This window comes from Bos indicus, chromosome 6, assembly GCF_029378745.1.
Source record: "Bos indicus isolate NIAB-ARS_2022 breed Sahiwal x Tharparkar chromosome 6, NIAB-ARS_B.indTharparkar_mat_pri_1.0, whole genome shotgun sequence".
NCBI classification, from domain to species: Eukaryota; Metazoa; Chordata; class Mammalia; order Artiodactyla; family Bovidae; genus Bos; species Bos indicus.
In genome coordinates, this window is record NC_091765.1 from 107,007,680 (window position 1) to 107,151,858 (window position 144,179).

The window sequence follows — 144,179 nt, forward strand, 5'->3', positions numbered from 1 at the left end:
GGAAATTTAAAGTTAGAGATGAAGTGACCTGAATTCCCTTTGCATGCAAATCATAATATACAGTGGGCTAAACAGCTTAATTTTCCACTGGTGTTTATATATATATATATATTATATATATATATATATATATATTTAAGCGATTATAAATATAGTTAATTATAATCATAAAATGTTAGAGCTTGTAAACTTCAGAGATCACACTATAGATCAGGATTTGGGAAATTTATTCTGCAAAGGAGCAGATTGGAAATATTTTAGTCTTTGCAGAACAAACAGTTTCTGTCACAGCTACTCAGCCTTGCTGTTATAGAACAAAACCAGCTATAGACAGTATGTAAATGCACCAACATGGCTATGTTCTAATAAAACTCATTACAAAGCTATGCAGTGTGCTAGATTTGGTCACTGGGCCATAATTTGCTGACCTGGGCTTTAGATAAAAAAAAAATATATCATAGCTCAGTGAGTTGATGCTACTTGCCCATGGTCACATCAAACTGACAAGCAGAGCTGATACAAAAATAAAGGTCCTTTCTTTCCAGTGTATAACGAATCCACTGCACCAAGCTTCTCTTCTAGGATATTCACCAAGTTCGAGATAGGAAACCATGATACCTACTAAAGAGGAGAAAGAAAAGAGTGACAGGCAGGCTATGGAGGGCCTGGGATGCTATAGCCTGCAGGCACTTGGGAGGTCCGTTAAGTTAAAGGAAGGTTGGATCCGGGATGCTAGAGAACAGCTCTCACCATTTAATGCAGTGGTCCTTAGGTGATGCTGAATAATGGGAGATTTTAAAAGGGCTGCTATGGGGGCATTCATGCAAAATACAGACAGCATGGCAGAGGACTTGAGATATGCTGACTTTTGGGGGGCAGAGACGTGGTGTATGTGGGGTGCTGAGAGGGTAGACGCAGAATGCACATGGTCGGATCGTGGCTGCATGTCTGCATGACTGATATAAGGACGGCTCTGTAAACAAAACATGAAACTAAAAGTTACTGAGCTGGAGGAAAGATGCATTGTGTATATTGTACAACTGGTGTATCTTAGGCGATCATCGAGATCTTCCTTTAAATGCTCAACAAACTGAAATTAATGCAGGGGGGAGTCACAGAAAAAAGTGAATACCCTCAAGTGCAGTGAGATTTGACAGCATATACAGGATCTTAATAAGACAAGGGGCAGTAGTCCAATGATTAAGTGAAACCACTCAGTTGTGTCCGACTCTTTGCGACCCCATGGATTGTAGCCCACCAGGCTCGTCTCTCCATGGAATTCTCTAGACAAGAATACTGGAGTGGAGAGCCATTTCCTTCTTCAGGGGATCTTCCTGACCCGGGGATTGTACCTGGGTCTCCTGCACTGCAGGCAGATTCCCTACCGTCTGAGCCACAAGAGAGGACAATAACAGGAATTTAGGGAAGATACATTGGCCCTCAGGAGAATAGATGAGAGGTGTGATAGTTTGTGAGAAAGTCTGTCTGACTGTAGTGAGGTTGAAGCTACAGGAGAGGGTGATGTTAGAGATGCGGCTGGGGAATCAGGGAGTGGATGGACCAGTGACCCAGAGACACAACACAGACAAGCTTGGAGGGGGCAGGAGAAGCAAAAGAAGACATCTAACTTCCATCCAGAGTTAGATGGAAATCCAGATGAAGCGGCATAGAGGAAGCTGGAGGTCTGCTTGCAGCTCTCTGTGCCCCTGCATGGAGAGCTAGTTCCCCACCACACCCCATCCCCCAAATGAATCCCCCTGGTCTTCATGGAAGCATCACCTCCTCACCAGGAGACCCACCTTCTCCTGCTCCACCTGTTCTGAGCTTAGGAGAGTCGCACATTTCTCTGCACCTGAAGGAGTTTTAAGACAGGCCACCCTGGAATATGCCTCTTTGTATATTGATTATTTTCAACTGACACAATTTGTAAAACCACGAATTCAAGGAGAAGCTTTCTCTGAACTTCTCTTACCTGCTTAAAGACAGATGCTCCAAAAGGAGCTAAATTGTCATGAATTCTCTCCTGGAGAGTTTCATCAACCAGAGAAGATGGACTCATTCAGGAAATGAGACTAGAATTTGACGCTGCAGCCAAACAAACTTGGTCACAGACTATCACACCTCCCATCTATTCTTGTAAGGGCCCATACATCTTTCCTAGTAATTATTTACTCTCCTTTAAGAGACTAAAGGGCTTCCCTGGTGGTGCTAGTGGTCAAGAACCTGTCTGCCAGTGCAGGAGACACAAGAGACATGGGTTTGATCTCTGGATCGAGCCCTTGGAGAAGGAAATGGGAACCCAGTCCAGTATTCTTGCCTGGGAAATCACATGGACAGAGAAGCCTGGGAGGCTACAGTCCACGGGGTTGCAGAGAGTCTGACATGACTTAGTGACTAAACAACAAGTGAACTGCAACTCATTCTCTTATTAAGATTGTTTATAAGCTCTCAAACCTCACTGCATTTTGGGGTATTCAGTTTTTTTCTGTGATGCCCCCATCCATGTATATTAAACATTAACAAATATGAGTGTCTCTTCTGGTAACCTGTCTGTCATCAGTTTATTGCATACTCCCAGTGACCAAGCCAAGCAGGGTGAAAGTCTTTCCTCTCCTGCATAGCTGTCCAAGTCCCCAGATACCTTATACCTGCACTCTACCCTTAGCCTCCAGACAAGCACCTACATGCGGGAGAGGGTTCTGAGACATTCACAGGTATGAGGGTCTGTGATTTTCAACTATACTCCCTGGGGCTTGGGATAGTAACAAACTATCTCCTGTGAGTCTTCAGATGGAAATCAATTCAGACACTGCATTGCAGGACTCTGATATAAATGCTGGTTTCTTTGTCAAGTCCAGAGAGAAAAGAAGGTTAGCCCAGTGAGAATAACATCAAGCTTCAAGCCAGACTTCAACAGTGAACCGTGAACTTCCAGATGTTCAAGCTGGATTTAGAAAATGCAGAGGAAGCAGAGATTAAATTGCAAACATCCATTGGATTATCAAAAAAGCAAGAGAATTCTGGAAAAACATCTACTTCTTTCTGTTTTACTGACTATACCAAAGCCTTTGACTGTGTAGATCACAACAAACTGTGGAAAATTCTTAAAGAGATGGGAATACCAGACCATGTGATATGCCTCCTGAGAAATCTGTATGCAGGTCAAGAAGCAACAGTTAGAACTGGACATGGAACAACAGACGGGTTCCAGATCAGGAAAAGAATACGTCAAGGCTGTATATTGTCACCCTGCTTATTTAACTTATATGCAGAGTACATCACAAGAAAGGCCACGCTGGATGAAGCTGGAAAAATATAAAAAACCTCAGATATGTAGATGACACCACCCTTATGGCAGAAAGTGATGAAGAACTAAGGAGCCTCTTGATGAAAGTGAATGAGAAGAGTGAAAAAGTTGGCTAAAAGCTCAACATTCAGAAAACTAAGATCATGGCATCCCATCCCATCACTTCATAGCAAATAGATGGGGAAATTGCCACAACAGTGACAGATTTTATTTTTGGGGGGCTCTAAAATCACTGCTGTGAAGGTGTTTCACTCAATATGCCAGCAAATTTGGAAAACTCAGCAGTGGCCATGGGACTGGAAAAGCTCAGTTTTCATTCCAATCCCAAAGAAAGGCAATGCCAAAGAATGCTCAAACTACTGCACAATTGTACTCATCTCACACAGTAGTAAAGTAATGCTCAAAATTCTCCAAGCCAGGCTTCAGCAATACATGAACCATGAACTTCCAGATGTTAAGCTAGTTTTAGAAAAGGCAGAGGAACCAGAAATCAAATTGCCAATATCTGCTGGATCATCAAAAAAGCAAGAGAGTTACAGAAAAACATCTATTTCTGCTTTATTGACTATGCCAAAGCTTTTTTTTTTTTTAAAACTTTACATAATTGTATTAGTTTTGCCAAATATAAAAATGAATCCGCCACAGGTATACATGTGTTCCCCTTCCTGACTGTGTGGATCACAATAAACTGTGGACAATTCTGAAAGAGATGGGAATATCAGACCACCTGACCTGCCTCTTGAGAAACCTATATGCAGATCAGGAAGCAACAATTAGAACTGGTCATGGAACAACAGACTGGTTCCAAACAGTAAAAGGAGTACTATTTACTACTAAAATAGTAAAAATAGTCAAGGTTGTATATTGTCACGCTGCTTATTTAACTTATATGCAGAGTACATCATGAGAAATGCTGGGCTGGAAGAAGCACAAGCTGGAATCAAGATTGCTGGGAGAAATATCAATAACTTCAGATATGCAGATGATACCACCCTTATGGCAGAAAGTGAAGAACTAAAAAGCCTCTTGATGAAAGTGAAAGAGGAGAGTGAAAAAGTTGTCTTAAAGCTGAACATTCAGAAAACGAAGATCATGGCATCTGGTCCCATCACTTCATGGCAAATAGATGGGGAAACAGTGGAAACAGTGTCAGACTTTATTTTTTGGGGCTCCAAAATCACTGCAGATGGTGATTGCAGCCATGAAATTAAAAGACGCTTACTCCTTGGAAGGAAAGTTATGACCAACCTAGATAGCATATTGAAAAGCAGAGACATTACTTTGCCAACCAAGGTCCATCTAGTCAAGGCTATGGTTTTTCCAGTGGTCATGTTTGGATGTGAGAGTTGGACTGTGAAGAAAGCTGAGTGCCGGAGAGTTGATGCTTTTGAACTGTGGTGTTGGAGAAGACTCTTGAGAGTCCCTTGGACTGCAAGGAGATCCAACCAGTCCATTCTAAAGGAGATCAGTCCTGGGTGTTCTTTGGAAGGACTGATGCTAAAGCTGAAAGTCCAATACTTGGCCACCTCATGCGAAGAGTTGGCTTATTGTAAAAGACCCTGATGCTGGGCGGGATTGGGGGCAGGAGGAGAAGGGGACGACAGAGGATAAGATGGCTGGATGGCATCACCAACTCGATGCACATTAGTTTGAGTGAACTCCAGGAATTGGTGATGGACAGGGATGCCTGGCGTGCTGTGATTCATGGGGTCACAAAGAGTTGGACATGACTGAGCGACTGAACTGAACATCTAGTTCTCACAGTATCCCTGATGACTAGCATAGTACACATGTCCTGGGATATAAGAGATGCAGAATCAATGGTTGTTAAATAAATGAGCATATAAAGGAATAGTTTTCATTGGCATGATGAGTATTCTAACACAGACATCAATTACAATCAAAGCAGATAAGAGGCAGGAATTCAGGGAAAAGTTAGGAAAGAACTACTGAAATCAAGTAACTTTTGAGCTTAATCTTGAAGAACAGATATGTGTCAGTGGGATGAGAATCACACTGTAGTGTTTCTTTATAATTTTTTTTTTAATCAGTGTTTACATCCTGGAACTAGAAAGTGAGGTAAATAAAATGTCCGGGGGTGATGAACATTGACTCAGGATGGGCATTTGCAGGCATGTAATCTCTTTTCATCCTCATAAATTGCCTTGTCAAGAGAGTTTTATACTCATTTCAATTTTCACAATAGGGAAAATTAGGCTGACAGAAAATAAAGCTGCTTTCCAAGAGTGTACCATTAACAAAGATCAGAGTTAACATACAAAAATCAGTGAGTCTGACTCAAGAGGGAAGATAGTTAAGTGATTGCACCGAAGGTTAGTGTTGGGACCTAAGCGGAGATGACAAGAGACAGAGAATCATCATCACCCCAAAGAAGATCTCAAATGCTCTTCCTTGAGCATTTCTTCTGACACACTTGCAAAATGGGAGATTCTGTCCAGAATCGTTGCACGAAACAAGTCCAGCACTTTACAAAAGCTTTTTCAAGACCGGAGTCATTTGCATCAAGCGTCAGCAAGTTGGTTGGTCTTCAAGTCCCAGGAAACTACCAGAATTTCCATAGCAACTGTCAGCAGCTGGTTTGAGCTAAGTATATGGTGCCTTGGCCACAATTTTCCCTTAACGATCGGTGGCTGGAGGCAGATTAGAGAATGGCATGCTGGTCTTCCAAACGCAGCCAGCCCACCTGCCTCTCTGATAAGCAGTGACCAGACTGCAAGACCTTAATCTGCTTTTAAAAATGTTTTGGCCTAAATAGGCACGACTGAGGGCATTTGCCTTCAAAAAATGGGAAAGGAATGCTCATGTTTACCTTTCTTCCAACCACAGTGAATGGAGAAACTATGATTTTCTTTCTTTTTCATATATGTAAATCCTCAAGTCTCATGACTAATGCAGGAAATGATTGAAAAGCTGGTCTTATCTTGTGGGGAGGCTCTCACAGGTCCCTTTCTGGGGTTCTGAACCTCCGTGCTTTGATCTTGGCATCCTGTCTCATCTGCTCACATCCTATACTTTCCCCATTCATTTCTGTTGGTAGATTGATGCTAACAGGACACCTGTAAGAAGCAAGCATCCCACTGCTCTCTTGTCCTGGCTCTCATTCCTGCTGTTGCACCTGGACATCCTGTGCACTTGGGAACAGAGTGAAATATCCCCAACTGTTATACAATACAGGGTAAGGACTGTGGGGCCCAAGGCCCAGGGGTGTTAATGGACCACATCTGTCCTAAAATAGCCCCTTGAATCCCATGACAGTAATGAATCACACTCCTTTTTTTTTAATTGAAGTATAATTGACATAACATGATAGTAGTTTCAGATGTTCAGTTTAATGATTCTATATTTGTACATATTGCAAAATCATCACCACAATAATTCCAGATAATGTCTATCACCATACATAGTTACAAATTATTTTCCCCTTTATTTTTTAAAATTGTATTTTATATTGAACTGACTGCAAGAAGATCCAACCAGTCCATTCTGAAGGAGATCAAACCTGGGATTTCTTTGGAAGGAATGATGCTAAAGCTGAAAACAGTACTTTGGCCACCTCATGTGAAGAGTTGACTCATTGGAAAAGACTCTGATGCTGGGAGGGATTGGGGGCAGGAGGAGAAGGGGACAACAGAGGATGAGATGGCTGGATGGCATCACTGACTCGATGGACGTGAGTCTGAGTGAACTCCGGGAGTTGGTGATGGACAGGGAGGCCTGGCGTGCTGCTATTCATGGGGTCACAAAGAGTTGGACACGACTGAGTGACTGAACTGAACTGAACTGATAGCTGATTTACAATATTGTGTTAGTTTCAAGTGTACAGCAAAGTGATTAAGTTATACATATATCTATTCTTTTCCAATTATTTTCCCATTAGGTTCTCACAGAATATTCAGCAGAGTTCCCTGTGCTATACAGTAGGTACTTGCTGGTTATCTATTTTAAATATAATAATGTGTACATGTCAATTCCAATTCCCAACTTTTCTGATGAAGAAAACTTTCAAGATCTACTCTCCTAGCTATTGTACCTCATGTATACAGTTCAGTCGCTTAGTCTTGTCCGACTTTTTGTGACCCCCATGGACTGCAGCATGCCAAGCTTCCCTGTCCATCACCAACTCCTGAAGCTTGCTCACGCTCATGTCCTTCGAGTTGGTGATGCCATCCAACCATCTCATCCTCAGCTGTCCCCTTCTCCTCCTGCTCTCAGTCTTTTGCAGCATCAGTCTTTCATAAGAAGTCAGTTCACATCAGGTGGCCAAAGTATTGGTGTTTCAGCTTCAGCATGTATACAAGGCAGTACTATTAACTATAGTCACTCTGCTGTACGTTCCCTAGGACTTCATTTTATAACTGAAAATGTGTGCTTCTCCTCCCCGTGACCCTGTAGCCCACTCTGCACCTCATCCTCATCTGATGCTATCACCAATCTGCTCTCTATATGCATGAATTCGGTCTTCCTTCCTTCCTTTCAGATTCCACACACAAGTGAGATCATACAGTATTTCTCACATTCCACCTGATTTATTCCGTTTAGCCTACTGTTCACAAGGTCCATCGATGTTGTCACAAATGACAACGTTTCATTCTTTTTCATGCCTGAGTAACATCATGTATACACATCACATTCTATTTATCTAACCAGCCATTGATGGACATTTAGGATGTTAGCTTTTTTGTTTTTTTAAATATTCATCTGCTCAACTTGGTCTGAAATCTGACCTTGCCCCTCATTTTTTTCCTATCAACTTCCATCCAGTTTAGCAGTGCACATTCCCAAGGGTGCCTTGCCACGTATGAATAGTGTACCTACAAATGCTAAACTCTTGATTATGTTTGTTGCCTCAACATGAGTGTCCTATGAAAGTCTTCGCTTGGTGGTGTCTCTGCATCTCTAGAATGTAGTAGTCTCACACTTAGTCTGAATGAATGTCTCCTTCTATCCCCACTGCACAGGAAAGATTGCCTGAGACTATGAAACCAATGCATGACATAGATGGAAAAATCATGCCTACTCCCAGAAGGGTTGAGAAGTGACCTGCGTTTTCCTTGAATTGATAGTCTTGGCAGCCTTAAACGCAACCTTAAATTGTCCTATCTGGATTTCTAGCAATCACAAACCTTTACTAGCTGCAACACCTAGCCTCTGCATTTCTAAATGTTTTCCATTCTATTACACCAGTAAACACATTCCTAAGTCTTCATATTCATCCAAACTGGGTCAGTCACCTATTCCTTTTTCTACATTTAATAGGCTCATATTTTTCTGCCTTGAGGACTCCAAAAATTTTAAGGAGTGAAAAGATGCAGTGAGAAAACAAAACTAAACAGAAGCAACTTTTGACTGTCAGTATCAGGTACACAGGCACTTGAGTCCCAGCTCTGTCATTTCCCAGCTCTGTGACCTTGGAAAAAATACTCCAATACATAGCGATGCTTTTTCTTTGTATGAAAATGATCATGCTAATTTCCATGAAATAATGTATGTTAAGTACTTAAACTCATATTCAGAACATGATGGGTGTTTGATATATTTCTTGGCCTCCATTCTGATTTTTAAAAGACTGGACAGAAACCCACCTATTGAAGGTATATTCATGCTTGCATGCATTCACTCAGTATGTATTTCTGAGTGCCTATGATATTATAGGTGCCTTCCTGGTTAGGAACAGGGAAATGGTGAAGCACCAATGAAGCCAGCCCCTGCCCTCCTAGAGACCAAAGATGATAATCAGTGAAGCATCAACTAGATGGAAACCAAGTGCCCTATGTGTCAGCACAGTGGGAGAGGACAGACCTTCAGACTCCCTTCCCACTGGAGTCTTTCCTTCCAGGGTCTCTTAATGAGGAGTGGTGGCTTCCAGGCCAAATGAGTAGCACTCATTGTGAGTCAAAGACGCTTCATCTAAAACCCAGCCATGTGTTAGGATCAAAGAACTTGCCCAAGAGACTTTCCTGTCCGTAGCCAGCCCCGAACCTACTCCCTCAGAGGAGGGATGGACAAGAGCCAGGTAGTCAGTTCCTTGACCATTGACTAATATAAATATTATCCTGTCACAGCCATGAAAATAAAGGTCTCTACTTAGTCAACCTCCTTCAAGATAATCACTTAGACTGAGGCCTGGTGTATGCACAAGTCCACAACGATGGAGAGGTATGGTTAGCTTTAGTGAAGAGGCTGGCAAAGAATTTTCTCTGCCAGGAAATAAGCTTCATGTGTTTCCAGAACAGTCCTGATTTCTTTGTGCACAATCTCTGGGGGAACTCTGAGGTCATCTATTTCAGCTGCTCATCCAAGGGACCCTTTTCAGACATCCATTCCATGCAAAGAGGAGCAAATGTGGATGAGACTAAGAAATCCTGTGAAATACACCCACCCACGCATTTGATGTCATTTTTCTGAATTACTTCTCTGTCTTCTAACGGAATACCACCCTCCTTCAACCTTTGATTACTTTTCTCACACATTCGGAGATCCTTAACTACCAGGCAATGTGTTCTGAATGAAACAGTAATCCCTAAGGCCCTGGAAATGGAAACTGGCTTATAAATCCAAGTGAAGTGATAATTAATGTTTGCATACAGACAATGGAGACCTATGTAAGAAGAGAAAGTGAGCTAAGAGTTGCCACATCTCAGTGGAAAGTAGCATATGTTACAAAACAAGTATGAGTTTTGAGGTCAGATATACTGGAGTTGATTTTGCTTCTAAGGTGTCAACTTGGTCAACTATTTATATTCTCTAAACCTTGGGTGCTAGTTTAGAAGACCATGATGCAACTCTACCTGCAACTCCACCTATGAGGTTTTGGGGAGATCCCACCGAAGTAAAGGAAGCACCGAAGCAGAGTAGCTGCTTCCAATGTGCTGTCTTTTTTCTCTTCCCTCTATAGTTTTACTTCCTTTTTAAAAAAGTATTTTCTTGTAGCATAGTTGATTTACAATGTCGTGTTAGTTTCTGCTTTACAGCAATGTGATTCATGCACCCACGGATATATACATTCATTTTCATCTTCTTTTCCGTTATAGTTCATCACTCATGGACTTAGACAACAGACACATTTTGTTTCCTTGACTCCGAGGGTGTGCGTATACAAGTTTTTCCATTCCCTCAAAAAAGCAGCACTTTTGAAGAAAAGGGTGCTCCTTTAGGCACAATCCATTTTACTTTGTGCATAAAAGGCCCCAGGACGCAGTCCCTGCAGAGTAAATCATACCTCTGAGTTTGAGAATGCCTTTATGTGACAGGTGGGGATAATGTGCCTTTTAGAAATCTGCTGGCTGCGAGGTAGGAAATGGCCAGCTTCATCGCTCCGGCTCCCAGACTCCCGTCAGTATTTCCCCCTTCCAATTCCTCAGCATCTGCAATTAGCAATGGGCAGCCTTTAAAAGCAGCTTGCCACGTTGAGCTTTTTACCTGTCTCTCATGGGAGACCTAAAGGCACCTCGATTCTAATAAACCTGGAATTATTCCATTTTATCAAGTTGTAGGCTGACAGCCAGGATGAGAAATCATGAGAATCCAACCACCACGTTATCCGTTATCTTTGGGACCAGCTTGAAGTGTCTGACAGATGCCTCAGCCATAGCTTGCTAACACAAATATCCAGTTGACTTTAGTTTTAGCTTGTGTGTGTATATGTGTGTGAGTTTCTTGTTTTATGTTACTATTCAATTTACTCATTGTATCCATCATTATGAAAATTTCTGTCTTTGATGGGTATGTTACACTCATATTAGCATTTTATTATGTCCTCCCTAACTTAATTCCAGGTTGCTGGAATCTAGTACCTGAAATTAAATTGTACATTTTTAATTTAAAGTAGACATTTGGGTTATATTTGTATGATTTCAATGCATCCCTAATATCTCAACATCAGCAATGTTATAGTATGTGAACAAACCTGTATCTAGACCCAATATGATTCTACATGATTATCCACATGAACAATGATCCATAAATATGTGTGTGTGTGTGTGTGTGTGTGTTGTGATGTTTAGTTGCTAAGTCTAGTCTGACTTTTACCGCCCCATGGATTGTGGCCCACCAGGCTTCCCTGCCCATGGGATTTCCCAGGCAAGAATCCTAGAGTAGGTTGCCATTTCCTTCTCCAGGGGATCTTCCTGACCCAGAGATCAAACCTGAGTCTCCTGAATTGGCAGGTGGACCATTGAGCCATCAGGAAAGCACATAGTTATGCATATAAACAGGTTGATACTGTTTATTAAGAGTATTAAGGCCTCAGTTTAATAAACTCCATCTCCCCACAAGTTGCCTTCCCATCACTAGCATCTGTATATCATCAAATGCCAAATTAGGAAGGAGAGCTTCGGAAATTGTTACTGCAATTCTCAAGCAGCATCATCATTGGGAACAGCAGCTCTGGTCCTAGACTGCCTGTGTTTACCTTGACTGCCAACCCTAACTGGCTGTGGGACATAATGGGCCAGGTATTGAATCTTGTTTTGCTTCCATTTCATCATTTGTAATATGAAGAAAAGCTGTATCTACTTCAAAAGGTTGTTGTGAAGATTTAAGATATCTTCTTCCAACATAATAGCGTCTGGTTCAGAAGAATTGCTCCATACATGTTAACAGTCATGTCTTGTATTACATACAAGAAAACTGAGACCCTCAAGCGGATGCTCCTCGTTCATCACCATCAAGTTTCCAGTGCAAGTCAGGGGATGAACCCAGTCTAAGACATTAGGTTCCAAAGAGTCACTTTTTAGCCACGCTTTGCTAAGTCTGTGACACTTCACTCACAGACTGAAACATCCTTTGCTCTTATGAGCTCTATGAAAGAATCCTTTAACCAGAAATTAAATACATCCCTTCCTGAGTTAGAAATGAGTAGGTGATCTCTGACTGAAAAGAACAAGTCCGATGGTGGACATAGACAAATAAATAAACTGTTTCTATAAGATGTGGTTAGTGTTATTAGAAAATATGGAAATGGATTTTGCATTCAGGGCTGTAGTGGGTCATTCTGCTGCACAAGTTAGTGTGAGATGAAAGAGTCATGGCAGAGGTAACCCCTATGTAGTCATGAGACATGTGTCAGAAAGGGATCAGGGAAGGATATAGTGAGTCTCCTCACCATTCACACATGCATATACACATGCAACACATATTTATGAGCTTCACAATTATCCTTCTAGTCCAAACCACCTTCATCTTTGATCTGGATTATTGGAGTCTCTCTTCATGCAAAACTATGTATATACATAGCTGTGTATTGCAACACAGTCATGTTTGCTTATCACCTGTAATTACATTTATACAAGACAGAATAAGTTGTTGTGATGGAGACTGTGGTCATCTCATTGCTTCACACTCCTGCTCGATACACAGTTAGTTGCAGTGACATGGTTATACCTCAACAGAGTTTTGAGTTCCATATATACAGTACTCTTTCATTAATTCACCACGCATATCCATCTTCTCAAAACAAGAAAAGAAGAGAAAACTGGACTTCAAATGCTGCACTTTTGTTGCATAGTGGAGTGCAAATTCTTTTATTATCATATTAGATGTCAAAATACTGCATTTATTATTTAATGACATGATAGCTGTGCTAAATAATAATATGATCTTCATAATCATCTGGCTGAGCACTCACCATATTCTTAATTCACAGAAAGGCAACCATCAGAAAAAATTAGACCATTTGAAATTGAGTATCTCATTGCAACAAAACTTCTTCACAGCAATCCCACTGCTGGGCATACACACTGAGGAAACCAGAAGGGAAAGAGACACGTGTACCCCAATGTTCATCGCAGCACTGTTTATAATAGCCAAGCCATGGAAGCAACCTAGATGTCCATCAGCAGATGAATGGATAAGAAAGCTGTGGTACATATACACAATGGAGTATTACTCAGCCATTAAAAAGAATACATTTGAATCAGTTCTAATGAGGTGGATGAAACTGGAGCCTATTATACAGAGTGAAGTAAGAAGGAAAAACATAAATACAGTATACTAACGCATATATATGGAATTTAGAAAGATGGTAACAATAACCCGGTGTACGAGACAGCAAAAGAGACACTGATGTATAGAACAGTCTTATGGACTCTGTGGGAGAGGGAGAGGGTGGGAAGATTTGGGAGAGTGGCATTGAAACATGTAAAATATCATGTAGGAAACGAGTTGCCAGTCCAGGTTCGATGCACGATGCTGGATGCTTGGGGCTGGTGCACTGGGACGGCCCAGAGGGATGGTATGGGGAGGGAGGAGGGAGGAGGGTTCGGGATGGAGAACACATGTATACCTGTGGCGGATTCATTTTGATATTTGGCAAAACTAATACATTTTTGTAAAGTTTAAAAATAAAATAAAATTAGAAAAAGAAAAAACAAACAAACAAACAAAAAAAACAACAAAAAAAAATGAAAACGAAGTTTAAAAAAAAGTAAAAATTTGAGTGCATATTTGCTGGCCAATAATAAGAAATCTTCCCTTGTAGCTCAGTCAGTAAAGAATCTGCCTGCAGTACAGGAGACCCAGGTTCAATCCCTGGGTTGGGAAGATCCCCTGGAGAAGGAAATGGCGACCCACTCCAGTATCCTTGCCTGGAAAATCTCATGGACAGAGGAACCTGGTGGACTGCAGTCCATGGGGTCGCAAAGAGTCGGGCACGACTGAGCGACTAACACTAACACTAATAAGAAATCTGCAATATCCTGAATTTGCAGTAGTTCACTGGCTTTAAGTTTCACTATAATTGTTTCAGCTCTTGAACAAGATCTAAATCTATCCTTAACTATTATTATATAACATTGAATGGATTTGGAAATTAAATTTTGCAATAGCCTTGAAAATGTTGGGAAATGAATTCAACTTGAAATTACTAGGTGAAACAGTGATTTGCAAAACCTAGACTGTGGTCAGTTCCTTTCAGTGACAACTAATGTTTGCATCACAAGTAATAATTGAATCACTTTGCTGTATAGCTGAAACTAACATGACAGTGTAAATTATACTCCAATATAAAATAAAGATTTAAAAAAAAATAGGTAATGTCGACCTGCTTTATAATTTCCAATGCTGTCAGAAATTAAAACAAGATATCTGAAAGTTGCTCAGTCGTGTCTGACTTTTTGTCACCCCATGGATATACAGTCCATGGAATTCTCCAGGGCAGAATACTGGAGTGGGTAGCCTTTCCCTTTTCCAGGGGATCTTTCCAACCCAGAGATCGAACCCAGGCCTCCCACATTGCAGGTAGATTATTTATCAACTGAGCCACCAGGGAACCCCAAGAATACTAGAGTGGGTAGCCTATACCTTTCTCCAAGGGATCCCAATGCAGGGATCGAACCCAGGTCTTCCGTACTGCAGGTGGATTCTTTACCAGCTGAGCCACTATGGAAGCCCAAGAATACTGGAGAGGGTAGATTATCCCTTCTCCAGCAGATCTTCCTGACCCAGGAATCAAACCATGGCCTCTGTCATTGCAGATAGATTCTTTACCAGCTATTCCCACACAAATTTGCAGCAGAGATTTCCTAAGCTCTAGTTATAATTGCAGGAATATTTCTCAGCATTCAGTGCAAATGTGAAGGAAATTTATGCATTTAAAATCCTAATTAAATGTGCAATTGAGAAGCATCTACCTAACCTTCAATTGAAACGGATTAATATGTAATTTGGTGATACAAATGTAGACAAGAAGTTAATAAAATCCTATAAGTACTTTTCAAATGGTGACTATGCTCAATCATATACTGGTAGATTGATCCCACTATTTGGCAGTATCTAACTGTAAAAAAGAAAATGCTTAAAATGTGAAATAGTTAAAATCTTATTACTTATTAGCATTAACAGATGAATATTTAAAATTGATTTGATGAAAGGGAACACAAAACTTTGAATGCCAAACTAAGTAAAGTGTTACTTTAAGCTCGATTATTCTCATCATTAGACCTTTAATACCAAAAACATGTACTCAATTATTACTACATTTTGGAGTTCAACAAGATAAAATTTTGATAATTTGTTTTTCCTTTAGTTATATGGGAATCTAATAATATTCTCAACTGAAAAATTTTGACAGATAAACCATAAATGCCCACAAAGTCTAAAGTCTATTACTACCTAATATTGTTAAATTTTAAATTTCTTGGTTGTGATAATAGCATTGACATATACAAAATAAGCACTTTGTTTTTCTAAACTAAATGCTAAAATATTTAGGAATAAAGTATCACAATGCCTGCAATTTAATTTTGATTGACTCAGCAAGAAAAACTAAGGTGAGTATGATGAAAATGTAAGTATGACTAGTTTGTGAATCCATATGAGTGGTATACACAGGTTCCAATCTTTCAATCTCTGCTATTTTAGAATTTTCAAAATAAAATCTGGGAGGAAAAAAGGCCTTCTCTATGACACCATCTAAAGTAACTCCCAGAGGGTGATTAAATGATTTTCCCAATTTATTTTCATGTTACTTATTACAACACTAGCTTTTAAAAATTTCTTTACTGATGTATTTAACATCTTTGCCTTTGAGATCACATACAGTTGACTACCAAAGCATTTGACTGTGTGGTTCACAACAAACTGTGGAAAATTCTTAAAGCGATGGGAATACCAGACCACCTGACCTGCCTTTTGACAAACCTGTATGCGGATCAAGAGGCAACAGTTAGAACTGGACATTGAACAATGGACTGGTTCCAAATTGGGAAAGGAGTATGTCAAGGCTGTATATTGTCAGTCTGCTTATTTAACTTATGTGAAGAGTACATCATGCGAAATGCTGGGCTGGATGAAGCACAAGCTGAAATCTAGATTGCCAGGAGAAATATAAATAACCTCAGATATGCAGAGGGCATCACCCTTATGGCAGAAAGTGAAGAGGAACTGAAGAGCCTCTTAAAACTCAACAATCAAAAAACTAAGACCATGGTATCTGGTCCCATCACTTCATGGCAAATAGATGGGGAAACAATGGAAACAGTGAAAAACTTCATTTTCTTGAGCTCCAAAATCACTGTAGATGACTGCAATCATGAAAGTAAAAGATGCTTGCTCCTTGGAAGAAAAGCTATGACCAACCTAGACAGTGTATTAAAAAGCAGAGAACTGACTCTTTTGAAAAGACCCTGATGCTGGGAAAGATTGAAGGCAGAAGGAGAAGGGGATGACAGAGGATGAGATGGTTGGACGGCATCACCAACTCTATGGACCTGAGTTGGAGCAAGCTCTGGGCGTTGGTGATGGACAGGGAGGCCTGGTGTGCTGCAGTCCATGGGGTCACAAAGAGTCGGATACAACTGAGCAATTGAACTGAACTGATGGTTGATGAGAGTGAAGACTAGGCTTGTTTTTCCCTTTGTCTCATCTCAGTAGCTAGAACAGCACTGGCACATTTAAAAAAATTTTTTTCCTACTAATTTTTTACTGATGAAATTCAAATATATATGAACACTTGAGTACATCTTTTTGTAATATAGGTCTAATGATAAGAATTATTTTGAGAGGATAGATAACATTTCACTTAATTGGGGTGTGAAGGCAATTGTTAATGTTCACCTGTTATGCTGATTTGTAATGTGATTTTACATATCTCATCTGCAAAAATGTCTTCATACAGAGAGATACTACAAATACTGTTATCAGTTCACAAGTGTACAATTTGAATTGAGCATATTTACCATTTGGAAGATGATAAAGAATCTGCCTGCAATGCAAGAGATGTGCATTCTACCTCTGGGTCAGGAAGATCCCCTGGAGAAGGAAATGGCAACCCACTCCAGTATTCTTGCCTGGAGGATCCCCTGGACAGAGGAGTCTGGCAGCCTATAGTCCATGGGGTCACGCAGAGTCAGACAGGACTGAGATACTTTCACTTTAAACATTTTAGATGATCAACAACTTTTGCTGAGTAAGTGAAAGAAAAGAAAATGAGAAATGTAGAAAACAAATGAGTAAATGGACAGCAGAGCCTGGCTCTCAGACCCTCAGAAACTCTAAGACAGCCCAGTTACCTGTGCTATGCATGCCCCACAGCCACCTAACAGACTAGGAGTTTTGCACATAGTCCTGAGCTTTGGGCTAAGTTTTGGCCCTGCTCTTACTCTGTAGTCTTGGTTCTTCTTAAAAGGCTCTCATTCCCATTCCTGACGCCAGAGTTGATTTATGGGTCTGAGCCACTTTGATTTGATGCTTATACTTAGGATTTTTGATGTGTGAACTTATAATTTATCCTATAATTGGCCTCCTGCCCATCCTACAATACCTGATAACTTCTCAATTCCAAGTCCTCAGAATCAGGCCCCTATCAGGGGTCAGTCTTACCCCCATTCCCATCCATGGAATGGTAAGAATGTCACCTTTCAGTCCCCTGGATCAGTCACAGGAATAATGATCATGTCTTTTAGTGTCCTTTATTGCTCCCCCAAATCCTTTGAGGTAGGTATTATCTCTATCTGGTACTCGAGAAAACTGAAACGCATGAAGAAGACATACCTCCACGGGAATCAGAGTAAGTTGGACAGAGGAGACTGGTGGGCTACAGTTCACGGGGGTCACAAAGAGTTGGAAACGACTGAGTGATTAACTCCCCAACCCCCCCACACACAGCAATAGAGGCGGGCTTCCCAGTGGTAAAGAACCCACCTGCTGATGCAGGAGACATAGGAGACTCAGGTTCGATCCTTGGGTGAGGAAGATTTCCTGGAGAAGGTCATGGCAACCCACTCCAGTATTCTTGCCTGGAGAATCCCTATGGATATAGGATGCTGGTGGACTAGAGTTCGTAGGGTCACAAAAAGTCAGACATACCTGAACCAACTTAGAACCCACAGTGATGGAAGCAGGATTAAAAACCAAGTCCTCTTAAGACAATGTTTCTGAGTCTGCTGTTTCATCTACTGCATTTGCCATACTTGTTCCGTTTTGGCCTGTAGTGGAAGCAGTTGGCAAGATTATCCACTCCTATACCGTGTCAATATTTTTAACAACAGTGCTTGGATCTCACTGGGATCAGTACCAGGTCTTGCTGGGAAGCTGTACTGAGTCACAGTTGATCCCTATCCCCCTCCACTAAGGGCTTGTTGAAGTAATATGACTCAATAGCCCAAACCTTAAATATTTCACTTCTGTAAAATGCCATTATTGATTTGTGCCAGCGTAGTAATTAGTAAATTAATCTCTCAGCAGCCCGAAAGGCATACAGATGGACAAGGTCCACACACAGCCAACCCATAAAGCTTTAAGCCCTACAAAGTAAAGCAATTCTGTAGCTATTCATTTTCCTGGGATCCTGTCTTTTTATTGTAAAAATTGTTTATGATGGCATGGTAATGCAGTGATTACGAGGACAGACTTGGGAACTCCCACACACACTGTCTCCTCTCAAATCCAGTTCCTTTATTCACCAGCTGAAAGATCTTGAGCCAATTCTGATGCTCATCCATGAAGCAGGGCTGTTCGGAGGATGCAGTGAGGCTTTCCGTGACAATTGCTTAGAATATTGTCCGGCATGCAAATTTTTGCTGTGACTGTTACTTAATTCTCTGTAGGTTTATTATTCAGAGTCCTCCCCAGGCTCTGAAGGACCTTGCGTGGCCTGGCTCCTGCTGAGCCCCTTAGTGACCTGCAGCCACTCTGTTCTTGCTATCCATGGACAATGCCAGCGCCATCTCTCACAGCCTTTCTCTGCAGAACATCTCTGTCACTTCACTTAGGTCTTGGCTCCAGTATCACTTCTTCAAGTGTCCACCATGTCCATCTTATGTCAGCCCAGCCCATCTACCCTGTGGAATCTGCATCTTCATCCCCACAGTCATTTTTATCTCCTTCCCTGCTTCATATTTTCCCCCATAGTACTTATTTCCTGTCATTAGAGTTTAATGGCTTTTCATCTCTTCCCCAATCGAAGGTAACTGAGGAAGGGACTCCACCTCAAGGACTGTGCCCAGCACATAATAGTTGCTCAATAAAGGGTAAACGGGGCTTCCCAGGTGGCACTATTGGTAAAGAATCTGCCTGCCAATGCAGGAGACATAAAAGATGCAGGTTTCAATTCCTGGGTCAGGAAGATTCCCTAGAGGAGGGCATGGCAATCCACTTCAGCATTCTTGTTTGGAAAATCCCATGAACAGAGGCACCTGTGAGCTATAGATCACAGGGGTCGCAAAGAGTCGGATGTGACTGAACAGACTTGGCACGCATGAACACAGAGTAAATGGCTTTATGTTTCACTGATGTTTGATAAATGTATTCCAGTCACTGTGTCCTTCTGCAAGGGTACATCATGTAGGGCAGTGTTTCTGAGTCTCTTCTAAGCCAGGCACCAGTTTGGTAAATTGGAACACCTTGGGGACCTCAAAAGATTCTCTTTATGTCTGTTCTGAGACAGAATTCATGCAGAGGTACCTTCTGTCCCTCAGTCAACTCTAATGCAAGAAACACAAAATTTATCTTCAGCTAATCCTGCAGGATGTGCAGATTGGGTCCAGATTTGCTGTCTTCTATTAGTGTTGAATCATTTTTTTAGTTTGCAAACTACCATATCACGCTGTAATAATGAATATGTCTCTTCCCGCTTAGCATGTCCTTCCTTGAAAAGTCTAAAATACCCATTTCCTTCCTGATATATCCACCGCAGTAAGTTTCTACTAAACTTACCAGGTGGCGCTAGTGGTAAAGCATCCACCTGCCACTGCAGGAGACACAGGTTTGATCCCTGAGTCTGAGAGATTCCCTGGAGGAGGAAATGGCAACCTGCTGCAGTATTCTTGCCTGGAAAATTCCATGGATAAAAGGAACCTGGTGAGCTACAGTCCATGGGGTCACAAAGAGTGGGATCCATGGGATTGCAAAGAGTGGGACACACACACATACACACAAACTTCCCAAGTCTTAATTTTTCAAGCCAGTAATGAGGAGCATAAACCCACTGGCAGGATTATTGTGAGACTTCACAACACTGTTCATACAGTTCTTGGCACAGAACAAACTTCAACAAATGGCTCCTGGCTGTCTCTTTTGCCAAATGATTAGTGTTGCCCTTGGACCTACATCTGTTACACTAACCTGGTTTGGAAATATAGCACGTTTCTCTTAAGGCAATGTTTTAACAGAAGAGCAAAGGGAGCTGTGACAAAAAGCTCCACTCTCCCATTTCCAAGGTTGCTTAGCCAGGTTTGCAGTCGTTAGTGACTCCAGCGGATCTCAGGTCAATGTGTGCATTTTGCCACCTGCTGAGGCTTCATCTCTGCAGACTGTGAAACAAGACACCCTAATTTGCTTGATTTTGCATTGCATCGAGGTACTCCATCAATATTGAGACTGCTCGTAATTGAATGTTTTGCTACCTAGGCTTGAGTTATCAAATAGTAAAAAGGATGCAGTTCCTGGGCGAGATTGCAGCAAGTTATAGGAGGCATCTTCCTGGGTTGATTGCTTTTGTATTTAATTGTACGCTAATTATTAGTTCTGCAAGACAGTTTACCCAAAGAAATAACAAACTAACAGCAGAAAAGAAAGACAAGATATGAGTATATGTGTCTGTCTCACGGGGAAATTTAGTAAATTAAAAGATGTAAGAATAAACTGTACATGAATACTTTCAAGGGACATAGTTGTCATGGCTGCCTAGAAATGAAAGCGTGGAAATGCAGAATTTATTTGATCGGAAATAAGTTCCTACCATGGCTTCCCAGCCCAGTGGGTAGAATGAAAGAAGGAAGTTCACACTGTGCTGGTGGGAGTAAGGCTGACAATTATCTTTGTCACCATTGTTGTCAACTATTTGCTTAAGATGAAGAACTGATCCTAACATTTCTTCTATTAAGATCCACTGACTCCCTATAGTCTAATGATTGAAGTTCAAACCCCATTAGCATGGACATATGTACCACTTGATGCTTCTTTAGCCACCATGCTCCCACATGCAGAGTGATCAGGGCCACTCTGGACTCATTTATTCTTCCCTGAACAGACATGCCTGGTTTTGTTTGCTGATCCAGGAGGCCTTTTCCCCTGCTCCTCCCCAAACCCTTTTCTCTACACTCACTGGAGATTTGGTGCTCATGCCATCCCCTCAGAGACGAGAGAAGTTTTTTCCAAGATCTCAGGTAGTTGGCCACCCCTCCTTTAAACCCTGCAGCCAACAGATTTCTTACCATCCTCTATTGTGACTTACTCTCCACCAGAGCAAGAGCTCCTGGACAAATCATCCATACTTTCAGCCCTGGATACACACCACAGCATTCTGCGGGCATCAAGCAGGTACTTAGGAAACAGCTCCATGATAACAGACCCAGACTTGCCCTGCAGTGCTGAACTGCAGAGACAACCAGAGGAAACTCAGCTGACCTTCCTCCCCAGTCCCAATCCATCTTCCCATACTCTTATCTTAAAAGGAAAAGGCAAGAGAAATTCAAGAGCTTTGATTCACTCACTGCCAGGTCTGTCTTGTTCAGTAGGATGGATATCTTTCTATCTAGAAGTTTGTCTACACCATCTCCACCTGCACACCTGGCCACAAGGGTCTGTTCTTCCTTTCCTCCCAGGCACCTTCCCACTTCTGGACCCTCAATCCTGTTGATTGCTCTGCCTAGAATGTTGTCTACCAACTTCTCTGTTTGAGTTAGCTGTTCAGTTCAGCTCTGCTCGAAAGCATCTGTTTGAATTAAGGGGCTCCATAAGTCGATCCTGACATGAAGATTTTTTTTGGAAGTGATTTATTAAGGAGAATATCCAGGCAGAAAACTGTAGGGAGTAGGGGAAGCAGCTGTCATCAAAGAAAATTGTTCTATATGTAGTTGAAGTTTTAGTGTGTCCATAGAAGGTGAGTTCAGGAACTTCCTATTCTGCCATCCTGATTCTTACCCCTTATAAATATTAACGTCAACTTAAAAATGCCTTCACAGACACCTCTAGAATATTTTTGACAGAATATCTGAGATCAAGGCTTAGGTAGGTGAAAACGTAAAGTTAACCATCACATAAATTTACATATATATGTAAAGTAAAGTTTTATCCACTTAGATTGAATCGTTTCACACCTCTAAGGAGTATGGACACCATTTGAGTAAACATGGACGTCTCATCATCACTACCAACCTGGGCACACTGAGACTAGACCTGTGCCATGCACCCAGGAGACATGAATCAATCATGTTTGAGAGAATGCCTGGATAAATGAAATGAACACATCCAAAAAAGTGACAAGCACAGTAACGTGGGAGAACACTTAGACACAAGAATTCAAACAAGCAGCTTAGCCCAATGGTAAAACTAAGAACTCTCGGTCCAGACAAATCAATGTCTAGTACTACCAATTATAAGGGCTTCCCTGATAGCTCAATTGGTAAAGAATCTGCCTGCAATGCAGGAGACCCCAGTTCAATTCCTAGGTTGAGAAGATCTGTGGGAGAATGGATAGGCTACCCACTCTAGTATCCTTGAGCTTCTCTTGTGGCTCAGCCAGTAAAGAATCCACCTGCAATGAGGGAGACCTGGGTTCGATCCCTGGGTTGAGAAGATCCCCTGGCGAAGTGTTCTGGCCTAGAGAATTCCATGGACTGTATAGTCCATGGGGTCACAAAGAGTCAGACACAACTGAGTGACTTTTACTTTCACCAATTACAAGTTGTGTGACCTAGAGTGAACCATCTAATCCCTCTGTACCTCAGTTTCCTCTTACGTAAAATGGGAATAATAAGAGCACATTCTATATAGGGTTGTTGTGTGTAAACTTTTAGAACGTAATGTATTTTGGGCATTAGTAAACACTGTGTGACTGTTGCTATCATTTTATTTACACTGTTAAAGAAGTTTAATAATCATAATCAATGTCATTTATAGAAGATATAATCTAATATCTATCTATAGAAGATATCATCTAATTTGTCCCTTTACAGTGGGTAAATTGTCTGCACAAGTCTTAAGAAGGAAAGCTATGCCCATCAGTAGAAATTGGATATGATCCAGGCATCCCATCCCATCTATAGAATGGTTTCATCCATATCCCACCCAGTCTGGACCAAACCTTAAATGTCAAGTCCAGATTGTGCACAACAGGTCTGGGGATGGAGCCAAGAGAGCAGTTATAAAGGGGGGCTGATTAAAGAACATCTCTCCTGGGCTGGTTGAATGCTAAGAATGAACTTTGGCACACCAGTATTCCGATCAAAATCTGTTGAAACATAGCCCTTGCCTCCTTTCCCCAACCCTCTTTGCATCCTCAGATCCAGCAAAAAAAAAACAAATCTACAGATTGGTCTGACTCAAATAGTATTTGCATATGTGGCTTGATGATGCAAAAGTGAAACATATTCAGTAGAAATCCATATTTCAAACTTTGAATGTCAGTCTAGCTAATGATCTTCTCTTGTGATGTTGGGCAGTGCAGCAGGTTGTCACAGCTCCAAGTGGGCCTCGTGATCAAGAAAGCAAACACTGATAAGCTTACTAACCATTCTGCTTTCCACTTTCAATAGAGTAGTCAATAGATTACATGAGATATTCAACACTGTGTTAGATAGTTTTCCCATCTGTAAGCTAAGTGTTCTGACTTAAGCAGGTTAGGGTAAGCTAGGTAAGATGTGTTAAAAGCATTTTTCAACTTATGATGATTTCAGCTTATGATGAGTTTATTGGGAGGTAACCCCACTGTGGCTTCCCCAGTGGCTCGGCAGTAAGGAATTCTGCAATGCAGGAGACACAGGAGATATGGCTCAGATCCCTGGATCAGGAAGATCCCCTGGCAGATGGAATGGCAACCCACTCCAGTATTCTTGCCAGGAAAACTCCATGGACAGAGGAGCCTGGCAAACTACAGTCTGTGGGATTGCAGAGTCAGACCTGACCAAAGTAACTGAATATGCACCACACACAATCCCATTGTAAGTTGAGGAAGATCTGTGGTCCTACAATTAATTCAGTCCTTCCAAGAACCTGTTGTCTCTGCGCTGTCATCTTCAAAAGTGCTTCTGGTATCCCCTCTCCCCATAGATGAGAAAGGAAAGCTAGAGGGGCCCAGAGCTGGGTGGGTCCCTTCTCATGGAGATAAAAATCTTGAACTCCAAGGATGTTGTGACTTAAGCTGATGTGTACTCAATGTCTAACAATTACTCAACTACAGTCTACCATGTTCCTACCAGGGCTTCCCTGGTGACTCAGATGGTAAAGAACCTGCCTGCAACATGGGAGACCTGGGTTTGATCCCTGGGTTAAGAAGATCACCTGGAGGAGGACATGGCAAGTCACTCCAGCATTCTTGCCTGGAGAATCCCCATAGATAGAGAAGGGCTACATGGTGGGCTACAGTCCATGGGGTTGCAAAGAGTCAGACATGACTGAATGACTAAGCACATGTTCCTACAAAGGTATAGTAGCAGCTTCTGCTCTGGAAAGCTGAGACGCTATATGTGCTTCTCTCTCCAGTTTCTGGTATGGCAGCTTGTCCTTTTATCTTGATTATCTGATGGATCTAAGCAGAGGCGTAGACTTTGATTTGTTGTGTTCAGTCGCTCAGTCATCTCCAATTCTTTGTGACCCCATGAACTGCAGCGTGTCAGACTTCTTTGTCCTTCACTATCTCCTGAAGTTTGCTCAAACTCATTGAGTCAATGATGCCATCCAACCATCTCCTCCTCTGTCACCCTCTTCTGCTCCTGCCCTCAGCGTCCAGAATCAGGGTCTTTTCCAATGAGTCAGTTCTTCACATCAGGTGGCCAAAGTATTGGAGTTTCAGCTTTAGTAAGTCCTTCCAATGAATATTCAAGGTTGATTTCCTTTAAAATTGACTGGTTTTATCTCCTTGCTCTCCAAGGGACTCTCAAGAGTCTAGCCTTATTTATTTATTTATTTATTTTTGCCATTGTTATAAGGAGAGTATTTAAAACTTACAAGTCATGTCAAACCAAAAACTAGAAGACTTTCACTTTATTTCCATGATTATTCCCATAATTATCATTATTGGTCTTCCCTACCGGATTGGAGGCTCCATGAAAGCAGAGACTTGGAGAAAGCTATATTCCCAAGGCTTGTAGAGTGCTTGGCACATCTTAGAACCTTAATATGTGTTAAACATATGTATACCCGAGTCACCTTGCTGTACACCTGAAACTAACAAAACATTGTAAATCAACTCTACTCCAACATAAAATAAAAAATTAAATAAAAAAGAAAATGAATTCTCACTCTTAAAAACTACTACGCTTGTGTGTGTGTGTCTGTGTACATATGTGTGTTAGAGTGGAAGAACAATGAACTTCAGGTCAGCCTGAGCTTGATTTCTAACTCTTTGACTGGGTAACATTTTTACATTATTTTTTAAAATAAAAATTGCATCTGGTTAAGATATTACTACAGTCAAGCTAACTAACATATAGTCAAACTAACTACATATAAGTAACATATATCTCATCTCGTAGTTACTATTTGTGTGTAGGTGTGTAGATGGTGAAAGGACCTGAAATCTACTTTGCACATTTCCAGGATGGGTAACGTTGAGCTTCTTGGTTAACTTCGGCCAGTCCCTCTCCTCATCTATAATTATAATTGTTAGCCTTTGCTTCTCTAAGTGACTGTGGAGATTCAAAGAGAAACCAAGAAAATACCTAAAATGACTGACTTATAACAGGTTTCTAATACACGCTAATCCCCTTGTGTTTTTCTTTGTTTGAAGTGTCTCTGATGGTTCAGTGGTAAAGAAACAGCTTGCCAAACAAGAAACTGAAGAGACAAGGGTTCAATCCTTGGGTCAGGAAGATCCCTTCGAAGAGAAAGTGGCAATTCACTCCAGTACTTTTGCCTGAAAAATCCCATGGACAGAGGAGCCTGGAGGTCTGCAGTCCATGATGTCGCAAAGAATCGGACGTGACTGACCACACAGGCACATAGTTGCCGTACAATATTATGTATGACATAGGTGTTCACATAGGTAAACATAGGTGTGAGTTCATAGGTGTGAATCATATAGTGATTCACAATCTTTAAAGGTTATACACCATTACAGCTATAAAATATTGGCTATATTCCCAATGTTATACATTATATCCTTATAGCATATTTTATACCTCATTGCTTGTACCTCTAAATCCCCTCCCCCTAGATTGCCACTCCCCTAGCGTCCTCTTCTTGGTCTTTTCCCAGTTAATCTTCTTTTCTGACAAACTGGCCTTATGTGGGTTTGTTCTGGAGATAATGAGCAGTGATTTACCTATGTCACAACACATTTCCTCAGTTTGGGGAAGAAAAGGCCATCGTGGGATTTGCAAGGCTAAATAAAGGCATTGGAGGATTAGCAGTTATCTTGCATTTCTTATTTCAATGAGGGTACTGAGTCCAGGGCAGTTAGGTGAAGCCGTTTGTGTTGCTCACTAACCTGGCAACATATGGTCTACGGCCAAGTTAATTTGGGTTGCAGATAATGAGCCTATTTAGCAGAGTTTTTAGTAACCTGAGCTTACTCTGGCCCTTTCATTATTTCACCCTCTTCATTACTTGGAAAACAGAGGATAATTGGGAAACGGTGTCAACATTCTGTAATTTGCAGCTCATCCACCATGTGGGGCTGCTGAGGGGTGAGTTGACTGTTGATGAGGCAGAAGAGGAACAACGGCCAGGCAACCAGGACCCTGATTAAATATCTCCTGAGGGCCCTGGAGAGGCTGTGAAACGATCTCCCAGTCCCAGAAGGAGATCCTGGCACCAACAGGACCTGAGCTGAAAAATCAAAAGGTGCGGAATATAATCCAATAACAGATCCAGCTTAGAAATCTCAACAAGTAATGAGACTCACATCAACAAGGTGAGCAGATAGCCTCCTTCAGAGGACACAGCACAATTGTTACTGAAAACAGGCCCTCAGGCTGTGTGAAAAGGAGCCAGTTTCTCCAATCTCGGTGCCCTGGGAAGACACGATGGGCCACATTTGAGTGGAAGGGAGGGGAAATTTGAGAAGGAGAGAAGGCGTGCAGAAGTGGATAGCTGGGGAGATAACTGCCTTTGGTCTAGGATGTCTCAGAAGTGGTACCATTGTGTATTCATTGCTGAGATAAAAAGCACGGTTACACCTGGCAAAAATACAGGGATTTAAAGATTTGAAGAAAGAGCATCAAGATAATTTGTTTGTTTTCTTCCTACCATTTGAAGTATCCAAACTCTTTCTGGGTATTGACACATAAAGGAGTCTCTGAATATTTTTCCTATCAAATGACTACAAATGTAATTGACTCTATGTTTTGTCTTAACCCTCTCCAGAGCTGAATTCTATCCCAACAGAATGCTGTGTGCATAATGTATGAAGTTTTCAGAAAAACAGTCTTGAACAGACAATTCGTCTGACCTTGGATAAACCAGCGATGAAAGGCACTACAACTCCCATTTGGTAGAATTCCAGCCTCTGGAGTACCCCAGACTTGGCAGCTTTACCCTTCTGTAGGGTTCACATTTATCTCCTCAATAAGGCAGACTAGCTATGTCTTACTGATGAGTTAGATGCTCTGCATTAACTCTTCCAACTTCAGGAGGGTGAACAGGTCTGGCCAATCCTAACCCTGTTGTTGTGTTGTGTTAGTCCCTGAGCTGTGTCCAACCCTTTGTGGCTCCATGGACAGTAGCCCGCCAGGACCCTCTGTCCGTAGAATTCTCCAGGCAAGAATAGTGGAGTGGGCAGCCATGCCCCCCTCCAGGGGATCTTTCTGACCCAGGGATCAAACCTGGCTCTCCTGCACTGCAGGCAGATTCTTTACCATCTGAGCCACCTGGGAAGCTTCATCCCAACAAATTTGTTAATAACTACCAGAGGGTGGAAAGTTGGGCCCCGGCATCAGTATCCCTGTAGAGTGTTTTTTCCTCCTGAGTAAATACTACCATTGCCTCCAGCCTTTCCTTTCCCAGTTCTCCAGGGGGAGAGGGGAAGGGATAGTGGACTAGAATGCCCAGCTGGTGAATTTGGGAAGAACTGGTGGCCATGTCTGGCTCTAACATCTGCTTTTCTCTTGGGAACCAGCTGCCCATGGAAGTACTTGATCCATTCTGCTCCTTAAGCTGCAAGTCCTACTTGGTCCAGGGACTCACTCCCCTGTGCTTCAGGGACTGATGGAGCTAAAACTGCCACCCTTTCCTGGCACTCAATCACAGGTGAGACTGACTCCTCCTTAGAATTGCATACTTTAAGTTGGCTTTGATAGTTAATAGAAGTGATCAACTCATCTCCATTTTTAAAATTAATATTTCTCAAACAGTTCAGAACTCAGGCAAGAAAGGGATAGTATTGGAAATTTCTTCCAAAAGGTCCTCCCCAAAAATCAGTAAAGGAAATGAATATTGTCTGAAGGAAAACTTAAAGGAAGGAACTTAAGGTTCAGAGACCTAACTACCTACCTGAGGCTTGGTGCACAAGGTCATCCATACACTGGTCCTTACTGTGTTCCACTGAGGTAGGTTAGGAAAAGCCAGGCATTAACCTGTGTCCTAGAATGACTGATCTCAATTTGCAAGGGTTAGAGAGGCTGTGTTTAGAACCAGGGGGCATTCTTGGGGGCTCCCCTTCATACTTCCATGTCCAGTAGTAAAAAGTTAGTGGAAAACTGTAGGAAGCAAAAAATAATAATAATAAATAAAAAAGGGCAGGATACTGAAGATTGAGATCCTTCAGGACTGAAGGTTTCAGTCACTCTACAAGATTAAAAATTGCTGCTTGGCTAAAGTCAAGGGAAACTCAGAATTTGTAATGGGGGAAAAAAAAAGTTAGTTATAAATATTAACTATGACTCTGTGACCAGTTAAAGAAACAAGGGTTTTAGAAGTTAAGTGTATTTATTCTTTCCTCATGTATGTACATGACACTGTGTATACAAGTTTGAGTGTATATACACACAAATGCATATAGATATTAACTTAATTTTTCTTCACTCTCCTCTTTTACCTTATTACTTTATATATATTTTACTGGAGGTTAGATTTATTATTTTGTGTTTTTTAAAATTTTATTTTATTTTTAAACTTTACATAATTTATTATTTTATTTGTTAACCGACCTTATTAGAGCCTAACACAACTGACTCTTCAGGTAACAAAATATTTAGGTGAGAACATGACTAAATTTGTGACGTAAATAACATAGTCCAAAAGGAACAGCTGTGACCACTCCCTAGATATGGGAGGACTTCCTGTTTCCTCATTTAGGGTAGCAAGGGGGAAGGTCTTTGTATGAAAAAGAATACCATCTGGTTAGCAGAACTGCAATGCTGTTTCTGTTGTCTTATACATTATTTGTTGTTCCTGTTCAGTCACTCATGTCTGACTCTTTTCGACCGCCATAGATTGCAGCACACCAGGCTCCCTGTATGTCACTGTCTCCCAGAGTTTGCTCAAACTCCTGTCCATGGAGTTAGTGATGTTATGTAATCGTCTCATCCTCTGTGGCTCCCTTCTCCTTTTGCCTCCAATACACATGTGTATATATGTGTCTTTGTTTTTATTTTTTTTAATTTAAATTTAAATTTATTTATTTTAATTGGAGGCTAATTACTTTACAATATTGTATTGGTTTTGCCTTTGGATGCTGGATTAGCCCAAGGGCTGGTGTCTTTCAACTTCCAATTGGTTCATGGTCTGGACAATGGGGCTGGGACTCTGCAAGCCACGTTCCCATTTTACTAATGGGAGGTGATAAACAGATGGGGAGATGAAGGGAGAGATGAACTCCTCCATGGGGTTTCCTGTTCTGGTCAGTGTCAGCCTCACACACCTTCTTTGCTTTGATAGCATTCCTTTGTTCCAGTGGTCTGTTATAGCAGCAGCTGGCTCTTTGTTTTCCAGTTTGTAGTTTTCTGACACTAGTAAAAGCCTCTCCCTTGCCTCCTCCCCACATTCCTCCACCTAACACACACATAGAAATAAGCCTGGGTATTAGATATGCAGATCCTCCCCTGAGCTCCAAAGATGCTGGCTGCAGAGTGTGCCCCTTCCATGCATGTGTCTGATTCTTTGCGACCTTAAGAACCACAGTCTCCCAGGCTCCTCTGTCTATGGGATTTTCCTGGCAAGAATACTGGAGTGGGTTTCCATTTCTTTCTCCAGGGGATCTTCCTGAATCAGGGATCAAACCCGTGTCTCCTGCATTGCAGGCAGATTCTTTACCACTGAGCCACTGGAAAAGCCCCACCCCTTCCACAGGAACCAAGGCACTTGCTTTCATTCTACAACAGCCCTCCTGCAAGCTTAATGTAACTTCAACATGTCACATTACATAATTTCAATATCTTCATTCTGTTCCTCCACCTTGATAATTCAGTGTTTTCCTTTTTGCATTTCACTTGCTTTATAGCTAGTCAATAATTTTTTACATTAGCATTATTAATATGAAAAAAGACAATAAAGTATATCGTTTAAGATGTAATTAAAGTTGCATTTAGAGTTAAATTCATGCCCTATTTCAGTATAAATGGATAAAATAATTTAAAACAATGATAACTGAATTCAGTTAAAGCTATGGTTTTTCCAGTAGTCATGTATGGATGTGAGAGTTGGACCATAAAGAAAGCTGAGCACCTAAGAATTGATGCTTTTGAACTCTTGTGTTGCAGAAAATTCTTGATAGTCCCTTGAACTGCAAGGGGATCCAGCCAGTCAATCCTAAAGGAAATCAGTCCTGAATTGGAAAGACTGAGGCTGAAGCTCCAATACTTTGGCCACTTGATGGGAAGAACTAACTCCTTAGAAAAGACCCGATGCTGGGAAAGACCAAAGGCAAGAAGAGAAGGAGACAACAGAGAATAAGATGGTTGAATGGCATCACCGACTCAATGGACATGAGTGTGAGTAAGTTCTGGGAATCTCTGGGAGTTGGTGATGGACAGGGAAGCCTAGCATGCTGCAGTCCATGGGATTGCAAAGAGCCGGGCATGAGTGAGCAACTGAGCTGACCTGAACTGAACTGAATAAATTAATTATATCAATTAATAAATAATTATAGATAAATCACTCAATGAAACTAAGAAATTTAGGAAAATAAGAAATAGAGTAAAATAACTAAAATATATATTTTATTTTTATAGTAAATATATAGAATTTATATAATGACAATGACATTCTACCTCTGTGAACTTCTTTCTCAAATGAATAATACCAGTATAATCATGATAACAATACCAGATCAATTACAACTGGCAGATATTCCACAAAATACCTGACCAGTGTGCTTCAAAACTGTGAAAGTCAACAAAAACAAGAAAAATCTGAGAAATTGTCACAGAGCAGAGGAGTCTAAGGAGACATGATAGCTAAATGTAATGTCATGTCCTGAAGAGGATCCTGGAACAGAAAAAGACATTAGATTAAAAAGTAAGAAAACCTGAATAAAAGGTGGTGCTTAATCAATAATAATGATGTATCAGTACTCTTCTCTTAATTGTAACAAACGTATTCTCCTAGGTAAGATGTTGATTGCAGGGGAATTGCGTGATGTGTAGGGTATACTGGAACACTTGGTTCTCTGTTTACAATTTCTCTGTATATTTCAAACAGTTGTGAAAAATCAAGTTTATTTGAAAATTATTATAAAGACTATCTCAGAACATCATTTTGTAACTATTTGGTCACCAGCCTCTGTAAGTGAAGTGATTAAAATTTGAATATACATAAATTTTGTTGGGAAAAACACACCAAACAGTGTCATTTAATCTGTTTTATTTTAAATTAGTTAAAATTTATCTCTAAGGGAAGTAATGTGCAATTAACAAATGGTTTAGTCTTGCCCACGTTTGTAAGTATTGCATGCATGCTCAGTCATGTCCGACTGTTTTTCGACCCTGTGGACTGTAGCCTGCCAGGCTCCTCTGACCATGGGGATTCTCCAGGCAAGGATACTGGAGAGTACTGGTTGCCATGTACTCTTCCTGCATCGGCAGGCAAATTCTTTACCACTGAGCACCTCGAAGCCCTTTGTAAGTACATGTATGGCTTAACAGAACAATTAAGTAACAGCACCTTGATTCTAAAAAAGAATAACAATAATTTTGTGTTAACTTCTCTCTGTTCAGTTCACTAGTGTGGTTTCTGCCTCCCACCTGAACCCTCATGAACACTGATAAGACTTTATTATCCTAGCTTCATGATGAGGAAATGGAAGTCCACTAGCCCCAAAACACAGTGTCCTTACAAACATCAGGATTTGAACTTAGATCTGCATGACTCCAGATCATGCAGGAGGAGAAGGGGACAGCAAAGGATGAGACTGTTCAATGGCATCACTGACTCGATGGACATGAGTTTGAGCAAGATCCTGGGAGTTGGTGATGGACAGGGAGGCCTGGCGTGCTGCAGTCCATGGGGTTTCAGTCAGACACGACTGAGCAATGAACTGAACTGAACTGCGTGACTCCAAGAACCAATCCTTTCATCAGCTTCCCTCTCCAGTACTTACTAATATACTTGGCTACCCTTCTCCACTGGAAGAAAAAATCCTTCAGAGCTCAGCACTGCTTTCCCCATAGTGCCCAGGAGTGTGAGGTACTCAAGGAACATGGGAAGGAAGGAAGGAAGGAGGGAGGGAGGGAGGGAGGAATTAAAGTGATTATAAACAGAAAATTATAATAGAAAATAAAAATTGTAATGGTATTCGAATGCACAGAATGCTGTAGACTTATCAGCTCAGAGAAGAAACGTCAGAGCTTATTCCTAACATGGACCTTCATAAATTCTGAAAAACAATCAACACCCCATCAATTCTTTCACATTGTCTCTTTCTCATTATTTCTACTGTAGTTGAACCTTTTCCTTATCTTTTCTGAATTTCAAACTTTCTTAGTTTTCACATATTTTTGTCTTTACTGCACTCTCAGTAAGCTTTTTCATACTTATCTGTCAATTCACTAATTCTTCAGCTGTATGAAATCAGCTGTTCAAGCCGAGGGTTGAGGTTTTTTTGTTGTTGTTTTGTCTTTGTTTTGTTTTGTTTTTCCTTAGTGACTGTATTTTTCATTTTGGTTTCTGTTTAGTTATTTTATTACACGACTCTATTGTTCTCCTAATTTTAGCCGTATTAACTTAGCAATGTTTGCATTCTAGAGGCTACTCAATTGTTCTACTTTTTGAATTTTGGGAAACTGAATTGTGCTGGGGGCTTTGGTGGGTTTTCACTTTGTCTGTTTGCTTCACTTGAATGAGGATTTCTTTGGGAGAATTTTTTTTTCCTTGCTGTATCCCCAGTGCCTAGATCAATGCCTGGCACACAGCCAGTCTTGAGAAATAGATGTTGAATGACTAAATATTGGATTGTTTCATTGTGGGTTTTTCGTTGTGGTCTGTGAGCTCATATTCAGCTGGGTTTTTAAGTGGATCTCTTGAGTGTTCCAGTTAAGGATGTGCTTGTGTTTGCTTCATCCAAGCACCCAAGGATGTCACCAGCCCAGGACCACATTTTATTAATAGTTTAATTTACCAGCTTATGGGGATAGTATGAGTGTAACCCTCAAAGTTGAATGAGAGCTGTAGTAATAACATTCCGGGAGATTTCTTTCTCATGCCCTAGTTTTCTTTCAGACAGACAAGCTTTGTAAATACCCTGTGTTGAGAAGAATAGAAATAGATATAGACATAGATGTGTGTGTGTGTGCACTCAGTCATGTTTGACTCTTTGCGACCCTATGGACTGTAGCCCACCAGACTCCTCTGACAATGGTATTTTCCAGGCAAGAATACTGGAGTGAGTTGCTGTTTCCTCCTCAGGGGATCTTTGTGGTCCATGGATCAAACCCAAGTCTCCCTTGTCTCCTGCTTTACAGGTGGATTCTTTACTGCTGAGCCAACAGGGAAGCCCAATGGTATATAGATACAGATGATATAGATATAGATAATTGTGGATAGAGCCAGTTGAGTGTCTGGGCTTTATGTGTGGGTCTGATCTCAATGTCTCCACTTACTGAGACCACTGAGCACCTCTTCACCTCCCTCAGGAGCTCTCACCTGCCACCTTGATTTTTAATTCCTCATCTACTTTTAGCCCCTGGTTTGCTTTCTTAAGTAAGCAACTACATGTTCAAAGGCTGCTTCTTATAATGTACCCGGTATTTCTGAGTGATATATAATAAGAGAATGTGAGTTTATCTAATGTGATATACAGGCTCCTCTGTCCATGGGATTTTCCAGGCAAGAATACTGGAGTGGGTTGCCATTTCCTTCTCCAGGGGATTTTTATCAACCCAGGGATCAAACCTGTGTATCCCACATTGCAGTCAGATTCTTTACTGTCTGAGGCACCCGGGAAACTTTATAACTTGTTTAACATAAAACTAATCTGTTATAGTGCTTTAGACTATCAATTTGCTTAAATCTTTTCATTGCCAATTATTAAAAATTTTATCAATGTTAGATACAGTAGGCTTATAAAGAAAAAAGGACGCCCCTGCTCTCATAATTCCCTCAACTGCTGCACTGCAAAGGCAATGAGTTCACGCATTTTAACAGTTTCTTTTGGCATCTCTCCCCACTGTTCTAAGTATACACATTTCTGCTATAATGTTAAATGTATTACCAAAAAAGCCTAACAGATTTGTGAGAAAATTAAGATTGGTAAACTATTCAAATTCTAAGGATGTCAAAATATAGAGCATCAGCTAAAACAATAGCAATCCTATCTAGAAGAGATGTCTAGTTAAATTTCTAGTGGCATTTGCACCAAGGGTGGTGTTCTTGGATCCCCAAAGTTTCATACCCTGGGGCTCATATTCTCGCCTCTAAAATGTCAATACTCAAGGGTATCTGCATCTAAAAGAGACCAGTTTCATTAAGATTAAAGATCTTTCCCAAGGCATAGGCTTCATCATCAATCTTTTCCTTTCTTCACAAAGAGATGTCTTTGCAGCCTCTTCATCAAAACCCTCTCAGTGTATCCATATACCATATAAGTTGATGGAAATTGTAGTGCTTCTTAGAGCCACTAAAATCTCACAATTTGTTCCAAAAGAAGACATCTCTGTAGGATTTTCTAGCTTTATTTTTGTCAGTCTTTGTATGATGCTAATACGATCCTCTGAAGACTTGAGAGAGCTTGCCTTTGATAGCCTCAAAATAGCTACTGAAGGGAATCACCCATGAACCAAAAAGATCTCCACATATGTGGGCTTCCCTGGTGGGTCAGATGGTAAAGAACCTGCCTACAATCAGGAGACCTGAGTTAAATTCCTGGGTCGGGAATACCCCCTTGAGAAGGGAATGGCAAACCACTCCAATATTCTTGCCTGGATTAAACACTGAACATTGTGTGGAAAAGAAAGATGCCTGTGTTTCTCTTTTGCTACTATTACACTACTCAGCATTTCCCTTCGAACACAGCACCAAGCAATTCTCCAGCCCTCCAGATCTTATCTGGACTTTAACTGCAATTTACCTCACTTCTGAGGCCATCTACCTGGAGTTAGCATCAGGACATCAGATCACACAGATTGAGGGCTCAGACCCTCGAGATTGCCCACTCCCCAGCTTCAGACTCACTTCAAGGGGCCTTTTATCACCTGTGCTTTTGAATGACTGGCTCAGACCATTAGAGTAAATTCTTTCACACTCACACATTCATCTCTCTTTCCTCCTCTTACAAGCCACCAAGTTCTAGAACACACAACAGTCATACTTCTAATATCAATATTTTATTTATTTTACCTTCTAGACTTCTATTTTTCTTATCTAATAATTATTAAGTATCTACAATGTGCCAGGTACCACATAGCCATATATGTTTGTGAAAAGTGAAAGTGAAAGTCGCTCAGTCATGTCTGACTATTTGCAACCCCCTACATAGTCCATCTAGAGAGGATGAGGTGGCTGGATGGCATCACCAACTCGATGGGTGTGAGTCTGAGTGAACTCAGGGAGTTGGTGATGGACAGGGAGGCCTGGCGTGCTGCAGTTCATGGGGTCAACAAGAGTTGGACACGACTGAGCGACTGAACTGAACTGATACAGTCCATGGAATTCTCCAGGCCAGAACATGAGTGGGTAGCCTTTCCCTTCTCCAGAATTTTCCCAACCCAAGGGTCAAAGCCAGGTCTCCCGCACTGCAGGTGGATTCTTTACCAGCTGAGCCACAAGGAAAGCAAAGAATAAGCGGCAGGAGGTAATGAAAGGGAAATTGCTCAGGCATGTCTGACTCTTTGAGACCCCTACAGTCTCTGGACTGTAGCCTGCCAGGCTCCTCTGTCCATGGATTTCTCTAGGCCTGAATACTGGAGTGGATATCCTATCCCTTCTCCAGGGGATCTTACTGACCCAGGAATCGAACAGGGGTCTCCTGCATTGCAGACAGATTCTTTACCAGCTGAGTTCTATCATTTAATTTTCAAAACTATCTTACAAAAAAAGAACAACAACAACAACAAAAAACCTGAGAATCTCTCTAAGGCTCATCAGAAAGGGAAAATTCGTACAAGGGTAGTAAGTGGTATTATAAAACCCTGATCTATCTGCTACCCCTTCCCCCTTTATATGGAGTACTAAAATGAGATACTTTTTAAGGTTCTATTCACACATCTATAAGCTGAGAAGCAAGGGTTAGAATGAGATTAAACTAAGTCTTGATGTTTGTCTAGCAGGAAAAAAACAGGTAGCATTTATTGATACTATTATGGTTTTTCACACACTCCCTCCAACTTTCATAAGGATGCTTCATGGAAGATACTGTCTTTCCTCTATTACAGAAGACAGAGCAGAGTTTATTTCTGAGCTCTCCCTGGAGTTTCAAAGACACCTGAGTTATTACAAGAAGTATGGAATGAATGTTTAGAGCACTATAGGGTAATTAGACCACTGCAGAACATAACAAAGGTAAGTCCTACATTTGGCTCAGAAGGGCAGAAGATTGATGCTGGTTGTGAAACCTTTCATAAGGACAGGAGACTAGGGATGGGAAAGAGATGTAATACTTGTATACACAAGAATGCACAGTATGAGGCATCAAAACACAATTTCTTACCATCTACATATGACTATAATGAAAAGGACATCTTCTTTGAGTGTTAGTTCTAAAAGGTCTTGTAGGTCTTCACAGAACCATTCAACTTCAGCTTCTTCAGCATTACTGGTTGGGGCATAGGCTTGGATTACCGTAATATTGAATGGTTAGCCTTGGAAATGAATAAAGATCATTCTGTCATTTTTGAGATTGCATCCAAGTACTGCATTTTGGACTCTTTTGTTGACCATGATGGCTACTCCATTTCTTCTAAGGGATTCCTGCCCACTGTAGTAGATATAATGGTCATCTGAGTTAAATTCACTCATTCTAGTCCATTTTAGTTCACTAATTTCTAGAATGTTGATGTTCACTCTTGCCATCTCCTGTTTGACCACATCCAATTTGCCTTGATTCATGGACCTAACATTCCAGGTTCCTATGCAATATTGCTCTTTACAGCATCGGACCTTGCTTCTATCACCAGTCCCATCCACAACTGGGTATTGTTTTTGCTTTGGCTCCATCCCTTCATTCTCTCTGGAGTTATTTCTCCATTGATCTCCTGTAGCATATTGGGCACCTACTGACCTGGGGAGTTCCTCTTTCAGTATCCTATCTGGACATGGAACAACAGACTGGTTCCAAATAGGAAAAGAATACATCAAGGCTGTATATTGTCACCCTGCTTATTTAACTTCTATGCAGAGTACATCATGAGAAACACTGGGCTGGAAGAAGCACAAGCTGGAATCAAGATTGCCAGGAGAAATATCAATAACCTCAGATATTCAGATGATACCACCCTTATGGCAGAAAGTGAAGAGGAACTAAAAAACCTCTTGATGAAAGTGAAAGAGGAGAGTGAAAAAGTTGGCTTAAAGCTCAACATTCAGAAAACGAAGATCATGGCATCTGGTCCCATCACTTCATGGCAAATAGATGGGGAAACAGTGTCAGACTTTATTTTTGGGGGCTCCAAAATCACTGCAGGTGGTGATTGCAGCCGTGAAATTAAAAGACACTTACTCCTTGGAAGGAAAGTTATGACCAACCTAGATAGCATATTAAAGAGCAGATGTATTACTTTGCCAACAAAGGTCCGTCTAGTGAAGGCTATGGTTTTTCCAGTGGTCATGTATGGATGTGAGAGTTGGACTGTGAAGAAAGCTGAGCATCCAAGAATTGATGCTTTTGAACTGTGGTGGTGGAGAAGACTCTTGAGAGTCCCTTGGACTGCAAGGATATCCAACCAGTTCATCCTAAAGGAAACCAGTCCTGGGTGTTCATTGGAAGGACTGATGGCTGAGGCTGAAACTCCAATACTTTGGCCACCTCATGCAAAGAGTTGACTCATTGGAAAAGACCCTGACGCTTGGAGGGAATGGAGGCAGGAGGAGAAGGGGACGGCAGAGGATGAGATGGCTGGATGGCATCACTGACTCGATGGACATGAGTTTGGGTGAACTCCAGGAGTTGGTGATGGACAGGAAGGCCTGGTGTGCTGCAATTCATGGGGTCCCAAAGAGTCAGACAAGACTGAGTGACAGAACTGAACTAAACATATGACTAAATAATGTATGCTCAGGGGAAAGGAGTCTCAAAATTAGCATCATTTTAAAATTAGTTGAGCTATCTTTCCACTTTTATGTCTCCACATTTGGGTTTCCTTTAAAAGAATTCAGTACATGCAATTTTTAATGTCCATTCTTTCCTAGAAGTCCCCTGCTGGTTCTGTATTCCTTTTTATCTTGTGATCCATTCTGTGATTAGTCTGGTAGTTAATGATGCCATCTGAAAGTGCTGGTATGGGACATGAGATTTCTTTTCATAGCACCTCATCAGGAGTTGAGGACAAGTCTACAGGGAAGAAATTAATTATCTCTGCAGCCAATGCCACTAAAAAAAAAAAAGAAAAGAAAAGAAATATCTTTAGGAAGAGTATTTAATTTCTTATCTTGGTAAATTATGGGAAACCCTTCACAGGTAGTGAATCAGCTGAGCTGGGTGGTAGAAATGACTGATAACTTCTTTTTGATTTTTTTAAAAATTAATTTTTATTGTAGTATAGTTGATTTACAATGTTGTGTTAGTTTCTGCCATACAGCAAAGTAAATCAGTTGTACATATACACATATCCACTCTATTTTAGATTCTATTCCCATATATGTCATTATGGAGTATTGAATGGAGTGCTCTGTGCTATACAAGAATACATGCATGCTCAGTCACTCAGTCATGTCCTATTCTTTGTGACCCCATGGACCATAACCTGACAGGCTCCTCTGTCCATGGGATGCTCCAGGAATATACTGGAGTGGTTTGTCCTTCCCTCCTCCAGGGGATCTTCCCAACCCAGGGATCAAACTTGAGTCTCCTACATTGGCAGGCAAATTCTTTTACCACTGAGCCACCTAGGAAGCCCTGCTGTACATTAAGTTCTTATTAATCATCTATTTTATATAATAGTGTGTATCGGTGCAGGCACTATGGAAAACAGTGTGGAAGTTCCTTATAAAATTAAAACTAGAGCTACCATATGATCGACAATCCCACTCCTGGGCATAGACTAGGTGTGTGTTAGTTGTTCAGTCGTATCTGACTCTTTGTGACCCTATGGGCTGTAGCCTGCCACGCTCCTCTGTCCCTGGGGTTCTCCGGGCAAGAACACTGGAGTGGGTTGCCATGCCCTCCTCCAGGGGATCTTCCCAACCCAGGGATTGAACCCTCATCTCATGCTCTCCTGCATTGGCAGGTGGGTTCTTTATCACTAGCACCACCTAGGAAGCCCATGAAAGGCCAAGTATTCTGTATATTATTAGTAGTTTCCTATAGCTGCATAGCTGAATACTGCAGACTGAGCTGCTTCAACAAGAAGGATGCGTGCTCTCAGTCCTGGAAACCAGACGTCTGCGAGCTGGCATGGGCAGGTTGTTTCCTTCTGTGGCCTGTCTCCTCGGTTTATCAGTGGGTGGTTCCTCCCCCGTACTCAAATGGTCTTTATTCTGTGTGTGTCTAGGTCCTAATCTACTCTTCTTATATAGGCGCACTAGCAAAATTGGATTAGGACTCACCCGTAAGACCTTGTTTTAACGTAATCACCTTTTTTCCAAACATGTTTCCAAATATAGTCACACTTAAAGAAATTGAAGCTTAGGACTTCAGCATATGGACCTGGAGGAAGTCACAGTTCCGTGTGGAACATTCTTGTGATACTGTGACCTTGAAGACTCATAGCACACTGGAATATATTAGAGGTTCTGATCAATCTGGTTGCAAATATATTATTTATCTTTGTCTCTAGCAAACTTATTTGATTATTTTTCATAACATTCATTAAAATTTCATGGGAAAGATGTTGCAAGGAATAAAATGTTTGAGAAATAACTGCCATCCTGTCCAGACACGCTAGACTCAGATCACTTGGAGTCATGTTATATTCATTCTGATTCTCGATTGAGGAATTTAGTTTACAACAGTTTTATAGCAAGTAAAATCAAAAGCTAACATCTTTGAAAGGAAAAGTAAATATGTCTACATCATCAAATGAGAGCTTATGTAGGGACCTAGAGATTATCATATTAAGTGAAGGAAGTCAGACAGAGAAAGATAAATATCATGTGATACTGCTTATATTTGGAATCTAAAAAATGATACAAATGAACTTATTTCCAAAACAGACATAGACTAACAGACAGAAAATAAACTTATGGTTACCAAAGGGAATATCAGGAGTGGTAAGGAGAAATAATTTATGAGTTTTGGATTAATATATATATACTACTGTATATAAAATGGGCTTCCAGGTGGCTCAGTGGTAAAGAATTCGCCTGCAATGCAGGAGATGCAGGAGACATGGGTTCAACATCTGGGTCATGAAGATCCGCTGGAAAAGGGAATGGCAATCTACTCCAGTATTCTTGCCTGGAAAATCCCATTGGCAGAAGAGCCTGGAGGGCTACAATCATGGGGCTTGCAAAGAGTTGGACATGACTGAGTGACAGCGTGCACGTATATAAAATAAATATACCCACCGTTTAGAACAAGGAACTATATTCAATATCTTGCAATAACCTATAATGGAAAAGAATCTGAAAAATATACGTGTGTGTATATATACATATATATATATATATATATAACATATATACTTGAATCACTGTTGTACATTTGAAACTAACACAGCATTGTAAATTAACTCTACTTCAATTTAAAAAAAAAAAAAGAGCTGCAAATTAAATGTGACTTTTTACCCTGGAATTTGACCTTATCTCTTTCTCTTAAAATCACATCCCATCTGCCAGACAATTCTAAACATGACCACTTTTTGCCACTGTCCTAGCTCTTATCCTGGTCCAAACCTTTCTAATCGGTGTCTCTGCTTCCACCCTTCTATCCCTTCCATTGGTTCTCAGAAGAGAACCCAGGGTGTGCCTGCTAAAGGCAGCCAGATTCTATACCCCCACTAGTTACCCATCCAAGGATTTCCTGCTTGCCTGCAATAGGAGCCAAAGTCCTTACTATGGTCCTGGTGGTTCTGCATTCTCTGTCCACACTGACCTCTCGGCTCTATTTCCTATACTGTATTGTGGTGATTATTGTTCAGTAACTTAGTGTTGTTCAACTCTTTGTGATCCCACGGGCTGCAGAATACCAGGCTTCCCTGTTTATCACCAACTTGCAGAGCTTGCTCAAACTCATGTCCATCGAGTCAGTAATGCCATCCAATCATCTCATGCTCTGTTGCCCCTTTTTCCTCTTGACCTCAATCTTTTTCAACCTCAGAGTGTTTTCCAAAGAGTCGGATCTTCACATCAGGTGACCAGTGTATTGAAGGTTCGGCTTCAGCCCTTGCTCCAATATCCGAAGTAGCAGACTCCTGTCTGTGCGCTTGGATCTCAGGACTTTGCATGTGCTTCCTCTCTGGCAGGAACAGTGCTCTCCAGATACCTGTAAAGTTGTGTTCCTCACATCCTACAGGTACAGTAAGTTCCTGACACAGGAACCCTCAAGTTGCGAACTTTCAAAGATGGGAACCTGCAGCTTGTTCCAGCAAGGAACCAGAGCCTGTGCCATCCACCTCAGGCGTGAGTGAAACTGTCACCTGCCCTCTGTCTCCTATTTCTGATGATCATTCAGCTCTATCATCTCCCACCTCCTCACCCTCCTTCTTGCTGGTCCACTCCATCCCACCCGCCATGGGCCAGCTGCTGTATTGCACCTCCGTGCTTTTGAGGGATTGTACTGTAAGACTTAAAATCTCTTTTATTTTTTGTGTTTATTTGATTTTTATGTATTATTTGTGTGAAATGTATTATCATTCAGTTCAGTTCAGTTGCTCAGTCGTGTCCGACTCTTTGTGACCCCATGAACCGCAGCACGCCAGGCCTCCCTGTCCATCACCAACTCTGGGAGTTCACCCAGACTCAGATCCATTGAGTCAGTGATGCCATCCAGCCATCTCATCCTCCGTCGTCCCCTTCTCCTCTTGCCCCCAATCCCTCCCAGCATCAGAGTCTTTTCCAATGAGTCAACTCTTCACATGAGGTGGCCAAAGTACTGGAGTTTCAGCTTTAGCATCATTCCTTCCAAAGAAATCCCAGGACTGATCTCCTTTAGGATGGACTGGTTGGATCTCCTTGCAGTCCAAGGGACTCTCAAGAGTCTTCTCCAACACCACAGTTCAAAAGCATCAGTTCTTTGGTGCTCAGCTTTCTTCACAGTCCAACTCTCACATCCAAACATGACCACTGGAAAAACCATAGCCTTCACTAGACGGACCTTTGTTGGCAAAGTAATACATCTGCTTTTCAATATGCTATCTAGGTTGGTCATAACTTTCCTTCCAAGGAATAAGTGTCTTTTAATTTCACAGCTGCAATCACCATCTGCAGTGGTTTTGGAGCCCCAAAAAATGAAGTCTGACACTGCTTCCCCATCTATTTGCCATGAAGTGATGGGACCAGATGCCATGATCTTCGTTTTCTGAATGTTGAGCTTTAAGCCAACTTTTTCACTCTCCTCTTTCACTTTCATCAAGAGGTTTTTTAGTTCCTCTTCACTTTCTGCCATAAGGGTGGTGTCATCTGCATATCTGAGGGTATTGATATTTCTCCTGGCAATCTTGATTCCAGCTTGTGCTTCTTCCAGCCCAGCGTTTCTCATGATGTACTCTGCATAGAAGTTAAATAAGCAGGGTGACAATATACAGCCTTGACGTACTCCTTTTCCTATTTGGAACCAGTCTGTTGTTCCATGTCCAGTTCTAACTGTTGCTTCTTGACCTGCATATAGGTTTCTCAAGAGGAAGGTCAGGTGGTCTGGTATTCCCATCTCTTTCAGAATTGTCCACAGTTTATTGTGATCCACACAGTCAAAGGCTTTGGCATAGTATTACAGTACAGTATTATAGAGCTGATTGTGTTAGTTGGGTACCTAGGCTAACTGCTAAACTTATGAACAAATTGGACTTATGAATGTGCTGTCAGAAAGGAACTTGTTGGTATGTTAGGGTATTACTCTATTTAAATATCACCTCAGAGATGCCTCTGGTGACACAGATGTAAAACTTCAGTTTTATCCCTTCTTTCTGAATTGCTTTTTTTCAATGTAAGTTCACAAAGCCTTATTTGTTTTCTCCATGGCTGTCTCCCCAGGACCTAGAACAATCATCAGCATGCAGCTAGCACTCAATAAGTTTCTCTTGAGAGAACACATTAGTTTGGTTTGTATCACAAAGCTCCTTTCCATTCTATTTGTTACACTGTTTATCACTCCGTTGAGCTTCCCTGGTGGCTCAGAGGGTAAAGCGTCTGCCTCCAATGCAGGAGACCCGGGTTCGATCCCTGGGTCAGGAAGCTTCCCTGGAGAAGGAAATGGCAACCCACGCCAGTATTCTTGCCTGGAGAATCCCATGGACAGAGGAGCCTGGTAGGCTACAGTCCATGGGGTCACGAAGAGTCAGACATGACTGAGTGACTTCACTTTCACTTTCATTCACTTTATCACTCTGTTTTACTACCCACTCATTCATTCACTCGCAACAAATGAGCATTTATTATCACATCTATTATCACCACAAGTGAGTATCAGATACTCCAGTTCTATAGTAGTGAATAAAACAGACAAATCCTAAATGGAGTTTATTGCCAAATAAATTGAAATATATAGAGCATTCTTAGTTTCTCTTTGAAAATTGTTTCCTACACAAATAGCACTTAATTTTTGTCTCAAATAAAATACAGCTAATATTGAGAGGGTATAACCTCCTTGCCCTGAAATTTTCTGGGCACTTACCTGCATTCTTCAATTTAATCATCTCAAAAACCTGTGAAACCTGTAATATTGTGGTCTCAATTAATAGATGAAAAGTCTGAGGCAAAAAAAAAAACATAGAAATCTGCCCATAGTTTGTCAGATGTCATATGTGGTCAGTTCAGTTCAGTAGCTCAGTTATTTCCAACTCCTTGTGACCCCATGGACTGCAGTACACCAGGCTTCCCTGTCCATCACTAACCCTCAGAGTTTGCTCAAACTCATGTCCATTGAGTGAGTGATGCCATCCAACCATCTCATCCTCTGTTGTCCCCTTCTCCTTCTGCCTTCAATCTGAGCGATAAGAAACAATGGTAAAAAGATAGGGGGGGACCATGATACAGATCTTTGTAATCATGGACAAGGAGTGTGGGTTTTACTCAAAGTGTCAGTAATGTATTTTAGTGGAGAAGCAGCAAAAGCAAGGGAACAATTAGAAAACCATTGGAATTATCCACTAGAGACATTAAAATGTCCTGGTCTAGAATGGAAGCTGTAGAGATAGGGACAAGATATAAGGGATGTGTTTGAAAAGTTAATCTATAGGATTTGCTGAGAGGATGCATGTTGGGGCTTAGGGAATCAGGAAGACTCAAGAGAAGCTCCTAGGCTTGAGATTTGGGTTTACTGAGTAACTGGTGGTGTCTTTCCTATGATGAGGAAGATTGGAGTAGTGAAGGTATGGGGGAGGGTAGAGAGAAACCTGGGCTTTCCAAGTGGTGATAGTGGTGAAGAACATGCCTGCCAATGCAGGAGACATAAGAGCTGCGGGTTCGATCCCTGGGTTGGGCAGATCCCCTGGAGAAGGGCATGGCAACCCTTTCTAGTGATCTTGCCTGGAGAACCCCATGGACAGAGGAGCTTGGTGGGCCATAGTCCATAGAGTCAAAAAGAGTCAGACACAACTGAAGTGACTTAGCACGCACACATGCAGAGAGAGAAATCTAGAGTTCATTCTGGGGCTTCAGTTCAGTTCAGTTGCTCAGTCATGTCTGACTCTTTAGAACCCCATGGTTTGGCACACCAGGCTTCCCTATCCATCACCAACTCCTGGAGCTTGCTCAACCTCATGTGCGAGTCGGTGATGCCATCCAATCATCTCATCCTCTGTTGTCCCCTTCTCCTCCTGCCTTCAATTTCCCATCATCAGGATATTATCTAAAGAGTCAGTTCTTCGCATCAGGTGGCCAAAGTACTGGATCTTCAGCTTCAGCATCAGTCCTTTCAATGAATATTCAGAACTGACTGTGAAATACCCACTAGCCAGCTGTGTTGAATGGAGCCATCTGACCCTCCCAATGAGCCTCTTTATTTCCATCCGACTCTGCCTCCTGGCTGACGCCTCTGTGACTGTCTTGTCCTCTGTCTTCCAGTTGTTTTTATCCAATAGAAAGCTCCAGAATCAGACAGCGGAAGGAGAGTGAGAGCAGGGTATGCAGGGCCCGGCTCCTTACCGACACATCCTGCAGGGGCAGACTCTGTCTCTATTCCGAAGGCCTGAGCTCCTGCCGGTGGTCCCATCCCCAGCCACTCCCTGCATCACTGCATGGAGCCCCTCAGTTCTCCTCTTAATCTCTCAGGCCTGTAATGTAAGTCTGACCAAGTCATTTGGTGGTTTTCCCGAACCCTGCCTATGTCTTTGTTTTTTATTTAAAAAAAAAAAAAAAGGCTTAAGTAACCTGAACTGTAATTTGCTTGGTAATCATACACCACCTCTTTGCTGCCAGGCACCTAAGTGAAACGAGTAAACTGGAAAGACCAACAGACGCTCAGAGGATGGGGAGTTAGAGCAGAAGGGGTGGCTTGGAGTTCAAGGTTGGAGGGTCATGTGTCTATAAAGGTTGCTATAGGGGTTCGCTCAACCTGGAAAATTTTTCCTGAACTCTTACCAGCCCCTTGTAACAGAGCTCAGTGCTTTATATCTGGCCAGGCACACAGGCTTCCTCCCTCTCTTGTCTCTCCCTCAGTTCCTCTTACAAAGGCAATGCCAAGCTATTAGCAGCAGTCCCCTTCCATCTGCCATTTCAAGTTTTCGCAAGTCATTATCTCCTTAATTTGCTCCCCAGGATGCTAGCTGACAAACAAGTAGCACTCAGCAAATAGGATGGAGCCATGCTTTTGTCTGCTTTCTCCTTTGAAATGTATTTTTCTTCTTGAGGGCAATGGTTGTATTGACAAATATTGCATTTGGGATAAAGAATGTGCATCAGATTCATCAAGGATTCTGTTAGGATTCTGTTACAGCTCCATGGGTGAGGTCAGTTACCCAGCAAAGCACAATGATGGATTTGGTTTCAACAGACCAAGTGTTCAGATTCAAGTGGGAGCTGGCAGGCAGGCAATTAACGTTTTACACAGAGGTATTGGGGGTATTAATAACACACTGAATAATAAAAGGCAACCAGAAATCGCCAGTGTTCTTTCCATTGGAAAGAGAGTGGCTGAGAGCTGATTTCCAAAGGGGGAAAGTCGCTTCTGGGGGCTTTGGATTAATTACATGTGATCTATCTCCCTAATTACCACAGGAAGTGGTAGCTGCTATTATTTAATTGGAGCTGTTGTTACTTAATTTATTTTATATTCTGAAAAGCAATTAATGGAGTGAAAAGAGGTAGGCTTGAACTTTTAAAAGCTTTCTCTAGGTTTCCCAGCCCTATATAGTTTTCAAGGCATGATTTATACATTATCTTCTCCAGGATGGATGCCTGGATCCTTGTAGCAGAGGCAAACTGCTTCCTCTTCTCTGAGTTTCTGTAGAACTTTTCCTTAGAACCATAGCATCTCATCCAGAATTTTCAGACTTTTGTATGGCCCTCTTCTCAGAATTGCAGGGTTGTTTGTATCCATAGTTTAAAATCACCAGTGTCGACATTTGCCTGGTTTCTACAACGTGCTGATGGTGGTAGTGGTGATTTAGTTGTTCAGTCGTGTCCGACTCTGCAAACCCATGGACTGTAGCCTGCCAGGCTCCTCCGTCCAGGGGATTTCCCTGGTAAGAATACTGGAGTGGGTTGTCATTTCTTTCTCCATGGGATCTTTGCAACTCAAGGATGGAATCAGCATCTCAAACCCACTTCCTTTGCATTCCAGGCATATACTTTACACTGGAGAATCTAAACTTTGTATTCCAAAGATTTCTTCTGAATACATCTTTCTTCTCTGACAGTTGCAGAAAACCCTTAGTATAGTTGGTAGAATGTCCAGATTAACTCCTCTTTTTCAGTTCAGTCGTTCAGTAGTGTCCGACTCTCTGTGACCCCATGAACCATAGCACGCCAGGCCTCCCTGTCCATCACCAACTCCCAGAGTCCACCCAAACCCATGTCCATTGAGTCAGTGATGCCATCCAGCCATCTCATCCTCTGTTGTCCCCTTCTCCTCCTGCCCTCGATCTTTCCCAGCATCAAGGTCTTTTCAAATGAGTCAACTCTTCGCATAAGGTGGCCAAGATATTGGAGTTTCAGATTCAACATCAGTCCTTCCAATGAACACCCAGGACTGATCTCCTTTAGGATGGACTGATTGGATCTCTTTGCAGTGCAAGGACTCTCAAGAATCTTCTTCAACACCACAGTTCAAAAGCATCAATTCTTTGGCGTTCAGCTTTCTTTATAGTCCAACTCTCACATCCATACATGACTACTGGAAAAACCATAGCCTTGACTAGATGGATCTTTGTTGACAAAGTAATGTCTCTGCTTTTTAATATGCTGTCTAGATTGGTCATAACTTTCCTTCCAAGGAGTAAGCGTCTTTTAATTTCATGGCTGCAATCACCATCTGCAGTGGTTTTGGAGCCCAAAAAAATAAAGTCAGCCACTGTTTCCCCATCTATTTGCCATGAAGTGATGGGACCAGTTGCCGTGATCTTAGGTTTCTGAATGCTGAGTTTTAAGCCAATCTTTTTCTTTTGAGACTTAGCAAATCCAGAATTTTTGAAAGCTTGGAAGCTGGTAGAAATCTCAGAGGTTTGCTAGTCCAAACCCCTCACTTTCCTGATAAGAAAATAGAAACAGAGGGTAGAAAGCAAAGATAAACCACCCTGGAGCTCTTGAACTCAGTAGCAGAGCCTAGATTCCAGCAGCAAGTTCTCATTCTCAAACTGAGCTTCTTTCTCCTATCTAAGAAGTACTTGCTCATTGATAAAAATCATAATGGAAGAAGTTCTGGTCATTGCCTCTTGAACTTTAATAGACATACAGCTCTCAGAGAGCTCTGTGCTAGTAATGCAAACTGGTAAGACCCATGACTCTTCATTTACAACAAGCTCACAGATGATGCTGACACCACTGGTCTTGTGACCAGTCTTTGAATAACTAAGACTTAGAAAAGGTTCATGTAGGTTTGAATAACGTGACTCCAACATAAGACAACAATGTCTCAATCCATCTTTTGTGCTTTTCTCCATAATCCCTTCCTCTATCTTCCAACAGAAACACCTAATTGTCATCTGGCCAGTCTCTCATTCCTCACCACACACCATCAGTCCAGCGTTATGACATCCATCCAAGCCTTCCCCACATCTCAGCTCTAGGCATGTGTTTGTGGTCCAGGAATGGTCTTGTGATTCAGCAGTAAGCTTCTAGCTCAGGTGTAGGCTTCTGATTCCGGGTGTGGGCTTATGATCCAGAAGTGGACTTAGACTTGTGGTCCAGGAGTGGTCTTATGTTCAGTGGGAACTTGTGTTTCAGGTATGAGCTTGTGGTCCAGATGTGAATTTGTGATCTCAAATGTGGGCTTGTGGTTCAAGCTTGGCCAGCGAGTATGCTGTATCCACCTAGCCCTGGGCCATGTTGATTATATTAACAATGGGCCTATGACAGAAGCCATGCAAATCAGAGACTTTCCCAAGTTTGCTAGTATTATTGACACACAGATAATCTCTTTTTGCTGGACTCACTGAGAAGGTAAACCTGGAGACTGAGAATCCATTATATTCTTTAAAAACAGCTGCCTGAAAGGGAAACTGATGTCTAGGAAGATCGATCTAGAGAGAAAGAATAACACTTGCCTCTGAATGGATGCGCCAGCTGGATGTGAAGCTAGGGCAACCACCTGGCCTTTTCTGTTTCATGAGCCAATGAAATTCCTAGTTTTGCTTCTGTTACTTGCAACCGGAAAAGTCTTGGTTAATCCAGTTCCTACTGGGGAGGAAATGGAAGCAGTGAAAATTTTATTTTCTTGGGTTCCAAAATTATTGCGGACAGTGATTGCAGCCATGAAATCAAAAGATACTTGCCCTTTGGAAGGAAATCTATGACAAACCTACACAGTGTATTAAAGAGCAGAGATACTCTTTGCCTACAAAGGTACATATTGTCAAAGCAATGGTTTTTCCAGTAGTCATGTATAGATATGAGAGTTGGACCTTAAAGAAGGATGGCCACCAAGGAATTGATGTTTTTGAATTGTGGCTTTGGAGAAGACTCTTGAGAGTCCCTTGGACCACAGGGAGATCAAACCAGTTAATCCTAAAGAAAATCAACCCTGAGTATTCACTGGAAGAACTGATACTGAAGCTGAAGCTCCAATTCTTTGGCCACCTGATATGAAGAGCCAACTCATTAAAAAAGACCCTGATGCTGGGAAATACTGAAGACAAACGGAGAAGGGGGAAGTAGAGGTTGAAATGGTTAAATAGCAACACTGGCTCAATGGATATGAATTTGAGAAAACTCCTGGAAGTAGTGAGGACAGAGGAGCCTGGCATGCTTATGTTTAACACACACGCAAACACATGGAAATTTTGGAGGCGAAGGATCTATCTATCACCTTAATACACTGGTGATGTTCTTGCTGGTGAATGCATATGTCCAAATTAAATTGTGTTCTTTAAATATGTGTGATTTTTTTGTACATAAATGTACCTCAACAAAGTTGTTAGAAAGAATAATGGAATGCTTTCCCGATCAATGTCTGTTTTATTTTCCTTTCCAGTTCATTTTTCACACAGCTGCCAGAGGACTATTATAAAATGTAAATTATGGAGAAGGAAATGGCAACCCACTCCAGTATTCTTGCCTGGAAAATCCCATGGACAGAGGAGCCTGTCAGGATACAATCCATGGGGTCACAGAAGAGTTGGAAATGATTTAACAACTGAACAACAATAGCAATGGATAAGCCTGGTGCAAATTAATCCACGTAGAATACTCTCAAAGTTACAATACGGAAGACATGTTACAAACCTTAAACATATATTGTCCTTATCAGTGGCATATTTTAAAAATTATTCTCTGTAGTGTGGAGTTTTGCTTATTTTTGCAAGTAAATATTTTGATAATTTATACTTACTCTTTAGGCAATCATTCTTAAGTTTAATGGGTAAGTTTATCTTTTACTCAGTACAATTTTTATGTTTTTATTTTGAAGACTTTTTGATCCATAGGTAATAGAAGTATATTTCTGATATGCTAAATGTGTTTAATTTTTACATAATTTTGTAATTTTTCTGTAAATAAGGGAAAACTGAAAAATGACATTTAGTAGTTGCTTATTGTGCTGGCCTTCCATGGCAAGTATTCAACATCCCTAATACATTATATATATATTCTACCTTTATTTCTTAAGGGAAAACTAACTGCTTATTGGCCTGAAGAGATTTATTCCATTTCCTTGCTAACAAAGACTTGGCATATATTTGTAAGTATACAAAATTCATTATATAGTCTCATGTGAATTATTATTTTCATCTTTGGTCTTTTGTAATTTGTCATTCCTTTTGCTTGGGGTTTGGGCTATGGAATTTGCATTAATAGAGACCTGTGAGATGGCAACAAAATCTAGAGTTGGCAATGAATATATATATATATAAGGAAGTGGCAACCCACTCCAGTACTCTTGCCTAGAGAATTCCATGGACAGAGGAGCCTGGTGGGCTGCTGTTCACGTGTTGCACAGAGTCGGACACGACTGAAGTGACTTAGCATGCATGAATATGTATATAGAAATTAGACTTTATGTATAAAGTTGTGGTTTCTGTATCTAAAACACTCAAGTGCTTTCCCCTTACATTGTTGTCAAACTCTCACCTCCCTGCACTCCAGCCTCAGTGCCTGCCCTCCATCCCATATGCACTGAAGAATCATTTGCGTCACAGAACTTTGTGTTTCCTCTGCAAAGTGTTTCTCCCCTCCCACGTGGCTCAGATGGTAATGAACCCTCCTGCAGCGCGAGGCACCTGGGTTCGATATCTGGGTGGGAAGCTCACCTGCAGCAGAACTTTACAGCTATTTCTCTCAATCAGGTCTTCATGCCACTGCTGTTTTCTTCAATATGGTGTCTGTGACCCCCCACATCACTCCACCATCCCCATTCTCTTTCACATCTGTCTCTCTCGTGTTCCCCGCCACCCCCCCCCCAACCCCCAATCATATTGTCACTCTCAGAAATGACCTGTATATACACTCATTTATTTTATTTCTACCTATCTTCCTCCCATGGTGCTTGGCATATAATGAATACTCAACAAATAATATCTGTGAATGGATAAGCCAGTTGTGTGGCCTTGTTAGAATTACTTAATTTGTCTGGATCTCAGCATCTGCCTTTATAAACTGAAAGCATTAGATGAGGAGTCCCCTAGATACATGAAATCTCTTACCTATGGCTTGAGTTTATGATTTGGGATTAGAATAGATGAAAACTAGGTTCAAGCATGTGACAAAGGATTGGTCCCTGAGATACTAGAGATTTTATTGATGATATAAAACTAAGAAAAAGGAGTTTTAGATGATAATTCTAAGTCCATATTTACAAGCTGTCAGTGAATTTTGACTGTGGAGAAAGCAAAGGCCATTCTAAGCAGATGGTTGTCTAGAAGAACTCGCAAATACTGAGTGCTGTCTAGAATCATAGGCATGAGTTGGGTCATGAAGGGTGAGCCCGATACAGATAAACACCTCCCATACTGTTGATTTATTTTAAGACAATCTCATTCATCCCCGGACTCAGGGTGCTAGAGCGTAATGTCATGTTAGATTTTGGCAGCTGGCCACATGGGATTCGGTGCCAACCTCTGCTACACAGCAGCTTTGTGACCTTGGGTGATCACATGATCTCCTTGAACCTGCGTCCTCCTAGGCAAATTGGGATTAATAGTATCAATTATATAGGATTGGAAGAACTTCATTAAGTTATGTTATATGAGGCCTGTGAGTGTAAAGAAGAGTGACTCACTCCTAATAGGCCTTCTGGAAACATTAAAGAAAAAACCAAAGTAGCAATATACACAACCACACTTTTCAAGTTCATTAGGCTGCTGTAGAATATTAAAGACAGTATAGAAAAATATAGGACTGAAAGTTTTAAGTTTACAATCCACCGTTAACTCTGGGCTATTCCTTCTATGAAACTGTATGAGTCATCTCGCATTCCTTGACTGCTTCTCAATACCAGCTTAGATGTTGGTCACAGGATGACTCTTAGAAGCTCATAATTATGGGTGAAACTATACACCCTCCTTTTATCTCCCCCAAATTAAAAATACAGGGAGAAGTACAAAAATGGAAGGATAGCTAATGTTTGAAACTATTGACAAGCTCTAAAACTTTTAGACCAGTCCATTCTGAAGGAGATCAGCCCTGGGATTTCTTTGGAAGGAATGATGCTAAAGCTGAAACTCCAGTACTTTGGCCACCTCATGAGAAGAGTTAACTCATTGGAAAAGACTCTGATGCTGGGAGGGATTGGGGGCAGGAGGAGAAGGGGAGGACAGAGGATGAGATGGCTGGACGGTATCACTGACTCGATGGACGTGAGTCTGAGTGAACTCCGGGAGTTGGTGATGGACAGGGAGGCCTGGCATGCTGCGATTCATGGGGTCGCAAAGAGTCGGACAGGACTGAGCAACTGATCTGATCTGAAGACTTTTAGAAATATGCCATGTTTGGTAATAGCGTTATGGCAAGTACAACGTTTCTCATAAACTATTGTAAAGATCATCAAACATTTGTGCCTGTGAACTTCTCTCCAAAAAAAGAAGACATTCTGTGGCCTGTTATATTCTAACAAAGAGCCATCAGTCTTTCAAACTTTTTATTCGCTTTATTTCCACCACCAGTCATAGAAGAACCATCTCTTTTCTAGATCATTTTTTAGGAAGAAAATACAGTCACTTCATTAAAGTGAGAAGCAGGACCAAGAATAGGATTAATCAAATGTATCTAGGTTCTACAAATATAAAGTCTGTATTTGAATGGCTTGTATGTATTTGAAAAAAAAAATACTACATTTGTTCAGAATGGATATTTTTGCATTAATTTTTACTTTTATCAGGTCAGATCAGTTGCTCAGTACCTTTCATCAAATATATTAAAATAACATATAAAGATATTCTTTATCTTATCACTGAGTCTTGGCACTGCTTTCATTTTGTTCTAAAGGTGAGTGTCTTACCCCCATCTTGGGGTGACAGAGAGTAAAGAGACAAAGCTGGGCTCTTCAGAAATAGGAATTGTTTAGTTAGACTCACTTGCTGACACAGCTAACAGCCAGTATCACCTGAGGAAACTTTGCACCAGACACATTGGATACAATGCCTCCTTTAATCCCTACAAAGAGTCCTCAAGGAAACAATACTTACATCCCCGTTTGAGAGATGAGGCACATAAGCAGGCCCTTGAAAATATGTGTTCAATGGATAATATGAAGAATAGTAGTGCCTGGCTTTCCTTGTTTGTATCAGGGAATTTACTAAGATGTTTATACCTATGAGTTCATGACCACTTCAAAATCACAGTTGAAGAAATGGATGTATCTCTTTAGGTTCATATAATGAAGGAATGGAGAAACTAGGGTTTGAGCCCAGGGAGAATTGCCAGATAAAATATAGAATATTCAGTTAAGATGCAAACTTAAGAAATAATGATTATTTTTAATATAAGTATACATACTTATTGAAGGAGGGCATGGTAACCCACTTCAGTATTCTTGCCTGGAGAATCCCATGGACAGAGGAGCCTGGCAGGCTGCAGTCCATAAGGTCACAAAAAGTTGGATGTGACTAAAGCGACATAGCATGCTCACATACATACTTATACTAAAACAATTTTTGTTTACATGGAATTCAAATTTACTGAGCACTCTGCTTTTTTCCTTCTTTTTGTAATATTCAGGTTTTCATTTTTCAGATCAGTTTTAGACTAACAGGAAAATTGAGGGAATGTACAGAGCTTTCCTAGGTGGCTCTGTGGCAAAGAATCCTCCTGCAATGTAGGATGAGCAGGAGACGTGGGTTCAGTCTCTGGGTTCGGAAGATCCCCTGAAGGAGGGCTTGGCAACCCGCTCCAGTATTCTTGCCTGGAGAATCCTAAGGACAAGGGAGCTGAAGGACCACAGTCCGTGGGTCACAAACAGGTGGACATGACTGAGCGACTGAGCATACAGGCCAGAGCTTTCCATACACCCCTGCCATCACAAATATGCAGCCCCCACCCCCCATTATCAGCATCCTCCACCATGGTGGTACATTTGTTACAATTAATGAACCTACACTGACATACTGCAATCCCCCAAAGTCCACAGTTTACCTTCCAGTTCATTTTATGTTGTACATTTTATGGGTTTGGACAAACGTATTAATATAATGCCATGTGTCCATCATCACGGAACCCTCCAGAGTATTTCCAAGGCCCTAAAAATCCTCTGTGCTCTGCGTATTCATCTTTCCCCACTCAACCCCTCGCACCCACCTATAGTTTTACTGTCTTCACAATTTTGCCTTTCCCAGAATGTCATATATTTGGAATTACACTGTTTGTAGTCTTTTCAGATCAGTTTATTTCATTTAGTAATATGCATTTAAGTTCCTTCCATGTCTTTCACGACTTGAGAGCTCATTTCTTTTTAGGACAAATAATAGTCCGTTGTCCGGATGGACTACCGTTATTTATCCATTCACGTGCTGAAGGACATCTTGGTTGCTTCTAAGTTTTGGTGGTGATGAATAACACTGCTATAATCCATGTGCAGGTTTTTGTGTGAATAGATGCTTTCAGAACTGTTAGGTAAATACTAAAGAGAGTGGTTGCTGGCTCATATGGTAGGGGCATGTTCAGTTTTGTAAGAAATCGTCAAACTATCTTTCAAAGTAGCCGGACCAGATGGCATCCGCATCAGCAGTGAATGAAAGATACTGTTGTTACACACCCTCACCAGCATCAGATGTTGTCAGTGTCCCAGATTCTGGCCATTCTAACAGGTGTACCATGGTATCACTTCATTGTTTAAATTTGCATTTTCCTGATGACCTATGATATGGGACATCTTTTCATATGCTTATTTGCCATTTGTATGTCTTCTTTGGAAAGATGTTTGTTCAAGTCTTTCTCCCATTTTTTTTTTTTTTAAATCAGATTGTTTCTTTTCTTATTGTTGAGTTTAAAATGTCCTTTGTGTATTTTTGAGTACTTTGTATTCTTCTTCACTAAATCTGGCAACCTGAAACCCAGGATATTTGATGACAATCATGCACATGCTTCTAAGAATCACATTCTCCTGAGATTTAGAGTCGAACCCTGCAAGGTCACACACAGAGTTAGTGGAAAATGTGTTTTTGGACTTGTTTGCCAAGTTGCCTACCTCCCGCTGCTAACCATTAAACAGATGGCACATGTCTCATCTCCCTCTGCCAGGACAGGCCGTGTTGTTTGCCCGCTGTTCCCTCATGATTATCCTTCCACTATTTCCTAATGGTTCAGACCGTAGAGAACCTGCCTGCAGTACAGGAGACCTGTGTTCAATCCCTGGGTCAGGAAGATCCCTTGGAGAAGGGAATGGCAATCCACTCCAATATTCTTGCCTGGAAAATTTCATGGACCAAGGAGCCTGGCAGGCTACAGTCCCTGGGGTCCCAGAATTAGACACGACTGGGTGACTAACGCTTTCACTTTCACGTTCATAAGTGTATCACTTTGGCATAGTCACCACTCACTACACAAGAAACAAATTTATATCACGACAAAACCACACATTTTGAGGTGTCGCTGACATCTGAGGTTACTTGGAAGCAATTCAGACTGCGATTTTTAGATAAGCACCTTCAACACTGCTACAGTGTCTGCTTCCTGGCTTCCACTATTTTCTCCATCCGTTATGTGAGAGTGAAAAAGTTGGCTTAAAATTCAACATTCAGGAAACTAATATCATGGCATCAAGTCCCATCACTTCATGACAAATAGATCGGAAAACAATGGAAACAGTGAGAGACTTTATTATTTGGGGCTCCAAAATCACTGCAGATGGCGACCACAGCCATGAAATTAAAAGAAGCTTGCTCCTTGGAAGAAAATATATGACCAACCTAGATAGCATATTCAAAAGCAGAGACATCAGTTTGCCAGCAAATTTCCATCTAGTCAAAGCTATAGTTTTTCCAGTGGTCATGTATGGATGTGAGAGTTGGACTATAAAGAAAGCTGAGCACCGAAGAACTGATGCTTTTGAACTGTGGTGGTGGAGAAGACTCTTGAGAGTCCCTTGGACTGCAAGGAGATCCAACCAGTCCATCCTAAAGGAGATCAGTCCTGAATATTCATTGGAAGGACTGATGCTGAAGCTGAAGTTCTAATAGTATGGCCACCTGATACGAAAAACTGACTCGTTGGGAAAGACCCTGATGCTGGGAAAGATTGAGGGCAGGAGGAGAAGAGGACAATAGAGGATGAGATGGTTGGATGACATCACTGGCTCAATGGACATGAGTTTGAGCAAGCTCTGGGAGTTGGTGATGGACAGGGAACCCTGGCGTGCTGCAGTCCATGGGGTCGCAGAGTCAGACAGGACTCAGTGACTGAACTGAACCGATTATGTGAGGAGGTAATATCCAAGCCTTCCATCTATGGTGCTGTGGCATCTGGTGTCTTGAGTGGGTAGTTGTACCTAACCCCATCCCCTTCCACCTTCTCCAGGAAGCCTTTTCCAAGCTGATTGTACACTCCTCATCTCTGCTCCCCCAGCCCTCCCTCCGGAGTTACAATTGCCTTCCTACACTGCTCTGTGATTGTCTCTGTGTTGTTCTAATTTCCCTGAGGGTGATGCTTTTTGCCTGTCTACTGCTATGGCAGTCCAGTACTTGGCAGGTCGCGGTTACCAACAAATGTCTGTCGAATGCATCAACATGCAACCACGTGGATACATAATAAAAAAGGCCCCCAAGAAGAGAAAGAATGCCTTGGAAAGTCTATCAGCACTTAGGACCCCATGGTGTCTCCTCCCATCTGGTCCTCATAGCAAACTGGAGGAGGCAGCTTGCAGGCACTGTTCCCCCCTGGCCTGCATCACCACCTCCACTGGGCTAATCTCCCAAGATCCGCAAGGGTTCCTCTGTGAACAGTGAAAGAGAAACAGCAATAACAGTCACAAACAAAATAACACAATGTCTCCCCGCTGCTGGCCATTCCCTGGGACTCCTTCAGGGGTTGGTGTCTCAGGGAGAGCACAGCTGTTTCGTCTTGTCTCCCAGTCCCACAGAGTATCAGGCAGAAAAATGATGTAACTTCTCCTGGGATAGACCAGCCTCTAGTATGGCTGTGTCCTTTTATGGTTAAGTCCCACGTTCAGTGATCAAAGAGCCCAATTGATCAGAGTCACGTCTAAAATAGTCCAGACGCTCCTTCCTTTCCTAGCAGCAGTCAATACCTGCTGAGTGTTTTGATGTGGCAAGTCCGGTTCATTTGTCTTGAGAGAAAGGGAAGGGGAGGGGGATTTTAATAACTACATCTTCATTTTCATTACAATCACATGAAGCAGATGTGATTATTATAATCCCCACTTTACAGATGAGAAAGCTGAGGCACAGAGAGGTTAAGTAACTTGACTAACGTCACCCAGGTACTGAGGGACAGAGCAGGGATTTGAACGTAACTGGCTTCCTGGCTGGCTTAGACGGTAAAGCGTCTGTCTGCAATGTGGGAGACCCAGGTTCCATCTCTGGGTCAGGAAGATCCCCTGAAGAAGGAAATGGCAACCCACTCCAGTACTCTTGCCTGGAAAATTCCCTAGATGGAGGAGTCTGGTGGGCTACAGTTCATGGAGTCGCAAAGAGTCAGACAAGACTGAATGACTTCACTTCACTCCAGGCTGGTAGCCAGACCAAGCCTGAACTGTACTGGAAGTTTCCAGGACTTCTAGCAGCTGTCTCTAAAGTAATGCTTTCATTTCATATTTCCCACCACACCCTGGTGAGTTACTTATTTGAGCCCACTTTTTATTTGAGATGACAATATTGAGATTCAAGTTGAAAAAATTCTGCAAGGCAATGAAACTAGTTTGTGGCAGAATCAGAGTTCAAGCCCAGAAATATATAATGGGTGACACCAAAGCCTATGATATTCTGTGTGTGTGTGTAAGAGTGTGTGTGAGTGTGTATGTGTGTGAGAGAGTGCATATGTGTGTATGTGTGAGAGTGTGTGAGTGTGTATGTGTCTGAGTTTGAGAGTGTGTGGCTGTATGAGTGTGTGAGTGTGTGTGTGAGTGTATTGTGTGTGTGTGTACACCCAACTTTTATAAACAAATTAATCAATTCAACAAGCTTATGTCTCCGTTCTCCTGACTGTGAACAGAGGTATTTATACTCAATGATTGTGAATAATTACTTCAAGTGTAATATGCTCTGATTCAATTATAAGCCTTTATTCACGGAACAACAGTTCTGTGAGACTGCGGGAGGAAATGGAAAGGGTTCCTAGGCATCAGAAAAGTAACTCACAAAAACCTGTGCAAACAGTACTGTCAGGCCCATGATTCAAGTGAGGTGTCACCTCAGGATTCAGGGACACATCCAGGAGGGAAAGCAACAGTGGATCCATTTCCTCCAGGACCTAGAAATGTCTGTTAGCTGCTAGGAGGAAGATGACAAACAAAACCGCAGAGCTTGCTTTCCCGTGTCTTTCTCCCGTTTCTCACGTGGCCTAAATTTCAGGGGGCCTGAAACCAACACTGTCACTTTCCCAGTACCACAAACAAAGAAACAGAGGGGCCACAACTCCTCATGAAATAAAACCTCTCTAAATCCCTTCCTGTAATTTCTGCCTCACTCATCAAGTTCTAAAACCATCGCTTGAAATATAAACAAGCAAATAGAATTCCTTTCCCATAAACAAGTGTTGAAAACAGAGCCTGGAGGCTAAATTGGCCTCCCCTCTACACTGTGTTTGTCCTTCTAGAAAGAGTGAGCTTTCTGGTCGGCCAGCTCAACAATTCAAATTTTCCATCGGTGAACAACTGTGTCACCTCTGGAAAGTTATGTGAACTCCCAGAGTCCTAGATTTTTTTTTCTTCTATAAAATGAAGATAAAAATAGTTTCCTTCTAGTGGCAACCCACTCCAGTGTTCTTGCCTGGAGAATCCCAGGGACGGGGGAGCCTGGTGGGCTGCTGTCTATGGGGTCGCACAGAGTCGGACACGACTGAAGTGACTTAGCAGCAGCAGCAGCAGTGTTTTTGTGAGAATATAAATCTCCCTGCACAGTTCCTGGCATAAAGTAGATGCTCAGTAAACTATTAATTTTGCTTTTACTACTTAGACTCTCACCTGCATGTTTTTGCATATGGCAGTCTCTCTTGCTGGCATTCCCACCCTTTTAACTGCTACCTTACTTTTCAAGACCTGGATCAAAAGTCACCTACTTAAGCCTTCAAGGGCACCCTGGTTGTAAGGTTAAGCACAATCCTTAAATTGTAATAAGGAAAGAGCACGTGCCTCTGTCCTGAGGGTGCTGTCATTGATCTGCAGAGGGTCTGATCAGTGGCTTGCTTTGCCAAAGGCACATCATTTTGAAGTGATTTTCTGTGAGAGATCATGCTGTATCGATCTGGTTGGAGGCCAGAGGGCCTGAATGTTAAAAAGTAAGAGTTGGGCTGTTGGGACCAGAAAGGCAGGAGGTTTCCTATTTTATTGTGCCCTGGAGGATATAACAGGCAGGGAGGCTCCCAGCAACACTATAAAGTGGTGAAGTTTCAGCTTTGTCTGAAGCTACAGAGGGATCCCCTGTTGGCTGGGCGAGGCACCTGCCGGATTGTAGCTGGGGGGTCCTGTAATTTCTGATGTGGGGGCCACATCCACTCCAGATGGTCCAGCAGGGATCCATGGTCAACCCTTCATGCACCTGAGAAAGCACACGGAATCAAAGGCGAGAACACTCACATCATTAATGTGCTTATTTACGCTGTCATTTAAAAACTGATTTTCTTTGTCCATGTGCTAGTCATAATGATGGTTAGAATGGGAGTGACCCACAACATAAATATAGCTCCAGGCCAAATGGGGCTAGGGGGGTTGACTGGGAAACAGTTAGGAAGGAGTCTAACAGGAAATGTAATTCCAGTAAGAATTCTGGCTTAGTGGATGAGAGGGGAGTTTGGGAGAGAATGGATACATGTATATGTATGGCTGAGACCCTTGGCTGTTCACCTGAAACTATCCCAATATTGCTAATCAGCTATACCCCAATACAAAATTAAAAAAAAAAAAAAAAAGAATTCAGGCTTTGGCCTAAGAATTGCCATGGACAGTCCTTCCCTTTGTCAGGGATTTTCTGTGATGTTAGTGAGTTGTTGAACCTCTCTGAGCTTCAATTTTTTGAACTCTAAAATGGGGAGAGTTACAAAAGCCATCCTGGTCATCTTCACAGGATTGAAAATAGCACATGCAAAGCACCTGGCAGCAGAAGGCATCCAATATAAGGCAAGTATTATCATCAATACCTTTTGCAGATCTTCTCTTACAAATTTCACTTCCCTATTCTTATCATTTATCTCGTGAAAAAGAAACAGAGTGGCATTTGAATCTTCTGTATGTTCCACATACCTTAGTAAGCACTTTACCCAGATACTGTCTTCTAATGCACCTAAGATTTCAATGAGTTAAGTACTATTATTTCAGCTTTACAGATGAGAATGCTGAAGATCGGAGACTGTGTGCTTAATACCTAAGGTCAAACAGCTAATGTGTAACCAGGGTCTCCTGCATTGCAGGCAAATTCTTTACCAACTGAGCTATCAAGGAAGCCCATAGGGATTAATTAGTTAGATAATTAATTAGTTTCTGGATGTATTCTACTCTGAGAAGTAGGCTCATTCTACTCTCCCACGGGAGACACCACCCTTATGGCAGAAAATGAAGAACTGAAAAGCCTCTTGATGAAAGCGAAAGAGGAGAGTAAAAAAAGTTGGCTTAAAACTCAACATTAAGAAAACTAAGATCACGGCATCCAGTCCCATCACTTCATGGCAAATAGATGGGGAAACAATGGAAACAGTGAGAGTCTTTATTTTGGGGGGCTCCAAAATCACTGCAGATGGTGACTGCAGCCATGAAATTCAAAGATGCTTGCTTCTTGGAAGAAAGCAACCTAGACAGCATTTTAAAAAGCAGAGACATTACTTTTCTGACAAAGATCTGTCTAGTCAAAGCTATGGTTTTTCCAGTAGTTATGCATGGACGTGAGAGTTGGACTATAAAGAAAGCTGAGTGCTGAAGAATTGATGCTTTTGAACTGTGGTGTGAGAGAAGACTTTTGAGAGTCCCTTGGACTGCAAGGAGATCCAACCAGTCAATCCTAAAAGAAATCAATCCTAAATATACATTGGAAAGACTGATGCTGAAGTTGAAACTCCAATACTTTGGCCACCTGATGTGAAGAACTGACTCATTTGAAAAGACCCTGATGCTGGAAAAGATTGAAGGTAAGAGGAGAAGGGGATGACAGAGGATGAGATGGTTGGATGATATCACTGACTCTATGGACATGAGTTTGAGTAAGCTCCCAAGAGTTGGTGATGGACAGGGAGGCCTGGCATGCTGCAGGTAATGAGGTTGCAAAGAGTCAGCCATGACTGAATGACTGAGCTGAACTGAAATGATGGGCTTCCCAGGTGGTGAGCCCTGGGGAAAGAGCTCTGGGAAAGAGCTTTCTTTTTTCCCAGGTAAAGAGCCCACCTGCCAATGAAGGAACCCATAAGAAATGCAGGTTCGATCCCTGCATCAGGAAGATTCCCAGAGGATGCCATGGCAACCCACTCCAGTATTCTTGCCTAGAGAATCCAATGGACAGACAGACATGGTTGGCTACGGTCCATAGAGTTGCAGAGTCAGACATGACTGAAACAACTTAGCACACAGACACGCACACACTCTCCCATATTTGGGTAATATGGTGGTGTATTAGGTCACTAAGTCATGTCTGACTCTCGTGACCCTATGGGCTGCAGCCCACCAGGCTCCTGTGTCCATGGGATTTTCCAGGCAAAAATACTGGAATGGGTAGCTATTTCCTTCTCCAGGGGCTCTTCCTGATCCAGGAATCAAACCCAGGTCTCTTGAATTGCAGATAGATTATTTACCAACTAAATAGGGGAGGGTGTATTTGTATCTTTGAGAGAAAGCAGAAAACTGTGGTTAAATGAATGTAAGATCCATCGCTTAATACCTATGTGATTTGGGGTGGGTATCTTAGCCTTCTAGGACAGCTACAACAAAAGAACACAGACTGGGCAGCTTAAAGAACAGAAATTTATGATCTCACACGTCTAGATCCTGATGTCCAAGGTCAAGGTGTGGAAAGCTTCAGTTTCCTCGAGACTGTCCTGTCTCTCTAATTACAGTCACATGGTGGCCTAGATGGTAAAGATTCTGCCTGCAATGAAGGTGACGTGGGTTCAATTCCTGGGTTGGGCAGATCCCCTGGAGAAGGGCATGACTACCAATTCAGTATTCTTGCCTGGAGAATTCCATAAACAGAGGAGCCTGGCAGGCTATAGTCCATAAAGGTTGCAAAGAATTGGTGTATCTGACTCAGCAACTAACTCTTTCACTTTTCTGGGGGTGAGGGCTTCAGCACATGAATTTGGGAGAGACAAAATTCAGCCCATAGCACCGAGTTATTGAACCCTCCTTTTCTCAGTTTGCTTATCTGTAAAATGAAGAGAATATGTTGTTTATAAAGTACTTAGAATAGTGCCTGTTACCTAGTAGATATGATAGAAATGTTTTCTAAGTGAATAAACTAGAAAGTGATGATAGTGAAAGTGTTAGTTTCTCAGTCCTGTCCGACTCTTTGCAACCCCATAGACTACAGCCCATCAGACTCCTCTCTTCACGGAATTCTCCAGGCAAGACTACTGGAGTAGGTTGTCATGCCTCCTCTGGAGGATCTTCCTGTCCCAGGGATCAAACCTGCCTCTCCTGCACTGCAGGCAGACTCCTTACCATCTGAGCTACCAGGAAAGCTAAAATGAAGACTACAGCCCAGGAGACAGAACCACAGAGCTCTGAGAGACTGCTCCCAAGAGGTAGTGGGGGAAAGTCAACATGTAAGATTTTTAGTAAAGGGGGAACAAGAACGCTTCGCTTCAGTCTTGTCTGAGTCTTCGAGACCCTGTGGACTATAGGTTTCCAGCAGGCTCCTCTGTCTATGGGATTCTCCAGGCAAGAATACTGGAGTGGGTTGACATTTCCTTCTCTAGACCTTCCTGACCCATGGGTCGAATACATGTCTCTCATGTCTCCTGTGTAGGCAGGTGGGTCCTTTACCACTAGCGTCACCTGGGAATTCTGCCCCCATAAAGTAGAAATGTATAGAAATGAATTATCTGACCTGACCTAGCCATTAACCAACAGAACTGCACTGGATTCCAAGTCTCTCTGAGCCTTGGGTCTCATAAAGAGGTGCTCCAATAATATCTGCTGAGCAAACGAATGGATAAAAAGGACTCAGTTAAGAAGCAGGGGTCAGGTCTGGAGGAAAGAGCAGAGCTGGAAGGCAGATCAGAAATCATCTCTCATCTTAAAAGAGGAGACAGTGGATTGTCAGGGGGTTAAGTCACCAAAGTGTCCTAGCGAGGAAGATGCAAAATTGTGGCAGGATGTCAAGGGTCCTTCCTCTCGGGTCACTCTTCTGCCTTGGACCAAGCAGCCTCCCAGGAGGCCGAGTTGCTTAAAATAGTTCTGCTTGGGTCCTAAATCACCACAAGTAACAAGTGTGCTCATGCTTGGGTAAGTTACTTCTCTTTTTAAAATGTTACATTTGTATCTTTCACCTGGGATGCTCTGCTTATTTTTTAAAACTTGCTAAACTTCTGGTTCATAGAGACAGCGTGTGCACTGCATAATTATAACATGGTGAATCACAGCAGGTGGGGCATAGCACAAGTCCAAGCGAAAAAAGGATAAACCTAAAAGGGCAAAGAAATAGTGACAAAGTAAATACAGAAACTGTGGCTGAAAATAAGAGGTATCTGGGAGTGGTCGCTAGCTTTGGGACTCGTTCTCACACCTGCTTTGTTACTCTTACTACAAATATCCTGGAATTTATTCATCTTGCTTGCATAAATCAGAGGGCTAATTAATCATGCACTGATAATATTATTTACAGATATTTATTGTACCTTGTTCTTAAAGCAACAAGACCTTATCCCAAAGAAATGTAAAACTGACATAGAATCTTTGTATCTTTTCTGCTCAATTAGAAGTAATAATAGTATGCTGCTAAGTCACTTCAGTTGTGTCCGACTCTGTGCGACCCCATAGACGGCAGTCCATCAGGCGCCCCCGTCCTTGGGATTCTCTAGGCAAGAACACTGGAGTGGGTTGCCATTTCCTTCTCCAAAGCGTGAAAGTGAAAAGTGAAAAGTGAAAGTGAAGTCACTCAGTCGTGTCTGACCCTCAGCAACCCCATGGACTGCAGCCTACCAGGCTCCTCCGTCCATGGGATTTTCCAGGCAAGAGTACTGGAGTGGGGTGCCATTGCCTTCTCTGAATAATAGTATAACTTTCTATTAAGATATTTGCCAATTATATAAAAGTTTTATAATTCATACAAAGCAAATTATTTCATTCTTTTTCTGTTTATAGTTTACAGTCTTTGAACACAATATTTTTATTTGCTACTTAGCACTTCAAAGGAGTAGTATAACATAATTTACCAGAGTTCTTTATGGTGAATTTTGAAAGTTTCTAGTTTTTGAAGGGTACATGTAAGCTGGCTTCATTTCATTTTGAATTTCTTGTTTTTTCCCTAAAAAACTAAGATTCTGGAAATAAAATATTATAAGTTGAGCAAACTATGATTTCATTAATTGGCAGACATATTGTCAAAGTTCATTGTTAGGCAACCCACTCCAGTATTCTTGCCTGGAGAATCCCATGGACAGAGGAACCTGGCAAGCTACAGTCCACAGGGTCGCACAGTCAGAGAAAACTCAAGCAACTTAGCTAAACATGCATGCAAACTACCTGAAACAAGCAAAAAATGATTAATACGTTTTCAGATGTTAGCATTTGAATCCAGCTGTGACTATACCTTGAAATCATGAAAAACTCAAATAATAAGTTTAAAAGTTGAGGAAAGAAGGAAGGGATGTAAACTGAGGAGTCAGAGTAAGCCGAGCATGATGCAGGCTGGTCAGGCACTGGCTGTGTGAATTTTAATATCTGACTTCACTGTCTGGGTCTTGATTTCCCGTCTGTAAACTGGGGATGACATGACTTTCTCAATGTCATGGTCAGAGCAGTTAGTTAAAACTAGCCCAGCAGGGACTTCCCTGGTGGTTAAGATTTGGTGGTTCCAGTTCAAGGTGCAGAGGTTCAGGCCCTGGTCAGAGAACTAGAAGTCCATGTGCCTCGTGGCAAAAAGTAAAGATCAAATTCAGTCACTCATGTTAAAGAGAAAAAATGTACCCATATTAAGTTTTAAAAATAGCCCAGCAGCTGACACACAGTTCTTCCTTCCTCTTACTCCATAAATGCAGACTCAAAACCACCTTTCTCCAGGAATGTGCAGATAATTACAGCCCAAACTGGTACTTATTAACCTCCATTTTCTACATAATTATCTCAAGTCTCCTCTCTAATTCACATATATGAACACAATGTAAAATAGTTAATTACATTTCTTTTTTTTTTTTACTAATTGCATTTTTAATTCGCTATCAGAAAAAAATCTGTCTGAGCCAAGAAAACAGAAGTGCTATTATGGAGCAATTATCACCTCCAGCATGTTAGGACCCAGAAAGATAAAGTGTTCCAGCCATGGGAGACCAAAGTGTCTTTAATGTGCTGGATGTGGCCTTGTCCCTGAGTCTTCGGGGTTCATGCCACTCTCTCAAGTTTGCCTGGTGACAGGGTGACAGTCTGTCTTTCATCATAGCGCAACTCAGGTTTAAGCGCCTTAGTGTACAGTTTCCTGAATAGAAACTGTCACACTGATACACTAGTACCGCTCCACTCAAAGCTGCTGGTCCTACCATCAAACTCACTTTTCCGAATTTGTCCGCTTTTCCACCCCTAGCCTCCACTCGCCTGTGTGCTCCTTGACAGCAAAGGCCAGCGCCCCATGCACTGTTCTTTCACAAGTGCCAGGCGCAGTGCCCTGGATCAAGTGGGTATGATGCTTTGTGAATGAAGGCCACCAGTGAAGCCTGGGTTTCAATAGAGTGGTGGCCTCAGAACTTTCATGTAGATTGAGCGTAGGGTGGAAAATCTGGGGGACATTTCTTAGAGCTACATTAAGCTTTGTGGTTCTTCACACTGTTTTGTAACAGGTCAGAAACATCGCAACACCTTCTAAGAATGCTATTATTTACTTTCTGTAAGATGAGAAAAAATGGTGCTGTTTACATGAAATGACTGTGGCAACAGGAACGTCTGGAGGCAACTGCTAGGCAGGGGTGATCATGACGTTTATAAAAGGACTCCATCTACCCACCTGTGGCACTGCCACTTGGCATCTTTCAAAACACAGTGTAACCCCAGATATCAGAGGAAATTCTCTTAACACAGCATCTGAAGCTGGGATGCTGCGTGAGCCCAAATTTAAAAAAAAATAGAAAAAGAAAGAAAGCTGAAGTGACTATCACATTCTAAATTAATTGTTTAATACCACTGTGTTTTATTTAGGGCTGCCATAAAATTCCCAGTAAGATTTGTAAACTCTGAATTAATTACCAAGTCTTCCCCTACAATTTCCTAATTAATTCTATATGAGACCCTGCTTTGATCAATTTACAGACTTCATTGTATTTAGTTAATTAAGAAATTGAAGGCATGGATTTTGTCATTAGTACAGGCAGCTCCAATTGACCCTGGGTGATGTTTGACGAGCTGCTGTGAACCTAGCAAAATGGGGTCCTGACCACTGCTCCATTAGAAAACCGTGGATGATCCGTGAGATGGAGTTGAACTTGGTTGAGAAAAGCAAGTGTTCAATGTGACTTTAAAGTAGGAGGCAGAAAATGGAAAAGTGTCATACTTAAACAGGAGGAGGGAACCACCGCTGGCTGAATAGTTAACTGTGTGTAGTCTGTAATCTATTATGGCGACGAGCAGGAGCTTTGTAATGCAAACGATTTGTGTTTGAATTCTATTCCACCATTACACTAGTTGTGTGTGTGTGTGTGTGTGTGTGTGTGTGTGTGCGTGCGCTCTCACACTCAGTCGCTCAGTCGTATCCCAGTCTTTGTGATCCCATGCACTGTAGCCCACCAGGCTCCTCTGTCCATGGGATTTCCCAGGCAAGAACACTTGCCATTTCCTTTTCTAGGGGATTTTCCTGACCCAGGGATTGAATCCACGTCTCTTGTGTCTTCTGCTTTGGCAGGCGATTCTTTACCACTGTGCCACCTGAGAAGCCATTATACTAGTTGAGTGACCTCACGTTACGCAAACTCTCCAGAGGAGTTTCTCAAATGGAAAAAAAAAAAAAAAGAGGTGGTGGTTAAGACTCCAAGGCCCCAATGCAGGGGATACAGGTTTAACTCCTAGTCAGGGAACTAATATCCCACATGCCGCTTACCACAGCCTAAAAAAAGAATAAAAAGAAAAAAGGTATAATAAGGCTTCTGGGGTATAAATCTTTTAACACAGAGCTTCATACATCATTAGGGATAAAAAGTGGCAATTATCATCATCATCATCACTTGGTACTTTCACTTATATTGAATTTTTAATCCTAAAATTAGAATTAGAAGATGGAGACAAACTTCCTGTTGTACAGATAAAGAGTGGGCTTCCCCTAAGGCTCAGCAGGTAGACATGGGTTCTATTCCTGTGTTGGGAAGACCACCTGGAGAAGGAAATGGCAACCCCCTAACTAGTCTGATCTTAGTTCTCTGAATGTTGAGCTTTAAGCCAACTTTTTCACTCTCCTCTTTCACTTTCATCAAGAGGCTTTTTAGTTCTTCTTCACTTTCTGCCATAAGGGTGCTGTCATCTGCATATCTGAGGTTATTGATATTTCTCCCAGCAATCTTGATTCCAGCTTGTGCTTCTTCCAGCCCAACGTTTCTCATGATGTACTCTGCATAGAAGTTAAATAAGCAGGGTGACAATATACAGCCTTGACGTACTCCTTTTCCTATTTGGAACCAGTCTGTTGTTCCATGTCCAGTTCTAACTGTTGCTTCCTGATCTGCATATAGGTTTCTCAAGAGGCAGGTCAGGTGTCTGGTATTCCCATCTCTTTCAGAATTTTCCACAGTTTATTGTGATCCACACAGTCAAAAGCTTTGGCATAGTCAATAAAGCAGAAATAGATGTTTTTTTGGAACTCTCTTGCTTTTTCCATGATCCAGCAGATGTTGGCAATTTGATCTCTGATTCCTCTGCCTTTTCTAAAACCAACTTTAACATCTGGAATTTCACGGTTCACATATTGCTAAAGCCTGACTTGGAGAATTTTGAGCATTACTTTACTAGAGTGTGAGATGAGTGCAGTTGTGCAGTAGTTTGAGCATTCTTTGGCATTGCCTTTCTTTGGGATTGAAATGAAAACTGACCTTTTCCAGTCCTGTGGCCACTGCTGAGTTTTTCAAATTTGCTGGCATATTGAGTGCAGCACTTTCACAGCATCATCTTCCAGGATTTGAAATAGCTCAACTAGAATTCCATCACCTCCACTAGCTTTGTTCAAAGTGATGCTTCCTAATGCCCACTTGACTTCACATTCCAGGATGTCTGGCTCTAGGTGAGTGATCACACCATCGTGATTATCTTGGTCGTGAAGATCTTTTTTGTACAGTTCTTCTCTGTATTCTTGCCACCTCTTCTTAATATCTTTTGCTTCTACCATTTCTGTCCTTTATTGAGCCCATCTTTGCATGAAATGTTCCGTTGGTATCTCTAATTTTCTTGAAGAGATCTCTAGTCTTTCCCATTCTGTTGTTTTCCTCTATTTCTTTGCATTGATCGCTGAGGAAGGCTTTCTTATCTCTCCTTGCTATTCTTTGGAACTCTGCATTCAAATGGGTATATCTTTCCTTTTCCCCTTTGCTTTTCACTTCCCTTGTTTTCACAGCTGTTTTTAAGGCCTCGTCAGACAGCCATTTTGCTTTTTTTTTTCATTTCTTTTTTGGGATGGTCTTGATTCCTCTCTCCTGTACAATGTCATGAACCTCCATCCATAGTTCATCAGGCACTCTGTCTATCAGATCTAGTCCCTTAAATCTATTTCTCACTTCCACTGTATAGTCATAAGGGATTTGATTTAGGTCATACTTGAATGGTCTAGTGGTTTTTTCCACTTTCTTCAATTTTAGTCTGAATTTGGCAATAAGATGAAAGTGAAAGAGAAGAGTGAAATAGTTGGCTTAAAGCTCAACGTTCAGAAAACTAAGATCATGGCATCTGTTCTCATCACTTCATGGCAAATAGATGGGGAAACAGAAACAGTGGAAACAGTGGCTGACTTTATTTTTCTGGGCTCCAAAATCACTGCAGATGATGATTGCAGCCATGAAATTAAAAGACGCTTACTTCTTGGAAGGAAAGTTATGACCAACCTAGACAGCATATTAAAAAGCAAAGACATTACTTTGCCAAAAAAGGTCTGTCTAGTAAAGGCTATTGTTTTTCCAGTGGTCATGTATGGATGTGAGATTTGGATTATAAAGAAAGCTGAGCACCAAAAAAATCTATGCTTTTGAACTGTGGTGTTGGAGAAGACTCTTGAGTCCCTTGGACTACAAGGAGATGCAACCAGTCCATCCTAAAGGAGATCGGTCCTGGGTGTTCATTGGAGGGACTGATGTTGAAGCTGAAACTCCAGTACTTTGGCCACCTGATGGGAAGAGCTGACTCATTGGAAAATACCCTGATGCTGGGAAAGATTGAGGGCAGGAGGTGAAGGGGATAACAGAGAATGAAATGGTTATATGGCATCACCCACTCAACGGACATGGGTTTGGGTGGACTCCGGGAGTTGGTGGTGGACAGGGAGGCCTGGCATGCTGTGGTTCATGCGGTCACAAAGAGTTGGACATGACTGAGCAACTGAGCTGAACTAACTAGTCTGATGGATTGATATGATCATTTCCCTGCCTCAAAAAGAACTTGACTTTGCTGGAGAAACAGGACCTTATGTTGTATTTGGGCTTCCTTCAGAGTCATTTGGTAAAGAATCCACCTGCAATGCTGGAGACCCCGGTTGGATTCCTGCATGAGGAAGATCCACCGGAGAAGGGATATGCTACCCACTCCAGTATTCATGGGCTCCCCTGGTGGTTCAGCTGGTAAAGAATCTGCCTGCAATGTGGGAGACCTGGGTTGGATCCCTGAATTGGGAAGGTCCCCTGGAGGAGGCTATGACAACCCACTCCAGTATTCTTGCCTAGAGAATCCCATGGACAGAGGAGCCTGGTGTGCGACCATGGGGTCGCAAAGAGACAGACACAACTGAGTGACTAAGCACAGCACAAAGAAACTAAATCATGGAACATTAAAAATCCTTCCTGATGTCACACAACTGAAAAGAAGTGAACACGGATTTCAAGTCAGGGCTTCTCTCACAAAGCTCTATTCTCTCAATTAGCTAGTTTTCCCTCAAAGTGTATAAAAATGGGATGCTTTCAAACTCTATGAAAATTGATATCACTATCTTACACTTATAAAGTTTTCCATTTAAATAAAGCTAGTCATGTAAAAAGAGTAAGTTGATTTCAAAACATATGTGTTAAACAGATCCTTGTATGGGTAATGCATGTATTCATTATCTATTGCTGTGGAACAACTTATCCCCAAATGTAGCAGCTTTAGATAACACACATTTGTTATCGCACAGTTTCCCTGAGTCAGGAGTCTAGATGTGGCTTAGTTAATGCTTCTATTCAGAGTCTCTCCCAGGGATGGAATCAAGGTGGCCACTGGGAGAGACCACCATCCCTTGGAGGCTCCCCGGGCAAGCTCCACTCTACTGTTCTTCACATAACTGTCTTCAGAGCTCAGGTTTTCACTGCTGACTGGCTGAGACTTTGGTTTCGCATTTGGTTTCTCCATTCAGCTCACAAATGGCAGCCTGGTGTCTTCACTAGAGGTCAGTCATTGTTAGATTCAGCTGACGAGGTTGAACTTTGTGGAATTCTGTGTCCATATCAAGTGCCCTCATTCCTTATTCTTATGCATTTTTTGACCAAATACAAATATTTACAAACACCAAAGACCCGTTTGATCTCCAGTCTTCCCTTCCCCTTTATTCTCAGGTTTTATTAAATTATCTTTGTCAACTCAAGTTTACATCGATTCAGTAATAACAGTCTGTACTATCTTATCATGGGTCCACTTAGGGCTTCCACTGGGTGAGTGTAAAAAGTTGACCAGAGTCCAAATTGCTATCTTTGGGGGCTGCAATGTACTCTAGCTCAAGGTTGAGAATATTTGCCTTAAAAATAATAACTTTGGCATCCTGTTGGATTTTCTGCTTCAGCATTTGATGCTCTGATTCTTTTTTGTTGTGGTGGTTTGTTTTTTTTCTTCTTTCTTGTCTACTGCTGCTGCTAAGTCACTTCAGTCGTGTCCGACTCTGTGTGACCCCATAGACGGCAGCCCACCAGGCTCCCCCATCCCTGATATTCTCCAGGCAAGAACACTGGAGTGGGTTGCCATTTCCTTCTCCAATGCAGGAAAGTGAAAAGTGAAAGGGAAGTCGCTCAGTCGTGTCCAACTCTTCGCGACCCCAGGGACTGCAGCCCACCAGGCTCCTCTGTCCATGGGATTTTCCAGGCAAGAGTGCTGGAGTGGGGTGCCATTACCTTCTCCGTTTCTTGTCTACACTTCTCCCTAATTCTCAGTCCCCTGGCCTGGATTCACTTGTATAATTCAGGGTTCTGTCCTTGACCCCTTTCTCTTTCCAGTCAAGCCCAAAAGGTTTCTTTTTTGAATCTTCATTGAGAACATCATCTAAATAGACAATACACTTCCTCTGGAGAGCATTTTCTTACAGCCTCCTCCAGAGTAAAGGGTCTGAGGCTTTGTGCTAGCTTTTTATCATTGACTTTCTCCTAGCAAGGTGTTTATCACATTCAGAAGTTATCTGTTGCTCTGCCTGTCTCTTCTATTAAAATTTCAGCTGTTTCAGGCTAGGTCCTGGTCTTATTTATCTTGGAATCAACAATGCTTAGCGTGGAGCCTAAAATCAAGCAAGCACTCAATAAACACAAGATGAATGGACCTGAACCAATCATTAACATAGAAACATCCAGTCCAGGCACTCTACTGTGCCCTTTAAATAGCTACAGCTTTTGTTTTCCCAGCTCATCTCTACTGGCTGAGACAACTTCTCAAGAAGAACTAGTACTTATACCCCAAGTGGACTCTGTTAAAACTATTATTATTTTTGTCATTTAATCACTAAATCATTTCAGACTCTTTTGAGACCCACTGAACTGTAGCCCACCAGACTTCTCTGGCCAAGAGATTTCCCAGGCCAGAATATTGGAGTGGGTTGGTATATCCTCCTCTAGGGGATCTTCCCAACCCAGGGATCGAACTCGTGTCTCCTGCATTGGCAGTTGGATTCTTTACTGCTGAGCCATTAGAGAAGCTGGAGTAGGCATTTAATTAGGTCTAAAAGCTGAATGGGAAAAAGAAGAATTCTACCTGAGGGATGGTCACTAGGGAAATTACAGCTCACTCCTTTTGGGAAGAGAGAAAAGAGGAAGAGGAATTTATAGCCTTTCAAAGACTCCTAAATGCAGTCCAGGAAATGCCATTAGCGTAATTTGTGGAGGAGAACATATTGGTTAGTATGTATTTCCACCAAGAGGGTGAGATAATTAGCACTGGACAGTGTTCTCCCAAGTATACTCTGCAGAACCTTAAGGCTAAAAGCGGGGGAGGGACATGTTTCTGTGGACAAATAAGTTTCTTTTCTGGTCCACAAATCACATTTGCATGTAAAAGCCATTGAGCAGTCTTACAGCTAAAGAAACCTGGATAAGTGTATTTAGGTGATCATTTTTTTTTTTTTTTTTAAACTCATGGGACTAGAGGCTTTTGTTTTTCTTATATCAACTTTCAACACCCAGCGGAACTAACTTTTGGTGAAAAACATGATGGGAAATACAAGCGTCACTCTAGACTACCAAGTCTTGATATACATATCATGTTCAAGGTGGGTACTTCTGAGATGCTTGTGCAACCCACAGCCTTTTTTCTTTAAGCAGACTCAACCAGATGGGTAATTATAATCTCTATGTTAGTCTTCACAGTCCTGCTTGCCCCTCTGACGAGGCTTGCTTGGAAAAGTAGAAAGAGTCATATCCTTCCTTGTTCAAATCAGAAATCACAAGTTTTCGGTCCAGCTCAGATGGGACATTGAGCCAGGGCTCTAGTGATTATTTTCCTCCATACGTGCTCAGAAGCAGAGAAAAGTGATCAACAGAGAGAAAGAAGAAATCATCAGATCCTCAGAAAGAAGCAGTGATGACAAAGCTTGAGGCCCCAGAGAGGTGGAGGAACAGACTTTATTCCCCTAGCATTCCAACCTTAATAAAGCCCCACTGAATTTCACACCCTAGGATGTTATTAATTAACCCTGCTTATGCCTACTTAATCTCCCTTTTAGTTTAAATTTGTAGAAGGTGGTTTTATTTCTATCAACCAAAGAGCATTAAGTGGTACATGGAATCAGAAATAGAGACATTTACATTCAAGAGGTGTTTATTGAGCACTTTTTGTGTGAGGTGCTATGGGAATTCAGAAAGTATAATGCAGGTTCTGCCTTAGGAAGCTTCACTAATGAGAGATAGAGTCACATGTGTAGATTTCACTGGAACCAAGCAATTGCTAGATAAAGGTGTGTTATAGAAATGTATTTATTTAATAAATGATGGGGATAGACAAAAAAAATAGAAGATTCCAAATATAAGCAATTCTTGGAGGTGGAAATGGCAACCCACTCCATATTCTTACCTGGGAAATCCCATGGACAGAGAAGCCTGGCAGGCTACAGTCCATGGGGTCACAAGAATCAGACACATCTGAGCAACCGTGCACACATACCATAAGAAATTCTTAGAGTAAATCTTAAAGCTTCAGCTCTCCAGGTACAGAAGTACCACAAGGGTATTCCAGATAGAAGAGACTGAGTGTACCTAGGGGTCCATGTGAGAAGTGGTGATGAGTGTGTGAAGAAAAATTAAAGAGTTATGGTTGGAACTTGTAGAACAAGGATACTAGCTGTGGGAGATGAAGCCAGAGAAATAATCAATGGGAATAAGAGAGGTAGAACCAACCATTCTACAGTACAGCTGTTAGAATGTCATCAGGTCAAAGAAGCAGGTTCCAAGTAGGAAAGTAGCATGATCAAGTAGGCATGTTACAAAGATATGTTTTAGTGATTGTGCATAAGACAGACTTGATGTAGGCAGACGAGGAGGCAGAGACACTTGTTGGAATATGACTCTACATAGTAGGAGTAGAAGGAAGGCATGGACATTAATCATTGAATGAACTGTGGTGTGGGAGAAGACTTTTGAGAATCCCTTGGACTGCAAGGAGATCAAACCAGTCAATCCTAAAGGAAATCAGTCCTGAATATTCATTGGAAGGACTGATGCTGAAGCTGAAGCTCCAATACTTTGGCCGTCTGATGCAAAGAACTGACTCATTGGAAAAGACCCTGCTGCTGGGAAAGATTGAAGGCAGGAGGAGAAGGGGACAACAGAGGATGAGATGGTTGGATGGCATTACTGACTCAATGAACATGAGTTGGAGCAAGGTCTGGGAGTTGGTGATGGACAGGGAAGCCTGGTGTGCTGCAATCTATGGGGTTGCAAAGATTTGGACATGACTGAGGGGCTGAACTGAATCATCTAAAGTGAATTAATAATAAAATGTTAGTGAAGAAAAAAGACCTTTGAGATTTAACAGATACTCAGACATTCCTCCATGCTGCTGCTGCTGCTAAATGACTTCAGTCGTGTCTGACTCTGTGCGACCCCATAGATGGCAGCCCACTAGGCACCTCCGTCCCTGGGATTCTCCAGGCAAGAGTACTGGAGCGGGGTGCCATTGCCTTCTCCGACATTCCTTCATACTACTCCAAAATTCTAAGTTCTTCATAATTCATATATTTCACAGCAACCCTACATCCCTAGCCTCCAAATATGGTATGTGATGTGGGTTAAATATGAGTCTAAACATTATTAGAAAACAGTATTGAGATATGGGGTCTTCCTGTTGATTGACCCTGCCAGCAACGGTGCACAGAACTGGGGGCGGATGATGGGACGTAGCCTGGGCTTCTGAAAGATGAAGATACCTCCTGGATGCGTGGCCTCTCCAAGGCTGGCTTCCTACACCTTCAGAAAGAGAGTGCATCGGATTAGACCAGTTATTTCAAGCATTGTGTACCTTCTTACCAAAAGAAAGTTTTCATGAAAGTCCTATATTTAAACATTTTTGTCTGAGGCAGTGGGTAGAAAGCTTTAAACTCTTTTCTTGGTCCCTGCAGTGGGCTCTGAGATACCTGTACAGTATCTTAGAAGTTGTGGGAAACAGAATTGAAAACCAGAGCATCACAGATATCCTTTTTAGCCTTTTATATGAACCTTGATGTCTCATTGGTGGCTTTCTCATGTCTGCCTGAGCTGGGCTCTGTTTTCCAGGGTATATAATACAACCCCTAGATCTTACAGCGTGGGTAGGGGGGCATTCACTCATTGAATACACATATGTTTCCCCAGTAGGTTGGGAGAGGACATGAATATGTCACAACAGGAACCCTATAAAGGAATTCTATTAAAGGAAAGCCAGTGTCCTTGGCTGGAAAAAGTATCTCACTGAAACAATTTGGACAGAACCCTCACCTTCCAGTTATCATTGGCTTGACCTTGGGACAAGTTAGTAACTTCTCAGCCTCCGTCAGTCTTTCTATATGCAGGACTCAATAACTTTCTTATGAAAGTTCAAACAGTGTGGGATTTATAAAAGTGGATTTTATTGTACAAATATCAACAAATTTTATTTAAAAACCTGTCAATGCTCATACATTCTATGAGAGAAACAGAGCACCAAAATGAAAATTTTATTAACAAAACAAGCAAAAATCTACACCACATATTAAATTAACATCATGGCAAAATGATCAATGACTAGCCATATGGTGAGGCGATACTAACATGCCATAATTGTGTGACAATTGCTGCAGTGCTAGCTCTGGGTTGATAAAACTGATCCAATAGCTGTTTTCTCATTTTGTTGGGCGTGCTTGCCTATTCTCACAGTAACGCGCCATCGCATTTTCTCTGTCGCACTTGATAAGGGAGAATTGGCACTGTGGGATGGAGCAGAGCTTTGTTCAGTCCCACAGTTCAGCCTCCAATTGACTGGAAGAGTTGTACAAATTGTTTTCCCTTCGTTTAGAGACACTTATCAAGACCCAACAATGACGGTAATTCGGGCCAGTTGCCAGGCAGACAGATCTCTCAAAAGAGACAGCACCAAGACCCCCTCAGCTTAATGACATTGTAAGACTTCACCAGTCCTAGAAAAAGTGGAAAGAAAGAAGAAAAAGAACTTTCCAAAGCAGATTGCTTAATAAGAGGTGCCCAACAGAGCAATTTAGTGAAGTATCTCAAAGAGCTATTCAGTACGTGGCATTATAAACTCCCCGAATCATGGGAAGAGAGGCTCACTGCACAAATATTTTGTTTGATTTGTAGATGATTTTCATCTCTTTGATATATGTACTCAGTGCTTCACAGACAATTCGTTAGAATTATGATTTTGTTAATCATTAACCTCAGTTGGAAATAACCTTAAAAAAAAAAAGCAAAGTCTAAATCCAACCAGCAATCAGATAATACAAATTCCAACAGTAGGTGCGTTAGGTTTTATCATTTCCCCCATTGGCAAAAGAGCTTTCTACCTCTTGAGGAAAAAAGAACTCCATTTATTTCACTACACTTAGACTTACACCTAATCTAAGTATAGTGGGCACTTACACCTAGACAGCATAGTAAAAAGCAGAGACGTTATTTTGCCAGCAAAGATCTATCTAGTCAAAACCATGGTTTTTCCAGTAGTCATGTATGGATGTGAGGGTTGGTCTATAAAGAAAGCTGACCACCAAAGAATCGATGCTTTTGAACTGTGGTGTTAGAGAAGACACTTGAGAGTCACTTGGACTGCAAGGAGATCAAACCAGTCTATCCTAAAGGAAATTAGTCCTGAATGTACATTGGAAGAACTAATGCTGAAGCTGAAGCTCTAATAGTTTGGCCACTTGATGTGAAAAACTGATTCATTGGAAAAGACCCTGATGCTGGAAAAGATTGAAGGAGGAGAAGGGGACGACAGAGGATGAGATGGTTGGATGGCATCACTGACTCTATGCACATGAGTTTGAGCAAGCTCTGGGAGTCGATAATAGACAGGGAAGCCTGGCATGCTGCAATCCATGGAGTTGCAAAGATTCAGACATGACTGAGGGACTGAACTGAACTGAACTGAACTGAGACTTTTCACCCCTACATGCTTTTATCCCCTCTTTGCCTCTTAGAATCACAGACAGTTATAACCAAAAGGGACTTTACATCCATATAACACAATCCTCATGTTTTGGAGCAGAGATAACTGAGGCACAGAGAACATAAGTCATTTCTTAAGGCCCAATAGCTAGGAAATAGAAGATATGGATGATTAAAAACCACCACCACATCAGCAGTGATAGTGGGTTTTGATCTGTTGTTTTTCTGCACTTTATCTGACCTTATTTCATTTCCCACATAAAATGATAAATTAGAAATTGTGCTGGAGAAAGAGTCAGTAGTATAGGAATAATCCCTACTCTCTCCAAGAAACTTGAGATGCAACTTAATCTTTCTGCCTGAACTTCTACTGTCTCAAATGGAGAATGAAGGAATATATGTAGATGAAAACATGTCAATACACACACACACAAACACACACACACACTTCTATAGTGAACTGGATATAGAGGTGTTATTTAGATCTAAGAGGTAAGTTTTACTGGCTGCACTTTATAAAGGAACTGAGGAATAAGGACATTAGGTGATTTGTCTAAGCTTCTCCAATCGAAAGAAGTAGAGCAGAGAAGAGAAACCAAGTCTGGCAGAAGTCAGAGTCTATTGAGTAACCACAGAAGTCAACTGGATACCAGGTTATGTATTTAGGGGAAAGTTTTCTCCACTTGTCCTTTAAAAGTATTCAAATGAAACCAAGCAATGGTAAAACTTTTTCTAAAGAAAGCCTCTGTTAAATGACTCTCAGAGTTAACATAGGTGTTGAGAAACTTCATTTTTCCTGGTCAGCCTCAGCTTGTATCTCCTCAGAAACAGGATGTCACTGCAGACAAAGCTTAGCGGATGATGTCAGGGTTTCACCTATAGTCCTTCAGATTCTTGTTTGTGTCCACCAGCTTGTGTTTGCTTCTGCTACCAACAGCAGCAATTGGAGGGCTGCCTTCAGACTCCTAGAGCCTTTACTGCCTAGCAAAACACAAAGCAAAAAGACCCTGAAGTATCTTAGAACGTAGATCATCCCCAGGGCTTAACTAATGATGAGTGTAGGAGTAGAAATGTTCCAGGTACCTTGCTGCTGATTCAGGTACTCTGGCATAATCCTTTCACTGTGTCCCAGTCTCCCCATGGGATTGAGTCAAAGCCACCCTCCAAAGTGAGTGTATCTTATACATGATAAAATCTACTTCCTTGGTCTCTCCTTTCTCATCTTACTTCCCATGTCTCTGATTCACTTTCTTGTACATCATCATCTCAGAGACTGCTTCTGGAAAATCAACTTAAAACGTACAAGCAGCCCATCTGTTGTTTAACACTATGATTGTCTTTCCTTACACTCATAAACTGTTTTTCTTTACCTTCAATAAAACTTAGACTACCAGTAACTCCCATCCAAAGATCTACTCTGTGCTGCAATGTGACAGAGCACACATCCAATCCCCTCCCACTTCAATGGCTTTCCAGTGGTTGATAGTGCATGCAGGTTCCTTTTTAACTTCTTATCTGCAGCTCACCAAAGACTTAAATGAAAACTGTTGTGCTGACTTACCACTTGCATTATCAGAAGCTAATAATAAAGATACGTCACTGCCACTTCATCGGTCACCCAAGAAAGAGCCATAAAAAAGCATAAAACAAAGTCCTGTCATCTTAACAAAGGATGTAGAACCTATGTGTGTCCCCTTCCCAAGTTTTAAGTGCTATTTATTGAGCTATTACCATATTCTGGAGTGTTCACAGTCATTTTACATATATTATCTCATTGACTCTTCCTAAAAACACTATTAAAAGTTACTATCACTATGATTCTTTTAAAAAATATTTATATATCCATTTAATTATTTGGCTGTGTTGGGTCTTAGTTGCAGCATGAAGAATCTTTGCCGTGTCGATGGGGATCTTTTGTTGTGCGGCGTGGATTCTCTGGTTGTGGTGCACATGCTCTCTAGCTGTGGGTCACAGGCTCCAGAGATGTGGGCTCCGTAGTTCACGGCACATATGCTTAGTTGCCCTGTGGCGTGTGGAATCCTAGTCCCCCAATCAGGGATTGAATCGATGTCCCCTGCATTGCAAGGCAGATTCTTAACCACTGGACCCCCAGAGAAGTCCTCATGGTTATTATTTTTGATTTTCAGGTGAGGAAACAGAAGTATAGAGACGTTTTGCTACTAACCCTATGTTTAATAGGAATTGACAGAGCTGGGATTTGAATCCAAGCAATTTAATAAAAGTGTTCGTTGGAAGGACTGATGTTGAAGCTGAAACTCCAATACTTTGGCCACCTGATGCAAAGAACTGACTCATTTGAAAAGACCCTGATGCTGGGAAAGGTTGGAGGCAGGATAAGAAGGGGACAACAGAAGATGAGATGGTTGGATGGCATCACTGACTCAATGGACATGAGTTTGAGTAAACTTCAGGAGTTGGTGGTGGACAGGGAGGCCTGGCGTGCTGCAGTCCATGGGGTTGCAAAGAGTTGGACACAACTGAGTGACTCAACTGAACTGAACTGAATTTAATAACAGAGCCCACAATCTGAACCATTACAAATCACTGTGAATGTTCTGTGTGGAAAAGGAAACTCATAAACATATATTGTTGTAATGTATTAAATTATCGAGAGTATTTCTTAAACAGAGTGTGAGAGAACAAACTAGGAGCTCAACCGAAATTTCACACCAGAGCTTTGCTGTAGATTGCAAAAATAGTCACATTTTCAGCTCTTCCCCTTGAGAGATAAAATGATTTGTCCAACAAGAAATTAGCAAACTGTCCCACTCAGTGGGTTAACAAGGCTTATGTATTGGAACTTGCTGTCTCTTGCTGCTCTTTAGAACCCTGATTGTCATGTACAGAAGTCTTTTCCACCTTACTGGAGGCTAGGAGATCACAAGGAAAAGAGCTAATCCATTTCAGTTAAGTTCTCCTTAAACTGAAGAGCCTACATCATGTAAGTCAGGTCACCCTAGACTAAAGTTTTCTCAACCTGGCTACTACTAACATTTCAAGCCACATGATACTTTCTTGTAGGGAATTGCTTTTTGGAGGATATTTAGCAGCATCTCTGTCCTTTTCCCACTAAATGCCTGTAAAAGCACCCAGTTATGACAACCACAATTGTGTTTGGTGGTGGTTTAGTCCGTGGTAGTTTAGTTGCTAAGTCGTGTCCAACTCATGTGACCCCATGGACTGTAGCCCACCAGGCTTCTCTGTCCATGGGATTTTCCAGGCAAGAATACTGGAGTGGGTTGGCATTCCCTTCTCCATGGGATCTTCCCGACCCAGGGATGGAACCTGTGTCTCCTGCATTGCAGACATATTCTTAACCAATTAAACTATGAGGGAAGCCATAAAACACATAAAATTGTGTTTAGACATTGCCAAATATCCTCCTGTGGAGATGGTAGTTTGTACAACTCATCTGCAGTTAAGAACCACCAAGTTCCCACTGTTGCATCCCTGACCCTCACATAACTGTAAGACAGACGTAAATGATCATTTCAAGTCAGTAGGTTTTGAGATTGTTACTAATCTAAAGCTAATACAGTCTCTGTAGCAGAGACAGTATCTATTTGCCACAAGCATTTGTCTCTCTAGATTGCACAGAAGGACTACATTTTCTAGTCCTCTTTGGGATTTAGGTGAAAAATATGTAATTAAGTGCCTGCCAGTAGGGATGTGAGAAGAGACTGTGTGTCATTCAGTCTCAAACAATTAAAAACAGCATCTTCTCCACAGCTGCTTTCTCCTGATTGCCTAGAAGGAAAGAACCCCAGTATTGCAAAATTATAAGACAGAACTCTGAATACCTGAGTCAGCATTGGAGGACACCTGCTCAGGAGAGCTGCCTAATCTGCACTGGACTGTGATAGAAGTGTGGGACAAATTGTTCCTATTTAACCTACTGAGATTTAGGATTTACTTGTTATCACTGCAAAGCCTAGCCTCAGCCTTCATTCCTGACATATATGTTGGAAATAAGCTAACTATATTTATCCTTGCTTTCCTGGTGGCTCAGATATTAAAGGATCTGCTTGCAATTCAGGAGACTTGAGTTCCATCCGTGGGTCAGGAAGATTCCCCTGGAGAAGGGAATGCAATCCACTCCAGTATTCTTGCCTGGAGGATTCCATGGACAGAGGAACCTGGCAGGCTGCAGTCCACAGGGTCACAAAGAGTTGGACACAACTGAGTGACTAACACTTGGGATGTATGATGAGAAAATTTGAATTAGATTCATCAGTAAATGAACAGATTCTCTTCAGTATCTTTTTTCTTTCCGTTTTATTGAGATATAATTGACCTACAGCACCATATGAGTTTATGGTGATCAGCGTAATGGATTTGGCTTATGTACATCATGAAATGATCATCATAACAAGTTTAGTCAACAACCATCATTTCAAATGGACTATATAGAAAGCTGAGTGCCAAAGAATTGATGCTTTTGAACTGTGGTGTTGGAGAAGACTCTTGAGAGTCACTTGGACTGCAAGGAGATCAAACCAGTCAATCCTAAAGCAAATCAGTCATGAATATTCATCAGAAGGACTGATGCTAAAGCTGAAACTACAATACTTGGCCATTTGATGTAAAGAGATGACTCATTGGAAAAGACCCTGATGCTGGGAAAGATTGAAGGCGGGAGGAGAAGGGATGACAGAGGATGAGATGGTTGGATGGCATTACCAACTCGATGAACATGAGTTGGAGCAAGCTCCAGGAGTTGGTGATGGACAGGGAAGTCTGGTGTGCTGCAGTCCATGGGGTCACAAAGAGTTGGACATGACTGAGCAACTGAACTGAACTGAATCATTTCAAATAGATACAAAATTAAAGAAACAGAAAAAAATGTTTTTTCTTGTGATGAGAACTCTTAGGATTTACCTTCTTACAGATGTTTGTATATTATGTAGCAGGGGTAGTGATGGTTATATTGTACACTGCATCCCTCGTGCTTATCTACCTCACAACTGGGAGTTTGCACTTTGGGACTACTCTCATCCATTTCCTACTATCTCTGGTAACCACAAATTTGATCTCTTTTTCTATGAGTTTGTCTGTTTTGAAGTATAACTCATCTACAACACTATGCTAGTTCTTCCTTGGGGCTTTTATCTTTTCCCTTAGTTTTGAATATACTCCTCTTGTTGACAATGAGTTGATCTAAGAAAGAAATGGAAAATGTCATTAAAGCCACATTTGAGGATTATAACCTGGGTGCTTTCGTTGTTCAGTCTCTAAGCCATGTCTGACTTTGTGCAACCCCACGGACCGCAGCACGCCAGGCTTCCCTGTCCTTCACTATCTGCCAGATATAACCTACAACCATCTCAGAAAGCTCTGAGAACTGCCCCACTCATTAGAGGTTATATAAGTTTTTGAGACAGAGGGCTGTACAGCAAAAGTGAAAGTGAAAGTCGCTCGGTTGTGCCCAGTTCTTTGCGACCCCATGGACTATACAGTCCATAGAATTCTCCAGGCCAGAATACTGGAGTGGGTAGCCTTTCCCTTCTCTAGGGGATCTTCCCAACCCAGGGATCCAACCCAGGTTTCCCCCATTGCAGGAAGATTCTTTACCAGCTGAGCCACCAGGGAAGTCTAATGATATGTTACCGACAGTTTACACAACCCAGTGCCATGTGACCATTTACAAGATCAAGAACAAATGTTATCTTTAAGGAGGTGTCTTGCTGATGCTGGGAGAATATTGCTCTTTATGGCTGAGCAGGTATTTCTGCTGATGGGGGATGGTTGGTCAACGTACCATGCAGATACACAAGGACAGTGCAGGGAGAAAAGAACAAAAGGGCAGAGAAGAAATTTTCGTTTATATTTTTCTTGTCTTGCCATTCAATATGAATTCTGTTTCACACTCTGTTGCCTCATTTTGCCTAACTTGCTGCTTTCATTTGTATATACCTGGTAAGTTGTTCTTGACCTTGGAGAACTGACCTTGTATAGAAGCTGTCCTGTGTGTCCCAGCCACTCACTCGTCTCTGGTCCCCAGAGCTCCATGCTCCAGGTGTGCCCACTACGTGTGCTGCATGGGTGCTTCTGTTGTGGTGAGCTGACTACTACGGGCACTCTGGCTGTAAGTAAGTGTGGCTGACCCCTGTCAGGTAGACTGCCTGGTTCTGCCCTATGCCCAGGCTGCTGGCCACTTTTGGGTGGGGCCAGTCATGAGACTGCTGACTGAGGGATCTTAGGATTTGTGGAACTGGTGTCAGCCCACTGGTGAGTGGGGCTGTGTTGTCACCTGGCCAGTTGCTTAGCCTGAGGCATAGTACCAGTGTTGAAAGATTGCTGGGCTGGGTCAGTGTTAACAAGCTGGCAGGAGACCAGCACCAGTGTTGAGGTGGTAGAACGAGCTTCCTAAATGGATTCCCCTAGTGTCTGTATCCCCAGGGGTGCTCCAGTTGCCTCATACTTCTCCTGGGCCCTCTGCAAATCAATAGGTGGGTCTGATCCAGGTTCCTTTCAAATTATTGCTTCTTCCCTGTTTTCTGGAATATATGAGATTTTATGTGCCCTGTAAGAATGGAGTTTCTATTCTCACAGCCATCTGGGTCTTCTGAAAGTAAGGCCTATTGGTCCAAAGCTGAATATTCTGGGGGCTCATCTTCCTAGTGCCAGACCCCCTAGCTGGGAGCCTGATATGGAGTTAAGACCACTCCTTGGAGAAAGCATCTGCAATTGTGTTTGAGGGTCACCCACTATAGCATTTGGGTCTTGATTATACCATCTTTGTCCATCCTACTGGGCTTGTGGCTCCTTCTTTTTATCATTGCGTATCTTTTCTGCTAGTCTTCATCAGCAGTTGCTCTGCCAATTGTTGTGATTTTGGTATGCCTGTGGGAGGAAGTGAGCTCAGATTCTTCCTTCTGCCATAGTGGTTACTCCCCTCAGATTGCCTTCATCATCTTTAGTCCAACGTACCAACTGCTAGTGTACAAATCCCAGCTCCTGCATTCATTCATTCATTCAACAGATGTTTATTAAGTGACTACTAATTGTCAGCAACCATACCAAGAATAGAGCTCTGTGTAAAAGCATAAGGCATGATTTATGCCTCTGAGGAGATCATAGCCCACTGGAGAAGGCAGCCACATTAAAAGAAAATTCACAGACAAAATCACTGCAACAAAACTTTTAAATCATGTGCCTGGAGGATGTCAAAACATTAGTGAATACTGCCTGGAGAAATCAGACAAGTCTTCACAGAGAAAGTGACTGTATACATGGATCTGTACAATATGAAATAAGAATTTTTAATAGGCAAAAAGTAAAGAATATAAGGAAGTCCCAGTAGAAAAGTATTCCAGGCAAGAGGAACAGCAATTACAAAATAAATGGGAACATGAAGTCTCTTGTCTTGGAAAAGAGTTGAGGACATTCCCCTTGACAAAAGTTGAGTAATCTAGAAGCTTATGTTGTCATTTATCATTCTGTTATAATCTGGCCCCAAACCTAATGGTTTAAAGAATCACTTGCTTTATCTTATGATATTATGTGTGAGGAATTTGGGCAGGGTTTGGCTGGACAATTCTTCTGTCCACTGTGATGGTGATAGAAGTCATGTAGAGGTATTTGGATGGACTACTGTGGGATTCCAAGATGACTTTATTTACATATATGATGCCTTAAGAGGCATGATTCAGTTCAGTTAATGGTATTGACCTGAGCGCTAATATCTGGCATCTCTAGGATGGTGGTATATGGCTGCTTATGGCTCCCAGAGAGAGTACTCCAAAAAAACAGAGAGTAGAAGACACCAATCTTTTAAGCCCGGACCTAGATACTGATACAAACTCACATTTGCCACACTCTATGGTCAGTTATCACTATGACTGTCCAGAATCAAAATAAGGGTTCATGGACCCTGGTTCTCAATTTTGTCAAAGCATTTTAAGGCAAAAGCAGAGTTCTTAGGGCTTCAGTCAAAGTGAAAAAAGTTTCTTCCCTATAGAAACCTACAAGTAGTGAAACAGGAGGGAAGGGGGCATGGCACACTCTTTAAACATAGCTACAGGACACGACAAAAACTGGTTAGAACCAACTAGGTCCTAGATGACTGAACATGCAATTTCCAGTGGACGTTGAGTTTCACTCTATGCTCATTGTAATAGATTAGCTAAATGGCACACCCACAGGCACCATTATGATTCAGAGGCTAACTGAAGGCCAAAGGCAAAAAACTGGGCAGTAGCACAATTCCTGGTAATCCCCACACCTCTCCTGAAACAGTTGGAATAATCCTCCCATTTATTCAGTTCAGTTCAGTTCAGTCGCTCAGTCGTGTCCGACTCTTTGCGACCCCATGAATCGCAGCACACCAGGCCTCCCTGTCCATCACCAACTCCCGGAGTTCACTCAGACTCATGTCCATCGAGTCAGTGATGCCATCCAGCCATCTTATCCTCTGTTGTACCCTTCTCCTCCTAGCTCCCAATCCCTCCCAGCATCAGACTCTTTCCCAATGGATCAACTCTTTGCATGAGGTGGCCAAAGTACTGGAGTTTCAGCTTCAGCATCATTCCCTCCAAAGAAATCCCAGGGCTGATCTCCTTCAGAATGGACTGGTTGGATCTCCTTGCAGTCCAAGGGACTCTCAAGAGTCTTCTCCAACACCACAGTTCAAAAGCATCAATTCTTTGGTGTCAGCTTTCTTCACAGTCCAAATCTTATATCCATACATAACCACTGGAAAGACAATAGCCTTGACTAGATGGACCTTTGTTGGCAAAGTAATGTCTCTGCTTTTGAATTTGCTATCTAGGTTCGTCATAACTTTCCTTCCAAGGAGTAAGAGTCTTTTAATTTCATGGCTGCAATCACCATCTGCAGTGATTTTGGAGCCCCAAAAAATAAAGTCTGACACTGTTTCCCATCTATTTGCCATGAAGTGATGGGACCAGATGCCATGATCTTTGTTTTCTGAATGTTGAGCTTTAAGCCAACTTTTTCACTCTCCTCTTTCACTTTCATCAAGAGGCTTTTTAGTTCCTCTTCACTTTCTGCCATAAGGGTGCTGTCATCTGCATATCTGAGGTTATTGATATTTCTCCCAGCAATCTTGATTCCAGCTTGTGCTTCTTCCAGCCCAACGTTTCTCATGATGTACTCTGCATAGAAGTTAAATAAGCAGGGTGACAATACAGAGCCTTGACGTACTCCTTTTCCTATTTAGAAGCAGTCTGTTGTTCCATGTCCAGTTCTAACTGTTGCTTCCTGACCTGCATATAGGTTTCTCAAGAGGCAGGTCAGGTGTCTGGTATTCCCATCTCTTTCAGAATTTTGCACAATTTATTGTGATCCACACAGTCAAAGGCTTTGGCATAGTCAATAAAGCAGAAATAGATGTTTTTCTGGAGCTCTCTTGCTTTTTCCATGATCCAGCAGATGTTGGCAATTTGATCTCTGGTTCCTCTGCCTTTTCCAAAACCAGCTTGAACATCTGGAAGTTCACTGTTCACGTATTGCTGAAGCCTGGCTTGGAGAATTTTGACCATCACTTTACTAGCATGTGAGATGAGTACAATTGTGCAGTAGTTTGAGCATTCTTTGGCATTGTCTTTCTTTGGGATTGGAATGAAAACTGACCTTTTCCAGTCCTGTGGCCACTGCTGAGTTTTTCAAATTTGCTGGCATATTGAGTGCAGCACTTTCACAGCATCATCTTCCAGGATTTGAAATAGCTCAACTAGAATTCCATCACCTCCACTAGCTTTGATCATAGTGATGCTTTCTAAGGCCCACTTGACTTCACATTCCAGGATGTCTGGCTCTAGGTGAGTGATCACGCCATCGTGATTACTCGTGATCACACCATCATGATCCCATTTATTAGCCTATAAAATTACTCAGCCCATAAAAACTAATTATGTCATATTTTGGGGCCTCTCATGTTCAGAGATGGCCAAACTCTATCTGCAGAGTATGTTTCTCTCTAAATAAATTCACTTCTTATCTATCACTTTGTCTCTCACTGAATTTTTTCAATGATAAGATATCAAAAATCTGAGTTTCATTTAATACTGAGACCAGGTCTTTTCAGTCACTCAGTCATCTCAAACTCTTTGTGACCCCATGGACTACACCGTGCCAGGGAAGCTTGCTCAAACTCATGTCAGTGTTGGCATCCAACCATCTCATCCTCTTTTCCTCCTGCCTTCAATCTTTCCCAGCATCAGGGTCTTTTCCAATGAGTCTGGTGTGATTTTGGAGCCCAAGAAAATCTGTCTCTGTTTCCATTGTTTCCCCAACTATTTCCCATGAAGTGATGGGACTGGATGCCATGATCTTAGTTTTTTGAATGTTAGGTTTTAAGCCAGCTTTTTGACTCTCCTGTTTCACCTTCATCAAGAGGCTCTTTAGTTCCTCTTCGCTTTCTGCCATAAGAATGGTGTAATCTGCATTTCTGAGGTTATTGATATTTCTTCTAGCAATCTTGATTCCAGTTTGTACTTCATCAAGCCCAGCATTTAGCATGAAGTACTCTGCTTATAAGTTAAATAAGCAGGGTGGCAATATATAGCTTTGATGTACTGCTTTCCCAATTTTGAACTTGTCCATTTTTCTATATATAGTTCTAACTGTTGCTACTTGACCTGCATACATGTTTTTCAGGAGGCAGGTAAGGTGGTCTTATATTCCCATCTCTTTAAGAATTTTCCACAGTTTGTTCTGCTGCAAAGACAGAGTCTCCCTTCTTCTTCCATATAGAGTGCCACCAGGATGCTAATTTCTCTCATTTTCTGCCAGTGCTCCTGGTTTTGAATGTCAAGCTGATGGGAGCACAGCATGTAGGGATGAAGTTGTTTTGACTCTGATTTCAGGGCTCTTGAGAAAGCCAAGTGACTTCCCAGGGGTGAGTTTCTCATTCTGGATCCCTTTTCCAGGGGTGAAGGTGCATCCTTATGACATCTCTAGCCATCTTGCCTTGAAGAACTCTTCTATAAGGACTTCCCGGGCAGTCCAGTGGTTAAGACTCTGCACTTCCACTGCAGGGAGCACACGTTCAATTCCTGATTGGATAAGTAAGATCAAGCATGCCACACAGCAGGGCCAAAGGAAAAAAAGAGCTCTTCTGAGGTAGCAACAAATGTTGTTGAGTGTGAAGCCAAATCCATGATTCCAGTCTCTGTACCTTGACATTTAATTAAATCTCAGAGACAGAGTTTTGGGTGAAATAGAACAGAATAGCTTTACTGCTTTGCCAAACAAAAGGGGCCAGAGAGAGCTAATGCTCAAAATTATGTACGAACTTGGTGGGGACTAGTGAGTTTTATAGTAATTGTTCAAAGAAGGCATGATCAACTCATGGACATTCTTCTGATTGGTTGGTGGTGAAGTAAGTGGGAGTCAGCATCATCAACCTTTTGGTTCCAACCAGTTTGGAGTCTATGTGCTTGTGGGCACCATACTATTAATTTCTTCCATTAGGTAAGGGTTTCAGAATCTGCAGAACAGCTCAAAGATATTGTTGTGTGCATCCATTTGCTGCTAAGTTGCTTCAGTCGCATCTGACTCTGTGCGACCCCATAGATGGAAGCCCACTAGGCTCCCCCGTCCCTGGGATTCTCCAGGCAAGAACACTGGAGTGGGTTGCCATTTCCTTCTCCAATGCATGAAAGCAAAAAGTGAAAGTGAAGTCGCTCAGTCCTGCCCGACTCTTAGCGACCCCATGGACTGCAGCCTACCAGGCTCCTCCGTCCATGGGATGGGGTGCCATTGTGTTCTCCATGCATCCATTTAGGGAAGACCAAGACCCTACCCCAAGGCTGAAATATTGTTTCTTTTGATTGTTCCTCCCTGTTTCTGCATCCCCTTCCTTCCCTATTTATCTGTTTAAACCTACTCCTTGGAACTCAGGGAAGGTGCTGGAGGCTGAATGAAGCCTATTTTCTATAATCAAGAAGGGGGAGACACAGAAAGGCTTCTCTGCCTCGGAGCCCCACAGAGTCCTGGTTGGTACCAAGTGTGGGAGGAATTTAAAGTTATCACACAGCTGTTTGGAGGAATTATGGTTAATTAAATGTTTCAACAGTAAAATGTGGCACCAAACTCCCTTACCCTCTCAAATAGTTTCCTGTAGTTCCTGAAGTCTAACTGGGGGTAGTGGTGTTAAAGAACAGTCTGGGGAAATAAAACTCAAAAAAAAAAAGGGGGGGGGCCTCAAGAAGTAATACAGTAAAATTACTTTAACAACTTCCTTACAGGCTTCCTGAGAATCACTGGACTCTGTAGCCAAGGGAGGTGAATTTACAGAGACAAGAGGGAGGCAGGGCCTATCCTGCCTTCTCTGACCAAGGGGCTCAGTCAATCATTGCTATGGAGTCTACTTTTGTTTGTTTGCTTTTTAAAATGCTGCACATAGAGAGAGAGTTCTGGGAGTTTAGAACAAAACAAAACAAAAAAAGACCTATTAATTTGGCAAAAAGTTCACTTTTGGTTTTGCAAGGGTTGGGATTTGTTTACTCTTCCATTTGTTGGTTGACAGTAAGAAGCCCAGTAAGGAGAGTGTTGGCATTCCTTCTGCCTTCCCCAGAAGGACACGTGGCAGCCTCCTGAAGGATTTGGCCCAACCCACCCCGTCACCCCCTCATCCCCTCCCACCAACACAGCTAGAAGAGCCTAAGCCTCTTGCTCATATGAAGATCTCCTCCCCCACCACAGAGGTGCCTGGAGAGAGCCCAGGGTCCCTCCACTGGTAGTGCAGGGTTGACCGAGCCCAGAGGGCCATGTTGGTATCACAGAACAGGGCCCTGTGGTACACCTGCCTTGATGGCCAGTCCAGCTTGCAAGGGTTCCTAGTTCCCTGTCTACACCTTGCTTACTTTGAGTCAGTTGCTTGCTAAGCACTTTACATGCATTATCTCTCCTATTCCTCACTTTGGTCATGAAACAGAGGAGCTGTTATCCTCAATCTGCATTGGGTTGAACCAAAGGGGTTCACTGATTGTCTCAAGTTCATCCACTTTATAAGTGGTAGCTTTAGGCTTCCCAGGCGCCACTAGTGGTAAAGAATCTGCCTGCAGATGCAGGAGACGTAAGAGACATGAGTTTGATCCCTGGGTCAGGAAGATCCTCTGCAGGAGGGCATAGCAACTCATTCCAGTATTCTTTCTTGGAGAATGGCATGGACAGAGGAGCCTGGCAGGCTACAGTTCATGGGGCTGCAAATAATTGAACACAACTGAAGTGACTTAGCACAACAGTAATAGGATGTAAACAAGAGCAGTTGAACCCCAAAGTCACATTTTTAACTATCAGTCACTCTGTTCTCCTCTTGGGTTTGATGATCTTTAAGCCCTGATCTTCAAGTTCCAGTGTTTCCTGTCTCTAGGACTGAAATTTGCTCCTTGGACCTGTGGTAAAAAGCCATATTGGACTTCTCTGATCTAAAATGTAGGTATACATTAAATCCTGTATTTGTTTTTAAGGGTTGGCATAACGAAGTGTCACAAACTGGGGGCTTAAATGAAACTTATTTTCCCACAGTCCTTAATTCACTGTATCTGCAAATACATTATTTCTACATTAAGTCCAGATTCTGAGATTCTGGATATACATGAATTTTAGAGGGGCATTATTCTGCCCATAATACAACTTGTTACGATTTAAAGTATTGTTCAATCACTCAGTCGTGTCTGACTCTTTGTGACCCCATGGACTGAAGCATGCCAGGCTTCCCTGTCCTTGATTATCTTCCAGAGTTCACTCTAACTCATATCCATTGAGTCAGTGATGACATCCAGCCATCTCATATTCTGTCACCCCGTTCTCCTCTTGACCTCAATCTTTCCCAGCATCATGGTCTTTTCCAACGAGCCAACTCTTCAGTTTAAAGTGTATACCCCTGAAAACTCTGCTCAAGTCTTAACCATTAGTATCCTAGGTTGTGATGCTATTTGGAAATAAGGTCATTGCAGATGTACCAGAGTACAGTGGGCCCCTAATCCAGTGTGACTAGTGTCCTTGTACAAAGGAGAAATTTGGACACAAACAAGTAGAGAGGGAAGACAATGTGAAGAGACAAGGAGAAGATGGCCATTCACAATCGAATGAGAGAGACCTAAAAAGTCCAATACAGGGTCTAGTATGGCCCTAGGCTCCCCAGTGGTAAAGAATCCACCTGCCAATGCAGGAGACACAGGAAATGCAGGTTCGATCCCTGGGTCAGGAAGATCCTCTGGAGGAGAAAATGGCAACCCATTCCAGTATTCTTGCCTGGAAAATTACACCGACAGAGGAGCCGTGCAGGCTACAGTCTGTGGGGTCACAAAGAGTCAGAAATGACTGAGCAACTGAGATCAAAGAAGTTCAACACAGTTTTTGCAGGAGGTCCTTGGGTTGCAGTCTAGTGCTAGAGAAAACTAGTGCAGACTCCAAGAACTATAACACAATCATGCTTTTCCCTGCGCTCCTCAGATTCTTAAATTATTGACCGGAACTAATGAAGATTGTGGTTTCCATTCAATCACTCATCCTTTTATGTATTCAACAAGTATGTGTTTGGTGTCTCACTCTATGCCAGGCGTAGGGCAATGCCCTTGGGATTCCATAGTGGACTCGGGGGATCTTATTATGGTCTAGCGGGAGAAACAGACAAGGAAAGAGAAAAAAAACCAGTACAGGGGTGCCAAGTGACACTCAGTGCTGGGATTAAACACAGAGCATAAGGGAAGGACCTAGAACATAGGCAAGCACCTGGCCTGCTGTCAGGGTGGTGTTGGCTGGCCAGGGTGGTGACATCAAACCCAAACCTAAAAGGGTGAATAGGTATTATTTTTCAGGTGCATCAAGGGGATAAAGGGAGATTGCAGCAAGAGAAGAATTCACGCAAAAGACACGAGGGGGAATGGTACATACTTGAAGTGGCAGTGAATTCAGTTTGCCCAAACTGTGACTAGAGAAGTGGTGAGAATACAGGAGCCAGATCATGAGTCTCCTCTTCTCAGGAAGATTTCGGCTTTATCCTGATAGTGAAGAGGAATCACTCCACAGGGGAGTGACAGATCGGATCTGAGCTTCATTATGATGACCCGCTGGACTCAGTGGGGAGAGTGGCTGAGAGGGGACAGGACTGTGGGTGGAGGACTTCCCATGCCTCACTCCACTGTCCCCAGCTTACTTCCCCATGGCTCTCACCTTGTTGGCCATTCTCCCTGCCCTGGGCTGGGCCCAGGAAGGCTGTGGAAGTTACCATGACTCTAAGGATAAGAGGATGTGGTGATTGGATGTCATCACCGACTTAATGGCTATGAGTTTAGGTAAACCCTGGGAGTTCATGATGGACAGTGAGGCTTAGCGTGCTGCAGTCCACGGGGTTACAAGGAGTTGGACACGACTGAGTGACTGAACTGAACTGAAGGATAAGTAAATCCTCAGCCAGGAGTCAGAAGACTTCCAGGCCAGGGTTTCTTAGGTTCCGGAACTGGGAAAGGCTGATCTTACAGATGCCAGGACTTTAATATCTGCAGCTGCCCAGGGCAGAGGCTGATTCACTGATACATAACAGCTCAATTAACTCTGCAGGTGGAATATTTTGGATGAAAATCAATCTGTTTTGCCTCAGCTCAGTCTCTTCTCCTGTCTTTGGTTTCCCCATCTCTGAAGTGTAAGAGTTAGACTAGGCTAACTTTAAGGCTACTTCTGAAGTCTTACACAATGTAACAATTATGATGGGAAGGCTAATGCTGCTCTTATGCTGTGCCCTAGCTTAATAAACAGAGCAATGCTGCTGGGAACAAACTGGAATTTGCATTTTTGAGCCCCTATGATGTTTCTTATCTGACATCTATTACGTTCTTCAGCAAAGCTTTTTCTGGGCTATCACATTAACCTAATTTATCACATATTGCTTCTGAGTTCATATATGCATCTGTTTACATCTCTTTACTGGGACCTTGGTTGTTTACTGTCATACCTCTTGCATAAAGAATAATGCCTAGCACATAATAGGTTCTCAGTAAATGTGTGTTGAATGAATTCTGAGCAAGGCATTATCATTGCTGGATATGGGGACAGGCTCAGAAAGGCAACATTGTCCAAAGTTGCACTGACAATGAATTTAGAGCAGAGGCTGCTACTGCTGCTGCTAAGTCGCTTCAGTCGTGTCTGACTCTGTGCGACCCCATAGACAGCAGTCCAACAGGCTCCCCTGTCCCTGGGATTCTCCAGGCAAGAATACTGGAGTGGGTTGCCATTTCCATCCAGGTCTGGATGGCAAACTCTACAATGTAGCCCCTCCATTTCAAGGTCGTTTCTTACCCAATTCAAGTAACCCTTAGTATTCCTAAACACAACCTCTTAATTTTCAAGAAAAGAAAAGGGACAAATCTGGGGTTAGGTGTGCACACTTGGTTCCATAAATATGTATCATAGCAGAATGAATATGGTAATAAGGAGAAACATGTTTAAAACTCTGAAGCTCATTATCACCTTCCTTTGACAGTCCGGCACAAGCACTTGTCAATTCTCACTTAACACTTCTTTCATTTTCTCCTTTCTGCTCAATGCAGGAGAAAGTGTCTATTATTGCAAGAGGGAATCATTGACTCCATTTCTTTCTCCTTGAAGATGGAATAAAGCACTCAGTTTCGAAGAACTCCCTTAAGCGATTAGTATCATTTCGTGTAGTGCTTCTGGAGTCCTGGATGGCAAACTTCTGAAAGCTGGAGGGACCCCTTGAACTTTCGATTCTCTATTTCAGAAGAAATGAAAGAGACTGCAACTTAATTCTTCACTAATAAAGCACGATCTCGCTCTGGTTCAGAGACTGTGGAGAAAAATACCATTCTCCACTAAACATATACTGCAATTTTAAGCATAATTCTTCATCTATGTCCCCTGAACTCCATTTTTCCTATCTGACATTGGGTGAAAGAACAGAATCTTGAACACAGAGTAGTTCCCTCATCCAACTTGGTAACTTGATGGCTAGCCATCCTCCCAGCTTAGAAGCCCTGTGAGAGAGTCCAAAGCTCAGACATCAGCTATGGATTTCCTATGTGGAAAGGCCCAATCTCTGTGGTTTTGGCTGAGAAAATGAAATGCTATTTTAATTAATTGGCAGGAGGTGTAGTAGATTAGTTGGAATTATATACAATGGAATATTACTCAGCCATAAAAGGAAATGAAATTGGATCATTTGTACAGACGTGGGTGAAATTAAGACTGTTTTACAGAGTGAAGTAAGTCAGAAAGAGAAAAAACAAATACTGTATTTTAATGTATATATGTGGAGTCTAGAAAAATGGTATAGTTGATCTTATTTGCAAAACAGAAATAGAGACACAGACTAGAGAATAAATGTATGGTCACCAAGGGTGTGTGTTGGGGGGGGCGGGTAGGATGAACTAGGAGACTGTGACTGACATACACAGACTACTGATACTATATGCAAAAAAGATAACTAATGAGAACCTACTGTGGGGCTCAGGGAACTGTCCTCAGTGCTCTGTCATGACCTAAATGGGAAAGACATCCAAAACAGAAGTGATATGTATACTGTTGTTGTTCAGTTCCTCAACTGTGTCTGACTCTTTGCAACCCCATGGACTGCAGCACTCCAGGCTTCCCTGTCCTTCACTGTCTCCCAGAGCTTGCTCAAACTCATGTCCATTGAATCAGTGATACCATCCAACCATCTCATCCTCTGTCATCCCCTTCTCCTCCTGCCTTCACCCTTTCCCAGCTTTAGGGTCTTTTCAAATGAGTCGGCTCTTAGCATCAGGTGGGCAAAGTATGTGAGCTTCAGCTTCAGCATTAATCTTTCCAATGAATATTCAGGGTTGATTCCCTTTAGGATTGACTGGTTTGATCTCCTTGATCAAAAATGTACATATACCTGATTCACTTTGCTGTACAGTAGAAACACAACATTATAAAGCAGTTATACTCCAATGAAATTGATTTTAAAATAAAATAAATAAATAAATTACAGTTGAACTTATTTATTTGTCAGATCGTTCAAAAGATTCTACAGTAGGCAGCTTCTGAATTGACTGCCAGTGGTTCACAACTTTTTGGGGTTTTGCTGCATGTATAATCCCCTCCCCTTGGGTATAGTCTGGACCTGACACAGTGACTCACTTCTGTCTGACACAATATGGCAAGAATGATGGGATACCACTTCTTGGATGTGGTGATAAAAACTGTGACTTCCAACTTGCTGGCTTTCTCCATCCTAATACATCTGTCTCTCTCTGGCTCTTCTCCCGTGAAGAATGCTGGCCAAGGAGAGGTCCAGGTTGCAACACAACTGAGGCAATCACTATTCAAGAGCCAGCAAGTAACTGAGGGCTTCATCTCAATGGCCCACAAAGAACTGAATCCTGACTAAAGCAAAATGAGTGAGTCTAGAAAAGGTTCATCCTGCTCTCAAGCCTTTAAGATGACTTAGATGGCCTTGCCCAACAAATTGATTGCAGCCTGTGAGTATGACACCTAAAAGACTCAACTAAGCTGTGTGTAGATGCATGACCCACAGAAAACGTGAGATAATAAATGTTGTTGAAAGTCACTCAGTTTGGGGGTAATCTGTTATGTGGCAAAAGATAGCTAATACAGGCACTTTTTACCTGAAGGAATCACCCAAGGAACAGCTGGAATCACTGAGAGTTCAGTAAACCCAATGAATGGTAAACATATATTTAGTAAAAATTGGAATTAAAAATACTTAATCAGAAAATATTTGATTAACCATAGCTAAAGGAATAAAATACTTAAATATAATTTCAACAGGCAATATGCAAAGGTATTTGTAGGAAACAACAGAATACTTTTGGAAATATAAACTAATACTTGAGTCATCAGCACATAAATCATATATCTGTATGAAAAGACTAAGGATTCTAAAGTAGAATTATATATTAAGTAGCTTTATAGTAGAACATATTTTCTATCAAAGTCATAACAGATTGTCTATTTAACTAAAAAAGATTAATCCAAATTTATCTTGTAAAAAATAAGTTTGTAAAAATAGTAGAGAAGTTTTTTGAAAACAGAAGTCCATTGTGGAAGAACTAGTCTAATCAGAAATTAAAATTCTATAAAGCTACAAAAATTGAAAGGGTATGATTCTGACCCAGGCCTGAACAACCAAATGCAAGGAACAAAATATACATATCAGACACATAATTCCTAAATCAGAACAATTTTGGAGTTATTTGATAAATTTATCAAAATATTCAGAACAAGAGCTTCCCTGATAGGTCAGTTGGTAAAGAATCCACCTGCAATGCAGGAGATCCCTGTTTGATTCCTGGGTTGGGGAGATCCACTGGAAAAGGAATAGGCTACCCACTCCAGTATTCTGACCTGGAGTATCCCATGGACTGTATAGTCCATGGGGTCACAAAGAGTCTGGCACAACTGAGCAACTTTCACTTTCATTAAGATCAAAGTACATATAAATTAAAATAATGAACGAATAAAAGACATTTTTTTAAATGTTGTAAATGTGTTGTTAATAAATCATACTTTTAAGAAACATGGAGTAGGATTGTTATCAATAATAAGCAGATAGCATAAGGAAATACACTTGGACATCCATAGGTAAATGAGAAAATAATCTCTCTCCTTTAGCAGAAAGGCATTTGCTTAAAAAGCAATGCGAAGATGTTCCAACTTGGCAGTCATCTGAGTCATAAAAAATTGAAATCATCGCAATGAAATCTCATTGCTTAAATATCAAATTTGCAAAGTTTTTTTTTTTGAAATGTCAGAATGTAATGCTTTCAAGTGTACTAAAAGATGGAAAAAATCTCATGCATTGCTAATGTTTGTGTAAACTGATGTAACCCCTTGGGAAAGCAATCCAGTAAGATGAATCATAAATTTTATAAATACACCTAATATTTGATGTGATAGTTCCATTTGTGAATGTATCCTTAAAAAGAGACTATATATAAACATATTCATCTCAGCATTATTTATAATTGCAAAAATTTTGAAAGACCTTAAATGTCAAGAAAGAAGTTGATTACATATATTCTTTAATTTTTAGACATAAAATGATATTTGAATGTGAATATTATATCATGAAATTTTTTTCATCATAAATGGGGCTTAAATAAAGTAGAACATGCAATTGCCTATATGTTAGACATGTATACATTCAGTTCAGTTCACTTCAGTTGCTCAGTCTTGTCTGACTCTTTGCGACCCCATGAATCACAGCACGCCAGGCCTCCCTGTCCATCACCAACTCCCAGAGTTCACCCGGACTCATGTCCAGCAAGTCGGTGATGCCATCCAGCCATCTCATCTTCTGTAGTCCCCTTCTCCTCCTGCTCCCAATCCCTCCCAGCATCAGAGTCTTTTCCAATGAGTCAACTCTTCGCATGAGGTGGCCAAAGTACCGGAGTTTCAACTTTAGCATCAGTCCTTCCAATGAACACCCAGGACTGATCTTTAGAATGGACTGATTGGATCTCCTTGCAGTCCAAGGGACTCTCAAGAATCTTCTCCAACACCACAGTTCAAAAGCATCAATTCTTCAGTGCTCAGCTTTCTTCACAGTCCAACTCTCACATCCATACATGACCACTGGAAAAACCATAGCCTTGACTAGACAGACCTTTGTTGGCAAACTAATGTCTCTGCTTTTGAATATGCTATCTAGGTTGGTCATAACTTTCCTTCCAAGGAGTAAGCATCTTTTAATTTCATGGCTGCAGTCACCATCTGCAGTGATTTTCGAGCCCCCAAAAATAAAGTCAGACACTGTTTCCACTGTTTCCCCATCTATTTCCCATGAAGTGATGGGACCAGATGCCATGATCTTCGTTTTCTGAATGTTGAGCTTTAAGTCAACTTCTTCACTCTTCTCTTTCACTTTCATCAAGAGGCTTTTTAGTTCCTCTTCACTTTCTGCCATAAGGGTGGTGTCATCTGCATATCTGAAGTTATTGATATTTCTCCCGGCAATCTTGATTCCAGCTTGTGCTTCTCCCAGCCCAGTGTTTCTCATGATGTACTCTGCATAGAAGTTAAATAAGCAGGGTGACAATATACAGCCTTGACATACTCCTTTTCCTATTTGGAACCAGTCTGTTGTTCCATGTCCAGTTCTAACTGTTGCTTCCTGACCTGCATATAGGTTTCTCAAGAGGCAGGTCAAGTGGTCTGGTATTCCCATGTCTTTCAGAATTTTCCACAGTTTATTGTGATCCACACAGTCAAAGGCTTTGGCATAGTCAATAAAGCAGAAATAGATATTTGTTTGCTTTTTTTTTTTCTTTCTGGAACTTTCTTGCCCTTTTGATGATCCAGCAGATATTGGCAATTTGATCTCTGATTCTTCTGCCTTTTCTAAAATCAGCTTGAACATCAGGAAGCTCACGGTTCACATATTGCTGAAGCCTGGCTTGGAGAATTTTCAGCATTACTTTACTAGCGTGTGAGATGAGTGCCATTGTGCGGTAGTTTGAGCATTCTTTGGCATTGCCTTTCTTTGGGATTGGGATGAAAACTGACCTTTTCCAGTCCTGTGGCCACTGCTGAGTTTTCCAAATTTGCTGGCATATTGAGTGCAGCACTTTCACAGCATCATCTTTCAGGATTTGAAATAGCTCAACTGGAATTCAATCACCTCCACTAGAGTACAGCTATAAGTATTCGCTACATTTTTCAAGCATAGATTTTAAAGTATGTATTAAAATAACAAAAACTAGCAGCTTTGCATGCTTTATTCCTGGAATGGACTAAGGTTTCATAATTAAATATTCACATGCCTATCAGGCAGATGCTGGTAGCATCTCGAGCTCACAGATGAGAAAACCAGCACCAAGACATCAGAACATACATTCAAGGTCAGACATCTGCTGGCAGAAGACTGAGATTTGAAACTTATCTCCCTCAAAGGAAAGCCCACACTCTTAATCTATGTCTTTGAGTCTATGTCTTTAGATGAAGTTAAAGAAAATATGTACTCAAATAATAATAATGACTATCTTTGAGTGATTTTACTAGATTTGGGGAGAGTCAAACAGGACCTTCCCTTAAGGGTCTCAGTTCTTGTTAAGGACACAAAGAAGAATCTGGGGTCTTAACCACGACAAAAATAAGTGTATTGGAGAAAGAACTGAAAGAACATCTCAAGGGAGAGGTGGGTCAGGTTGAAAGAAGCACTGGCACCAGAATGATGAGGTAAGGGGTTGTCAAGATTGGGCTTTTACATATTCATCTAGGTGGTCGTGGACTGAGAGTTTTGATTGACAGTTGCAAATTACATAACAGCAGTCTCTATTGGGAGAAGGCAATGGCATCCCACTCCAGTACTCGTGCCTATAAAATCCCATGGACAGAGGAGCCTGGTAGGCTCAAGTCCATGGGGTCGCTAAGAGTTGGGCATGACTGAGTGACTTCACTTTCAATATTCACTTTCCACTTTCATGCATTGGAGAAGGAAATGGCAACCCACTCCAGTATTCTTACCTGGAGAATCCCAGGGACAGAGGAGCCTAGTGGGCTGCCATCTCTGGGGTGGCACAAAGTTGGACATGACTGAAGTGACTTAGCAGCATCAGGGTCTATTGTGCATGTCTTTCCCGTAATTCAGTCTATTCTAATCAGATGTATGTATATATGGAATATTAATGAGCCCTTAATGGGCCTCCCATTGCCTGAGGTCACTTGAGCTGTGCATGAAGGGCACCTGTGCCCAGGGTTGGAGCCACCCCTGTAGGGTGGATAGCTGGGAGATAGAAAAGTCTCTGTGGTTTTTTTGTAGCATATCTGTGAGCTCTCCTGGGCCAATTAGGGCATGGCTGGGGTTGGATTTAGAGATCAGTTTGAATCCTAAATACCTACCTAACAGTGATAGGACTATGAATGATTTTTCTATTATTATTAATAACATCATTACTATCATACAATCATCCTCTTTAATATCCTATCTTCTTATATTTTCTAAGTTGTATTTAATGAACATGCATTCTCTGTTAATTATTTTGTATTATGGGAAAATAAAAAATCAGTCATATGTGATTATTTTTGCAATGGATTTCTTTGCTACAGATTTGAAAAGTAACAAGGGTGTGTAACTTACTCTAATATGTTAATAGAAGAAGAGAGGTTTACATGGTAATTTTGGGGGGTCAAATGTGGCACGACAATTCTCTCTACACAGATTCCTCTCATGCCTCACTTCTCTTGTCTGTTTCCATAAATGGAAAATGAAATGGTTGAAATAGATTATTTCTAGGCTACCTTCCAATTCCATTATCCCAGGATTCAAATATTATCATTTAAACACTAACATTTATCTTCCCTAATAGAAGTTCATTTTTGTGCCCCAATAATCACATATCTAGTTTTCTACAATAAAAGTATACTGTTTTAAAAAATGCTGGAGTTTCCTAGGCAAAAATGCTTTCCTTTATGTATTCTATAAAGCAAACATCCATCACAGGGAATTCCCTGGCAGTCCAGTTTTTAGAGCTCCCGGTGTCACTGCCAAGGGCCAGAATTCAATCTCTGATCAGGGAACCAAGATCCCACAAGCTACAGGGCCAAAAAAAAATGAAAGTAAGAAATACAATTTCATCACATAAAGAGCTGTATCCCAGAGTGTTAACTCATCTTTCCCTCCATTTCAAATGCTAGTCTGGGAGCTACCTGCAGGATTCTCCTTTTCCAGCCTCACTGAGTAGCTGTGCTACCATGATGGATTTCAGGGTCTTCTAGGATGTGGCCGCTCTCTGTCTGGTCAATATACAAGCACACAGCTTCTACCAGGGACCACGACCTGTCCTAGGCGCATGGGCTAGAGAGCTTTTTCAAGTATGGGTTAAACATTTCCGTGAATTTCCTGTCTCTGAAATTTCCTCATTGTTCAGTTTTGTTTTGCTTTCTGTTTTGATCCTGACACACCTCCCTTGGAATCGAATGGATGGTGCTTCTAATCCCAAGTCTGTTATTTTATCAGTTGTTTCCACCCCTAAATATCACAGATAATCATAATCTTCATTTATGTAAGATTTTCATGAAAGCTTACTCTTATTGTTTAGTCGCTAAGTTGTGTCACTCTTTGTGACCCTATGGACTGTAGCCCACCAGTCTCTGTCCATGGAATTTTCCAGTCAGGAATACAGGAGTGAGTTGCTATTTCCTCCTGCAGGGGATCTTCCCAACCCAGGGATCAAACCCATGTCTTCTGCACTGCAGGCAGATTCTTTACCACTGAGCCACGAGGAGAGCCCATAAAGCTTACAGACTATATAGAAGCAGTTAGGATTCGTGTCTCCTATATTTACTTAACGCTATCAGGCAGCAACTCAGCTTTGAAGAACTAAATCCATGTCAATAACCTTAAATTAACTACCTCTTTGACATTTGATAGGCTCTTTTCCACTACATTATTACTGTGAGTTTAAGGAATTTCCTTTCATCTTTCTAGAATTACTAAAAATGGAGCTTTCAATAAAATAGAAGCCCTAATGCAGTCAGTTATCCTCTGTTATGCCTGTTTCTGGAGAGAGTGTGCATAAAATACCAAGTGGTAGAGTAATGGATCAGAAGCTAGTTCAAAAGGGAAACTTTTAAGTTCTGTTTTGGACATGTTTAGTTCAACATCCTTGTGAGAAAATCCAATGTAAAAGTTGAGTAGACAGTCTGGACCTCTAAATATAAATCTGGAGCCATCGGCAAATGGTTTTTGAAATTTGTAGTTGATAAGATTACCTAGAAGATAATCTGTGCATGCTCAGTCACTCAGTCATGTCCAACTCTTTGCAGCCCCGTGGACTCCTCTGTCCATGGGATTTCCTATGCAAGAATATTGGAGTGCATTGCTATTACCTCCTCCAGGGGATCTTCCCAACCCAGGGATCAAACCTGCATCTCCTGTGGCTCCAGCTTTGGCAGGCAGATTCTTTACCACTGAGCCAATGGGAAGCCCTAGAAGAAAATATACAAAGAGAAAAATACCCAGAAAAAAATTAAAAAAAAAACAAACAAACAGTAGTCAACTATGGGATGGTGGTGGAAAATACATCAAACACAGGCATAGAAAGGGCAATGAAAAAGCGAGAAATAAATATGTCATAGTCTCCAAGGAAAGACAATATTTTTAAGGAATTTGATTAATTGCATTCAGTTCAGTTCAGTCGCTCAGTCGTGTCTGACTCTTTGTGACCCCATGAATCGCAGCATGCCAGGCCTCGCTGTCCATCACCATCTCCTGGAGTTCACTCAGACTCACACCCATGGAGTCGGTGATGCCATCCAGCCATCTCATCCTCTGTCGTCCCCTTTTCCTCCTGCCCCCAATCCCTCCCAACATCAGACTCTTTTCCAATGAGTCAACTCTTCACGTGAGGTGGCCAAAGTACTGGAATTTCAGCTTTAGCATCATTCCTTCCAATGAACACCCAGGGCTGAACTCCTTTAGAATGGACTGGTTGGATCTCCTTGCAGTCCAAGGGACTCTCAAGAGTCTTCTCCAATACCACAGTTTAAAAGCATCAATTCTTCGGTGCTCAGCTTTCTTCACAGTCCAATTCTCACATCCATACATGACCACTGGAAAAACCAATGCCTTGACTAGATGGACCTTTGTTGGCAAAGTAATGTCTATGCTTTTCAATATGCTATCTAGGTTGGTCATAACTTTCCTTCCAAGGAGTAAGCATCTTTTATAATTTCATGGCTGCAGTCACCATCTGCAGTGATTTTGGAGCCCCCAAAAATAAAGTCTGACACTGTTTCCACTGTTTCCCCATCTACTTCCCATGAAGTGATGGGACCAGATGCCATGATCTTCATTTTCTGAATGTTGAGCTTTAAGCCAACTTTTTCACTCTCCTCTTTCACTCCCATCAGGAGGCTTTTTAGTTATAGAGATATCAAGCAAAATGAAGATTTTAAAATGTTTCTCAGATTTTGCCACATTGTTATTAACAGATTCTGTGGTGAAAATAATTGTTCTTTCCCTCAAAGAGTTACTGCTCTTCACTGGAAACTGTTCACTTCTGCCCTTTTGTGAAAAATCTCCTTTCCTTCCTCCTCGGCCTAGATGGTTACTCTGAGCGATGTTCCCTGGTATAACGTCATCCCATGTCCTGGCCACAGTTGTTTGAATCAAGGAACAACACCTGATCCAAAACTTGTCAATAAGAATACTTAGCTGGCAAGTGGAAACTAAAGGAATATACAAGCTAAGCTTGAATGATACTTTGAATTGAGAAGTGAGCCAAGGAAAGTGTCGACTTGTGGCCATTTTTGCTCTGTCCAGACTATAGAAAAGAGAAACACTGTCTGCAGCAAGAATGTATGATGGGCTCTAAGCTGCAGCAAGGGAAACCATGTGTGAGAGGAAGAGGCCTGTTTCGCTCTGGGTCTCTAGTTCTTGCACGCTCTTTAAGAGTCTGCACTGGAGGAACTCTGCCATTACCAGCTCCCTTCTTGCAGGAGGGAGGGGGAGAAAAAAAAAAAAAGAATGTATGATGGTGTATGGGATTGTATGTCCAATTTTTCCAAATTCCTAGCTTCATTCTGGCCTTGGTTTTCACAAACCTGTGTCATTTTCACCTCAGTTATTTCAAGTATAACTGTGTTATTAATACCAATAATATTTCTAAAAATAAATGAATGTATACTATGGTAGTGAAGGAATATTATAAAATAGTTACATACTACTTTATCTGAAAATCCTCATTATAACCCTATTACTAACTCATCACAACAGGGGATGTGAGACACGTAGAGGTCAAGCAACTTGTCTAAAGCCATGGAGCCAGTGGGTGTCATGGACTTAACACACATGTTCTATATGCACATTTCATACTTTGAACCACTACATCATTCGTTCACCACAAGCAGTATTATAAGTAACAGATGCTCAAAACTGGCAGAGAAGTGGATATTGGAAACAATGACAACATATTCATTCTGGACTAGGAAGCTTGCCATTCTTGTTGTGCTGTAGTGTACTAATTGGATAATCTATTATGTGCTGACTTTCGGTCTTGGATGTGACATTAAGACTAAAGCCTAAAAGCACTTTATCAGGTTGTTATACTGTGTGTATGCAGTTACTGATGATAGTCTGTAAGACACCATAGGAGAAACATTCTCAGATTCAAGCTGTTCTACCTTAAAGCCCCCTCCCCCCAAAAAAAGAGGATCAGGACAGGAACACAAATTTGTTAATGTTCCTAGAGATCTGAGAGCCCAGGTAACTGTGTATAATAATGAACATATGGATTAAGGATCTCTGGAAGGTGTCAGATGACTTGGGACAATTTGAACCAGCATGCCTCCCCAAAGGACTTCTGCTTATGCCCTTTGTCTTGTGGGACTAATGTATTAAAGTCTTCTTTCTAAGGTGGTGAAGTCTTCTTTCCAAAGTACTCAGTTATAATGTGATTCAAAGCAAGGCAGTATTCTACAGTAGATGATAAAGATTTCCAATAAAGGTTTATATGCAAGAGAAATCCTCCCAGTGAACAGAATTAGAGGCAGCCAAACGGCTGATCACAAATCTCACTCCCTGGTCGAAGAGGTAATTCAGAAAAGTCATCTCCAAGAGCTCCATTCATCCTCTCAATGATTCTTACTATGTTTATCCAACTGAATATGATTTGTGGTCTGGATCAATGATCCATATATGCTTCATCAACTTTCCTCCTTGTTTTTCCTGGTAAAGTTTATTGCCACTATCCTGCTTTTCCTCCAGTATTGTATACTAATATGTTTGAGAATCCACAGAACAGACTCGTTAAAAGTGTTGATTCTGAAGCAAAAATGTAAGGATCAAAGTCCAGGATCTATCATGGATTGGCTGTACAAACGTGGGTAAATTAGCTAACATTTTGATGTCTTACTTTGCTCACATGACAATACAGATAATGCGGATCAGAACTTGGTAGCTCATGACATTATTTTTAGATGGCAAATCTAAAACATTCTCTGGTGTTCACTGAGGAATTCACATTTATTAAGTTCCTACCATGAACCTGAGCTAAACAACAAACTGAACACTGCTTTAATGCAGATGTAAGCTAGTGAGGAAGATAGATATGAATCATATAATTTTACAAAAAGTAGGGGGGAGGGGGAAGAAAGCTGCAATTCTGAGAGCTGATATTAAGATCCACAGTGGGAAGATTTTTGGTCATTTAAGGTAGGAAAATTTTGAAAATATGTATGTTGATAGAATGTATGATTGTAGCCAAGAGGGAAGGGCTACTGAACAACCATTGCTTCATCTGCCAAGTTCTGCAACATTTCTGGGCCTTTCTTTTCTGAAATCTGTCCCTCCTTCCGTCAATTCTATCTGCATGATTATCATAAAAGATTCTGTGTAATTACAAAATGTGGGCTCAAACCCTGGACAGGAGAAGTCAGTTCATAAATTGGTGTCTCCCTTAAATGAAGCCAATTGAAAAGATATTCTGGAAGATGAAATCCATCCAAGAGATGACATTTAGGTCTGGCTACTCTTTTGAACTGGAGTATTGCAACACAGAGATTATTGATTGCTGCTGGGTTTTTTTTGTTTGTTTGTCTTCTGTTTTGCAGACTCAGGAACAAAGACAATCAACTTGTAACAAGACAGAAGGAAGAAGAAAATATGTGACGAAGTGCAAGGGTGAGACCCAAAGAGATCAAGATGTGATTCCAGTGATGGTTCTTTGAGATACTCTATACCCTAATTGTAACTTTCCTTTTGACTGGGTTATTGTGTTATTTAATTTGGGTTTCTGCTGCTTGCCACTAAATTATAGAATCCTAACCAATCCTTGATAAGAACAATTTCAGTGAAGTGTTAGGATTGGGAATCAGGCTAAAGTGAATCAAGAATAACCTGAAGCTAAAGAAGAATAGCATGAATAGGGAACATTTTCAAGAAACGTACAAGTGAGGCTGTGCAAGTGACACCAGGGCAGAGCTAGTGTCTAAGAAGTATATTAGAGACAGTCCACCAGGCTTCTCTGACCATGGAATTCTTCAGACAAGAAAACTGGAGTGGATAGCCATTCTCTCCTCCAGGGGATCTTTCTGATTTAGGAATTAAACCCAGATCTCCCACATTGCAGGGAGATTCTTTACCATCTGACCCACCAGGGAAGTCCAGAGATAGCTAGTGACCCCCAAACAAAGCTGTTCCCCTTCAGCGATGTAGACTTGGTACTGTGAAGCAGCTTCCCTGCAAGGATGAGCTATGGGTCTGTTTCCTTTTGCTTGTATTATTTTGTTGTGTTACTTTAATAGTGAAGACCCAAGAGCATGCTGGAAAACTGATAAGAAGTATATTAGTTCTGCTTTCCTGTGTAACAGGTTGATCTAAAACTTAAATGACTTAAGTCAGTGTTTTTGTTTTTTTGTTTTGTTTAACACTCCTGGTTCTGTAGTTCGGCAATCTGGGTTGGGTTCAGATTCAGCTGGTCTGGGCTGGTCTTAGTCACAGATGAGAGGTCAGCAGGCAAATGCTGGTTTTCTTGATCTGGGTATTATAAGGTGGCTGCATTTCATGTGTGCAGGTTGGCTTGCTGCCATCTACGTTGATAAGACAATTGGACTACATGCCTTTTATCATCTAATAGGCTTGTCCAAGCTTGTCACACTCAGGATTCTAAGAGAGGGAAGAGGGCAAACCCTAACGTGCAAGCACTTTTCAAATCTTGTCTCATATTTGCTATAGTTTTTTGACCAAAGCAAGGCAAATGGCCAAAAGTGGAGACAGAGCTAATATTGAAGGGCATTTCCAAAAGGTGTGCATTCAGGGAGGCTTGCAAAATCAGAACCATTATTGATCAATCCACCACAAGAGGAATAGCAAGTGAATATAAAAGAATGAAATGGGATAAGTGTCTGTGAAGACCACATATAGCTTTCAGGCCCATTATAGCTTTATAATTGAAGGCAGATTTGCTAGGAGTTCAACAATTTAAAAAGCAGAATTTGGGGGGAATTTTAAATAAAAGGCTAGTGGCCAATGCAATATTACATTTTCCTGGACTTCAATCATGTGTTTCTCATAGAAGGATTATAGGCCTGTAAAAAGGGGACTTTCTTTTCAGAAATTGGGACAGCCCACTGCCAGCAGTGTGCTCTGCTCAGCTCTCTAATTACTGTCATGCTAACAGAGGTTAAATATTTATGAAGAATGTGCTTTTATCACCCAATCTAATTTTTAAACTCAGATTCTCTAATCTCATTGCGATGTTAATAACCCGTGTTTTCTCCCTCCCTTTTAGGTTTTTTGGCAAGAGTCAAAGATCCCTCAGCTCCATTTATTTGGTAAAGAATGACATGTTGGTGGGCATGAATACTGCTTGAAGAGTGTTGCCAAGAATTGGGAGTGGAAGAAATTGACAAGAAACTATTTTCAATTCAAGCGAAAGATTGATTTGTGCAGCATAAGCAATACTGGAAGCGGAACTTGCACGGTTTAACCATGGTACTACTGTTCTGCCTTTTCTCAGCATTGTGACCTGGGACAAACTAATGCCTCTGAGACTTGGTTTCCTCGTCACTAAAATGAAGATGATTTTTTTTTTCTTTTTAAATACCTGACTCCATGAATAAGCTTCCAAGGCATCTGTGACAAATTACCACTAACTTAATGGCTTAAACAACACATTTTTTTTTTTTTTTAATTTTATGGTTCTGAAGGCCAGAAGTATAAACTGGATTGGCAGAGGGGGTTCTGTCTGGAGGTTCAAGAAGAGAATCCATTCCCCTCCCTTTTCCAGCTTCTAGAGGCTGTCTACATACCTTGGCTCGTCTTCACCATTCCCCTCCAGCCTCTACTTTCATCACCATGTCTCCTTCTCCATCTCTGACCCTCCTGCCTCTTAAGGACCTTTGAGATTATAGTGGACCCATCTGGATAATTCAGAAAATGTTCCCATTTTAAGACCTTTAACTTAATCACATCAGCCAAGTCTCTCTGGCCACGTAGAATAACATTCATAAATTTGTGGGATTAGGACGCAAACACCTTTCCAGGGCATTGTTCTGCCTGCTGTTGTAAAGATGGCATTACCTTGTAAAGCACTGAACAAATGCTGTCAGATGCCAATGAACAAATGCTGCTGCTTCTGACTTGTCTCCCTTGTCTCGCTGTTGTTGACTGAATTCTCATATACCTCCAGGAAAATGTCCCAGCTCCCTAGCACTGCCTGAAACATGCACAGAAACTCATTCTGACCCTAAGTGTTTGAGTTAAAGCGCCAAACACTCAAAAGTAACTATGTCCCATCAACCCCCTTCCTATGCTGCCTCAGGCCTCCATGCTTTTGTTCAAACTACCTCTCCCTTCCATCCACAGAATAATCTCTGCACCTTTATTAGGGGATGTGTGTGTGTGTGTGTGTGTGTGTGTGTTAGTCACACAGTCGTGTCCGATTCTTTGTGACCCCATGAACTATAGCCCACCAGGTTTCTCTGTCCATGGGATTTTCCAAGCAAGAATACTGGAATACTGGTTGTCATGCCCTCTTCTGGGGGATCTTCCTGACCCAGGGATTGAATCTGGGTCTCCTACATTGCAGGCAGTTTCATTAAATTGCCTTCCCATTACAGGATATAATTTAATGGAATTAGGGGATGTAATTCCATTAAATTCTATAAAACTCAATTCAGGCATTTACCTTCTTCAGGAAATCATCCCTGAGCCCTTGCCTGGCCTGATCCTTCTTCCCCAACCTGGCTAGATGCTTCCTCTGAACCCTACCTACTCTGGGCTCTTGCCATTCTCTTTATCACACTGTCCTATGATTATTTCATAGATATCATTTCCTCAGTGGACTGCTCCATCGTGACGGTGAGGCCATCTCTGCATCCTAAGTGCATTTCAATATTTGGTGCACCATTTTGCTCTCAGATTTGTTATCATAAACACCCTCCAGGCAATGGATGATCTGCGTTGCTATCCAAGCTGCTTAGACAAACAGTAGCAATTCCAGCTAATGGCAGAGGCCACATTAAGGATCTGTACAGACATGCTGAGCTCTTTAGTACTGAGATGAAAAACCTGAACAATTAAAACCAGCGACACGTGACACAGGGATTCTGAGGATGTTGGCTTAGAGGCAAACTCACCTTCAGAATCATCTGGGGGTAGATGGTTTCAGACAATAGTTTGAGTGAAACTCTATACACTAACAAGAAGTGTTGGGATTTACCAAACAATAAGCCCTACTTTCCAGATGGGCAATCTTCACTCCCATACTTTGGCCACCTGTTGCAAAGAGATGACTTACTGGAAAATACCCTGATGCTGGGAAAGATTGAAGGCAGGAGGAGAAGGGAGCGACAGAGGATGAGATGGTTAGATGGTATTACCCACTCAATGGAGATGAGTTTGAGCAAACTCTGGGAGATGGTTAAGGACAGGGAAGCCTGGCATGCTGCAGTCCATGGGGTCACAAAGAGTCAGACACCACTGAGCTACTGAAAAACCACAACAAAGCCCTGCTGTCCAGACGGGCAAGCTTTGCCTTTCAGGTGCCAATAGCTCAACTGAGGAAGATAAAATTGCACACATTAAAATGGCAAGGAAGGCAGCTCAAGTGAACAAATTATACAGAATTGACTGTCAGTAACTGGAAATAGTCCAGCAACACTCGGCTTTAGAAGCTTCCGGATCAGAGTTTGAATCCTATTTCTACCACTTGCTCAATATAGGACTATAAAGGACTCTCATCACTCTCTGATCGATGATGGAACACATTGGAACTGTTCATTTTCTATGTGGCAGGAGTCCTTCTCACTGCCTTACCTGGAGTGACTGTCTTAATCCTCAGTTCCACTCTATTGTGGGCTTCCCTGGTGGCTCAGATGGTAAAGCGTCTGCCTGCAATACGGGAGATCTAGATTTGATCTTTGGTTGGGAAGACCCCTGGAGAAGGAAGTGGCACCCCCTCCAGTACTCTTGCCTGGAAAATTCCATGGACAGAGGAGCCTGGTAGGCTACAGTTCATGGGGTCGCAAAGAGTCAGACGTGCAACTTCATTCCACTCTATGAGATTCTGTTCCTCTTCATTTACAGAAGAGGAAAACTGAGGCACAAAATGACTCTATTATGTCCCCGAAGCCCTGACACAAGTACAGGAGGAGCAGGAACATTACCTTAACGCTCTGTGCTCACACCATCCCTCTGTGTTTGCCTCTATGTTGTGCTCATCTAACCACCTCTCAGAGATGTTGCAGAGGCTGAACAAGTCACTGGGTGTGGAAGAAGTCTTGAGTTCTGGGACCCACCCCAGTGCACAGATTGATCCCTTTTCCCTCCTTCCACCCCTTCCTCTCAATCTTTCTTTAGGTTGATAACCTTTGGATTTGTCCTGATCTGAAATATACATAATGATGTTGTGCATGATTTGCCTACTCTGGTAATGGTTGTGAGAAATCGGGTGAAATCAGAAAGATTGAATGACTCAGTGGTAACAGCTGAACACATTCTATTTACATAGTTAGCCACTCATGTTTCCAACAGTATTTCTAGCTGCACTTCTTTTCCCAGATTTCCCCAGACTATTCCAAAGCCTTGTAAATCTGCTAAGTTAGTTCACTCACTGGCTCATTCAGTCATTCATTCATTCATTGTTTATTTCCTACCTTCCACATTCCAGGTGCTAGGGATTTGGTTTCAACCAGACAGACAAGGTTCTGGTTCTCACATAACTGGCTTTCACGTAGGGTGTCTGCAGACAATATATAAGTTGCAACTAAATCCCCTGGAGAAGGAAATGGCAACCCACTCCAGGATCCTTACCGGGAAATCCCATGGACAGAGGAGCCTGGTGGGCTATGGTCCATAGGGGTCACAAAAGAGTCAGACATGACTCAGCCACTGAGCACAAACAGGGTAAGTTCAGATAAGAGCCACTGATAGGAAGACAATACGATTTTTAAAAAATGGTACAGAAAATGGCCCGTGTGAGCCTCTGTGTATTAGAGGCAGAGGTGAGTGAGCCTTTCACAAGAAGTGACTCTGAAGCTGAAAGCCACATGGTGAGAAGGATGCCCAAGGTTGGGGTGTTTGAGGCACAGCTGGAAAACCAGGGAGCAAGGGAGAGGGAGGTCACACAGAGGTCAAAGAGGAAGGCAGGACCCAGATTAGTGAGATCTTGGCAGCCAGGTCAGCAGAGCAGTGCTGTGATCAGAAGAGCAAGTTTAAAATCTCCCTCTGGCTTTTGCATGGGTAGTGGGTGATGGCAGTGTAATGAGAGGTGGGGGAGGAGATGCAGGTATCAGTTAGGGGGCTATTCTTCCGCCCACATGAGAAACCCGAGCTTGGAGTGGGCATGGCAATAGTGTTTCAACACTTAGCACCTAGCATTTACAAGCGATCTTGTGTTAGAGGGCACGAGCCTCCACCTGGAATGGTAAATCTGTCCCATTGGAAACCACATCAGATGCTTCCTTCTATCCTCAGAAAAGCATCAGTCAAGAGTGAAAACTAAAAATGTATCCTTAGATCAATTTTCTACTTCCATCTCAAAAGCTTAGCTTTCTACTTCAGCAGACCTTTAAATGCTACGCTCTGCAAGATGTGGACATTGTGAGCCAAAGCAGAAGCACAAATGAACAAATCCAGTGTAAGATGCATTGCCACTGTGTTATTTCTCCATCCTCAATAGAGCAGAGCATGTTAATGTTAATTTAGAGATTAACTTTTGGTGATCTGACCAAAGCACCTTCATTTCTACAGTTCTCTCTTTTCCCATCCATGGGATTGATTTTTTTTTTTTAATTAATTAATTGATTTGTTATTTTTTGGGTTGCACTGGCTCGTCTTTGCTGCACATGGGCTTTCTTTAGTTGAGACAAGCAGGGGCTACTTTTTGTTGCAAGGCTCGAGCGTCTCACTGCTGTGGCTTCTCTTGTGCAAAGCATGGGCTCTAGGCACATCGGCTTCAGTACTTGCAGCACATGGGCTCAGTAGCTGTGGTGCCTGGGTTTAGTTGCTCCATGGCAGGTAGAGTCTTCCTTGACCAGGGATCGAATCCCATGTCACCTGCGTTAACAGGTGGATTCCCATCCACTGTGCCACCGCCACCAGGGAAGACCAGGAATGATTTGTAATGTTCCGTTTAGGGAGCATCTCCATCCTCTATTCCTAAATTACCTACTACCCCTCTATGCGTGTCACTGAAGCCTTAACTTTGGAGACGTCATTCCTTCTGCAGGTGTCATCTCATCATCACAAAATATGTTGGTCATTCTGAAAGGTTGTTGTTGAATCACACAAAGACACTGGGATTCTTGGCCCCCGGAGGAGAAGAATTCAATCTGGGGCCAGAGACGAGGCTTGATCGCTCAGAGCTTTTGTGTAATAAAGTTTTATTAAAGTATAAAGGAGATAGAGAAAGCTTCTGACATAGGCATCAGAAGAGGGCAGAAAGAGTACCCCCTTGCTAGTGTTAGCAAGGAAGTTATATACTCTCCAATGAATCCAAAGAGTGTCTGGAGGTTGTAAAGACCTCACCAGATCTACTCCCATAATTTACATTTTAAGATAACAGAATTAATCCAGAGACTGTCCTCAGGCAGGATACATTATTGTTATATAATCCTTGTAAAGACCAGGTCTACTCCCATAATTTACATTTTAAGATAACAGAATTAACCAGAAGGTTTAATCCAGAGACTGTCCTCAGGCAGGATACATTATTGTTATATAATCCTAAGGAATGTAGAGAAGGCAAAAAAGGTTTGTCCTTTCCTCCTCCTTGAGAATTCCAGACCCCTCTTTCCTTGGGGACCCCTAGACTCCTTATCAACCTGCCTAGGAAATGACTCAATTCTAGCCTGTATTCAAGAGGCAAAAAGGCGCATGTCCTTCTGGGACTCTGTGTGTGTGTGTGTGTGTGTGTGTGTGTGTGTAGGGAGGAGGCATAATTTTCAACTCATCGACCCCAGGGATTGGAGACACTGAGCAATGACAAGAGCTCCTGAACCAATATATACACCAGCTTTGTTTCCACCCCTAATGTTAATGATGTTTTGTGGCATAAAATTCAGATGCATTTTTAATAATACATGACAGTTGTATTTTTTTCAATACTCGGATACTAAATTTATAAGCATTTTCCTGTGGTGGTGGCAAAAGAGACTTTTAAGAAGGTCTTTGTGGCTCATCTGGTAAAGAATCTGTCCTCAGTGTGGGAGACCTGGGTTCGATCCCTGGGTTGGGAAGATCCCCTGGAGAAGGGAACAGCTATCCATACTCCGGTATTCTGGCCTGGAGAGTTCCACGGACGCTATAGTCCATGGGGTCGCAAAGAGTCGGACACGACCGGGTGACTTTCACTTTTTACACTCCAAAAGGTGAGTATTCTCTGAGATACAGGCTGAGGATTCAGGCACATGGGTCCTTGGTCTGCCGGACAGCTGACTGTGAGGACGGGGCTGCCCCTGATGCTGCCGTGTGCTTCTGACATTGCTGGGCACAAGCTCTGGGACGTCATGGGAATGAAAGCAAAATCACATTCCTGAGGAGGGTTCACACAGTCTGTGCACTAGATATGGGATACTCACGCAACTTACTCTCTAAATTAACCCAGTGAAGGAGGTGTTTTCCTGAAGATGATTATAGGAATGGTGGGAATTTTTCCTTTACAAATGAAGGAACAGGTCCAGAGGAACCTGGAGTTCAACCAGATTAAATAATCCTTCAAGTTCACAACACCTTAGAGCCAGAGCTCAGTTGGTGGTGGTGGTCAGTTGCTCAGTCATGTCGGACTCTGTGACACCATGGACTGCAGCACTCCAGGCCTCCCTGTCCATCAGCTCCCGGAGTTTGCTCAAACTCATGTCTGTTGAGTCAATAATGCCATCCAACCATCTCATCCTCTGTCACCCCCTTCTCCTGTCTTCAATCTTTCCCAGCATCATGGTCTTTTCCAATGAACTGGCTCTTCACATCAGGAGGCCAGAATATTGGAGCTTCAGCATCAGTCCTTCCAATGAATATTTAGGGTTGATTTCCTTTAGGACTGACTACACTTGAGCTCAAAAATGTGAATCGGAAGATCTCAGTAACACCTCATGCTGTTTCAAATAGAAGTGTGTCAAATCAGTGAATGAATGACTTACCTTACAAAGTTGAGTCCCAGACATCTCAAAAATCTCTATGTTCGAAGCTGGGACCTGGACCCCTGTGTGGGGCTTCATGCCAGCCTGAGAAAAGATGGAGATGCAGGCAGAGGAGGGGAGGAGGAAGTGTGGGGTGCTATTTGTTTCTCTAATAGTCCTGTGACACCCACATTTAATTCTCTCACTGAGGACATATCCCATTGTGTCAGCAGAGCCAAGGAAATTGCTCATTGCAGAGAAGGGCCATATTTATGCTTCTATTAGGGAAAGAGCAGAGTGATGCTGTTCTCTGAGACTGCTGGTGCCCTCTCTCTGCAGAGAGCCGACAGCAACGCTGTTGTTCACTTAGCCATCCCCTCATCCCTCCTCCCCTGCCCTACATGGCAGGCGGCTGGTACTCCCCTTGTGTTAAGTCGCTCAGTCATGGCTGACTCTGCAATTCTATGGACTGTAGCCCACCAGGCTCCACTATCCATGGGATTTTCCCATCAAGAATACTGGAGTGGGTAGCCATTCCCTTCTCCGGGGGATTTTCCTGATTGAGGGATTGGACCTGCATCTCCTTCATTGCAGGCACAGTTTTTACCACTGAGCCACCAGGGAATACTCCCCTTGTCCTGCTTCAAATAAAGAGCAGAGGCAGCTGTCCACATTTTCCTGGTGTGCCTTTGTGCAAGTTACTTTCCATCTCTGAGCTTATTATTTTTTTTAATCTGTAAAATAAGAAAATCAATCTTAGATAACGTGGTGGTTTTTGAGGATTAAATATGATGAGTGGTGAAATGTCAAGTAGGACGTTCACTGCGCTATGGAAGCACCTCATAGATCTGATTGATTCTGTCACAGGCAAAATCAGTAGTGACATGAAGGTAAAAGCATGGGCTTGGAGACAGCTCCGCCCAAGATAAAGACGTCAGTCTGTCACTTACCAGATATGTGACAGTGTCACAGCTCTGAAAGGTGTCAATTGCCCCAGGGGAACCATATCATGGCCATTTCTTACCGGTAGAACCCTCCACTTTCCTCTGTGAGAAATACTTGCCCCTCTACCGGCGGGCCCAGGTCCTCGCTATGTCAATGCTCAGGGTCCAGCACGGGGTCCGTTGGACCCGGGCCTGCTCCAACCTGTGGATCATCAGATATTGGAGTTGCTGTACTTTCTCTTGTGATCAAAGCCTTGTCAAAGCAGCAGTCCCTCTCCCAGAGGCCGAAGCCTTGTCCTGCTCTTACCATCTGGGGGTACTTACTGGTTGGCTAGTGGGTGCCCCCCATGGGGATCATTGAGATGGACAATACATAGCACCTGCCCACAGGAAGATCAGATTTTAAAGGAGAGACAAAGAAAGGACAAAGAGCAATCGTTTGTTTCGATGTTTACTGCAGGCCAGGGACACTATGGGCTTCTCTGGTGGCTCAGACAGTAAGAATCTGCTTGCAATGCAGGAGACCTGGCTGGGTTCGATCCCTGAGTCAAGGAGATCCCCTGGAGGAGGGCATGGCAACCTACTCCAGTATTCTTGCCTGGAGAATCCCCAAGGACAGAGGAGCCTGGTGACTACAGTCCATAGGGTCAGAGAGTCAGACATGACTGAGCATGCACACAGGTATACTATAGCGCTTTCCTTACAGCCAGTTCTGATACCAGACTTATTTTTATAACACAAATGTTTTCTAGCACAATTGATATGTCAGGGAACAGTCTGAGCATAATGCAAATTTTATGTTTGCTTAGTGAAATTTTGTCTACAAGAAACTTTGATAAACAAAGAAAACTTCTGCCATGTGAATAGAGACACATGAAGATACATAAAATGAACACACAACAGACCTCAGACATCTGCCAGCTACCCAGTCCTTCACGAGTGCCCCAGCCACGCTCTCCATCTACATCCCGTGTTGTGACTTTTCATCCAGTATTATACCTCCCCTTCCTCACTTCTCCATTACTCACAGTATACAAGCTTCAGTCTTTTTCAAGGTCAAGGTCAGTACTTACTGATGTATTTTATTTTCTATCTTCTTTCTCTGTGTGAAACAGTGCTACCCTTTTTATTAATTTCCCACATTTTTTTTTTTAATGTGTCAGTGATGAAGTTTTGGAGTTCTGTGCCAATAACTCCATTTTTCCGTTGAGCCCTGTGGCTTTTATTGCATGAATGCGCATAGTGTGCTGATTTTTAGGGACTCATAAGTCACATTACAACAAAACTGGCTGTACATAATTTTATTTAATTTAGCCTAATAGTAGCAGGTGGGTCTATGTCAGTATTTACTCAGTTCGGTTCAGTCCCTCAGTCTCATCTGACTCTTTGTGACCCCATGGACAGCAGCACGCCAGGCTTCCCTGTCCATCACCACCTCCAGAGCTTGCTCATGGAGTCGCTCATGGAGTTGCTCATGCCCATCAAGTCAATGATGCTATCCAACCATCTCATCCTCTGCCGTCCCCTTCTCCTCCCGCCTTCAATCTTTCCCAGCATCTGGGTCTTTTCCAATGAGTCAGTGCTTTGCATCAGGTGGCCAAAGTATTGGAGTATCAGCTTCAACATCAGTCCTTCCAATGAATATTCAGGACTGATTTCCTTTAGGATGGACTGGTGGATCTCTTTGCAGTCCAAGGGACTCTCAAGAGTCTTCTCCAACACCACAGTTCAAAAGCATCAGTTCTTCAGTGTGCAGCTTTCTTTATAGTCTAACTCTTACATCCATACATGACTACTGGAAAAACCATAGCTCTGAATAGACAGACCTTTGTTGGCAAAGTGATGTCTTGGCTTTTTAATAAGCTGTCTAGGTCGGTCATAGCTTTTCTTTCAGGGTGCAAACGTCTTTTAATTTCATGGCTGCAGTCACGATCTGCAGTATTTAGTAGGTAGATGTTATTTTCATCAATAACAGATAACGATTAACCCAGGTTTCCATCTACTACTTGGTAAAGCTGAAATGAAAACTCAGGTTCATCAGATTCCCAAGCATGCCTCTTAGCCCTAGTGTTTCCAGAATTGAAGAATTCTACTTCCTTATTACTTAAGAGATACTCAGTACCAGAATCAGCTTTCACAGAGCATCTGAAGATGTCCAGCTAAAATTTTCAGAGCTTGGATGCTATCCAGGGGAATGTAAAGCGTGACACAGTCCAGCGCTTCTGTTTAAAAGTTTATCACATCTCAGAGAACAGAAACCAGGTCTCTCACCTGCAAGAACAGAGGTATTCATCAGTTTCTTCCCACAAGGGGGTTCACGGTGATGCAGACACTGCCAGGCTCGCGGATACGGAACAAAGTAGACGTCTTCCCAGCCTCACTCCTGCTTAGGGTCCAGTGGAGAGGGCAGAGAAGGAGACACGTCCAGGGAGCCAGGTTTCCTGGATGCTGAGAAATGGAACATTCTAAACTGGAGGGTGTGCTGGGTAAGGTCAAAGACTTCGGGGAACCCCTGTAAAACAGATGTCAAAACGGGAGCTCTGAAAAGGCCAGGCTGGGGATAGAAGCCAGGTATAGATCTTTGGACTGAGGAATGAGGGGAGAAGTGAAAAATAGAGGCAGGCAGTCAAAGAAAACTCTTTGGAAAAGTTTCACTAAAAAGCAAAGAAGTGTTAATAGGTGGGCATGAGATTTGGGGATCTTTTATTAAAATGAGGCGAAATGAGCCTGCATAAATGCCAAAGCAAAGGAGCAGATTGAAGTCTACACTGAAGGCAGGTGATGACTGGAAGAGCCCAGCCCCCACACCCATAAGTTGTCTTCCCATCCTTCCCCACCCCCTGGGGCAGGGCTGTTCAGACCATTTTTTCCCCTGACCACACCCCTGTGCCCCACCCGCAGCAGCCAGCATCCTTTGGAATTACCAGGCTTGCCATCCTGTGTCCTGTGTGATTCTGGCAGTCTGGCTGGCTGACCAACCAGGTAGGACAGGTCTACACAAAGCCACTGGCCTCACACTAACTACTTATCTTTAATCTGCTCTATGGGCACCTGAAACTGTGAGAGGTTGTTAGGGGAGCTGAGGACCACTGCCAGGGAGCCCTGTAAGCTGACCATGAGTGTGACTGCTGAAGGCTGGGCTCCCTAGGTAGGACCAGTTCTCCTTCTTTCTTCCCCTCTTGTTCCTGCCATCCCCTTCTGCAGTTGCAGAAGTTGATATCTGCAAATATCTGGCTGAAGCGAAAGCTGGGATTCCATCTCAATGCTTGTAGCAATATCAGGCAAAGTGGGGCAGAGCTTTGGAGTCAAAAATGAAAGGCTTGAATCCTGATTACCCTGCTTTAAGAGTGAAGGACCTGAACCGCGTGTTTCCCAAAGTATAAACTTAATGCCCCTGTGGATACACATGGCAATTTTATGGCACATAGATGATGATTTTTCAGTTGAAGCTGAATTCACATGAATACAGTTAAACATATTAAAGTGAAGAATTCAGTAGTTTTTTTTTTTTTTTAGTATATTAATAATGTCACACAACCATCAATTCTCTCTAGTTTCAAAGCTTTTCATAATCTTATAAAAACATTCTATACCCAGCATTTAACTTACATGCAGAGTATATCATGTGAAATGCCAGGCTAGATGAAGCACAAGCTGGAATCAAGATTGCCAGGAGAAATAGCAATAATCTCAGATATGCAGATGATATCACCCTTATGGCAGAAAGTGAAGAATTAAAGAGCCTCTTGATGAAAGTGAAAGATGAGAGTGAAACAGTTGGCTTAAAACTCAATATTCAAATAACTAAGATGGAAGCTGGTCCCATCACTTCCTGGCAAATAGATGGGGTAACAATGGAAACAGTGACACTTTATTTTTGGGGGCTCCAAAACACTGCAGATGGTACTGCAGCCATGAAATGAAAAGACGCTTTCTCCTTGGAAGAAAAGCTGTGACCAACCTAGACAGCATATTAAAAAGCAGAGACGTTACTTTGCCAACAAATGTCCATCTAGTCAAAACTATGATTTTTCCGGTAGTCATGTATGGATGTGAGAGTTGGACTATAAAAAAGGCTAAGTGCTGAAGAATCGATGCTTTTGAACTGTGGTGTTGGAGAAGACCCTTGAGAGGCCCTTGGAAAGCAAGGAAATCAAACCAGTCAGTTCTGAAGGAAACCAGTCCTGAACATTCATTGAAAGGACGGATGCTGAAGCTGAAGCTTCAATACTTTGGCCACTTGATGTGAAGAACTGACTCATTGGAAAATACCTTGATTCTGGGCAGGAGGAGAAGGGGACAACAGAAGATGAGATGATTGGATGGCATCACCGACTCGATGGACAGGAGTTAGAGCAAACTCAGGGAGTTGGTGATAGGAAAGCCTGGTGTGCTGCAGTCTGTGGGGGCTCCAAGAATCTGACATGACCAATCAACTGAACTGAACTGATAGCCAGCAAATAATCATTCCTGACTTCTGCCATCCCCTGGTAAATGTTTATTGATTTTCTATCTCTGTGGATTTGCTCATTCTGGATAATTCTTATAAAAAGAATCATACAATATGTGGCTTACTGGATCTGCCTTCTTTCACTTAGGGTTTCCCAGGTGACTCAGAGGTAAAGAATCTACTTGCCAGTTCAGGAGACTTGGGTTCAATCTCTGGGTTGGGAAGATCCCCTGAAGAAGGAAGTATTCTTGCCTGGGAAATCCCATGGACAGAGGAGCCTGGCAAACTACAGCCCATGGGGTTGCAAAAGAGTCAGATATGACTTAGTGACTAAAGAACAACAACCATCTTTCACTTAGCATAATGTTTTGAAGTCAACTCAAGTTGTAACACACATCAGAACTTCTTTTGTTTGTCTGGCTTAATAATATTTCTTTTTATACATATACCACATTATTTATTCATTTATCATTGATGGACATTTGAGCTGTTTCCATTTGGGGCTATTAGGAATAATCCTGAACATTTATATACAAGTGTCTGTATGGATACGTTTTCATTCTTCTAGCAGGTATATATCTAGGAGTGAAATTGTTGGGTAACAGTTTTAATAATTTTATATATATTTATTTTATGTGTATGTATATATGTGTGTATATATCAGTTCAGTTCAGTCACTCAATCATGTCTGATTCTTTGTGACCCCGTGGACTGCAACCTGTTAGTCTTCCCTGTCCATCACCAACTTTCAGAGCTTGGTCAAGCTCGTGTCCATTGAATCAGTGATGCCAACCAACCATCTCATTCTCTGTTGTCCCCTTTTCTTCCTGCCTCCAGTCTTTCCCAGCATCAGGGTCTTTTCCAATGAGTCATCTCTTCATATCAAGTGGCCAAAGTATTGGAGCTTCAGCTTCAGAATCAGTCCTTCCAATGAATATTCAGGACTGAGTTCCTTTAGGATGTACTGGTTGGATCTCCTTTCAGTCCAAGGGACTCTCAAAAGTCTTCTCCAACGCCACAGTTCAAAAGCACCAAATTCTTCAGTGTACATATATAAATATTTCCCAAATAAGTCCTTTATTACCTGCACAGTCTGAAACAAATGTACCCATCACTCGTATTTTATTTGTACTTGATATTTTTAAAATTTATTTTAATTACTTATTTTGTGTATCATATGTGTGTGTGTATATATATATGTATACATGAGTATACACTGTCTGAAGTCAAGGGCTTATTTATATTATATGTTCACAAATATAAAATTATATGTAAATATATAAATTTCATATAAAATTATATAAAATATATAAATTTCATATAAAATTATATAAAACATATAAGTGTCATATAAATTTATATAAAATTTATAAGTTTCATATAAATTTATATAAAATATATAACTTTTATGTAAAATTATATAAAAATAAAGGAGAAGGCAATGGCACCCCACTCCAGTACTCTTGCCTGGAAAATCCCATGGACGGAGGAGCCTGGTGCGTTGCAGTCCTTGGGGTCGCTAAGAGTCAGACACGACTGAGTGACTTCACTTTCACTTTTCACTACCCACTCCAGTGTTCTTGCCTGGAGAATCCCAGGGACCGCGGGGCCTGGTGGGCTGCCGTCTATGGAGTCGCACAGAGTCGGACATGACTGAAGCGACTTAGCAGCAGCAGCATATAAAAATAAAAATATATAAATATATAAACAGGAAGCCCTTGACTTTAGGGCTTACTGTTTATATATTTTTATATTTGTTTATATATAATACAAGTAAGCCCTTGACTTCAGACATATATATATTCATAAATACATATTATATATTATACATATAATACACATAAACTAATTAAATAATAAACAAATATTTATAAATTAAATAAAAAATACGTAATTATTGAAATCAGTACGCAAAGTTATTTTTATATAACAGTTCTTCCGTGGTGACTCAGATGATAAAGAATCTGCCTGTAATGAAAGAGACCTGGGTTTGATCACTAGATCAGAAAAATCCCCTGGAAAAGAGAATGGATACCCACTGCAGTATTCTTGCCCAGAGAATCCCATGGACAGAAGCGTCTGACAGCTACAGTCTATGGAGTCACAAAGAGTCCCACACAACTGAGCAACTAACACTTTCACTTTCATGTGTAATATATGTATATATGTGTGTATATATGTGTGTGTGTGTATATATATATATATATATAAAACAGTAAGTCCTTGACTTTATATATGTGAATTGTTTCTCAAGACAAGTCTAAGCAATTAAAATCAATTTAAAAAATATCAGGTACAAATAAAGTCTGAGTAGTGGGTTCATGTGTTTCAGACTGTGCAGGCAAGACAGGACCTATTTGAGAAATTCTTAGGCTAACAGCTTAAATGAAGAGGCTCATTCTCTTAATTCTTTAAATGGGACATAGTAACAATGTCATAGGTGTTTATAAGGTTGAAATCCAATGACAAATGTGAGAGCTCCCCAGTCTTCTCAGCTTAGGGGTACAGGTGGATTTCATAAGCGTATTAACTTTGCAGCATAATCACATGACCTCAATTTCCTTCAAAGTGGCCCCTCCACTGCAGTATAATTCCTGGGAATTTTTGAGCCACTAACATCCAGGATCAAGGCCAACCTTGCCCGCTCCTCCTGGTGTGTGTTCCATAGCACCTGCCCTGCTGTCCCAGGAAGTTAGCATGCCCAGCTAAGGATGCTTCATCCAGGGCATCTCAAACCTACAAAACCCATGGGATCTCAGTGGGTTGGTGGAGATCCTGGATCCCCAGCATGCTTCCAAAGAAGAGTTCCTTTAGTTTCTCCTCCGAATTCTTCCACATCTAACTTCAACCCATAGGCTGTGATTATGCCTGTGACTGTGACTCCTCCAACACCTATTCCTCCTCCTCAGATTTCAGCCAAAAAAATCCCAACAAGCTCAGTTCAAGCAACTTGATGCTTGCAGCCCACTCACTCAGCCCTTTTTAGACAGAGCCAGGCAAACCTGAGCTCCCCATCAGTATGAATATGACTGGAGTCATACTGGCACATGGTAGGGGCTTATCAAACAGTCTTCACTTTCCGTATTAGTTTTGAAACTCAAGTACTCTGACAACTGCCCTAGGCTCTCACTTGCATGTTCTACCGCAGTGCGGTGACATCTCCCCCATCTAATACCCATGGGTAGCACTTTGCCAGTCACCTTTCCATATGTTACAATATCACCAGAAATTCTCACATACCTCCTGGGAGGTGTGCTTCCTCTCACAGATGAGGGAACTGAGACTGAAGAATGGTCAAATGACTTGCCCGGAACTAAAGCAAGTCACTGGAAATGCCAGATATTATGAGCTGAATTGTGTCCTTCTTCCCCCAAACCTGTATGTTGAAGTCTTGATCCAAGCACCTCAGAATGTGACTGTATGGTTTTTCCTGTGGTCACATATGGACGTGAGAGTTGGACTGTGAAGAAGGCTGAGCACTGAAGAATTGATGCTTTTGAACTGTGGTGTTGGAGAAGACTCTTGAGAGTCCCTTGGACTGCAAGGAGATCCAACCAGACCATTCTAAAGGAGATCAGCCCTGGGTGTTCTTTGGAAGGAATGATGCTAAAGCTGAAACTCCAGTACTTTGGCCACCTCATGTGAAGAGTTGACTCATTGGAAAAGACTCTGATGCTGGGAGGTATTGGGGGCAGGAGGAGAAGGGGACAACAGAGGATGAGATGGCTGGATGGCATCACCAACTCAATGGATGTGAGTTTGAGTGAACTCTGGGAGATGGTGATGGACAGGGAGGCCTGGCGTGCTGTGATTCATGGGGTCACAAAGAGTCAAACATGACTGAGAGACTGAACTGAACTGAATTGGGTTAAAATGAGGTCTTTGGAGTGGGCTTTAATACAATAGGACTGGTGTCCTTAAATGAAGAGGAAATTTGGAGGAAAGCATGCACCCAGGGAGAAAGTGAAAGTGTTAGTCACTCAGTAGTGTCTGATTCTTTTGTGATTCCATGGACTGTAGCCTGCCAGGTTCCTCTATCCATGGAATTCTCCAGACAGGAATACTGGAGAGGATAGCCAATCCCTTCTTCTGGGCATCTTCCCAACCATGGGATCATACTCGCATCTCTGCATTGCAGGCAGACTCTTTACAATCTGAGCAACCAGACACACAGGGAGAATGCCATGTTAACATAAAAGGTGATACTTCTATAAGCCATGGGATGCAAAAGATCGCTAGCAAAGCCCCAGAAGCTGGGACTGGGGCATGAAACAGATTCTTTCGCACAGTCTTCAGAGAGCAGCAATCCTGCTGATATCTTGATCTTTGGCTCTGGACCCTTGAGTTGTGAGATAACATATCTCTGCTTTTTAAGCCCTTAGTTTGTAGTGTTTTGTTATGAAAGTCTTAGCAAACTGATACAACAGGATTCAATCCCACGTCTATCTTGAAGCACAGCACTCATTACCCACCTACAAGCAAACTGAGAATCAAGAATCCACACACACACACACCCCCTTCAAAATACCAAGAAACTTCAGAAATTAAAGCTCATGTACAACTTTCACAGGACTACTCCTCAGGCCAACATGTAACACCCATTTTATTTTATTCACAATTCTGACTAGTTTGACATACATTGTCCAATCAGGACAGAGATGAACCAACATGTAACAGATACTCTGTTTGCTAGTTACAGTTACTATATACCATTCATAACTTACAGAACTTCTTTGATTTAAGATGTTTAATCCAACATGCATGATTTCTCCACTTACATAAGCTGCCTTCAAGAAGAAATAGAAATTTCAGAAGAATAGTACCCCAGAGTAAACAAATGGAAAATGTTACGTATATGAACATACCCTTAGGGGAATACTTGCCTTTCAGTGAAGCTTAAGGATACATATTATGATCCCACAAATATTATGAACATGAAAATAGTTTTCCAGAAAAGAGCTTTCCCATCTTAGTACACAGGAAAATGCTCTTCATTGCTATGAAAGAATCCATCAAGAATAGTATCATTTTAAACGTAAAAGTTTAAAGGACTCAAGTTTTATCAATTTCAAAAAACTTAGTCACTCCTAGAAAAAATAATTTCTTGAGATTCAGGAAGATAAGCATCGTGTGAGTTCATGGTACTTTGTTCTCTCCTGCAATATTAGTTAGGTATAATCGCCTGGACAACAGGGCAGAAGATCTTAAGTTACAGTGTTGCAAACCGTGTTCCCAGGAAGGTCTCATCTCCAAGGTCTCTAAGATAAAACCTCTCCTTCATGCCACCGTGATATTTGGAAATACAGTGTAATCCTAGAAATCATTTTTTACACATTTTCCCTATTTGATGAATTATCAGGAACCAAGTGGGCTTCCCAGGTGGCACTAGAGGTAGAGAATCTGCCTGCCACTGCAGGAGACATAGGAGACTGGGGTTCAATCCCTGGGTCGGGATGATCTGCTGGAGAAGGAAATGGCAACCCACTCCAATATTCTTGCCTGGGGAATCCCATAAACAGAGGAGTTTGGCAGCTACAGTCCATAGGGTTGCAACGAGCTGAACACGACTGAACGGATTTAGCATTCATGCACGCAGGAACCAAGTGCAAAATAAAACAGCAAAGACCATGTTGATCACTTTTTCTGGAGCTGTTTATTGATACTGTCAGAATGATTGCAGAATTGAAACAGGAGATAAAGGGGTAGGGCACAGCCTTTAAAAGAAGGACATAGCCATAGGTCATGACACGTATGTGAAAGACAGTGAAGTCGCTCAGTCGTGCCCGACTTTTTGCGACCCGTGGACTGTAGCCCACCAAGCTCCTCCGTCCATGGGATTCTCCAGGCAAGAATATTAGAGTGGGTTGCCATTTCCTTCTCCAGGGGATCTTCCTGACCCAGGGATCGAACCCAGGTCTCCCACATTGCAGGCAGACGCTTTAACCTCTGCACCACCAGAGAAGCCCCATGACATGAATAGTTAGAACCAATTAGATCCAAGATGGTGTATGAGACTTCCTCTAGTCCTTGAGCCTCAGGATACCTTCATTGTAACGCATCAGCAAGCTAAACGACACAACTGCCAGCACCAGAACTGTTCAAAAACTGACCACATAAGGTCAACAAGTGGGCAGTGGCCCAATTCCTGGAAATCCCATCCCTTCCCCCAAATTGCCAACATTCCTCTCACTGAATTCTTTTTGAGACGAGACATCAAGAGCCTGAGTTTTGCTAGCTCTTGAGACCAGATGTGTGATTTCAGTTAAAAGAACATGGGTTCAAATCCCAGTCTGAGTTACACAATTTCAGAATGACTTTTTTCTATTCCCCTATTTAGCAGACACATCCTTCTGAAGGGTGACCTAGGCAGGGCCAGTAGTCCTGAAGATTCTGTGCTCTAATCTGTGCTCTTTGCAAATGAAATCCATTCCCTAGATATTCATTAAAAGTTTCCTCCAAGGCCAGTGCTGTGCTGGGAGTGGCTGACAGTGGAAGATAAAGACAATCGTGAGATAAACCTGAAGTTTGGGATAAGAAGAGGCTGGATCAGGGCAGGTAACGGCAGAGTGGGATAAGACGCATGAGCCCTGCTGTATTAGTTTTCTAGGGCTTCTGTAACAAAGTACCACAAGTTGAGTGGTTTAAACAAAAGAATTGTTTTGTCTCACAGTTTGGAGTCTAGAAATCCAGGAGTCAGGAGGATTGGTTCATTCTGAGGACTGTGAGCGAAAGACTGATTCCAGACCTTTCTCTTAAGCTTGTAAGTGACCATCTGTGTCTCTTCACTTAGACTTTTCTCCATGCCTGCCTGACTCCAAATTTTCCCTCTTTATAAGCATACCAATCATACTGGATTAGGCTTCTCCAGTGACCTCACTGCCTTCCTTGGTGGCTCAGTAGTAAAGAATCTGCCAGCCAATCCTGGAAACACAGGTGAACACAGGTTCGATCCCTGGCTTAGGAAGATTCCCTGAAGAAGGGAACGGCAGCCCATTCCAGTATTCTTGCCTGAAAAATCCCATGGAGAGAGGAGCCTGGTGGGCTACAGTCCATGTGGTTGCAAACAGTTGAACATGACCGTGCACAAAATGATTGAGCACACTATAGTGACCTCACTATAGCTCAGTTTCTTCCATGAAGACCCTGTCTCCAAACAGGGCACCTTCTGGGGTAAAGGGGGTTATATGTGCGTATGTGCCCAGCTGTTTCAGTTTTGTCAGACTCTTTGCAACCCTATGAACTGTCTTCCACCAGGCTCTTCTCAGGCTCTTCTCTGTATGGTATTTTTCAGGCAAAAATACTGGAGTGGGTTGCCATTTCTTTCTCCATGGGATCTTTCCAACCAAGGGATTGAACCTACATCTCCTGTGTCTCCTACACAGTAGGCAAATTCTTTACCACTGAGCCACTGGAGAAGTCTAAAAATGGGTTAAGTCTTAAAAACATTAATTTGGAGGGACACAATTCAACCAGTAGTGAGGCAGGAGGCAGATGAGCTGCAAGCTAGGCATTTACAGCTGGCTTCCTGTTTACATTTCTTGGGGCAGGAAAAAAGTGGGCTCCAGGCTAGACACTTAAAACTAGCCTCCTGTTCGCACCTTTTGGAACTGGGGCTAGGTGGGCTCCAGGTGAGATATTTATAACCATCTTCCTGTCTGCTCTCCAAAATGGAAGTAACAATTGAAACAGAGTAAAACAGTCAGACTTTGTCGTCTGTGGAGGCTTTAAAATAACAGTCATAGCAGGAGCAAACAGGGCTAAACCTCATTTGAGTTAAGGATCAGGAGCTCGTATGTATTTCCTATCCTTGGGGCAAGAGAGACATTTCATGCGCACAGAAATGCTCCTGGGAGGTCAAAAAGCAGGGGGCACTACCCCATAATATGTGATGCTAATATGTGATCCCATAGACCTGTGGGCTGCAGTCCATCTCAGGAAAAAAAGCCGTGCATGCATGTTGGGCAGGGTCCTAGGGTAGGTTAGGTGTGGAAAAAGAAGCAAGATAATTGGTCAAATGTAAACAAAGGAAATCAGTCCTGAATATTCATCGGAAGGACTGATGCTGAAGCCGAAGCTCCAATACTTTGGCCACCTGATGTGAAGAACTGGTTCGTTAGAAAAGACCCTGATGCTGGGAAAGATTGAAGGCAGGAGGCGAAGGGGATGACAAAGGATGAGATGGTCGGCTGGCATCACTGACTCAATGGACGGGAGTTTGAGCAAGCTCTGGGAGTTGACAGACAGGGAGGCCTGGCGTGCTACAGTCCATAGGATCGCAGAGAGTCGGACACAACTGAGCGACTGAACTGAAACAAAGACTCAGGAGAACTGAGCTGTGTAAGTGACTTCAACTCCTCTTTACTGCACTCCTCGTCACTGGGGGCTGCCCGTGTCATTTCTCTCTCAGGGTGCATCTGCCTTGCTTCTGTCTTAACTAAAGAAACCGTTTCCCTGTGTACTCTCCTCCCACTTGTTGTGCTATGTCTTCAGTAATAAACTTTTTACCTGCCTTTATAGTTTCTGCCTCTGCAAGAAATGTATTTTTCACTGGGGGCAAAGATCCAGGAAAAAATAGCTCTAGCCTGTAGCCCTTGCTGGGTTGCTGGCCAGGATTCCTGGTTTTCATCCAGGCTACCCAGGTTCAAGTCCTGGGCAGGGAATTAAGATCTCACTTGGCACCACTGTTAAGTGCTGCTCCTTTGAGATCAATGACAGAGCTTGGTCTGGACTTGGCAGGGAGGAATGAGTTGGAGGGCAGTATAACACAGCTGTTACTCAGGTGTGAAGGGTCCACTCCTTCACACCCACAGGAGGATGAACAGGGAGGCAAGTGAAGAAACTGTTGCCTTGTCTTACGACAAACATGTCTAGAGGATGGAGAAAGGGGCCTTTGTTTTGCAGTCTTTCTGAGAACACTTAATTTCAGAATGTTTTCTTGTAAATTTCAAATCCCTACCAATTTTGTCTGGGATACTTATCACCCTAAAATGATACGTCTTGTTTTCTCCCCCCAAACGTAAGCAGTTTATAAAATACTCCAAACCCAATAGAATGACCTGGTGAGAGACTAGGATAAAACAATACAAGGCAGAAACACTTTTTTATAGGATAGTAAGCTGGGTGCAAAATAGGCAACTTTGTTTTTTCTAGAAATCAGTGAAAATCTCTAGACCTGTGCAACCTGTGGCTGAAAACTCCAGGCAGGCACTTTGAGAGAAACATCGTTATGTCAGTTTTCTGTGGCTGCCTGTCAAAATATCACAAACTCCTTTTATTTTCTCATAGTTCTGGAGGCTAGAAGTCCAGGAGCGAGGTGTCAGCAGGGCTGACTCTTTCTTTTTTTTTTCTTTTTCTTTTTTTTAGGGCTGACTCCTTCTGGTGGTTATAAAAGAGGTAGCTGTCACAAGCCTCCCTTTTTGGTTTGTAGATGGATGCTGTTTGGGGGTCCACTGTGTTGCCCCAAATTCAAACACTGAAGCCCTAAGCCACTCCCTGTCCCCCCATACTCCAGAATGTGACTATAATTGGAGATAAGGGATTCAAAGGGGTGATTCGGTTAAAATGAAGTCCTCTGGGTGAGCCCCGATCTAATAATATGACAGAAAGAGGGTAGTGGGACAAGACACACACAGGGAGCCCCCGTGAAGCCACAGCCCTCGACATGCCAAGGAGAGAAGCCTCAGAAGAAATCCACCCCTGCTGACACTTTGATCTCGGACTTCTAAAACAGAATCGTGACAAGATAACGCATGTGTTTTTCAAGTCTCCCTGCCTGTGGCACTTCGTTACGGCAGCCTGAGCAGGCTAATAGAGTCACCTTCTCGCTTTGTCCCCTGACACTGTCTTCCCCCTGCAGGTGTCTGTCTCTGGGTCGAGAATCTTTTGTGCTGGAACACTAGTCCTATTGTATTGAGTTGGCCAGAAAGTTCATTTGGGTTTCTCTATACACCCTTATGGCAAACCCAAAGAATATTTTGTCCAACCCAATATTAGGACCCATGCTGATGGCCTCTCTTTAGCCTGATTCCGTCTGTAAAGACCCTGCCTCCACACAAGGTCGTATTCAGGGGTATTGGGCATTAGGACTTCAGCAAGTGCATTTGGGAAGTCACACTTCAACTCATAACAGTTGCTATTTCAGCTTTAAACACTGTCGGACTATGTTTTTTTCCAAGCTACACAACTCGGCCAATAAAAGCATAAGAAAGAGGGTTTTAGTTTCCTCATCTATGAGGAAATGAGGGGCATGAACACAGGACACCCAGCTCGGGATTTCTGTGACCCACAACCACCTTGACTTTCCTTAAATGCTGGCTCTGTTTCTCTTCAAGACAATGAACCTGATTGATTCCAAGTAGGTTTAAGGAAATGGCCTCTGGGCTTCCCTCAACCTTAAGTTCGAATGATTCCAGTGTGATAAAGCCCCCGTTCATACCAGGGCTTTGCCGAGGGCTACGGACAGGATACTCGCTCAGGAGAGGAGGACAGGAGAATTGCCAAGAATAGTTATCACAGGCGGCAGGTTCGGGCCACAAGTCTGTGAACAGAGGCAAACGCCTGCAGCAGGGATTTGCTGCAGAGCTTGGCTAGCATCCTGCCGTCAGTTAGGGCAGTTACCAGTGTTAACATCTCCACTTGGCAGCTGTGACCGAAGGAGCCCAGCCTGCAGAATCAGACAGTCCTTAGTGAAGTCCCAGCTCCGAGATGCTGGTGGCCCGTAATGCTGTCCAAGCCAACTCCAAGGCGAAATGGCTCCCTATCCCCACGAAGCTGCCTATGAAAATCAAATGAGGTATGCTCATTGACTTTTAGTAAATGTCAGAAACACCAAAACCCAGCAAAACAAAAAACACTGTGTCCTTTCACTGTCATGCAGTTAATTTACATGAGTCTTCATTGAAGACTCAGTACACCTTTGTGAACTCGCCCAGTCGTGTCCGACTCTGAGACCCCGTGGACTGTAGCCCGCCAGGCTCCTCTGTCCATGGGATTCTCCAGGCAAGACTACTGCAGTGGGTTGTCATTTCCTTCTCCAAGGAAGGAGCACCTTTAGGAGCATTTCAAAGATAGAGAAACACATTAGCTACACCTTCTCTGCCTCTTTATTTACTTATTTGGCTGCACCAGGTCTGAGTTGCAGCATGCGATATCTTTTGTTGCAGCATGTGGGATCTAGTTCCCTGACCAGGGATCGAACCCAGGACCCTGCATTTGGAGAGTCTGTGTCTCAGCCTCTGGACCACCAGGGAAGTCCCCTTCCTTGCCTCCTTGTTCACTGTTCCTGTATTAAAAGTCTTCAATGAGGAAAGATCAGTATAATAAGCCATTCAATTATGAATTCGTTTTTAAAGAGAGCTGATTAATTTGTTAATGGACCAGTGTGCTCACTGGTTAATGAATTTTATAACTTGGTTAAATCCTGTACCTGTTCAATGAGGTTTTGCTTTATGCATATTCACTTAGCACAGATACTCATTTTGTAAATGGCACTTTATGAATATTTATTTAGCTGAGTTTCACTTTTCAGCATAGTAATGTATTCAGTGTCCCTATATGAATTATGCCATTTTATGGACAGCAGTAAGAACAGGAGCAGTGACACCTGCTCTGTGCCTCCACTCTCAAAAGTGAAGGCTCTGCTCTGCAGAACAATGGTCTATTTTACAAAAAGAAAAAAACAAACAAGACACAGTGCAAGTTGACTCTTACAGGAATGAAAGAACGAACATCAGCAGGTAGACACAAAAGGGATTCTTAAAAGAGCAACCCCAGTATATTGTGGGCTCAAAGCTTTATATAACTCAGTTGTGTATACATGTTGATATAATTTATTGCATAGCAGTACTGCCAGGTAATTTTATAAAACACTTAACATGAATTAGCTCATGTAATCTTTATATCATCCCTAATGATGGGTGGCTCATATGGTAAAGAATCTGCCTGCACTGCAGGAGACCCAGGTTCAATCCCTGGGTTGGGAAGATCCCTGGAGAAGGGAATGGCTACCCACTCCAGTATTCTTGCTTGGGAAATCCCACAGACAGAAAAGCCTGTGAGGTGGTGGTGGAGTACAGTCCATGAGGTGGCAAAGAGTTGGACACAAATGAGCAACTAACATACCAATGATGGTATGATACCCCAAGTACAGATGAGAAAATTAAGTTGCAGATGAAATGAATTTCCAAAGTCACTAAGAAAGGGTGAGACTCAGCATGACCCTGCAAGATCTGACCAGTCTGTTGGTCACTCTTTGTTCACGAACAGGGACAGGCTTAGAGCAAAATAGATGGATTGTGACTCAGTGACTCAGTAGCAGGGAACATGTGAAGGGAGAGGAAAAAACAGCAATGAGAGGTTATATTTATTGAGGGTCAACTATGTATCAGATACTTTGTATGGAATATACTGTCCTCAAAGTACACCACTAAAATGGGTATTATATTCTTATTTTATAGAAGAGGAAACTGAGGTACAGAGTTCAGTACCCCTAGTTCAAAGAGCTAGCAAGTGGTGGTGCCAGCATTCTAGGGTCATTTCTGCTCTGCAAGACTCCCCCTGGAGTCCGAGACTGAGGTTGCCAACACAGTTCAGCCACAGGGACAAGTCTTGTTCTTTAAGGATGTCCTGGGGTCCATTCGGGAGGTGGACTGTCACAAAGTCAAAAGCAGGGCTTACGGATTATTTTCAGGAGCCTAAAATAAATACTTTATTTACTTTTTAGTTTGTTTTTCACTGGATGATGCATGTAGAGAGAATGTCTAAAATGACATAGTAAGAAGAAAACCTAACACAGACATATGGCTCATGAAAGTCACCGATTATCACAAGAGTTCAGAGGCCTTGCACACCAGCCATGAGCCCATCTCACTGAGATGCAGTCACTTGTTCCGGGGCCAAGAATTCCTATAAGCTAATGTTATGAAAGAATCATGGCACAACACAAGCGTATGCTTTTGCTTGTCAACATCAGAGCTTGCCATGCAGAGAGACACATTAAGAAGTGAGCTAGAGAACAAAAAGCTTTTTAAGATTTTTAAAAATCATAGCATATGCAACAAAATCCTTTTTAAGAAGATAACACAATAAGGTGCATTATTCTTCAGAGAATAGTATAATTCTTCCAGAACTTATAGGAACAGGAAACAGCTCCTGCCTTCTGTATTTCACAATGCAGGTAATGACCCAAGGGTTCATCCAGTGGGACTTTCCAGGTGTTCTAGTATGTTCAAAAGGAGCCTTTTCAAGACCAGTAAGCAAGGAAATAAACACAGCCAAAGGAGTATTGTGTGGGACCTAGGATTTAACTTCTCAACAAAACCTATATATTTGATGGAGATAATGAATAATTCTTCTTATTTAAAATAAACAATCAAAGGAACAAAAACCTATAACAGAGTCCATTAGTTATATTAATCATGAATGGGACCTCCAAGTCCTGACAGGCCATCCTAAACTTTCTTGAAAACAAAAACAGTTTCTTTATTAGAAGTTTCTTTATTAGAAGTTCTCAAAGATCCTAAAGGGCTTTGAACACTTAACTATTTAGAAAGAGAAGAGATGGTATGGATACAAAATTAATGAGAATATCATGCACAATACAAATGACCATGTATTTAGGCGCTTCTGCCTGCTGGCAAGGAGGCACTTTGTTCATAGTTTCATTTAATCCTCCAAAGAAGTAATCTTACAAAAGTTGATGTTATACTCCTCCTCTGGTTGCAGGAAACCAACACAGAGAAGTTAAGGAAACTGTGTAAGGTAACACAGCTCAATATCAGTAGAGCAGAATTCTCATCTTTGTTACTCTAAATGCCATTCCAGTTCCAGGATAACAGACCACTTCTCATTTCCAATTTTCAAAATGGCTTTAAAATTGATTTTGAACTTTTTTTTTTTTAAGATGGGTTCAAGTAAAGAATAATTAACAATAGTTGAAAGTAGAGTAATTTTTGTTGAAGATGGAATCCTAGTGAGAAAGAATGACTTTCCTGACTCACTTTTCTTCCTTGGAAAAAGCAACTTCTGCCATAAACTGGCACAATTACTCAGAAGTTAGTATGAATTTGACTATCAAATTCAAAATAGACTTTGGGAACGAGACAGTCAGGTTGGGAAATCAAAATGTTTTTTCTTGATTCCCAGGAATATAAGGGTAAATGTCAAATCTAGGTACAAAATCTGAGTCAGATGCTGTGAATATATTCATCAGAAATTTCAGGAGGGGAGGAGTGTTGCAAATGCCAGCATTTTATGCACTTGTAGGAGCATCAATTTAAATAAATCAAAAAGTGTCTGTAAATAGAAGTAGACCATATTATTTATAAATGGCTTTGTGGATCAGCTGGTGTCGTAGGTCCTTATATGTTCACTCACTGAGGCCTCCAAGGAACCCGAGTTAGGAATGGATGTTCTCATTTTTTTTTTTCTCATATAATTAAACAAAGCCTCGGGGCAGTCAGTGTGTCTGAAGTTTTGCAGCTGGGAAATGCTGGAATCGGTTACATTCACATCTGTCTAAATTGCCTCCGGAGACTGAGAGAGAAGAGGCATCTGAGTGCAGCTCCATCACGAGAATGAAAGAAAGTACCCGAGGTGTTTTCCTGAAGTGCTGAAGTCTCAAATAGGATACAACAGATGTCTGACTTCAAGTCAGGCAAAATAGATAAAGAAAGCAGAAATGCCTTGCTTGAATGAAAATAGAAGGGGTTGCAAAAAGATGTCCTTAGGCAAGTGGAGCAAGGCCGTAATTCAGGAGGCAGTGTGGGAAACAGGTAGACCCTTGAGTCCGGCTGCCTGGGACTGAGCTCCATCCTAGGCCTGTGAACTTAGGCAAACACATGAAAGTCGTGATGGTGTGTGCGTTAGTTTGGGTCCACCCAGAACCAGGTGTCAAGATGGGATTGCACATGTTAGACACTTACTGGGGGTGTGGATCAGTTGCAGCACAGGCTGCCAGAGCAAAATATTAATACCATGGAGTGGGTAGTTTAAGCCACAGAAAAACATTTTTATCAACATTTTGGAGGCTGGGAAGTCTAAGATCAAGGTACTGGGAATCGGGTTTCTGGTGAGGGCTTGCTTCCTGACTTTCAGATGGTCAGTTTCCTCATATGGGAGAGAGAGAGGTTACGAGTAGGAGGAGGGGTTAAAACACAGTCTGTAACATGCAGGGAGCAGGATAAAGCAGGAAGAGCCTTCTCCCCTCTATGTGGTTCTGATATAGGTGGAAGAAGAAAAGGGAGAAAGAAGGTTTGAGTACGAAGGGTCTTTGACTGAAACACACTTTCAAGAAAGTTCTGGCCAGGCTAATGGGTGTTCTTTCCTTTTTTTTAATTCTCTTTTTCAGCTTTATTGAGTTATAATTGACAAATAAAATCTGTGAGATGTCCGAAGTGTACGATGCGATGATTTGAAATACATGGACATTGTGGCAGTGCCCCCTGTTAAATTAATTCATACATTCATCACCTCACGTATTTATCTTTTTTAAAAACATATGTTTATAGCAGAGTAGAGTTGGTTTACAATATTGTGTTAGTTTCAGGTATATAGCAAAGTGATTCAGTTATACATATACATGTATCTACTCTTTTTCACATTCTTTTCCCATATGGGTCATTACAGAGTACTGAGTAGAGTCCATTGTGCTATACAGAAGGTCTTAGTTGGTTATTTTATATAGTGTATTGTGTATATGTTAATCCAAACCTCCTAATTTATCACATCCCCCCAACTTTCTCCTTTGGTAACTCCAAGTTTGTTTTCCATGTCTGTGAGTCTCTTTCTATTTTGTAAATAAGTTCATTTGTATTATTTGTTTAGATTCTACATATAAGTGATATCATATGATATTTGTATTTCTCTATCAGACTTACTTCACTTAGTAAATGATCTCTAGGTCCATCCACGTTGCTAAAAATGGTATCATTTCACATTATTTCATCATTTTTCATGGTGAAGTAATATTCCATCATATATATATCCTAAGTCGTGTCTGATTTTGCAACTCAATAGACTGTAGTCTGCCAGGCTCCTTTATCCTGGGATTTTCCAGGCAAGAATACTGGAGTAGGTTGCCATTCCCTTCTCCAGGAGATCTTCCTGATCCAGGAATCAAACCCAGGTCTCTTGCATTGCAGGCAGATTCTTTACCACTGAGCCACCAGGGGAGCCCTGTGAACATTGATATGCATGTATCTTTTTCAACTACTGTTTTCTCCAGACAGATGCCCAGGAGTGGGATAACTGGATTATATGGAAGCTCTAGTAGGTGTTCTTGAGACAGTCACTCACTGCAGGAGTCTTACATCTTATTGGAATGACAGGAGTGCCCTGTCACTGAGCTGGGAGCAGCCCGAAGGAAGTGTGGCACTTGTGGTAATGAAGGCAAGGGGGCAGTTGCTACGACCATTAGCAAAGTGCGCTCCTCCTGCAAGAGATCCGAGGGGTACATTTCCCTGGCTGCTTCTAGGCAAAGATTAGAAGATACTAACAACAGAGCATTGTTCAAACAATCCTTGGCAGGATGAAATGAGTTAACTTAAAGTATATGGCTTAAAGGCTTCCCAGGTGCTGCAGTGGTAAAGATCCACCTGTCAATGCAGGAGATGCAAGAGATACAGGTTCAATCCTTGGGTCAGGAAAATCCCCTGGAGAAGGAAATGGCAACCCACTCCAGTATTCTTGCCTGGAAAATTTACTGGACAGAGGAGCCTGGTGCGCTACAGTCCATGGGGATTGCAAAGAGTCAGACATGACTGAGAATGAACACACACACGCACACACACACAGCTTAAGGTCTGCCACATGGCGACCACTTAATATTCATCAGCTCTTATAAAATGTATTTCTCATACACTTTTGTATTTGGGAGGCAAATGTAAAGAGTGCTCATTACACATTCATCCCAGGTCATGTTTGTTGATCACCAACACCTACACTTCAATTAAATATATCATTGGCTTTATTGCTTTGTAAAAATCTTCCGCAGATAATCAGTGTGGATGCTCAAAAAGGTTACTGCTCTTGTAAAAGGCATCAGTCAGTCAGTCAGTTCAGTAAAAGGAATAAGGAGCTCAATTTCCCTGACTTGAGGCCGGTGACCGTGATACACAAGGACGGAGCACTGGTTGTTTTTACGTTTCTAGCTCACTGGAGGTACCTTAGAATTACAAAGTCTCAGAATTTGATGGAAAATGTTAAGCCATCTGGTCCAAACTCCATGCTCTGCTTGGATTTTCCAGTGAAATAATCCTTGAGCCTTTCTTCGCCAACAGCAATGATGAAACACATACTGTCTTATACAGTTGGCTATTCCTTTTAGAATGTGTTCAAGCTATTTTCCATCTGACTCTAGATCTGCTCCCCACTCTCTTCCACCCTTTTCTTTTCTCCATGAAGGGGGATCTCTATGTATTCTTTTTTTTAATTTTTAAATTTTATTTTATTTTTACTTTGGCCATGCAACAAGGCATGTGGTTTCCTAGTTCCCCAACCAGGTATTGAACCCCAAGCCCCTGCAGTGAAAGTGCAGTCTTCACCATTGAACTGCCAAGGAAACTTCTCTATGAACTGTATTCTTCTTTCCAGCTAGATTTCACCAATAGATTTAGCCAACATCTGGCAAGACATTGGTGGATTGGAGAGAGAAGTCAGCTCCTTCTTTCCTTGGGTCCTATCTGAAGCATAATGCAGGACAGGCAAGTCCCTGATTGAAGTCACTGCTCCCCTCAAGCTAGTGGGTGCTGGTAACCATCTCAACCTGTTTTTATTAGCCCAGGTTATCAGATTATCCTTTGTGATTCTCTGACAGGCCACCCACACCTTTGTAGCTAATTCCACTGGTAAGCCCATCTCAAATAACTCCATTTGATTTTACCATCTGTTTCTCATTGGTATCTCACTACTACGGATGTTGATAACTGATAGAAAGGTCTTCCTTATAGAGGTCATGGAAACCCTTGTTCCATTCCTTGGAATCAGACAGAAAGGGTCACATCTATCTTTTCAAATAAAAGTCCTTCAAGTATGCAAGGCAGATCTTAACAGAAACCTAAAAATCTGGACATTTTCACTTTGGGACTTTTGTGATAAAGAATTTGAAAGCATTTCATGAAAAACAAAGTTCAGAAGCTAAGTACTTCCCTTAAATATCCTACTGAACTCAACAATCCTTTGTACACCTTCCATTCAAAAAATGCCCAAGACTTTTCATAGTCTGCTTATATTACCAGTCTTCACCATCTTCATCCACCAAGGATGGAAAATGCTTTCCCTTTTCTCATTCCTTTGTGATGCTAGATGCCCTCTCTGTGTTGAATAAAGTATTATAGCCTTTAATTTGCCCTCAGTTGACTATGCAAAAACTTCTTCTGAAGACAAACTATACTTCTTTTTTAAAAATTTATTGTTTAATTGGAGGAAAACTGCTTTACAATGTTGTGCTGTTTCTGCCCTACAACAATGGGAATCGTCATAATGACACATATGCCCCCTCCCTCTTAAGCCTCCCCCCTTACTCCCATTCCACCACTCTAGGTTGTCACAGAGCACCAGGCTCTGCTCTCCGGGTTATGTAGCAACTTCCCACCAGTGATGTTTTACACACAATAGTAAATACATCTCAATGCTACTTTCTCCATCCGTTCCACCCGCTCCCGCCCTCACTGTGTCCACAAGTTTGTTCTCTGCATCTATTTTCCTTCTCTGAAAATAGGTTCATCAGTATAATTTTTCTAGATTCCATTGATATAAGTTAACATAGTATATTTGTTTTTCCCTTCCTGACTTACTTCACTCTGTATAACAGGCTCTAGCTTCATCTACCTCATTACCACTGACTCAAATTCATCCCTTTTAATGGCTGAGTAATATTCCATTGCATTTATGTGCCATAGCTTCTTTATCCCAGGTATTGTTATTTTCTTAAAAGAGATTTGTTGCCACAGAATTAGTGAGCAGAGGACTCTATTCATTTTAACAAACTTCATATATATATATTGTTCAGTTGCTTTTCAGAATGTTTTTACCCTTTGAATTTGAGGTTTTATGAGTGTGCTTTAACCTATCCATAGATCTTTATCAGTGTTAACCACTTGTTATTTGGTGTTCAGTCACTACGTCATGTCCGACTCTTTTCGGTCACATGGACTATAGCACACGGGGCTCCTCTGTCCTCCACTATCTCCCAAAGTTTACTCAAACTCATATCCATTGACTTAGTGATGCTTTCTAGGTATCTCATCCTTTGCTACCCACTTCTCCTTTTGCTTTCAATCTTTCTAGCATCAGGGTCTTTTCCACTGATTTGACTCTTCCCACTGGGTAGCTAAAATATTGGAGCTTCAGCATCAGTCCTTCCAATGAATATTCAGGGTTGATTTCCTTTAGAATTGACTGCTCTGATCTGATCTCATTGCAGTTCAAGTGACTCTCAAGAGTCTTCTCCAGCAACACAGTTCAAAAGTATCAGTTCTTTGGCACTCAGCTCAGTGTTAAATATCATTAATAAACATAAATGGGTTTTTGAAATTTAGATGAAAGTCAAACTCCAATACTTTGGCCACCTCATGCAAAGAGCTGAGTCATTGGAAAAGACTCTGATGCTGGGAGGGATTGGGGGCAGGAGGAGAAGGGGACGACAGAGAATGAGATGGCTGGATGGCATCACTGACTCGATGGACGTGAGTCTGGGTGAACTCTGGGAGTTGGTGATGGACAGGGAGGCCTGGCGTGCTGCGATTCATGGGGTCGCAAAGAGTCGGACACAACTAAGCGACTGATCTGATCTGATCTGATCTGACTGATAGTGACTTCCCAGGCTGCGCTAGTGATAAGAACCCGCCTGCCAATGTAGGAGACACAGAATATGTGGGTTTGATCCCCGAGTCAGGAAGACCCCCTGGAGGAGGTCACAGCAACCCACTCCAGTATTCTTGCCTGGAGAAACCCAACGACAGAGAAGTCTGGTGGGCTATGGTCCATAGAGTTGCAAAGGGTCAGACATGACTGAAGCAACTTAGTATGCATAGTATATCACAAGTGTACCACTCAAAAACTTAAAATCATTTGAATTATGAGATGAGATTGTCAAGGAAACAGCAGATGCCTCTACATTTGAAACCTTCTCAATTCTATCAGCCCCACACAGTTCTGGAACAAGAGTTAAAGTTTCCAAACTCCAAGCAGGTTTCGTAGGAAGAGGAACCAAGCCTGAAGTATTGTAAACATTAATTGTTGTTTTGTACACTATGAATATGTCAAGGTCTTCAGTAGGAAGGGTCCATTGTCTCTAGCAGTGTGATAATCAAATACATAGTGTGATATGATTATGCATGTATTAAAATGATGCACATGCCAGACAGGGACAAGAGCAGAGCGAAAGAGAAGATGCTGTCAGTGTTGTGTGATGGGGAGAGCTGACTGTAAGGTGAGACAGTCCTGGCTCAGACCCCAGCCTCAAGGTGCTCTCCTCTAAGGAGTCATATTCAAGGTTCAAGGACACAGAGTATACCAAAGACATGAATGCTGAATCCAAGCAAGTTCTCATCTACATGCAGTCCAAAATCATGGTGCCATTGAATACTCCTGGCTTGATTATAAGATCTTATCTCCTATCATCAACATCTTCCAATTCTTTCTTGGATCCCCAAAAGGAGTATAACATGCTCACAGTTATCAACTCATTGTTATAGCTCTGTGGGTTATTTGTCTGGTTAAGCTTTAGGTTGTATCATGCAATGTATGATACAATAGCAACAGTCCTGAATCTCAAAGGCTTGACAACTACCATCTGTATGGCTGGGGAGGAAACGGCAGGGATGTGGACAGTGGACCCTCTTCTATTCAGAGGCAATTTTTCATTGATCCTAAGGAAACCCTACTCTACCCAGAATTTCACAAAATCTCCCATGAAATTAGTACCTTCAGCTACCCTCTTCCATGGCCCCTCCCCCTGTATGCAAATCTCAAAAAGCAAACATTAAAACATCACCTCCATTTCTATAGCGATAAGGTATAATTTGCAGAACATTCAAGGCTCCAATCTAGACCAAGACAGCCTGACTTAGCCATTCACACCTCATCAGCGACTGATCAACAAGACGTGAAATGAAAATGGGTTTGCACCTCCAAACCCATGCTGAAATCCTGTCTCCATATCCTGTCAGGATGGAGGGGTGAGTGACTTTTCACAAATGTGTAAATAGAGGTTCTCTGGATACGGGCAACAAAGGAGCCCTTCAGTTCCCTCCTCTAAGAGCATAACAAAATGGTAGCAGTTTTTAAGATATTGTTTTTTCTGGCTTCTACACAAAACAGTTTCAAAAATTTGAGGTACTAATTTCAGCCAGAACAGCCTGTGACTTAAAATCTTGGCATAAAGAAGAAGAAAAGAAAGAAAAAGGAGTAAGAAAGGGAAAAGAAGGAAGGGAGGGAGCTAAAACAAACTTTCTTCTTTTTCTTACCTAGGAGAAGGTACAACATTCTAGAACTTTCCAGGGACTTAAAGATTATCTAGTTCTACAACCCTTTTCAAAGAAGGAAATCTCAGGCTTCAGAGAGATGACAATGTGTGTCTAAAACCACAGAGCTAGTGAACGGATGAACTGAAACTTTGTGCAGCACTTCCCATAGTCCCCTGTTGTCTAGATAAACAACAGATTAGATGAGGGGAAGGCCTGCTCAGTGATTTTCTGGTCCAGATTTGAACTGCATAGTCTAGCCGCCCACTTGTATAAATGTACTTCATTTTTATGCTTGTTTGAGTTCCTGGCCACCGGCCAGGGGAGCTGGGCTCTGGACAGGCATCGAGGGACTGCAGTGAATGGGAGGGAGCCACCCAACTGGGAGGAGAATCTTGGCTCTCAGCTGAAGAGTGCGTAAGAATCGGGCCTAAGAAACCAGTGAGAAATCCCTCTAGGATGGTAAACACCATCAAGTGCAGAATCGTAGGCCAGGATGAAATACTGATGTGAGCAAACAGTCAATTAAACGTCCTGACTCTATTAGTCTCTTCTTTCTCTCCTTCCTTTTCCTTGTCTCCCTGAATCCCTCCTCCTTCTTCTTTTTCTCCTGCTTTTATGAGATGATTTATACGTTCAGGTATCTAAACCCAAGCTGTTCATCCCAACATTTGCTTTACATGGAGTGCGATGGTGGTACTGAGAGTGTAGAGAAACCGCATGTGTCACTGAGGTCCTTGCCAATCCTTCACTTGTTTCTTTCAGTCACTAATCAATAAGTCTGTGCTACTCTGAACAGATGCAGTATGTAGAGTATCGAGCTGGGGGGTCAAATAGACTCTGCTTCTGTCTAGCTGTGTGTCCTTGAGGAAGTCACTGGATGTCTCTGGTTCTCCCTGTCCATAGCTGAACACAGGGACAAACACAGACCCCAAGGAATCACGAGAGTGAAATAAGAGAAGAATCCAATTTCCCGTTCTCTGTTAGAGATCCTCAAGTTTTTATGTCAGAGACTCTTTCGTCCTTGGCGTCAAATTCTATGTGCCGGATGAGAGATCATTTGTTCGTTCATTCACTAAATATTGACAGTAGGGCTCAGATGCTCTGCTGGCTCTGAGGGTTCAGGAGGGAATGGAAGATGCAAAATCCCTACTCTCCTGGTGCTGGAATTCTAGCAGGGAAGAGCAGCAAGTCAACACCAAAGGAAAGCTTCGTGATGGAAAACCTTTGCTTTTTATCCACCGTTGCATTCCTTACCCTGTGAACAGTGTCTGGCCCACAAAGTGCTCAGTTAATATTCATGGAATGATGGAATAAATTCCATCTGGCACAAAAAATTGAAATAGGAGAGACTAGTAATATATTACTATTATAAATATTATAATATAGTAATATATTTCTATTATAAATATATTTATTCAATTGAACAAATTACATCTGTATATATATTTATGTAAACAGTCTCTATTATTTCAACTATATATGTATATAATCTAAAAACAAATATATATCATCTCCAGTAATGATCAGTTCTATGAAGATAAATAAAACAGAGTGGAAAAAAAAGTTTCAGAATAGAGGAAGCCCTTATAGGAAGGGGATATCTGAGCAGAGATATAATTTCAAGTGAAGTAATAATCATGGCTAACGTTTATGAATCATGTAGTCATGTAAACACTGTTCTTAACAGCTTTCCACGTGTTAAATTAGTCAGGAACGGGAGCCTGATGGGCTGCCATCTATGGGGTCGCACAGAGTTGGACACGACTGATGTAACTTAGCAGCAGCAGCAGCATGTAGCCCAGTGAGGAGGTGTCTAACATTGGCCATATGAATGTCAATGACATGAAGCAATGGGAATCAAGTAACTTGCCCAGGGTAATACAGCTGGAAAGAGAAGAGCTTGGGATTTGAGACCTACAGCTTGACTCTGGGGCTGTGCCTTCAATCATTATAGGGGC

At 42.0% G+C, this 144,179-nt stretch overlaps 1 non-coding gene across 1 annotated transcript; it reads left to right on the forward strand.

Moving 5' to 3' along the window:
- Positions 1-44,044: 44,044 nt before the first annotated feature.
- Positions 44,045-44,117, forward strand: TRNAW-CCA (transfer RNA tryptophan (anticodon CCA)). The gene has a single exon. It is a non-coding gene; the product is annotated as a tRNA-Trp (tRNA).
- Positions 44,118-144,179: the final 100,062 nt, after the last annotated feature.